General features: G+C 38.8%; 10 protein-coding genes across 17 annotated transcripts; 4 read left to right on the top strand and 6 right to left on the bottom strand.

The window, feature by feature from the left end:
- The first annotated feature begins 5,167 nt into the window (after window positions 1-5,167).
- LOC122012044 (cytochrome b561 and DOMON domain-containing protein At5g48750-like) lies at window positions 5,168-6,209 on the top strand. Its single transcript, XM_042568491.1, has 2 exons — window positions 5,168-5,963; window positions 6,090-6,209. Exon 1 carries the CDS (start codon window positions 5,291-5,293, stop codon window positions 5,903-5,905), a length of 615 nt encoding a protein of 204 aa, XP_042424425.1. The 5' UTR covers window positions 5,168-5,290; the 3' UTR covers window positions 5,906-5,963; window positions 6,090-6,209.
- Window positions 6,210-6,534: 325 nt separating this feature from the next.
- LOC122012045 (cytochrome b561 and DOMON domain-containing protein At4g12980-like) lies at window positions 6,535-7,964 on the top strand. Its single transcript, XM_042568492.1, has 2 exons — window positions 6,535-6,690; window positions 7,813-7,964. Exons 1-2 carry the CDS (start codon window positions 6,535-6,537, stop codon window positions 7,921-7,923), a joined length of 267 nt encoding a protein of 88 aa, XP_042424426.1. The 3' UTR covers window positions 7,924-7,964.
- A 569-nt stretch (window positions 7,965-8,533) lies between these two features.
- On the bottom strand, window positions 8,534-25,248 carry LOC122011826 (AFG1-like ATPase). Of its 3 annotated transcripts, none has more exons than XR_006120040.1 (14): window positions 24,938-25,248; window positions 23,188-23,324; window positions 22,936-23,078; window positions 22,072-22,217; window positions 21,706-21,785; window positions 20,386-20,643; window positions 19,908-20,018; window positions 19,031-19,153; window positions 11,392-11,513; window positions 10,666-10,735; window positions 10,339-10,431; window positions 9,952-10,045; window positions 9,702-9,843; window positions 8,534-8,967 (listed from the first exon to the last, which is right to left on the bottom strand). XR_006120040.1 is itself a non-coding variant. In XM_042568218.1 (14 exons), the coding sequence occupies exons 1-14, from the start codon at window positions 25,095-25,097 to the stop codon at window positions 8,836-8,838; spliced, it is 1,845 nt and encodes a 614-aa protein (XP_042424152.1). In that variant the 5' UTR covers window positions 25,098-25,246; the 3' UTR covers window positions 8,534-8,835. The 3 variants fall into 3 exon arrangements, 2 of the variants coding, with proteins under 2 accessions (XP_042424152.1, XP_042424153.1); XM_042568218.1 differs by having other exon boundaries at window positions 9,918-10,045; window positions 24,938-25,246; XM_042568219.1 differs by having other exon boundaries at window positions 9,918-10,045; window positions 23,188-23,262; window positions 24,938-25,229.
- A 1,126-nt stretch (window positions 25,249-26,374) lies between these two features.
- LOC122008020 (40S ribosomal protein S13-like) lies at window positions 26,375-28,438 on the bottom strand. Its single transcript, XM_042563595.1, has 5 exons — window positions 28,332-28,438; window positions 28,161-28,233; window positions 27,940-28,078; window positions 27,635-27,821; window positions 26,375-26,638 (listed from the first exon to the last, which is right to left on the bottom strand). The coding sequence occupies exons 1-5, from the start codon at window positions 28,352-28,354 to the stop codon at window positions 26,605-26,607; spliced, it is 456 nt and encodes a 151-aa protein (XP_042419529.1). The 5' UTR covers window positions 28,355-28,438; the 3' UTR covers window positions 26,375-26,604.
- Window positions 28,439-47,832: 19,394 nt separating this feature from the next.
- On the top strand, window positions 47,833-50,057 carry LOC122011823. The gene has a single exon (XM_042568215.1). The coding sequence runs from the start codon at window positions 47,981-47,983 to the stop codon at window positions 49,814-49,816; it is 1,836 nt and encodes a 611-aa protein (XP_042424149.1). The 5' UTR covers window positions 47,833-47,980; the 3' UTR covers window positions 49,817-50,057.
- A 1,784-nt stretch (window positions 50,058-51,841) lies between these two features.
- Window positions 51,842-60,945, bottom strand: LOC122011822 (lipid phosphate phosphatase 2-like). 3 transcript variants are annotated; one of them, XM_042568213.1, is made up of 9 exons: window positions 60,819-60,945; window positions 60,624-60,745; window positions 58,613-58,834; window positions 58,433-58,520; window positions 58,228-58,337; window positions 58,057-58,150; window positions 52,631-52,819; window positions 52,472-52,531; window positions 51,842-52,319 (listed from the first exon to the last, which is right to left on the bottom strand). In XM_042568213.1, exons 3-9 carry the CDS (start codon window positions 58,826-58,828, stop codon window positions 52,129-52,131), a joined length of 948 nt encoding a protein of 315 aa, XP_042424147.1. In that variant the 5' UTR covers window positions 58,829-58,834; window positions 60,624-60,745; window positions 60,819-60,945; the 3' UTR covers window positions 51,842-52,128. The 3 variants fall into 3 exon arrangements, with proteins under 3 accessions (XP_042424147.1, XP_042424146.1, XP_042424145.1); XM_042568212.1 differs by lacking the exon at window positions 60,819-60,945 and having other exon boundaries at window positions 58,613-58,688; window positions 58,761-58,834; window positions 60,624-60,812; XM_042568211.1 differs by lacking the exon at window positions 60,819-60,945 and having other exon boundaries at window positions 60,624-60,812.
- A 537-nt stretch (window positions 60,946-61,482) lies between these two features.
- Window positions 61,483-67,016, bottom strand: LOC122011820 (uncharacterized protein At1g51745-like). 4 transcript variants are annotated; one of them, XM_042568207.1, is made up of 4 exons: window positions 66,358-67,015; window positions 64,777-65,126; window positions 64,091-64,564; window positions 61,483-63,349 (listed from the first exon to the last, which is right to left on the bottom strand). In XM_042568207.1, the coding sequence occupies exons 1-4, from the start codon at window positions 66,552-66,554 to the stop codon at window positions 62,019-62,021; spliced, it is 2,352 nt and encodes a 783-aa protein (XP_042424141.1). In that variant the 5' UTR covers window positions 66,555-67,015; the 3' UTR covers window positions 61,483-62,018. The 4 variants fall into 4 exon arrangements, with proteins under 4 accessions (XP_042424141.1, XP_042424142.1, XP_042424143.1 ...); XM_042568208.1 differs by having other exon boundaries at window positions 61,483-63,292; XM_042568209.1 differs by having other exon boundaries at window positions 64,894-65,126.
- Window positions 67,017-73,417: 6,401 nt separating this feature from the next.
- LOC122011817 (ubiquinol oxidase 1a, mitochondrial-like) lies at window positions 73,418-75,020 on the bottom strand. Its single transcript, XM_042568204.1, has 4 exons — window positions 74,600-75,020; window positions 74,397-74,525; window positions 73,740-74,228; window positions 73,418-73,640 (listed from the first exon to the last, which is right to left on the bottom strand). The coding sequence occupies exons 1-4, from the start codon at window positions 74,948-74,950 to the stop codon at window positions 73,581-73,583; spliced, it is 1,029 nt and encodes a 342-aa protein (XP_042424138.1). The 5' UTR covers window positions 74,951-75,020; the 3' UTR covers window positions 73,418-73,580.
- Window positions 75,021-77,098: 2,078 nt separating this feature from the next.
- On the top strand, window positions 77,099-91,542 carry LOC122011818. The gene is made up of 5 exons (XM_042568205.1): window positions 77,099-77,507; window positions 77,996-78,129; window positions 78,210-78,335; window positions 78,586-78,713; window positions 91,175-91,542. Exons 1-5 carry the CDS (start codon window positions 77,276-77,278, stop codon window positions 91,461-91,463), a joined length of 909 nt encoding a protein of 302 aa, XP_042424139.1. The 5' UTR covers window positions 77,099-77,275; the 3' UTR covers window positions 91,464-91,542.
- Window positions 91,543-91,634: 92 nt separating this feature from the next.
- On the bottom strand, window positions 91,635-110,088 carry LOC122011816 (protein Brevis radix-like 1). The gene is made up of 6 exons (XM_042568203.1): window positions 109,905-110,088; window positions 109,055-109,256; window positions 92,655-93,043; window positions 92,418-92,550; window positions 91,936-92,327; window positions 91,635-91,845 (listed from the first exon to the last, which is right to left on the bottom strand). Exons 2-6 carry the CDS (start codon window positions 109,166-109,168, stop codon window positions 91,767-91,769), a joined length of 1,107 nt encoding a protein of 368 aa, XP_042424137.1. The 5' UTR covers window positions 109,169-109,256; window positions 109,905-110,088; the 3' UTR covers window positions 91,635-91,766.
- Between the last annotated feature and the right edge of the window lie 33,524 nt (window positions 110,089-143,612).

Genomic DNA, 143,612 nt, shown 5'->3' with positions numbered 1-143,612 from the left:
TTATTAATCTACGCAACACATCGTAGTTGTACATGTCCTAGTCTATCATGCCACAAACACGAAGACTCAAGCATATAAGTGGAAGAGCTTTCATTTTTATTTATCTTGGGCCTAATGGTCATTACATTCAGCTTAAACATCCCATCAGATACATAGCCTCTTCCTACAAACATTCCATTTTTAGACAATACAACTATGTCTGACTCAAAAATAATGCGAAAGTCATACTTGCTTAACAGTGATCCGGACACTAGATTCTTCTGAATCTTCGGAACATACAACACATTGTTCAAAGTGAGGTCCTTACCCGAGGTCATCTTCAGCACCACCTTTCCTTGGCCCATGATGTCCGAGGTTGCTGAGTTCCCCATGAACAGTTTGTCTCTAGTGACTTCCTCGAAGTTGTAGAGCAGCTCCTTGTTGCAACACATATGTCTGGTGGCTCCAGTATCGATCCACCATTGTCGTGGGTTTGAACCGATCAGGTTCAACTCAGAGACCACAGCGCAGAGGTCGTTCATTTCTGGTCCCTCGTTCAAGTTGGCCTCTTGCTTCTTCTTCGACTTTTTGCACTCCGAATATTTGTGACCCACTTTGTCATAGTTGAAGTACTTCCCAGAGAACTTCTTCTTGCTGATGCCTCCTCTGGGCCCCATCTTGAAAGACTTGGGGTTCTTCCGCTTCGAGCTTTGACCGAGCTCGACCACGTTGGCTTTCATAGTAGCATGAGAGAATAGTTTCCTCTCTGAACTCTTGTTGTCTTCTTCGATGCGAAGTCGAACAATGAGTTCCTCCACATTCATCTCCTTCCACTTGTGCTTCAGGTAGTTCTTGAAGTCGTTCCAGCCGGGAGGTAGTTTCTCAATGATAGCAGCCACTTGGAAGGTTCCACTAAGAACCATCCATTCTGAGTGGATCTCGTGCAAGATCACCCGAAGCTCCTGGACTTGGCTGATCATCATCTTGGAGTTAACCATCTTGTAGTCCAGGAATTGGCCCACGATGAACTTCTTTGCCCCTGCATCCTCCGTCTTGTATTTCTTGTCCAGGGACTCCCACAGCTCCTTAGTCATTCTCTTCATGCTATACACAGCGTACAGCGAGTCGGCAAGGCAGTTGAGGATATAGTTTCGGTAAAGGAACTCATAATGAGTCCATGCCTCCACTGTACTGATGGTTTGCGCATCAACATCCTTAGTGCGCTTGGGAGGGTCCTCGGTCAAGAACCGAGCCAGTAGAAGAGCATCTTCTGCTGCCACCTCTTGAAGTTCAGTCCACTGAACTTCTCTGGCTTTTCCCCATGACTGATTGACACAGTTCCAATCGGGGCGGAGGGGGCCTGCACGTGTTGAGTCTGTTGCACCTTAACATTTTGTTCTGTGGCCATCTCAACAGAATCGAGTCTGTTTCAAGATTGTTGCAAACCAAACAATCTGTAGCCGGAGATTTACAGGAAATTAGCTGAATCTAAATACTCGAATTAAATTCAACTCACAGTTAAGATAACCTGAGCAGATAATCTCAGACTGCCAGCAGGAACTAGTTTTCTGACCTCAGAGTCTGAGCAATCAAGACTTTCGAGCAGACTGAAGGATAGACAGGCAGAGCGGGAGACCGGTCGGGCAGATCCGAAGGGCGAGTGGCCGACCCAACAGATGAAGAGTCCAACCGAGCGGACAAACAGAGCAGCGGACCAAGGCCTGTGATCGACGCAGTTTCCTTGAAACAGATTCGTCTCACCTCCGGCTGTGCTTCGAGGTTTTCTCGGATTGTCTGTTTCCCAGGATACAACAGCAAAACCACGAACGCAACCAAGCACTGGTTGTTCATGGTGAACTGAGAATGCACCTGAGTGTTATCACAAGTAGTTTAGCCGAGCGCATGCACGACTGAGAGAAAAGAATCGGGGAATGAAGGTGGAGGAATTCTCTTGTTTTGCTTCGCTTTCGCTTTGCTTTCACTTTCTCTTCGCTTTGCTCAAGATCCAGCCTCCTTATATAGGAGCTCTCATCTAGCAACATTAATTTCACATTAATGCTCCCATTACACCCTTGAGCAAGATTCAAGTGACAATATGTTGGTTCATTCTTTTGGGTAAATTTTACTTCAACCGGTCCGACATTCGACATGCGCAAGTCGTGCTCGCACACGAGTCAACCTTGGTTTAGTACAATCCGAACCCTGGATTTGCACCCATCCCCTGCGCACTCATGCGTGAGAGAGTCTCTCCCCATGTATATGTTTACAATGTATGTGTCATAATTTAAACTAACAATAAAGCCTAGACTTCTAATGTGAGACTAAACTCATGCACAATAGAGTCTCTTCGTCTCCACCTTTTTATTCCATTCATATTTCTAACATGTAGTCGACCTAAGGCAGAAAGAGATGATGGTATGTCCGACTCCTACAAAGGTCACTTGAGCAATTGAACACCTGACACTGGATCTAGCACTCTCTCTACAGTCTATGAACACACATCGAAACTATAACTATTTAGAAGAATTAGAGGAGAGGCCAAGACGGATCTGAAAATCCGTCCGGTGTTCAAATCAAGTGTAGAGAAGAGAATTAGATGAATCAACAGATAAAAGCAGTTAGCTAGCCTAGAATAACCTCATGTATTTCCACGTGCATATATAGGTATTCCTTTATTCTAGTTTAGGAGAGAGAGATCCTACCGATCTACTCCTAGCCCTCTAGTATTTTTTTTTCAAAGATACTCTTGGATTTGTAAAAATTATCCTAACAGTTACTATAATATATCTATGATGAACTCAAAATTTAAGATTTATATTATGTAGAAGTTATCTAATAACTGTTATAATATATGAAAGATATTTAGTAATTGTTATAATAAATATGTTTAGTATGAGTTTAGTAGTTATGATTTAAAATTTAAGATCTCTGAACATTATTATATTAAAATTTATTTATGAACTTGATCAAAATTATTTAAATTTTATTAAAATTATTTAAATTTATCAAAATTATTTTAAAACGGCTGTAAAAATTATTATGCAGATGTTACAATCTTAAATCCTAAATACTAAACACGTTGATTAGTAGTTTATTCATCTTATAGTAACTATTCGATATAATTTCTATAGATATAAACTCTAAATCTGAAATCTTTGACTCATTTTAAACAAATAGTAAAAGTTATCAGCTAACTTCTACCGTAACATTTGAGGGATATTTTCATGATAAAATGGACGTTCATTTGTTTTTTTTAGCTTATACGATGTTTGTCTTATTAATTTGGGCGGCCATTTGATGTTTGCCCATGTCCATTCAATTAATCCATAAAAAATTCAGCGAAACGAAAGAAGTAGGCACCGTCGTTCCACCAATCACCGAAATGTCTTCCATGCCGATTGATGACAAGGCATGGAACCAAAAAAGCGACGAAGGAACCTTCGTCAACAAGGACTTATCATTTACATGCAAAACACCGCACCGAATCGTTGACTCGATCTTTCCTGTTAATTCACACAGTTTTATATAAAAATAATTTGAAATCAAGAAAGAAAAAACAAATACGGCATCACATGTAGAGACAGTTTCAATAAGAACCCCGGCTGACAAACTTAAGTTAACAGTCAGCTCCTGGTTAGGCTGCCAACGAGCTCACCAGCAGTTAGCAAACTCACAGCTAGGCAGTTGGCTCACACACAAGCGACCTGGCTATGGCTAGGCAATCACCACGTAGTACGAGCTTATCAACTTGCCATTAGGTTTGGGACTACAGTCAAACATTGTCCGCTGAACGCTCTTTCCCTGGGTTGACTGAACTCCTGCTCTAGCTACCACAGACGGAATGACAACTAAGCTTTTATCTGAACTCTTCTAGCTCGTTGGATCACCTCAAGCCCAGTCAACACGCATCATCAATCTCTACACGCCTTGACAACTAGCTCATCGCTGCCTGGCGCGGTCAGTCATTTCGGCGGCGTCGATCGCTTATAAATAACACACGATTCCCACGTCCGCTAAGGACCACGACAGACTCCTCCAAGCCCGTCATCCGCCATTAGGCTTCCAGCTCAAGCATCTAGCAAGCAGAGGCCGATCGAGCTGGGAGTAGTGATTCGACCATCTGGATCCCCAGCGCTTTGATTGATCGAAGCTTCGTGTTTCATATCACTGAGATCTAGCCATGGCGGCGGCCAACTCCACGAACAACAACATGCTACATGCGGTAACTGCAGAATCCAACAGCGAAGGCAGCCGCGACAGCAGAAGCAGAAGAGTTGCTAATAATAGTACGAGGGATGACGCCGTTGCTGGTTTTGCGCGCGGAGGAGGAGCCGGCGGCGAGCGGATCCAACGCAGGCAGGTGGCGTCGGCGAGGAGGGCGGAATACGTAGAGGTGGAGAACATCAACGAGGAGGCGGACGCGTTCATCAGGCGATTCAGGCAGCAGCTCCACCTGCAGCGCCTGCAATCCATCGAGAATTACAACCAGATGCTCGCTCGAGGCCTCTGAGTTACCACATCGATTTGATCTTTCGTGTTTGCTTTAATATGTTTTTATTCATATCTTTATTAGCAACGTATATGCATTGGTTTAATATATAAGCATTAAAAAGGAAAAAAAATATTTAAAAAGGTAAATTCTAATCACCTGTCTTAATATCTCTTATCTAGTTTCCTAAGTACCCATTCACATCTTTTTTCTATTTTTCTATATATTCAATCTTTTAATTTAACATCTCAAGAAGGAAACGAGATTGAGTGTTGTCATATACCATAGAGATGAAAGGAAGTCCTCCAACAGACAGTTGCCTACACTACAAGAAAATTACTTTTCCGTAGCGCGTTATTAACAGCGCACATTAAAAGCACGCCGTTAATAATATTATTAACGGTGTGCATATTAATATGTGCTGTTAATAGTATAAATTTGAAGAAAAAAAGAGACATTAACAGTGCACATTAAAAGCATGCCGTTAATATTATTATTAACGGCATGCAGGTTAACGTGAGCTGTGAATAGTAAATAATAACAAGGGCATAAAAAAATGGCACGCTGTTAATACATCTGTTTATTATCAACGACGCGTGGTACGCCGCAAATGAAATTACAAAAATGTAATGTTTATTTTATCCAGCCTTTTTCTTTTATTTCTGCCTCTTTCTTTTATGTCTTTCCCAAAACCCTCGCGCCTCTACTCTCCGCGCTCCTCGCGCCTCTAATCTTTGCCTCCTTCTCACCGCCTTTCCGCCATCTTCTTCTTCGTGGCTCAACCTCCGAATCATTCAGGCGATTAATCCGTCAGGCGGTGTAATGATCGAGTACCAGACCCTAATCACCTTCCGCCAGACCGACAACACGATGGGGGTGAAGACCTACAACATCACCAAGTACGAACCCATCTCCGAGGGTCCGATCGTGTACGAGACGTCGGATTTGGTGACAGAGTTCGCCGATGGTGTGGTGCGGATGCTCAGGAAGGTGAAGCTACCCAAGGGGACAACGATGGTGAACCAGGTGTGGCAGATGGAGGCAAAGGTCATGGATGGTGTGCCCCAGAAGGACAATTTCAAGCCTTTGAAGTCGATGGGGAAGGTGGATCTCCTCAGTAGAGGAATCTCCGCCACTGGGTCTTCAACATCCAGAAGCAAAATTGTGAGTGAGATTTTAGCGATTTCCATCTTGTTATTTACTCAAAAACTCCTCTCTGGTAGCAAAAATAACTTCTTAGGGTTCATCGTCGCTGTCATCTTGTGCACTGATCTTGGGGGAATTTGTGGGCGAGCTCAGCTATTTCATACCGCCACGACGCCATCCGGAGATCTAAATCTGCAGCTTGGAGATTTCGTTTCAGGCGATGTTTCTTACTCCTTTTCACTTTCTATTTTGATTTCATCCATTCGTTTTGATCCATGTGCTTTTGATTGAGGAAAGTGGCGATGGGTGCGAGCGAAATGCTTGTCAAAATCTATCCTCAGGAACTCAGGTTCACTTTGGACGTTAATAATATAGAGTACATGTTCTGTTCAACTTGTTAACAATTCCAAAGATTTTATTGCATTCAAGGTTAAAACTACATCTCCTAAGTGATATTGTGTTCGTTCAAATGCAGGAATCATCTACCAAGATCAACATGCGATTTCATAGTTACTACACAAGCATCAAAGGACACCCCATCTAATATGCAGTTAAAAGATAAGTTCCTGATTTAGACCACAGTTGTTCCTATGGTTGTATGGATGAGGACATCATTCCAAGTTTTTTCTGAAAAGAAACTGGCAGGTATATCCAAGAGAACAAGTTGATAGTTGTTCTTGTCAGTCCACCACATTCTCTAGAGGTAGAAATAAACAAAGTGGTTTTCAAGCAGGATCTGGCCTTTAAAACTCTTGATTCAGCTTACCCTATTGTAACTGTCAAGAGTGAGCTAATTAAGGAAGTTCTTATGGCGAGAGAAACTTCTGTTTCCAACTATCAAGAGTGAGCTATTCTGGACTGTACACACTTAACAATGATAGTTTTTCATTTTGGCTGAAAAGAGAGTCCGCAGACCCTGCATGGTTTACCTCCATGTTTCTTGCCAAATCCTTGGCTATGACATTGGTGTTAGTGGCTGGACTACTGGTCTTGCCCTTGGGAACAAATCCAAGGGTATTGTGCACACCACTCACAGGAACATTGGCATCACCCTCTTCACTCTTTGCACTTTACAAGTAAGTTGCAACTCCCATTCCTTTTCCTTATCAAATCAATTAAGTTTTGGCACATATTTTAACTTTAGTGAATGAAATATCTATAAGTTAGCTATTAGTTCTTGTGTTTGAAGAAATAGGGAACTCTTTGGAGATTCATGTAGTAGTTTTAAATTTTGAGCAACTTGAAGTGCCTCTCTAGAGGTGTCATATTTGCTATTATAAACTCTTCTAGATCTTACAAACGATGTTGCGCATTTTTTTAAGTTTAGCAAGATAAATGAACAAGATTAGACTATATTGAGTTCACATTATTAATGTTCATGAATATGAACAAGCTTGCATATTTTTAAGTCTACCCTCGTTCCTTCTTTAGTAGCTACCAAATAGATGTACATAGTTAAGGTCTATATCATACTTGCATTATTGCTTTGTCTGATTATTTCCTATGTTCCTGTTTTGAAATTGCTTTGTTTGGTAGTTATTTAAATAGTTTGTTACCTATGTTGAAATTTAACAATTAGATGTACATAGCTACCCTTGTTCCTGTTTTGAAATTGCTTTCTTCGATAGTTATTCAAATAGTTTGTTAACTATGTTGAAATTTAACAATTAAATAAGATAAAAGTTCTTGTGATACAATGATTTCTAGTTATTTATGTTGTCAAATGGAAAAGAAAGCAATTGCAATTTTGGAAGTATCTCTTTGAATATCAACAAAGTGCTTCATTTTGGAGTTGATTCCTCATGCCAAATCTTAAGCTGAATTGCCTTTTTGTATCAAACATTTTTATACAAACTTTAGATGCAAACTGAGTTGGTTGAATTTGATCCAATCACAAATTAGTTTAAAAATCTTGATGTTACTTTCTTATAAATTAGTTCTTGTTATCATTTTATATGACGATTAAATCTTGATGTTGCTTTCTTATGAATTATCATTTTTTTTTACAGAAAAAAAATACAAGAATGTCCACCTGAATCTATACTTGTTCTTCCTGAAGCTAGTTAGAGAGTCTTAATTAGCTTCTTAGTGTTATATTATGATACTTATTCTACAGTAGTGAAGGTAGAGAATTTTATTGTATTTTTTCCTACAATTTGTTCATTAATTGTTAGAATTTTGCTGAAAAATATATTCAGGTCGACAATCATGAATTCTGGTTCATGGGGTTTCTGAACTACGACATTGCTGTGCACCATATGTACGAAGCTTTGTGCTATTTGCAAAAGGAAGCATCGCCGCAACGATAGATCTAGATGTTTCAACTGTGTAACTTTGGTACTCGGCAATAGACTTAGGGTCTTTCTTTAGTTCATGTCAATATTTATAATGTTGTTTAGAGAAATTGATGAGCTTTGTAAAATGATTATTAGATGAATAAAAATTATGTATTCACATTTTGATTTTATTTTATAATTTTTATTCTATTTTAAGTGGTGTATGAATTGGGATAATGTCTAAATTTTAAATTTGTATTATATATTTTAAATAAATATTAGTGAAAATTATATGTATTTTAATCGCGGTGCGCAATGCATGCTGCAGATATTATTTTCCACGACGTGCATTGCATGCTGCGGATAATAATATTTGCGGCGTGCAACGCATGCTGCGGATATTATTTTCTGCGGCATGCGTTGCGCGCCGTAAATAATAATATTCGCAGCATGCAAGGCACGCTGCCAATAACATAGAACTTTTAACAGCTTTCAATTGTGCAGCATGCAATGCGCGCTGCGGAAAGCGAATTTGCGCGCTGCGAAAAGTCATTTTTGTTGTAGTGCTACTTGCCTTCGTGCACTATTTAATCTGGTCCAAGAATTAAAACAACAAAAATACATCAAGAAACTTTAAAAAGGATTTCAAGAATATAGTTGATAATCACACATTTCAACATCTATCGAGAATAGATGAAAATAACAAGCCGTATGTTTCTCTGTGAGGACTACACTACATTCAACACTCCTAAGAACATGAACTCAGGTTGTTGTTGCGCTAAGTTTAAGATGGTTTAGCTCTCAACGAGTTCTTTATTCAAGCCAACTCATAAGGAAGGATGGCATAAATAAATAAAAGAAAATAATGGTGCCTTGAGAGGAATCAGAATAATAATTTGAATAAGCACGCTATTTCTTGTTCCTATGGAAACTATATAGTTCTCATCACAACGATGGATTGTAGGAAACAGGAGCTGATCTTGTTAGTCGATTGTTGTGGCGTTGTTGGAACAGGAGATGAAAGGCTTTGACCCCTTCCCTATATAAAGGCGTTTGCATTTCAATCAAGCGTGATACCTGCAGGGAAAAAAAAACATCAAAGGTTTGACATAGAGCATGGTTAGTTGTCAAGAGTTTCAGCAGAAAACATCCTACCAGAAAACGTAATAAAAATTAGTTTCCCCCCCAATTATATTTCTATTAACTATATTTAATAGCACATCTGTGATATGTTAACCTATTTTGTTATTTTATCAAATATCAGAACCACGCCTAATGGCTATCTCATGATATCATCTAGAGCTCATGACACTTAAATTAGATTCTTTGATGTATTAGGGGAAAAACCAGCACATTCATCAGTGAAAATTCATGAATCATTAGCAGAAACTATTAACTAACCATACCAAAGTTGTTGCAGATTTCCCTATGCATTATCTACAGTCTTAATTGAAGTTTCAATTACTTCTAAATAGAAGTAATTATTTTTGAAGCTATATGTAAAAATTTCCGCAAGCTTTGTTAAACTGAAATTTCAGAACTTTCATTCAAGCAGAAAATCTGGATCTATTAGGACTAAGCAAGTTGTACATTTTCATTTCTCCAGATTATGGTAAAATAATACGAGTGGATAAGTTCATGCAACATCTGCAGGAAGTCTTGGTAGAAAATACTAATCAAGAAATTTAATTGCTTCCATCAATTGTCATCTTTCATCACATAAATTGCTCAATTTTTGCCCAAATATAGCTCAAAAATCACTTCCCATGGTATTCTAACAATAGGAAGAAACTAATGATGCAGGTACTTACTGCTCTACGAAAAGCAAACATCTCTTCTTGGCTAGACAACAAAGACACAATTCCTGAAGGAGAAGCTCCTGAGCCAACACTGCCTTCTGCTAAAACATCTCGCCGTAGCTTTCCACCTTCAATCTCAGTTTCAAACTGGAAACTGCACAAAACATTGTTTGAAATACATTCTAGTAATTCCTTATATGCAGAAGTAATCTAATAATGAATAAATACCTCTCAAGATCAAAAAGAGTTCCTTCATCTGTACCTTGAAACAGATCATCAATTGAACTATCTGCTAAGCAAAAGGTCAAGCAATGATGGTTGTATAACTCATCAATCAATGTAATAAATCTCCGTGCCTGAATGTTCCCAATAGTAAATTATTAGCATTATCAAGAGAAATCATTTTAAAGAAACAGAATAAACAGGAAAGAAGTGATCTTCAAAGAACTCAAAAGTATTTCTATAGATTTTAATTACCTGGACAATACTGCTCTTTTGAAAGAAAACAAGACAACCTAAGCTAGTTAAATTACCACCAAATTTTTAGGGGGCAAATTTTAAAACTAACCAAAGCAACCTACACTAGTAAAATTACCACCAAAGGAAACACTAAAACAATAAAAGGAAGAGCATCAGCGTAAAAGAATACCTTGTCACGAATCCTCATACTCATGACTGGTATATTAGAAATGAAAACTGTATGATAATGTCTTGCTACTGCAATATAATCTGCTGCCCCGACCTGATATGAAATAGAATAAGTACATAGCTTATGCCAAAAGACTAAACTTTCTTCGTAGATGCATTAGTCTGAGTGCAGCAGATAGTTATAATTTAATGCAGATTTACCAAGTCTGCTAACAGATTTATCTCTGTGGTAGAGTTACCTAAATAGGGAATGTAATGAAGTGATTGAAATAAAAAAGATTTGCATCACTAAAGAACTATATGATCATAAATTGAAGAAAAGTATTACTGGGCGGCCACATATGTATTCGAAGTCGAATCTTGCAATTCCGTTACAGCTTTCAGGAACTTCGAGAAATCTGTTCAGTAAATCATTCTCACAACTGAGTTTTCATTAGCATCTTAGCAAATCATGCCCCTCTATTTTATTTTTAACAAATCAAGCCCTTGCCAAATTTTATTCTGCTTTTACCCATTGTTTCAAACTCCCTCCATAATCCAAAACCAGTTCAGCTAGCAAGTTGATTCTGAAATTAGCTTGCACGGCCAAATCCTTATGTTTATGCACAATTAGGATGAGAGAGACCGCAAAGATGACGATTTGGGTTAGAAGGAATTAAAAAATTGAATTTTGTTCAATAATCACACTGCAAGATAAAATCAGCTCCCAGATCAGTTTTGTGTCAATTTTACAATGAAAACTTATTTGAAATATAACTTTCAGTCGTATGCACTATTCTGAGAGTGAGAAGCCACAAAATGATCATTTTAGAATGAAAAAGAAAAGACACAAGAATTGATGTTGTGCATAAATCCTATTGCAAGCTAAATCAATTTGCATGGTCAAAACCAATTTTCAATTTTTGAGGGAATATGACAAGAACAGGTAGAACCAAAATAAAACTTGACAAGGGCATAATTTGGTAAAAATCAAATAGAGCAGTGTGATTTGGTAAACAGGGAACATAAGGGATCTGGTTTGGTAAGATGCCATTTTTTCTTCAGTAATGCTTACCTCCCAAACATCACAGGAATAATTGTGGAAAATATCCTCCCTCCAGCCTTCCCAGTGATTTTGTGCCACGTTTCTTCATACTCTCTGCAAGAATCAGAGTTGGAAGGCCAGAAAAAGTATACCTGCAGGTATATGTCAAGCTATTTTGACTTTCATCTGTTAACAACTACGAAGGTAACTTCAATATATATGTCCAACTTTAACAATCACATGACATCCTTTGACTCTTTTGTAATATATGTATGTCAATAACTTAGGATACATGTGTTAGAAGAACAAGAACACAATGCTGATAACCAGTAATTCAGGGCATTTTCACAAGGCAAAAATCGAAGTTAAGTTGCACCAGACAACTTTTACCTTGCCACAAAGTGTACATGACCTTTATGAAATAAATTTAGAAAAAAAAAACATATTCCATACCAAGAATAGGGCAGACAAGAATCATGATTGACACATTTGAAGTCTATTAAACATAAACATCCACACTATAAATTTAGAAAAATCCATATTCCATACCAAGAAAAGGGCAGGCAAGAATCAAGCTCAATATGTTTGAAGTCTAACAAAACATAAAGGTGATTCACAATAGCAAATTTGGAAAAAGAAAAGACTTTTCGCATTTAAGAAATTATCTCCACTCCTGATTGATTTGGTATAGCCTCTGGTTCTTGGGATTCCATTTTTCCCTCTCCATACCCATGTCAAATACTAACATTTCAGCAATTCCAACACCAGAAGGGGCACTAGATGCCTTATCTGTCACTTGTAAAAATTTTCAAAAACAAGAGTGTTGGACACTTAGATTCACACCCATGTTATTACTCATACACAGTCCAAGTAACAGACTATAGCTGTAATTGTGGAAAGAATTGATGTGGGAAAATTTCTTATTTTCCAGACTGGGAATGCCTAGTATTATATACAAATTACAATAGATAAAATTAAAAATTAGATGAGAAAATAAAAAACTAATTATTCCTAAAGATATCTTTCTAACTAAAATTTAAGAGATTTCCTACTTTGTGCTCGTAGTTGTTTATTTCTACTATTTATGTCCATGCAAGTTGTTCATAGCGATTCGACACTCCCCTTCAAGCTGAGGAATAGATGTTTTTCATTCCCAGCTTGACCATAAGATCATGAAATCTAAAACTATTAGTCCCTTTGTTAGCACATCAGTAAATTGTAGTTCTGAAGAACATATGATATATATACACACTAATCCTACCTCTAATTTTTCCTTGATGAAATGTCTATCAATTTCAATAACTTAGTCCTATCATGTTGAATAAGATTATGAGTAATATTGATAGTTGATTTATTGTTACAATAGAGTTCCATGGGACATTCCCATTTGATTTTTAAATCATCCAGAATAATCTTCAACCAGAGTAGTTCACATAATCCTTGAGCAATAACCCTAAATTCTGATTCTGCAAATGATCTTGCCACCACATTTTGTTTCTTGCTCCTCCATGTCACCAAATTACCACCAAGAAAAGTATAATATCCTATAGTTGATCTTCTATCCACTACAGAACCTATATAGTCTGCATCTGTATAAGCTTCTAAAGCTAGTGTCTCATTTCTCTTGAACAAAATTCTCTTTTCCGGAGTGTCTTTCAAGTAATGTAATACTCTATAAGCAGCTTAAAGATGAGATTCTCTTAGATTATGCATGAATTGGTTGATTATACTCACATATGCTATGCCCGGACAAGTGTGAGCAAGGTATATGAGTCTACCAACCAACCTTTAATACATCCTTTTGTCGACAGTTGGTTCTTCCTTAGCTTCTCCTATCTTGTTGATTCCGTCTGAAATCGGGGGAGATGGCGTGTTGGGTAGATGACTCTGATGTTGACTGTGAGAAGACTTTGAGGTGGAAGAAAATGACTTTGAATGCTCCTTTCTGCGCACACTAGAGAGAGCAAATGGAAATGTTAGAACGAGAACTAGGGATGGGGTCCCTAGCACAGGCAGGCACTCCGACACTCAAGTTAGAACAGTGGCCAAAAATGGAGAAGAAGATGAATAGTAGCGTAGATGCGTGAGTGCGTATAATGTAAAAATTCAAGTTACCTCCAGTTCCAGTTCAAGTTTTTTGGTCAACGGAGAGGACCCCTTTTTATACTAACCCTCAGAACCTCCGTAATAATAAGGTGTCAGAAAATGTTTGGTGTCAAAATATGTCGAGTAATGGAAGATGTACAATCACCCTTTGAGGAAGGTTTCGATACATGTATATGAATCGTCTTTCATAACCCTTGCAATAATGAAACAACTAAGAATATGTAAGTAACGCAGTTAACGGAAGATGTACGACCACCTTCGGAGGAAGGTTCCATTACATGTATATGTTAGGGTAGCAAAATATTCCCTGACGAATAGTTGTTATTCACAAGTTGTTGCAATTTTTTGATAATGTTGTCTTCTGAAGACAATCCGACCAGACTTGCAGCCAACCGACCGTATGATGGGAGACTGCCATATGAGAAGTGAGGAGTTCAGTCTCATGGGTTCGACCGACACATTGGGTCGACCGACCATATGATAGAGGCCTTGCCCTTGAAGTGTGTGAGGCTAAGTCACGGAAGGTCCGATCAGATCTTTAACCGACCGGTTGTTTATTGTGATACTTGCCTTTGAAGAGAGGGGAGCCAACTCTCGGAAGGTCCGACCAGCACTCTGGGTCACCCGGCCATATGGTGGAGGCCTTGCCTCTAAGGAGTAAAGAACTGAGCTCTGAGCATCTGAGGAGTAAGGAACTAAGTTCTAAATGCCTGACCGACGCTGGGTCCAACCGGCCATATGTTTTGAATGTCTAGCGCCGAACGACTGTAAGCTCTGAAAGCTCAATCGACGTTAAGTCCGCATGTTGTGTGCCTTGGCACTAAGAAGTGAGGCACTGGGCCTCGTAAGCCCGACCGACTCTAAGGTCGACCGACTTTATGTTGAGAGTTATCTGACCAACACTTTAGGTCGACTGATCATATGCTAAGAGCCTTAGCGATGAGAAGTAGGGAGCTGAGCCCTGGTGAGAGTAACTTGTTCAGCTGCATATACTCTGACTCTGACCGTCACTTCACCTTGACTTTGACTGCCACATCATCTTGACTATCGATCTCACATTACCTTCGGGACCTACTCGCAACACACCGTATAACTTGTGATTTAGATCCATTGGACTAGAAATCAGCTTACACCCAACCTTCCCTATTTCAGCTAACAGATCAGTCACATACTGCTACTGAGAAATAAAAATTTCTTTGGTAGAGTGCTACCACAATACCAAGGAAGTACTTCAATTTGTCCAATTCCTTTATTTCAAATTCCTCTATCAAATTTCTTCTTAAGATCATGTTTTTTCTTTTCGTCATTTTCGGTTACAATGATATCATCTATATAGACTAGAAGAGTTGTCACCTTCCCTACAGTTGAGTGCTTAACGAAGAGAGTATGGTCCCCTTGGTTTAGGTTATACCCAAACTTCTTCATGACTTTTAATCTTCTAAATCAAAGAACCTTCCTTAATTTACACACTCTGTTACCAGTATCGCTACAAATCCTAGTGAGAGATTCATATAAATTTCTTCATCTAAATCTCTATGTTGAAATGCATTCTTCACATCATACTGTAGGAGTTGCCAGTTGAAGTGTGTAGCCAAAGATAATAGAACACAGTATTCATTTTTGCAACTGGAACAAAGGTCTCTTGATAATCTACCCTATAGGTTTGAGTATAACCTTTTGCCACCGACCTACCTCTATATCTCTCAAGAGATCCATCTGCTTTATAATTTAGTGTGAAAATCTACTTACAATCAACAATATTCTTCCCCTTTGGCTTCTCAACAACCTCCCATGTCTTATTCTTTCCTAATGCATCCATTTACTCCCTCATGGTATCTCTTCATTCCCTTTTTACAATGCCTTAGAAATAATATTGAGAATAGTCATGGTATTTAGACTCTCAATGGATCTTTTGTGGGCTGGTGGTAGATGTTTAAGAGAAACATAATAAGATAGAGTGTAGAGAGGGTGTTTGGTGTATTCTCTAGTACCTTTTCAAACAACAATGGAAAGGTCAAGGAAGCCGGTGGATGATTTAGTAAGTTGTAAAGGTGGGTCAGATCTTACCATAATCCCAGGGTCGGAGGTTTGTGGTTGAGGATCTTGGACTTGTATCGCTTCTGAAGCAGCCTTTCTCCTTGAATACACTTGAGGAGTACTTGGAATATCACAAGAAACACTGGATGGAAAGGAAGATGGAGGTAATTCACTAGATGGAATAAGAATAGTAGGTGATTCAGTACGGACTTGAGTAGGAGGAAAATCAAGAGTGTTAATGGGTTCAAATGACTCACAAGTGCTATCTTCTGTCACTGAAATCTCCCCTTGAGGATCGTGTTGGAGCAATCTATGTGACCCTAGGTTTTGATGTTTGAGCAAAGGTTTAAGTTAGACTTATTATCGTATTTGATATGTGTTGTGAGTATGCAGGATGCAGGTACAACAAGAAAAGTCCAAGTATGATCTTGGCAAAGGCAAAGTCCAAGTGTAATCTTGGCAATGGTGAAAGTCCAAGTGGAGTCTTGGCGGTGTAAGTCCAAGTATGTAGTCTTGGAAATGTAAGTCCAAGTGCGACTTGGCAATGGTTGAAGTCCCGGAGGTGAGGAGCCTCTTGGCAAAGGAAGACCCGACAAAAGGACAAGGTCGAAGGAAACTCCTGAAGACAAGGCGTAAAAGATGGGGAGGCATCTAAGGGACGCGAGGCTGATGGAAGAGACTAGAAGATTAGGTCTAGGTTGGTCGAGCAAGGATGAGTGCTGAGTGAATGTACTCGAAGGTCAAAACCCTAGGGTTAGGGTTTGACCAATTGACTGGTGGTTGTACCAGTCGACTGGTACAGGCTCAATCAACTGGTACGGGCTCAGTTGACTAGGGAGCGAACGACATGTCTCTGTTCGCTCAACCCATGTGGAACAGTCGATTGGTCCTTACACCAGTTGACTAGTTCTTGTACCAATCGATTGGTATCGAGCTGTTGGGTTGTAACGATTGAATTCCACAGAGGACCAGTCGACTGGTACATACACCATTCGACTGGTGGCGGGAAACATAGCTTGTGTCTTCTCCTGAGCTTTATTAAATAGAACTCGGGGTGGTCGGCCATGGTTGACGAAAATAGAGGTGGTTAACCCCTATTAGAGTCATCCAAGCTCTCGTGTGATCAAGCGTGCTTGTGCGAAGTTGTAGCAAGGTTTCTCCAACCACAAGGAGCTACTTGAGCTAGCCGAGATTTTTCGGGGAGTCATCCACCACCAACGAATCGAGACCGTCCACCTTACGGACAGCCGTGGAGTAGGAGCCCTAATTTCCGAACCACGTTAAACACAATGTGTTAGTTTGTTTTCTTGTTTATTGTCTTATAGGGTTTAGCTTTCTACTTGTTAGTTTTGTTTTTGTATTCCACTGTGCGCTAACAAGTTATAGGAAGTGAACATCGTGGGTGATCAGCTATGCACCCTCCCCTAGCCGGCCATCAAGGTCTCAACAGATAGGACTTGGAGAAAATTGGGATATGTTCGAAGAAGGTAACATCGGTCGAGATGTAAAACTTTTGAGATGAAGGGTGGTAACACTTGTACCCTTTTTGAGTGGATGAGTATCCAAGACACATTTGATGGCACAAGGGTCTAGTTTATCATGTAGTGGACTGTGGATATGGACAAAAGCAGTGTACCAAAAAATCGTAGGAGTAAGTCCATTTGTGATTCGGAAATAAGGATAAAAATCATTAAGGAGTTGCATGAGACTCTTGTTGCCTAAGACATGTGAGAGAAGTCTGTTTATCGTGTATGTGGCATCAAGGATAGCCTCTCCCCAATAGGATTTAGTGACATTATTGTGGAAAAGAATGACACGAGTAGTGTTGAGTAAATGTCCATTTTTTCTTTCTGCTATTCCGTTCTGTTAGGGTGTATGAATACAAGATGAACCATGAACCTGGGATTGGAAATAAGAGGACAAGGTTTGGTTGAAGTAATTTCTAGTGTTATCAAGCTTTTAATTTACACTCCAAATTGATTTTGAATCATTGAGTGGAAATTAGAATAATAATGCTGACATCATATTTTTATTTGAGGAGAAACAACCATTTAACCCAAGTGCAATCATCAATTAAGAAGACAAAACCATCGAGCCCTAGAAACATTGAAAATATTAAGACCCCATATGCCACTATGAATAAAGTGAAAGGGAATAGAACTTCTTTTATTGCTCATAGGAAAGGGTACACAAGAATGTTTTGCCAATTCGCAAACATCGCACTGAAATTTAGAAACATCCCATCCTTGAAAAAGATAAGGAAACATGACCTTTAAAACTCTAAAAGAGGGATGATCTAGACATTTATGATACAACCAAATGTTGTCTATATTGGAAGAACTATGAAAGGACAAAGACAAATTATTCTTCTTAGTTGATTCAAGGTAGTACAGACAACTATGTTCCTTAGCAAGTCCAATCCTCCTCCCCGAGTCTTGATTTTGGAATACACAATAAGAAGAGGAAAAAAATGGCATGACAGTGAAGTTCAGTAGTTAATTTTTTAACGAAAATAAGGTTGGCAAACAGTTTTGGTATATGAGGACGTTTTTAAGGATAAGGCTAGGAGTAAGGTGAATATTTCAAAAACCATCAATATTAGCTAAAGATCCATTAGCTACTACAATTTTTCTGTTACTTGGGCTAGGTTGTGTGGAAAATTTAAGAATTGGGAATCATGTGCTATGTGGCACCAAAGTCTATTATCTATGAGTTATCAAAAAAACTATTTGAGGTATTCATACAAAAAGGGAGCGAGAGAATACATGAGAGAGTCAAAGAGCATGCACTAGACCAATTATCAAGAGAACCCAACAATCCTCGAATTTTCTCAATTTTTACATTGTTGATTCCGCCTAGGGTTGAGCTGTCTTCGGTATGGGATTACTCGAAAGGTGTGCCTGAGGTTGTTGTGAAAATATGTCAGAAACAATCAAAGCACTCTAGTATTTGTGCTAGGACAAATCAAGGTTGGCAAAAGTTGAATGATATCCAATTTCTAAAAGATCTCGTGCTATTTTAATTTACTTTTGAATTAAATTCAGCCGGTTATCATCTATCTACAAAATGTGGAGTCCATCTGACTACTATTTAGGTTGTAAATAAGTGGATATCTCCAAGTCATGGTATCAGATTTTTCTCCTGTGCATTCAGATTCACGAAAACCATACAAAAATTTTGCAGAGGTTTGTTAAGACCTATATTTAACTATTTTGTATGCAAGAAATGGTAACTAGTTAAGACCAAGCCTGAAATGGAAAAATCTACTTTTTGTTAGCTAAGACCAAGCCTTTAGCATTGCAGTCATCTGTTACATTCCATGACTTTCTTCCATGTGTGTGGTTGACCTGTCAAATTCTACAAATTTCATCCAGCAGCATGTAGGACAGATATTGCTAGCATAATGGCACCTTGTAAAAAGTACTAAAAAATCACATCTATGAATATTTGTCCTTTCCATGAACACTCTGCGAGTTATTAACAGAGGAAGAAAAACTGAATTAGCAATGAAAGAATTTAAGCTTACTTGATCCATCCTTTTATTTGGTATTAAGCGACGATAGTCTATGTCACTTCCAACCAAGATTTTCTGGCAACTTTCTTCCAATTTCAATAAAAAAGAAAGAAATATATCTTTCTGCATACCATCCTAAAATTTCAAATAAAATAGTTATTAAAAAGTCAAGGTAGTACTTCAAAAGACTAACATACTAACTAAAATGTAAAGATTATTTGTAGTATCCAAATAGCTAGAAAACATATTGACAAGACACTGTTGGCAGCAAACAAAGTATAAGTCTAACATTAATAAAAGCATGCATATGAGATATGTCAAACATTAATAAAAGTATGAGTCTAACGTTAATAAAAGCATGCATATGAACTAGGTTATAATGCACTGGAACAAAATATGCACCCTCGGCATTTGTGATAATGATAAGAGTGATGACCCAAGATAATTGCAATTTGTTTCATATCTCAAGTAAGCTAACACTGATCCTAACCATTTTGTCATACAACAGGTCAAGTAAAACAACGAGGACCAGACATCAAGTGGATAGAAGGATTTGAACTGTATTAATATTTTTTTAAAAAAAAAAATTGTACAACAAAGGTCCAAATAGACAATTAAAGCACAATGGTATTAAAAATGCATACTTTTTTCTGTTTTCAGCGGTAGGTATTTAGTGAGAGCACTGTATCACTTCAAACCTCACACAAATAGCAATACCTCATTGGTCAAAATGAAATATGCTGAGAAACAACCTATCAAAATAGCTGAGGTTCTTAGATCCTTGCATAAAAAAAGACAATAATATACTATGTGTGCAACCTTATATGAATATGGGCGTAATAGAGGAATAAAATGTCACAACCCAATAAGATGGCAGATAGATGATTACCTGATTCAGTTCCTCTGGTGCCCGGTTACTGGTCGCGACAAGAACTGTACCAGTGCTCAGTAATTTGCTGAGAATACCAGATAAAGCAATGATAGCAAAGACATCAACTGTCTGTACAACATGAAACAAACTCAATCTTTCAGCAATGCCTTACTATCTAATAAATAAATTGCTAAAATAAATAGTAATTTGAGTGCTACATTGTCAATAGAAAAAATGTACCAGTGTCGATCTGATTTATGCATGCAGCATGCTCTAGAAACTTTGCCCATCTTAATTTCGAAACAAACACATTCACTCCATGTTCACAACACTTTTAAGGTTTGATTCATTCAAGTCAATCTCAATAACAACAAGAAGTTAGGTCCATTTGAATTGGTGGTGTTATCAGAACGTTAAATCAAAGAACAACATCCTAGATGAGAAAAAAGTGCTTAACAAGTAACCTAGCAGTAGTTATCATGCTTGTTGCACAAACCTGTATCTCGTCAAAACAAAGTATGCTTGCTCCAGTCTCATCTGTTTTTCTGTCAATTAAAAATTTATCTGCTACAGCAGAAAGTATATGCTTTGTATGTACTTCTTGTCTATATCTCTCTTCTCCGATCAACCATTCTTTGACTTTCTCACTAAATGGGAGACCATCTATCCAACTAAAAACAGTTGGCTGTTGAGACTGATCCACTGTTTGATTCTTCCATACTTCATGCATATGCTCATGTATTTCAAGCATTGCCTGCCAAAGAAAACGTGAACAACAAAAAAACGTGAACAACAAATTTTTAACAGATAGATGGGATTAGCGCAACAAAAACAAAGGATACATGGAAACTCTTTTGAAAAAAGTGAAGCAATTGGATTTGGGTCTCTTTGGGTTTAGCTATATTTTAGGGAAAATGGAATATCTTATTACATTCAGTTACCATGTGAGTACAATGATAATTCAATAATTTAGCTAAGCTGTGAATCATCTAAAAGTGTCAGATCCAATTGCTTGTCTAACTACAGTCAATACCGTGCTATAAAAATAGCATTGAGTATGATGTCATGCCTGTTTCGTGCGAGAAGGAAACTGTACAGTGGAAGAGGTGGTCTCATGCTGGGCTGAAGGATGAAGAATGAAAGCTACAGTGTGAGAGATAACGAATGAATTCTGAAATAGGGATCACCAGGAAGAAGAAAAAAATCAAAGTGGAAGAGGGAGGGTTGTTGTTGTTGTATTGCAATTGCGACCTCCACATAGGGAGTATTGTTGCAGGAAAAATCCTAACAATAAAATAACATGGTATTGCATTTATTGTAAAGGGATAGTTACATGTAGGACTCAATATAGAAAATGTAAAATTAAAATATCAATGTGTGTTAAACAAGAAAACACTCACATATATAAGCTTATAAACCCTCTTTATAACTTATGGTGTCACAATAATTCCTTAAGTAGAACTAAACTATGGTGTCACAAGTGCACTATAACTTATGATGATATGAACAGCATGGAGAAATTTAAGTTGTATACAAAGCAAGCACCATCGAGGGAATCAAAGAAAGAGTAAAAGTAAACAACAGACATGAAATTAGCCTTCTTCCTATCTTGATGTACCCAAAATTAAATAATTGAAGGTGCAAGGACCATCCATCCAATTAGAATCATCAGATTTGAAAGTCAATGAAATAATTGTCTCAATTTTTGTGATCCTGCATATACGTGACATATGCATCTGTTTATCAACACACACACTAAGAAAGTATGGCAAGTGATGAATGTCATATGACAATTAAAGAAGAGAAAAAGGATCACCTCATGAAAGTGAAACCGTCTACGATGTTTAACAGTACCTTCAGTGGCAGAGTAAAACATATCCATTAGCATGGTTTTTCCTGCATCAGCAAAGATATCCTCTTAGTCCTTTTATACATAAGTATTGCTAGCCTACAAACTGCAAAGATTGCCTAAAACCAATAATGATTAAAGCATGTTATAATTGATTTTGAAATGCAAAATATTCCTGATGGAGAAAATTTCACAAACGATCCCTCAAGTAGAAAGGAACTTGATTTTTATTATCAATGGACATTTTAGGATCATAGAAAAAGTGAATTGACTAAACTACAACATCTATTGTTTACAAGCTACAACTACAAGGAAAAAAAGACAATAACGCACCACTTCCAACATTTCCATACAAGTATATCCCTTTTGGAGATGGAGGAGGAACTGGCTTGATACCAACTAGTGAATCTAGCTTCTTCTCGCGGTTAAGATATGAGACCATCTTTCCAACACCTGGTTCTACATTCTGGTGCCTTCTCCTAAGTCATAATCATAAATAGCATATACCAAGGAAGAACATAATTTTAGAACAGGCCAGCACGAGAGAGAAGAGAGATTGAAAAAATACATCATAATTAGAGGAAAATCCATTTATTTCACTAGAAAGCCTTTCCATATATAGCAAGGATAGCAAGAAATGACACTTCAGCTACCTTCATCTAGTACTCAACTAAAGTAGACCATTTATTCATTATTATGAACTGACACTTTCATCTTTAAATATTCATCACCACGCAAGGATGAAGTAGAGGAAAGTCATACTGTTGCTTCAACATCTTTGAGCACTTCACTTTCCTTCTTAGACCATTTTGTAAACAAATTCAAGAATTCACAACTCAAAAAAAAAAAAGATAAATATTAACATGTGAAAGAAGATAACTATTAATACCAAAAATAAACATTACATGCTGCTAAATTTGCCATCTTAATTATAAGGCATGACTATCACAAGGTAGAAAACCACAACATTCCTGATTACCTCTGTAAAAAAAGTAAACAGATAATAATAGCAAAGCAACAACAGGGATCAGATTATTATTGTGAAACAATGCTTGCTCTAGTAACCTAGTCATTGTCAGATTTGCATATCAGTATAAATATGGGTGACCGATACTTTGTTAGCTACTGCTTGCAATTTCTGTATTTCACACATTGCAAAAACAGAAGGGAAAAAAGAGAATCACAAATGATGCCTACCTTGAGATCCACTTGCCAATAAAACTCTTCCTGTGATTCCTAGTATCTATCCATACACCGCCTTGTTGTTTATGATCAGCTTCTTCTAATAGGAGTTTCCGCCTTTCATTCTCTCTACTCTTCTTCCAGTTTGCCAATTTAACCTGATGACAATGAAAGTACAAGAAGGTATTTTGTAAGAGGAATGCTAATACAATATGCTTGACAAGCATATCAATACAGAATATTGAACGGATAATTTGAATATTATACATGGTAATCCTCCATTTCCTTTTCGTAGTTTTGCAGCTTTCCCAGTAACTCCTCAAGTTCAAGAGCAACCTTTTCCTGATAAATATCATGTTTAAGTTTTCCTTCACTAACCATGCTTCTATACTGAACCAGCGGACCTTCAAAATGGAGTAACAAGAAAGACAAATAAACGGAGAAGAATAAAGATAGTCAAGAAGCTTAAACTAGAAAGCTGGCACTAATAGTTATAAAAAAGTGTATTCTTGCCATAGAACTTCCAGAGACGTAAGTACATGCCTCAAAGAAAGTCATATGTAAGTGTAACACAGAAGAGATATAAATGAATACAAAAGAGTAAACACAAACAGCAGCTGATGTCCAACCTGCTACATGCACATTAGTTGCTATGGCAAGACTTTAGGGTGTTGATTTGGTTAGATTTCCAACGTTACTTAATTTCTTTTTTTAAAAAAATATTAAACTATTTAATTAATGGATTAGAGAATTGAGATGTGCAATGTTTAATTATCTAAATTTCTTGTTTATGAATAAATTATAACTATATTACAGTACAAGAAATTAACATTCTCTTGGGATTCTTTGGATACTAATTTTGATAAATCTTTATTCATGCATGACAATTGAATGACTTTTTAAGCTGATTTATATGAAATTTTCAATCAGATGAACTCCTGATTATTCATTGGTAAAATTGAATAATTCCCTCAATATCACTTTTATTTTCCGAACTAATTAAATGGAAAAAATTCTTTTGAGAAGCATTTGAGTTGGTCATTGGTATTCTATAATATTTTAAAGCTTCTTCAAAATTATTTAATATGACAAATTTTTAAATTTTTATGGTGAGTAAAATAGGCTTACAATTTGCTAATTAAATTAAGTTTTTTAATTGGTCAAATATTCAAGTTAGAAATATATTAATGATTAAGAGTGGATACTTGAGTTTGTAGACATATGAATCTTTTATGAAAATAAAATACCCAGGTGTCCTCATATTGACATATGAATCTTTTAGATTCATATGACTTTCAATCAATTGGCAATTGATTAGAAGCTCATGACTTAACCTAATAATTGATTAAATCTTAAGTGGATTATGCCCATCTATGAACAAATCCAGCCAAACAAGGACAACCACGTGGTTAATGGAGACTGAAAGCAAATTTAGAGAAAGCAATCAGCACATTTCATTACTCATAATTATGAAAAAGTTAAGTTGATGGTCTACCACCATTCTCATATTGCAACACGTATCAAGGAAGATTAAGTTGATCGCCATGTCAAAGGTACGCAACCTATTCTTGCATCACAATGTTTTTTATTATTTATTTATTAGTGGAATTTTTTGACTTGAGAATAGGAACAAGACCCTGCCAAACACATTCCCGATACCTCCTCTTTCAGATATCATCCTGCTCGGAGTTCCAAACATTTGCAAATCATGATGTAGTCAAACATCGTGCTGCTTCTAACCTAGGGGATGCCAAGGGCAAAATTCAGGAGAAGTAACCCACTGTGTGTCCCTCAGACTACCGATAGAGCAAACTAGAATCTCATTCTCTAGAAATGGAATAGGAAAAAAAAAAGTATTTCAAACGCCAAATGCGTTAGGCCCTAACAAATTCCAAGAAATATGAGGTATCCGTTGAGTCTGATCCAGCAACGATGAAAATCCAGGAAGGATTAGTTTGACGGATAATCGCTAAGGATATGACATCTAGAGATGAAGACAGTGCGGTGGTGTACTCACCTCGGCGCCGGTCTGACGAAGACCCCGAGACACCACTGGAGAAGCAACGAACTCCGATCCAGGGATTGCTATGGGAGGTGAATCCATGTTCCGGGATTCGTCGACTCAGCGAGAGGAGCCGTGAGAAGAGGATGGAAGAGGAAGTCGGAAGGCCTCTCATCGCGTTGTGGAAAACTCTAAGGGAGCAGAGGTAGACTAGTAGAGACTAGAGAGAGGCGTAATAGGGAAGGTGCAGAGGAGGGACAAGGCAGTAGGAGTGGTGTCCAAGCCGGAGACGTGGCTGGAGAAGGAAACATTATACATTTAGCTATAATCTTAATAAGTAAGTTGACACCTTCAATTCAATTAAACTTGGTAGACCAACAGCTATTGCTATCAGACCCCAGCTTATGATTTACCGGTGCTGTCGATTAACGAAAGATTTTGATAGAAAAAGGAGATGAAGTGGAGATTGCTAAGGTAAATAATTTTTAAAATTGGATCTTACATTTGGTTGGCAGCAGATGTAGTATAGTTAGGCAAATTCATTGATTAGGATTAACACCCTTTACAACTTATAACATAACAATCCTAGTATCCTAGGAACCCTCGGGCTATAGTGCAACGATAAGGTCACACCCGTGTGCATGTAATCTTCCAAACATTCATAAGTTTGATTCCCCAAACATTCATAATTTAATTTCCAACTACAATACAATGTATTTTCCTCTAACAAAATGACAAACTTGGGATGTTAAACTGCACGTTCAAATTTGCTTAGCAGTTGCAGCTCTTTAAGTCTACGTTCCAATAATTTTAGTTTTTGAATGGAAATAGTGACTCGTGAGACTTCCAATTTCCTAACATCTTGAACATAGTTTTGAATATTCACGGCTGAAACGGGGCAATTGGAGACCATCCAAATGGATAGCACAATGAAGATCCAAGGTGGTTGAATGCTGGCAGTGGAAACTGCCGTCGGAACTTTGGACGGGAATATAACATGCCTGACTTATCGTCCTCAAAATTAGTGAGATTAGTCGGCCAAAAAAAAGGGGATACCTGCTGCTAGCTTAAAAAAAAATATAAAGCAGACATACCTAAAGACTCAGAATGGGAGGAAGAATCAAAAGATTGAAAATTGTAGAGTTCAACACCAACCTGCTTTTCTACCAATTTTGATCACTTGATTGCAAACTTGACTTTCCGCTAAGTGATTGAAACTTTACTTTCTTGCAGGTCACTCCGTAGCAGTAAAAGCAACAGTGATAACAAAAACCAACAATGTTATATTTGTTATTAAATTATGAACCTTGTGATAAATTTTTATTAGTTCACCCTCTATCTGTCCGTAAAAAAGCAGTAAAATCATGAACAATTATAATTGATGTGCCTATTAAAATCTCAGACAACTCCAGCATTATATGGAAATTTAAAAAAAAAACGCAAGGCAGCATAGACATCAAAACTGACTGATCGCACGGAATCAAGAAATAATTTAGCTAAGGCACAGCCATCACGTCTGACTTAATAAAATACTAAAGAGTGAAAGGTAGGATTATCTGAAAAAGTTTGCAAAATTCGATGGATAAAACAACTAGCCATCACAATAATTCTTCTCGTTTAATAAATAAGTCTGTGCGTTGAATCAAGAATAAGTATCGGACCATGATTTCCAATCACATTATCTACGCCACTAGAGTGCTGGCGGTAGTTGCATCGCTGCATGAAAGCAATGAAACAGATATTAGATTGAAACCTCAAATTAACATATTCAAAACATCAAGCGCAAACAACCAAATAAGTATAAAAAGTGTTTTTTGAACACCAAATGAGAAGAAATATAAATCCAATTTAAATAACACGAACCAAAAGACCAGTCAACTCTTATCTATAAAAAAATGGGATTTTGAATAATTGTTTGCTGTTTAATAAGAGAATCCTTGTCCGTTCCAGTATTATCAAATATTAGAAGACAAGAACAGATTTTTATTATGTATTGACATTGAACTGCTAGCTCCGGTATAAGAGTTCGGACAAAGTAAACTGGAAAATAAAATCTAAAAGTTCAGACTATGTAAAGATCAATTCATTTATAACAAAACTCTCATCTTATGGAAATGCATTACATCTCTCTAACTTCCTGTAAGTAGAGGGCATGATCTACACATCAACATCGCCAAGTTAATGACTTGTGTTAGTTACAACTATCTAGAGTTGGCAAAATGGATTCTCTGTTGAATTCTAGGGAAAGCTACATTAACATTAACAATATTTACATTTCTTATATCACTTCTAATTGCATGAACTATGACACTGTTTGGCCTCCCACTACCACTTGCACTTTCAACTCTAACCATAAACCCTATTGATCCTCTAGGATTATATCCCACTTGTATTAATTAACATCAACATTAAACATAAATTGATCCTGATTGATAATAGTTGGGATGACATGGCATATAAGTAATTAGTTTTTCTTGATGGAAAATTTCATTATTTATGATGATAAGAAAAGAAGACTTACTGCCAAAATTTTGTGAAATAGTGTATACATCAAATGGATATGAAATTGAAAGTGCTATTTGTACTATTATTTATGACCTAAGAATTGCGACACATTCATACAAACATTTGGTTATTGAAGTAGCTTTAGGATCTAAACTAATATGATTTCAAGAATTACCCAATAAAATAAACGACTGGCTGAAAACTCACTATTTAAATGTTGGTGGAAGCTTCTTGGTCCTCTTGTAGTATCGTGCCAAGCGGTGAATTCTGCTCTCCACCAAGATCAGCCTGAATTTAGAGTCCTTGTCCTTCCTGTTCTTTTCCAAGTGCTTCCTGATTGCCATAGCCTTCTTAATCAGGTGGTACAGATCTTCTGGAATAGCCGGTGCAAGACCTTCATCCACATCAAAGGAAGGAACAAACTTTCGTATAAGAAAGATCCATAAAAAGAATAGAAACAGGCCAAGATGAAACAAGATTCTAAAATGGGAAGTTTTTTATCTCAATGATACCGTGGGCTTTGAGAACCCTGAGGATTTTGTTCCCAGTAACACTCTTGACCTGGGCGATTCCGTGAGAATCACGAAGAATGACACCGATCTGCGACGGCGTCAATCCCTTTTTGGCAAACTTGCAGATGTTATCTTCAACCTGACAGCGATCATCGAGCGCCAAGAATGATTGAGGGAAAAAAATCCAGAAGAATATAAAGAGCGAGGAGAAAATGGCTCACATCTGGGGGAGAGATCTTGAGCCAACTCGGCGGAGTTCTCTTGTACGGAAGCGCCGACGAAGAGATACCTTTTCTATAGCCCAAAAAAAACAGAGATTAACAAATCGAGGGAGAAGAAACGCGTTACAAACTGAAGGATACGAGGAGGCATAGCTTAGAGCATTATATTACCCTCGACTGTGCATACGACCCATGGCGGCGGCGGCGGCGGCGGCTGCGACTGCACGGCGACGAGCGGCGGGCGACGAGGAAGTAACGAGCCAAAGCGTAACAACGAAAAATAGGGTTTGCTAACTGCTCTATTATATAGGGGCTTGAATATTCCCTGAGGCGCTTGATTGATCAGACGGATATGGACCATATGGTTGGATTACCTGATTGGATTTAATTTGTGGTTGAGATCGAAAACGAGTAAAGAATGGATGAATAGTATGGCAAAACAAAATTGAAAACAAAAATTTAATCCAAATAAAAAAATGTTTTAAAAAATTCAAATTAAAATTGAAGAATAATGTTCCATTTAAAAATATTTTCGAAGATTTCTATATAAATAAGAATAATAATACAGTTTGTGTTTTCCGTTATTTATAAAAAATAAATAAATGTTTTTAGTAAATTGCTTATATGCCCCATGGAAATTTTTAATCAACTATTAAGATAGAGTGAACGCTAACAATAGGCAGTTTATCAGTCCAATATTTTTAATTTAATCATTCATTAACAAATATATTAGTATTAATTTACTAAAATTAAAATTCAATTCTTTCGTAATTGAAAAACTGATTGGAATCCTACCGTCACGAGCACGGATATTCATGTCCGTAAATTACGGACTAAGAAATGATTTACTGTATGAAGATCCTTGATTTAAATAAATCCCACCTATTTAAAAATAGAGTTCATTCAAATCAAAAATCCTCGTACAATAGATCATCCTCTTATCCGTAATTTACGGATTAGAGATCCCTACTACTACCGTCACACCATTTCCTGAGCTAAAAACTTGCTTCTCATATATGGTAAAAATTGAACTGTCACTCTTTCTGAGACGGCCCACGCTTCCTAAAACGATAAATTACATGGGATTTTGCCTAACACTATGATGGGACAACTAATTGAATCATTGTGCACTAGATTTATACGTGTTTTTTCATTGAAATTAGATAAATATTTAAATAAATTAAAATGAAATTAAAAAATATATACGAGACAATTAGATTTACTTAGTTTGTAATCAAAAAATTACTACTCCAGGACAATTCAAGCTCACTACAATCTCTTTTCACGAATCATCAGAAGTGGAGAAGTCTCGTATAAACGTTGAAAGTACAACTATAAAAGACGAAGTAAGAAATTCGAAGTACAGAAAGTATTGTGTTTCAACTAAGTGAACCAAAGCTTTATTTATAGTGTTCTGATCCAGTTTTTTCATTGTTGATGTGGTGAACTCCGAGCTCCTCCAACGAGACAAACTCTATCTCCATGCAACGGCTGGAAAATAGAATTTTTTTCATATCTGAGCACCTGGACCATGTCCGAATGCTTGAACCGTTGCTAACATGGACCTGAAAAGTGATCACTACGTGTTAGTTAGAGTCCTAGAGCCAATCATTTGATGATTGTATGGACTCATGTATATCATATTCTTGTATATTAATAAAGGCATTTGTTTGGTTATTATACTTATTTATATTAGTGCCAAATAGACTAAGTATAATAGCGTCCTTGAGTAGAAGGTTCATACCTATATCAATCGATTAGTTGAATCGATAGTGAGATGATATAGGGAACACTACTCTAAATCATTCCTAGTCGAGTATTAGCATTCTGGGACAATGTTAATACAATAAGACTAGCATGTAGGTCAGCTCGATGATTTGATCTCACAAGTCATGGATATAGAGATATCAAGCTGACACATGGGTATGCATTAGAGAATGTATACTGAATGGCCCGCCATGAGAAAGTATCATGGATCGTTATATGAGTGTCATATACTTTCTCATGTGACTATTAGTATGACTATTAGTCCTTAGACCTGAAGTCACCATGGATCCCTACATAAGGAGTTATGTACTTTGGTTTCGTGAAACGTCACCCGTAACTGGGTGGACTATAAAGGCGATTACTGGGTATATAACGAATTATGTAGAGGGATGTGAGTGATGTAGATGAGATCTATCCCTCCCATATGACGAGAGCGACATCGGTATTCTTGATAGAGTGAGACCACTAAGTGCATGGTCATGCCCAAATGAGTCAACATTAGATGTTGAGCTCATTTGATCGAGTGAGTCTACTTGGAGTTCAAGATTTAGATTGATTAGAGAATGACACGGTCTATGCCTCATATTGATCAATCTAGATGCCTAGGATAGAAGGACACTTGTCATTATTTTGTGAGTAGTCACAATTGGTAGTCACAAGGTGATGTCGGATCTCGACATTCTTGTAACTTGGGTAGTAATGATGTGTTGCTAGATACCGCTCATTACTTATGCTCCTAAATGGGTTTAGGTCATTGCCAACGTTACAAGAACCTATAGGGTCACACACTTAGGACAATTAGATGGAGATTAGGTGTTGGAGTGTATACTGAAAGCCTAAGCTTTGTAAACATTCATTATGAATAAAGAATCACATTTGGTCTAAATATCTACATTTGTTTGTAGTTGTTCATTTAATTTATATTGTAGATAACATAGTATGTGGTGTCACATACAGAAGATGATGTTATCAGTACCTTATAAATTATAAACAGTAGCTCACGACCAGAATGGAAAGGAACAAACCATTAGAAGGTCGTAGTGTAATTAGGTATTAGTTTATCTTGACTATATAATTACACTAGTACACTCAGAGTGTATTGAGTAGGGCCATTTGAGGTCGTTTCTTTTATACTGACTTTATAAAGAAACAAAGACCTCGGTTATTATGGAAGTGTGTGCTCTTAATCCTAATATAATAACAAGCACATGTATTTGATATTTATTTCTTTAATTTATCAATGGGTGAGATTTAGTTCGATAAATCAATAAGCCCGATAAGTTGGGAAATGGTATCACTTATAGTGTGTGTTGTTGATTATAGAAGGAAACTGTGTCCTAGAGATACTAGGTTGAGAATGTCCTCAAGAGGAGCTCATAAAGATTGTCATGTTAAACCCTGCAGGTGGATTTAGTCCGACATGATAATAAGGTTGAGTGGTACTACTCTTGGACTTAGATATTAATTAAATGAGTTGTCAGTGACTCGCTTAATTAGTGGACATTCGATATCTTAAACACAGGGAGACTAACACACTCATAATAAGAAGGAGCCCAAAAATGTAATTTGGGATTGGTGCGGTAGTTCAATGATAGTTCTCTAGTGGAATGAATTATCATTGGTAAAATTAAGTTGTGTGTTCGGGGCGAACACGGGATGCTTAATTTTATTGGGAGACCAAAACCAATTCCTCCTCTCGGTCCCTATCGTAGCCTCTTATTTATAGAGTACTATACCCACATATACCCACCTTCTATACCCACCTAAAGGGGGCCGGCCAAGCTAGCTTGGGAACCAAGCTAGGGCCGGCCTAAGCTTGGGTTTAAGGTGGCCGGCCCCAAGCTAGTAGGGCCGGCCATAATTAAATTAAAAGAAATTTAATTTTAATTTTTATTATTATGTAGAAGATATAATTTAAAGAGAATTAAAATTAAAATATCTCTCTTGTAAAAGATTTACAAAAGATTAAAGAAAGAGATTAGATCTCTTTCCTTATTTGTAGATTGGAGAGATTTTTTATTTTCTCTTTAAAATTATTCACATGTTAATAAAATTAAAATTATAGATATTTCCTTTTATTAACCATGAAGAGATTTTAAAGAGAAATTTTATTTTTTAAAATTTCCGAAAACAAATAAGGAAAGTTTTAATTGTTGATTGAAACTTGTCCAATTTGCTTCCTCTTGATGTGGCCGGCCATTAGAGTTTATTTAGGAAATTTTATTTTATTTTTCTCAAATAAATCATGTCAAGGAAATTAAGGAAATTTTATTGTAAATAAATTTCCTAATTTGCCTAGGCCAAGGAATATAAAAGAAGGGGTAAGGGTGCCTTCATGAGATACAACTGTTCTCATCTTGGTAGATCGTTGCCCACACAACGTCCGAGGTTAGAAGAGGAATACGGTAGAAGATCAAGAGGTTTTTCTACAAGGTATAACTAGTAATTTCTATTTCCGCATCATGCTAGTTATTTATGGAAATAATACCAAATACAAGAGGCTTACGTTCTAAAATTTCGAATATGTTTTTTCGAAGTTGTGTTCTTTTGTTTTTTCTTTTCCTTGTGATTTGATTGTTCTCTTTGGTTAACCTAAAGTCTTTTTATGGAAATTAATATTTAATGGAATTAATAACTTAAGGAGACTTGGGTCGAACGTGTTAAGTTCCGCAGGAGATCCAAGTCAAAACCTAAAAGAACAAATAGATTAAGTTTTGGATCAAACGTGTTAAGTTCCGCAGGCGATCCAAAATTTAATTTAAAAGAACACATGGTAGCTAGGAAAAGGTTCAGACCTTTGTACAAAATTTTTGTACAGTGGAACCTATAGGTTTTCCGAGTAGCAACCAACAATTGGTATCAGAGCTAGGGTTTTGCCTCTGTGTATTTGGTATTTAGTTTAATTATGCACATGTCATACATAATTTAGGCAGGATAATAGTAGGATGTGCTAACTTTGTGGATGCAAGATCCAACTATTATGGCTTTTAGTTATTATGTGTGTGATTGGTCCCTTGGACATGTCAAGGGCATTTAATGTGTGTGCATGATTGTATTAAAATACAGCAGGAGCTGTATTTAGTTTTTTATTAGGATTTTATTTTTGATCTAGATACATGTACATTCCTTTTATGGAATATAGGATCAAAAATGTAAAATTCTATTTATGTCGCGGATCGAATCTTGCAAAGCGTGGAACCTTCTAAGGACCAGAGGCGCAGCGGAACTAGGAGCAAGATGGATGCGACAGCTAGACCCGGTGGCGGTGGCCAAATATGGCAGCAGCTTGGGATGACAACACACGGAGGACAATTAGAGATAAAAGCCATAATAGTTGAAAATTAAATTTTCTATTTATTGCTTTTATATTGTGCTATGTGCGCATGTTAGTTTACAAGTTTAAGTAGGCTAGCATAGTTAAAATTCCTCATTTATAAATAACTAAGTGGGAGAGAGATTTTTAAATAAATCTCATGGTCTCCATTACTGGTTTGTAAGTGATGCAAACAAGCTTGCGCGTTGGCTCTGAGTGCCTTCCTCCATAACGGATGAGCTTGTTTGTGGATCACTAGAACAAACTTCCATTTTTGGATGACTATAGGAAATTAATTAAGAGCGTGTGATCTTCCCCAACGGAAGGGGCATAATCTTATTAATGGACTTAGTGTCAAGTAATGGTATACACTTAGACACATCTAATAGTATCCTCCCCAACGGAGTCACTGCTATTATATGTGTGACCAAAAGATACCAACTATTAATTTTATTTGTCAAAAAGTTAGGTTGACAAGATAATAAAATTAATGGGATAAAACCCTCCTTTTACAAATGTTGAATTTGTATACGTCCATACTAACGTGGCATACAAAATTCACGGTGTTTTTAGGTGTTGGTTAATTTAAAATAGTATTGTTTGAGGAATCAATATTATTCTAAATTTAGAGTTCTGACCAAAAGTTATTTGTGATTCTTAGGATGTCTTTCAACCCACTGTCCATCATACTTCAACAGAATAGACTTACTGGACCAAACTACATAGATTGGAAAAGAAACCTGGACATTGTTCTTACTGCTGAAAGATATTCAACCGAATGCCCATCATACCTATTGGTGAATCTACCCAAGAGGAGATTGAATATCATAGGAAATGGGTAAAAGTAAATGAGATGGCGGTGTTACATTTTGGCTTCAATGTCAAATGTATTACAACATCAAGATCAAGATTTACCAACAGACTATGATATTATGAACAATCTCAAGGAACTCTTTGGTCATCGGATAGGGCTTCTAGGCAAGAAGCCATGAGAAAGATAATGACAGCCACCATGCAAGAGGGTACTCCCGTAAGGATCATATCCTAAAGATGATGGCTTATCCGAACGAGATCAGATCCTTGGAGGAGAAATTGATGGGAAACCCAGATCGATATGATCCTCCAAACGCTACCTAGAAGTTTTGAGCGAACTATAATATGAATAAGAGGGTTTATTCATTAGCGGAACTCCTGACGGAACTTCGAAGGATTATTTCATCACAATGCTCAAATTCACTATCTTGAAAATGGTTCTACTTAAACCGAAAGGAAAGAAGAAGAAGAAACAAGTGGTTCAAGAAAGAAAGTGAATAAATCTTAGAGTACGGGATTTAAAGTCGAGTGAAGAAGTCAAGGGCAAATGCTTCATCTGCAAGCAGGACATTGGAAGGCGGACCGTCTCGTAGGAACCAAAACAAAGGTATATCTCATGCTCTAGTTGTTGAAACATGTTTAGCGGTGTTATCTACCAAGACCTGGTGTGTAGATACGGGAGCCATCGATCATGTCTGCAATTCCTTGAGGGGTTCCAGAAACCCGACGACTATCTGAAGGGGATTACTGCATACATGGGCAATGCTACTAAGGTGGCAACTGCAGTGGGAGACGCCTACTTGTCTTTTAGTAGAAATAGAAATTTAGTTTTAAGAAATTGTCTTTATGTACCAGCTTTTAGAAAGAATTTAATTTCAGTTTCTAAACTGCTTTTAGATGGATATTCAGTTTCTTTCAAGAACGATGTAGTTATTAAAAGAAATAAAGTGATTATCTGTTCTCGTGCATTAGTTGGCAATTTGTATACTTTAAATCCAATTTCTTCCACAAAGCAAAACATGGAAATTTATAACTCATCTTCTAACTCTAATAAGAGAAAAGAACCTTGAAATGAACCAAGCATATCTTTGGCATTTAAGGCTTGGTCATATTAACTTAAGTAGGATTCAGAGGCTTATAGCCGATGGACTTTGAGTTCATTAGAGTTGGAAAATTTTCCAACTTGTGAATCTTGCTTGGAAGGTAATGACCAAGAGGCCTTTAAAGGCCAAGGGTATAGAGCCAAAAAGTGTTAGAGTTGGTTCACTCGATTTGTGTGGTCCTATGTCCGTCCGTAAGAGGAGGTTTTGAATATTTTGTCTCTTTCATGGCGATTATTCAAGATACGGATATATTTACCTAATGCGCAAGTCCGAGTGCTTTGATAAGTTCAAAGAATACAAGGCTGATGTGGAGAAATGATTAGGTAAAAGTATCAAGACACTACGATCCGATCGTGGTGGCGAATACCTCTTAGAGAGTTTAGGAATTACTTATCGAAGGTGATTCAATCCCAATTGTTCGCACTGGAACACCCCAACGAATGGTGTAGCAGAGCGAAGGAATAGGACTCTTATGGAGATGGTTAGATCAATGATGAGTTATTGATTACCAAATTCATTTTGGGGATATGCTCTGGAAACAGCAGTATACGTTCTGAACTTAGTACCTTCTAAATCAGTTTCTTCTACTCCCATAGAATTGTGGAATGGGCGAAAACCCAGTCTAAGACATATTCGGATATGGGGTAGTCCAGCACATGTGCTGAAACCAGATGCTGATAAGTTAGAATCTCGTACAGAAGTTCGCGTGTTTGTAGGATATCCCAAAGGAACGAAGGTGGTTTATTTTATAGTCCTAAAGACCAGAAGGTCATTGTTAGCACAAATGCCCAGTTTTTAGAAGAAGACTATATAATGGATCACAAGCCCAGTAGTAAAGTTGTTTTAGAAGAACTTAGAGAGGACATGTCTACTTCAGTACCAACAGTACAAGATGAAGTACCACAAGAGACTACAACACGTGTCACACATGATACACAACAACAGATAGTGCCTCGTCGTAGTGGGAGGGTTGTAAAACAGCCTGAAAGATTTATGTTTTTGGGAGAGTCTTCGGACTTGATCTCGGGTAAACATGAACCTGATCCACGGTCATATGACGAAGCACTCCAAGATATAGATGCAGCATCTTGGCAAAAGGCGATGAATTCTGAAATAGAGTCTATGCACTCTAATAAGGTCTGGGAGCTTGTAGAACCACCTAATGGTGTAAAAGCCGTTGGATGCAAGTGGATCTACAAAAGGAAAAGAGGGACAGACGGGAAGGTAGAAACCTTCAAAGCTAGGCTTGTTGCAAAAGGGTACACTCAAAAAGAGGGAATCGATTATGAGGAGACCTTTTCACCGGTAGCCATGCTTAAGTCTATCCGGATACTCTTATCCATTGCTGCTCATATGGATTATGAGATTTGGCAAATGGATGTCAAGACAACTTTCTTTAATGGAAGTCTTGAAGAGAACATTCATATGAAGCAACCAGAAGGGTTCATTGGAAAAGGCAAAGAGCATCTAGTGTGCAAGCTCAATCGGTCCATTTATGGACTGAAGCAAGCTTCAAGGTCTTGGAACATCCGGTTTAATAAAGTAATCCAGTCATATGGATTTATTCAAAGTCCGGATGAGTCTTGTGTATATAAGAAGTGTAACGGAAACGTGGTGGTATTTCTTGTACTATACGTAGATGATATTTTGTTAATTGGCAACAATGTCAAGGTATTATCAGACGTAAGGGTATGGTTGTCCAAACAATTTGATATGAAGGACTTAGGAGAATGTGCACACATTCTTGGGATCAAAGTTATAAGGGATCGTAAGAAAAGAATGTTGTGTCTATCCCAAGCTTCATATATAGATACAATTCTTGCTCGTTTTAGCATGCAGGATTCCAAGAAAGGTTTCTTACCTTTTAGACATGGAGTAGCTTTATCTAAAGAGATGTCTCCAAAGACATCAAAAGAGATAGAGGACATGAAAGCAGTTCCTTATGCTTCGGCTGTAGGAAGCCTAATGTATGCAATGCTATGTACGAGACCTGATATTTGTTTTGCCGTAGACATGGTCAGCATATATCAGAGTAACCCTGGACAAGGACATTGGACTGCGGTAAAGTATATATTAAAGTACCTGAGAAGGACTAGGGATTATATGCTAGTATACCAAGCGGATGATTTGCTCCCTGTGGGTTACACGGATTCAGATTTCCAATCAGATAGGGATAACAGTAAGTCTACATCAAGCTATGTGTTTACTTTAGGAGGTGGAGCCATTTCATGGAGGAGTGTTAAGCAGAAATGCGTATCAGACTCAACCATGGAAGCTGAGTATGTAGCAGCCTCTGAGGCAGCTAAAGAAGCAGTATGGCTCAGGAACTTTCTAATGGACTTAGATGTGATTCCTGGTTTGCCCAAGATCATCACAATTTATTGTGATAATAGTGGTACAGTTGCAAACTCGAAGGAACCACGAGCTCATAAGGCGAGTAAACATATAGAGCGCAAGTACCACCTGATACGAGATATTGTGAAGCGAGGAGAAGTTGTCATCGCCAAGATTGCATCAGCGGATAACCTGGCAGATCCTTTCACTAAGGCCCTTCCGGCGAAAGCTTTCGATCGGCATATGGAGGGAATGGGAATCAGATGTATGGTAGAAGATATGGCAGCTTAGTCATTAGTATAAGTGGGAGATTGTTGGAGTGTATACTGAAAGCCTAAGCTTTGTAAACATTCATTATGAATAAAGAATCACATTTGGTCTAAATATCTACATTTGTTTGTAGTTGTTCATTTAATTTATATTGTAGATAACATAGTATGTGGTGTCACATACAGAAGATGATGTTATCAGTACCTTATAAATTATAAACAGTAGCTCACGACCAGAATGGAAAGGAACAAACCATTAGAAGGTCGTAGTGTAATTAGGTATTAGTTTATCTTGACTATATAATTACACTAGTACACTCAGAGTGTATTGAGTAGGACCATTTGAGGTCGTTTCTTTTATACTGACTTTATAAAGAAACAAAGACCTCGGTTATTATGGAAGTGTGTGCTCTTAATCCTAATATAATAACAAGCACATGTATTTGATATTTATTTCTTTAATTTATCAATGGGTGAGATTTAGTTCGATAAATCAATAAGCCCGATAAGTTGGGAAATGGTATCACTTATAGTGTGTGTTGTTGATTATAGAAGGAAACTGTGTCCTAGAGATACTAGGTTGAGAATGTCCTCAAGAGGAGCTCATAAAGATTGTCATGTTAAACCCTGCAGGTGGATTTAGTCCGACATGATAATAAGGTTGAGTGGTACTACTCTTGGACTTAGATATTAATTAAATGAGTTGTCAGTGACTCACTTAATTAGTGGACATTCGATATCTTAAACACAGGGAGACTAACACACTCATAATAAGAAGGAGCCCAAAAATGTAATTTGGGATTGGTGCGGTAGTTCAATGATAGTTCTCTAGTGGAATGAATTATCATTGGTAAAATTAAGTTGTGTGTTCGGGGCGAACACGGGATGCTTAATTTTATCGGGAGACCAAAACCAATTCCTCCTCTCGGTCCCTATCGTAGCCTCTTATTTATAGAGTACTATACCCACATATACCCACCTTCTATAACAAGCTAAAGGGGGCAAGCCAAGCTAGCTTGGGAACAAAGCTAGGGCCGGCCTAAGCATGGTTTAGGGTGGCCGGTGAACCCAAGCTAGTAGGGCCGGCCATAATTAAATTAAAAGAAATTTAATTTTAATTTTATTATTATGTAGAAGATATAATTTAAAGAGAATTAAAATTAAAATATCTCTCTTGTAAAAGATTTACAAAAGATTAAAGAAAGAGATTAGATCTCTTTCCTTATTTGTAGATTGGAGAGATTTTTTATTTTCTCTTTAAAATTATTCACATGTTAATAAAATTAAAATTATAGATATTTCCTTTTATTAACCATGAAGAGATTTTAAAGAGAAATTTTATTTTTTAAAATTTCCGGAAACAAATAAGGAAAGTTTTAATTGTTGATTGAAACTTGTCCAATTTGCTTCCTCTTGATGTGGCCGGCCATTAGAGTTTATTTGGGAAATTTTATTTTATTTTTCTCAAATAAATCATGTCAAGGAAATTAAGGAAATTTTATTGTAAATAAATTTTCTAATTTGCGTAGGCCAAGGAATATAAAAGAAGGGGTAGGGGTGCCTTCATGAGATACAACCTCTATTGTTTTCTCTCCCTTTTTTTCCTTGGTGTTGTGGCCGGCCATTACCCTCTCCCTCTCTTCCTCTTGTGGTGGCCGAATACTTCATCTCTCTTGGAGTTCTTGTGGTGGCCGGATACTACTTGGAGAAGAAGAAGAAGAAGGAGAGAAAGCTAGCATCTCTTGGAGCTTGGTTAGTATTTTGATTTTCTTCTTTGGTAAAGTTCTTCCTTTGTGGCCGAACCTTGCTTGGAGGAGAAGAAGGTGGTTGGTGGTTTCTCATCTTGGTAGATCGTTGCCCACACAACGTCCGAGGTTAGAAGAGGAATACGGTAGAAGATCAAGAGGTTTTTCTACAAGGTATAACTAGTAATTTCTATTTCCGCATCATGCTAGTTATTTATGGAAATAATACCAAATACAAGAGGCTTACGTTCTAGAATTTCGAATATGTTTTTTCGAAGTTGTGTTCTTTTGTTTTTTCTTTTCCTTGTGATTTGATTGTTCTCTTTGGTTAACCTAAAGTCTTTTTATGGAAATTAATATTTAATGGAATTAATAACTTAAGGAGACTTGGGTCGAACGTGTTAAGTTCCGCAGGAGATCCAAGTCAAAACCTAAAAGAACAAATAGATTAAGTTTTGGATCAAACGTGTTAAGTTCCGCAGGCGATCCAAAATTTAATTTAAAAGAACACATGGTAGCTAGGAAAAGGTTCAGACCTTTGTATAAAATTTTTGTACAGTGGAACCTATATGTTTTCCGAGTAGCAACCAACATTAGGTTCATATGATGAACCAAGAGGATTAGATTCATTTGATGAATCAAATTGGATTAAAAGAAATCCTAATTGGGTTAACTTGAGTTCGACTCAAGTTGATTCATGTATTTAATGAGTCTAATTTAGATTATGACTTATTAAATCAATTTAATTTAATGAATTAGACTCATTATATTAAGTTGGCTCGAATCAAATGGTTGGATTAGATCAACCATGGTAGAGATTGAGTCAAGTTTGACTTGACTAGAGAAGGAAGACCAAAGGTCAATTTTGACTTGACCTTTTGCCACCTCATTGGTGAGTTGGCATTAGGTGGACCAATGATGATATTCCACATCATCATGGATGCCACCTCATGGAAGTTACAAAGCCATTTTCTTATTAACTTCACATTAATTGCATTTAATGGGGAGTTACACTAGAGAAGAAAAGTGGTCGGCCATTTTGTGAATGGTAGTGAATTCATTTTCATTCAAGTGTGGTTTTTCTTCCTCCTTCTTCCTCTCAAGCTCTCCCTCTCCCTCTCCTCCTTCCTTGGCCGAACCACATAGGTGCTAGCACACCTTGGTTTTTTGGTCACCTCCATCTAGTGTGTCCGTGTGGATACTTCTAGAGGACCGACACTTGACGGTCTTGAGATCCGGCATCATTTGGACGAGCGGGATTCGCGTGGGGCGCGCATCAAAGGTATAATCTTAACTTTAGTGTAGATCTAAAGTTTTACAAACTCGTACAAAAAAAGGTTTTTCGAAAAGTTTTTGTTTACGAATCTTTGCACGGATCTACGGCTTTGGGTGACTCGGGGTTTCCACGACGCGAAAAAGCGGTTTTCACGGCTCGAAGAACCCAACACTACGATGAGGTGTTTGTTCGACGCCCTAGTGATCCATGTTGGTGCAATTTTCCCTGAGTCAAGGTTGACCAGGTTGAGTAAGCTTGAATTAGCTCAAGCTTGAGTTGTGATGTTTGAATTTTGATATTTGACAATGTATGGAGATTGCAGATGCAATTATCCATATTGGAAATTGATGGTCAAAGTTTGACAAGAAGTCAAGGTTAAGGTTGACTGGATATTTGACTGGAAAGTCCTAACTAAAGGTTAGGCAAGGGCAAGACCAACGAGAAAGTTGGCAGAAGAGGAAAATCTAAGTGGGTGGGTGTTGACCGGACACTTGGTGTTGAAAAGTCGCTGTGAGTTAAGTCAGGCAGTGGATAGTCCCGGTGAGTGAAGTCAGACAGTTGGGAAGTCCTAGTGGTGAAGGCAGACAGTTGGAAAGCCCTGGTAAGTGAAGTTAGACATATTGAAAAGTCTTAGTGAGTGAAACTAGGTAGCTGAAAAGTCATGGTGAATGAAGTCAAACAATTGGAAAGTCCCGGTGAGTAAGCGAGGAAATGAGGAAAATCCTGATGAGTAAAGTTAGGCGAAAAACCCTAGTGAGTGAAGCTAGACAGATGAAAATCCAGGTGAGTGAAGTCAAGTGAAAACTCAGGTGAGTGAAGTTAGGCAGAGCAAAATCCTGATGAGTAAAGTCAGGTGGTGAAAAACTCTAGTGAGTGAATCTAAGTATGTGGAAATCTAGGTTGACTGGACCTGGTGTTTGGAAGTCCAAGTGGGTTACAGAAAATAGGACACTTGGCACAAGATAGTAAGTCCAAGTAGGTCAAGGTTGACCGAACAATTAGCAGTTGACACGGGAAGAAAAGTCCAAGTGGGTTAAAGGATTGACCGGACACTTGATGATGAGTCCTAGCAGATTAAGGCTAACCATATGTTAGACACAAGAAAGTCTCAACAAGTCAAGGTTGACCAGAAGTTGGGCAAGGGAACCCTATATTGGGATCTTGATGTCCGGCTTGAGGGGAGTGAATAGCCGATCACCCAGGACATTTGCTTCCTACAACTTGTTAGCACACAATGGAATATAAAAACAAACTAGCAAGTAGAAATCTAAATCCTATAAGACAATAAACAAGAAAATAAACCGACACGTTGCGTTAGCGTGGTTCGGAGATTAGGGCTCCTACATCACAGCTGGTCATATGATAGACGTTCCCGATCCATCGGTGGATAACTCTCCGGAAAACTCTGGCTAGCTCAAGTAGCTCCTTGTGGGTGGAGAAACCTCGCCACAACCTCGCGCGAGCACGCTTGATCACACGAGAGCTTGGAAGATTCTAATAGACTTTAACCAAGTCTATTTCGTCAACCATGATAGACCACCCCAAGCAATATTAAATAAAGCTCGGGAGAAAACACAAGTTGTGTTTTCTGTCACCAGTCGACTGTAAAATCACCAGTCGACTGGCCTATTTGAAAAAATAGATTATTACACTCCAACGGCTCGCTACCAATCCACTGATCTTCATGTGCTAGTTAACAGAACCATTCTGTTTGCTACTAGTTGACTACACCATTCGACTGGTAACTTTAGCATTCAACTGATAACTCTACAACTACAAATCCTGCATCATTCTGAGTTGTTGGTTTTCAACCATTGGTCGATTGAGACCAAGGTTCTAAAATTCGCTAGGCGCTAGTCGGGCGGCAGACCAACGCCTAGCGCCTAGGCCGCCTAGGCAGGGACTAGGCGTCGCTAGGTGGATTCCTCGGTATCCCTTGTTTCATGTGGATTGTGGATAATGTCATATGCAAATCTAAATATTGTCTTAAATAATTTCATAGCAATAGAGATCTAACTATGTATACTGAAATAAATGCATACTTTCCGATACCAAAAAATGAAAAAACTATAAAAGAAAACTAATAGTTTTGTATAAAGGAATATACTAGACTTAGTAAATATGAGTAAAAGAAATAGTAGTAAACAGTAGAACATATATCCAACTCGAATTTTAAAACCTTGCTATAAGCTAAAACAACTTTAGTGGTGGAAAACATTAGAAAATAGTAACAATAGTTCAATTCAAGATTACAATGCATTGTGAACCAGTAACCACTAAGCAAAATATAATTGTTGAATAACATAAATCATGTCTTAACAAAATGAGTTCAAAATTACACAACTAATAATATCTCATACACTCATATTTATTCTACTTCTTATTCTCCATAATTTTCAATAACTTGTTCTTCATTGGACACAAACTCAATATCATTATTGTGATCCTCCTCTTCTTTTTCGGATGCAAAATCATCTTCATGAAGTTCTCTCACTCTAGAGTTTCTTCGAAGTTGTAGATTTTCATCTGCTCCACTTGCTTCATCAACCATTTGCCAAGTGAGCCTGGAACCTAGTTCAACTTCATCATCTTTCCCACCATCTACAATCCAACCTTGTGCATTTGAAGCATCTTTTGCAAGAAGGACATCGATATTTCTTTTTTTTTCTCTTTTTTGTTTGTTCAACAATCTAGCATTAAATTGGGCAAATACTAGATTGTTCAACTTGTTGGCATCCAATCGATTTCTTTTCTTTGTATGAATATAAAAAAACAGAGAAGGTAAATATTGTAGTTAGTACCTGAATATAGAGTATAGATGTTAAAAATTATAGCTAATTTAATTAAAGACTGAAAGTTTAAAACTTACTCCTTCAAATGTACTCCAATTTCTTTCACACCCACATGAACTTATGAGTACCGTATGTACTCCACCATGCACATGGATCAAATGTATCATCATTTTTTTCACATGTTTTTGCTGCCAATGTTTTTCCAAATAACCCAGTCTTATCTTTATATTTTGGGAATTTTTTGTTAATAATTGTATCTTGTAGATCTAACTCATTGACATGCAAAGTTTTCATGCATTCAAAAATCCCCGTCGTGACCTCCTCATAAAGAGCAATAGAACTATCTTTATAGTAAAAATAAGGATTCAACAAAAAAGTAGTGGTATGCAATGATATATCAAGTCTATCCTTCATTTTTGACTCAATAATAGCTATGATAGGCTGATAATTTGATTCCACGTTGTTCAGAGCCACCTTGATATATTCTTTAGCTTGAAGAAGCTTGTCGTATAGAAACCCCATCAATGACTTTCTATCTCCATCTACCAATCGAAGAACTCTTACCAAAGGAGCAAATATTTTCAAACAAAGTGTCACACCATTCCAAAAACTCATGCTCATCACTGTAGAGTAAGCCAATTTTCCTTTGTTTGTCTTTGATCGTTGCACAGGATGTGAGGTTTGGATGACCGGGATCGATTAGATCTAACGTGACAAATCCATTAGGAGCAGACTCAATCATTTGGAAGCCTTAAATCACGGAATATAAAGGTGACGTCGAGGTTCAAACGTAACAACACTTACACGCTCCTCTCCGCCAGTTCTTGAAAGTTTTGGGAGACAAAGTGCTGTTGTATTTCCCACCTTTAAGAGGCGCTCAAGCTTAAGGGATTAAAGGCTCAAAGTGTTGAGTCGTGTTTCGATTTGTATTTATATTTGTTTCTTTATTTCGAGTCGTATTTTCTTGTTCTTGAGTTGTACAAGGTTTCTCTATCTCCGGATTGGTCCGATAAGGAGTGTATTTCATAATGGATAGTGTGTTCCGAGTGAATTCTTGGATTTGTTACATTTTCTTGAGGTGGATACCAAATAAATCATTGGAGTTGACATTTGAGGAACTTGTGTTATATTTTCCACTGCAAATCACCATCGATGAAGCGAGACGAACTATTCACCCCCTAACTCTAGAGTGCCCCAATAGTTTGGGCGCCCGGATCAGTCAGCCAGGTGTTGACTATCCGACGCCTTCTCCAGTCGCTGGCTTCTTCTCTGGTCACTTGGGTGATACTCCGACCTTCCAAAGGTGTATTCATCCGAATCTAACTCTGGTTTTCTCCTCGAGCAGCCTTTCGCTTCGGTTTCTCGTCCCTCGGAAGTGACACGCGTGCCCTTCTTGCTCCACCGGTATACTCTTCCGTAACTCCTCGTCCTTCGAATGCATCGAGTCCGTCGACTCAATTTTTGTACCATATTTCTCATTCGTTATATCTTTCACTCAATTTTTTACCTGCCTAAGTTACTATATATTCAAATGCATGATATTAAATACATAGAGCTCAATTTATTAGCATTTACACTACCCATGATGGCGACTGCGGACAGCGATGAAGCAATGAGCAAAAGCCGTCTCAACAAGGACAAATAGGGTGTGCTCACTGTTTATATAGAGGCCTTAAATATTCTTTGAGGTCGCACTGAGCAACCAACGACGCTTGATTATTAGACAGATATGGTTAGATTACTGGATCAGATTTGATGTGTGGTTGAGCTCGAAAGCAAGTAAAGAATGGATGAATGAGATTGTAAGACATGGTTCCAGATGAGTCAATTGGAAAACAAAATTTAAGCCAAATTTTAAAAAATATTTTACTAAAATTGGAGCCTAATATACTTGAAAATATATCAATATTATTGGTATATTAAAAATTTTAATATATTGTAATATTATATTAAAATTTTTAATATTAATATAAAATCTAGTATGATACTAAAATTTTACAAAATTTATATTATATTAAAATTTTCATTTATTAAAAATTTGGTATATCACCACCTCCAAGCCTAATCTTCCAATTTAATTTTTTTTTTAAAAAAGATTTTTATAATAATAATAATAATAAATTTGTCTTGTCCGTTATATATATATATAAATATATATAAAACATAAACTAATTGTTTTTAGTAATTTTTTCTATTTTTTAATTGATTTAATTTATGCTTTATGTTTTATGCTTTATGCTGAATCCGATTTAATAGAAATTTTACATTGGCCTTAAAATAAATCAGAAATGGACAGTACGAAGGCTGAGGGGCTTCTTGATTCACGAAAAGGGATCGTAATGAGAATCAGAATGATAGAAATGGAAAATAAGAATGTTAGGGGGCGTTTGGTACGTGCGTTTTTCATTTTCATTTTCTGAAAAATGCACATTTTCTGAAAAACGGTATTTGATTTGCGTTTTTCGTGCGCGTTTTCTAAAAAATTGGCTATTATTTTCTAGAAAAACAGAAAATGATAAAAAATCATTTTCTATTTTCTAGAAAATGCACGTTTTTCAAAAAATAAAAATAAAAATAATACAAACCAAACACACCCTTAAATTTTTATTCCTTCCATTTTATTAAATAATTGTCCATTCAAATACTCACTTTTAAAATTTTAATCCCTTTTCTATTCTTCACTGTCGTTTCCTCTGATCAAGCACCTTACAAATGTGAGAGAAAAAACGTCTTGCCGCTGCAATGTTACCTCGGGACAGCCAATTGCTTCTCTCACGATCAGCAATTGTAGATCGAGTAAGACTTCGAGAACGCTTTTGTCTGTCCTAATCTATTCTTGGACTAGAGGCCGATTCAATTATCCTAACTTATTTATTTAGTAGATGGAGATCATTGAATTTATCTCGTTAATTTAGGTTAGGTTCATCGGATTGATCCGTTTCATCAAATAATTTAAGTAGATTGGGTTAGAATTTTATCAACCTAAGTCCACCGTGAGCCGACCCACTTAGGTCCGCGACCCACGCGGGTCGGCCCGTGACGGACTTAGGTTAGCCCGCGGATTGAAAAGCACATGTAAGTTAAATTTTATGTCAATTTATTATCTTTCTTTGTTATAATTTTGAAATAAAAATAATACTTTTCATTCAACGTGAGTACTTGTTTATGTCCATTTATATTTAAAATACATGTTTATGAATACATTTGATTGATAAAATCTTTCTGAAGTAAAACGTTGAAGATATGAAATGTTTTTTTATTTTTTTTAAAAAAAATTTGATAGACCCGCGGGTTGGCCCGTCAAACCCCCAACCTGTTTTAGATTGGGTTGGGTTGAAAATTTTTCCAACCCGCCAAGTTGACGGATTGTCCCACCCCGTCCCACCAAATGGTTAACCCACTCCACCATGGGTTGATCCGTCTAACAGCTCTAAATTTATCTATCACTTATTGGATCAGGATTTTAGTCCGCTAAATATGGATCAAAAGATCTCTACTCTGCTTCAGACAGGATTCTCTAGTCCCACTTGTCCTAATTCGCTCCTGGACCAGAGACACTGATAGGCGAGATTTAATGATCCTCACCTATTTAGCAGATGGAGGTCATTTAATCCACCTATCACTGTATTGAACTAGAGCCTAATTTACTAAATGCAGATTAGAGGATCTTTGCTCCGCTTCAAGCAGGATCCTTTGGTCCTGCTTGCCTTGGTCCGTTCCTTGATGAGGGGCAATTATAGGTGAGATTTATGAGGCCAGATCCTCTGGTCCAGAATTTTCTGGACCGAAAGAGGCTCTATTCATTCATTAGATGAGTGACTTAGACCCCATCTGTTAAACAGGTGAGATTCAACTCATCCAATTAATGAATGAGCAAAGGACCAGGGTTGGTACAGGGATTCGGGATTAGAGGATCCCTGCCCGAGATTTATTGATCTCCATTTATTTAATAGGTGGAGGCTATTGAATCCATCTATCACTGTATTAGACCAAGGCCTTGGTATGCTAAATGCGGACTAGAAGATCTTTGCTCCACTTCAAGTGAGATCCTCTGGTCTAGTCCGCTCCTAGATCAGGAGTAATGATAAATGAAATTTAATGATCTCTACCTATTTAATCAATGGGGTCATTGAATCCATCTATCACTAATAGATGGGGTTATTATATCCACTTATTACTGCATTAGACCGGGGTGCGACCAGAGGATGTCTGTTATGCTTGGCTTGAGCCTATAAGTCCCTGTAGCCTGTCTGGTTTAGACACGGAACAAATATAGGTGAATCGGCCACCGCAGCAGGTCGCTGGCGCTTCGCCATCAGCTTCACTCTTTTGAGATCTCCTCTCCACCCACCGCCAGCCGCCACCGCCTTCAAATCCCGGCCTCCTCCTTCTGGATCTCGAGATAATCATGAAGGATCCAGGCGAAGGAGATGCACTCGTGGGCAGGGCGGCGGTGCGGGAGCTGCCGCTGAGCCAGAAGGCGATCAAGGTGCTCGGCAATGTCTGCTTCTCCGCCTTCGTCCTCTTCGTCCTCGTCTTCACCGTTGTCGCCATCACCTACCAGCCCCCTGACCCATGGTTCGACTCCCCCAAAGCAATCATCTCCAAGTCCCTAGCTGCCACCCTCCCCAACGCCACCTTCCGCACTGACGACTCCGTCCTCCGGACCGGCGAAGACCTTGCCCCTTCCCCCTCCCCCAAGAACGCCACAGCCTCGCCCGATGCTTCCGACAACTCTACTGATACCTCCGACATCGCCACCGCTTCTTCTGACCCCGCTGACAACGCTTCCACCCCAGATGACGCCGACAACGTTTCCACCCCAGATCCCGCCGACAACGCTTCTACCCCTGATGCGGCCGATAACGCCACCTCCGCCCTCGTCCCTACGCTTCCGCCACCCTCCCCCGACTGCAAGTCCGACGCCCCAATCAACTGCTCTGACCCGCGCGCATTGGCTGCTATCCGACGGTTCAACGCCCGGGTCTTCCGCCGCTCCATCATCTTTCTCAACTACGAGAAATCCGTCCCGGGATCTGTCACCGGGGAGTGCGACGCCTCCTGGCGCTTCCGCAACCGACGCGAGAAGTCGTGGCGTCGGTACCGGGACTACCGCCGGTTCCACCTCGCCATCGCCGACAACTGCAGCTACGTGGTCGTCTCTGCCGGGAAGTTCCACTCCGGTTCCAATGCAGCCCCTAAGCCCCTTCCTTCTCCTCGCCGCTCCTCTTCCCCTGCCCCACCCACCCAGATCCCGGACGCCGAGATCAATGACACCATCCCGACTCTCGGATCGGAGTCGGATTTCCGAAAGGGCAAGTATCTCTACTACACGCGCGGCGGCGACTACTGCAAGGGGATGAATCAGTACTTGTGGAGTTTCCTCTGCGGCCTCGGCGAGGCCCAGTTCTTGAATCGAACGTTCGTGCTGGATCTCAACATTTGCCTGCCCGCCACGTACAATCCCAGTGGGCGGAACGATGAGAGCAAGGATTTTAGATACTACTTCGATTTCGAGCACCTCAAGGAGTCAGCTTCGGTGGTGGAGGAGAGTGAATTCTTGAGAGACTGGCGACGGTGGGAGAAGGCCTCCGGCCAAAAGCGCGGCGGAAAGATCACGGTCCGAAAGGTGCCCACCTACAAGGTCACTCCAATGCAGCTCCAGAAGGACAAGAGCGCTATCATCTGGAGGCAATTCGAGGGGGCCGAGCCCGAGAATTACTGGTACCGTGTATGCGAGGGGAGCGCCGCTAAGTTCATCCAGCGGCCATGGCATTCCATTTGGAAATCCAAGCGACTGATGAACATTGTGTCGCAGATCGCAGGAAGAATGGATTGGGACTACGACGCTGTCCATGTGATCAGGGGAGAGAAGGCCAGGAACAAGCAGCTCTGGCCCAATCTGGACACAGATACCTCCCCCGAGGCTCTTGCGCAGAAGCTAACAAAGATGATTCGTGAATGGAGAAACCTCTACATTGCCACAAACGAACCATTCTACAACTATTTTGATAAGCTGCGATCGCACTACAAGGTGCATTTGCTTGACGATTACAAGGATTTATGGGGGAGCGCAAGCGAATGGTATAACGAGACAATGTCTCTCAACAATGGGCGGCCTGTTGAGTTTGATGGGTACATGAGGGTGGCAGTGGACACTGAGGTGCTGTATAGAGCAAAAAATCGAGTAGAGACGTTCAACAACTTGACGAGGGATTGTAAGGATGGTATCAACACATGCTAGCACCACTTGAGCAGGAATGGAGGCTGAGGAGTATGCAGATATTATTCGCGCTTGCGTATGCTTTTCAGGTACTTGTTGGAATTCTTGTCGTGTGAGCATAATTGATCTGTATCCTTTTATATTTCCCCCATCGCCATCTTGATTATTTTGCTATGTCTTTTTGTTGGTTAATAGATTTATCATTTATTGATCAGTGGTTGCTGTCCTAATCAAATTCATCATGTTTACTCTTATGTTTTTATTTGATACAGTAGGAAGCTTAATGTGATACTTGTACTCTTCTTCCCTTCTTCCTAGTTGAGATACTGGTCAGGATGATACAAAGGCTACTTCTTGCATTGCGTAGAACTTTAAATGATAAGAGTATTGTTCTGAAGCAACGTTGGAGTATTGTTTCCTCTCTGGCCTTTTACCCGAACTTGTCATTTCTCCAAGCAACGTTAGAGCTTCCTTAGATTATTTTCCTGCTTGCGAGAGAGCAGATATATAAGGGCTGACCATGAAATCGGAGACAAGCCAAGGCCATTACGGAAAACAAATGCATGGATCATATCGGCTCCATTGGCATCACAATTCTCCGCCCGATGCCGAGGCTTTGACACATTTGGTTGAAGAGGGCGTAGGCAACTGGGAATTGGCGGAGGCGTGCGTGTGCTCGTATGATGGAATTACAGAGGAGTGTCGTCCTGTTGGGACTCAGGTCGAGCAGGTGGCGGGCAGAAGGAAGGTTGTTGTGGGAGGCATATGATCGGAGGAGGTTGGTGACCGCGAAGAGGTGATCCGGAGAGGGAATCGAGGTGGTGATGAGGAGGGCGTGGATTTAGGATTTAGAAGTTTTTTTTTAAGATTAAATTAAATTTTATTTACCTAACATATAACAATGATAAAATATTATGATAAAAGTGAAAAATTATAGAAAATAATAAAAAAATAGGATTATCCGGGTTTGAATTTGGATTTAAGATTTTCAGATTGAGTTCGATTTAGATCAGACTCGGGTGATTTTTTTTTTGGATAACCGATCGCTAATCTAATCTGAATATATCTGACTCTTCCAAATTGACACTCTTAATTTCATATCAAGAAAGATATAATCATGCACAAAGATTTAAAAGTTGTTGATGACAAATGTGAGCAGCTTTGTGCTTGGAAATTTGACCACTTGCTAAGTTGGTCGCTTCTTTGCCTGCAAACTGGGTTAGTAGTCAAGTGGGAAGCCTATATTATATTAATGGTAAGAATTTGAGTTATAGCTGTGACAAATAACTCTCCCACTTAGAGGGTCGGTCGGTATTTGATTTACCTTCCTTCATTTCATCATAAGATTGTAAGACTGGCGATGAGGAGCGCTTGACGTAAACATTATCATATTTTTGCATCAATTTGGTGGCTTCTTTGTCCCCACTGGTGTAGTGCAATTCGTACTCAAATGGTAGATTTATTGAATTGGGCATAGGAAGATTCTCGGGAATATTTATCTTCCTGACTAAACTATTTGGGATGAGCAAAATTGTCTTTTGTTTTTTTTTTCAGATTAGTTGGTGGTTTATTTTTATCTCACTATCAGATTAGTTGGTGGTTTCTTTTTATCTCACTTCATCTCACGATGAGACCAATAACGAGGGAGGTGGGGATGAACAAAATCACCATTTTGCTTGGCAATGGAACGCTAAGAAGCATGCCGCCTACCTCCTTGGCATTGCAGAACTTGGAAATCTTTTTTGGAGCATTAGAGTTGCTCCTTTCTCAGCATCACTGCTGCATGAACTTTTCAGGCTACACAATTATATAATCAAAAGCACAATTTCCTGGGGAGGCTGACTGAACATCGAACAGAAGACTTCGTTAATTCAATTTATCATAAGTCGAATGGATGAAAAATATGATACTCCTTGCGCTAAATAAACATCAAGCATTACTGATTTGAGGCAAACTAAAATTAGTGTAAAGAATGCATGCAATTAATATAATTGACAAACTTGGCGAAACTTGAGAATCAAGGGAACTTTCTGATGCGAAACAGTATGAACACAATTGAATTTGACCAACTTAAGCAAACTGCAAGTGCTAAAATACAGACAAAGTTTTGCACTGTTTTATCTGAGTTGAAAACCTTAGAATCCAAAATACATGAAACATCAAAATGACGTGAATGGCAGGAAAGAAAAGAAGAAAAAAACGAGGCTAAAAACAAATGTCACAGGCGTATCTAGGAGGAGACATGTTGCTAACGATCAAGGGATCCCAATATTTGAAATCTTTCTGGCACGTAAAAATCTACGCTAAATCTCAGCAGCATCCAAACTTGAGAGTCAATGCCATCTACCAGCTTCCATTGTATCGAGACTTAAATTGGCATCACTCATCTGGGCTACATGCTGAACTCCAGATGAAACATAGACCGTCTCTATCTCCAAAGGCCGCGACTGCAGAGGGTTTGTAGTTGTCTGTGTACTGCTTCTAATATCAGCCATGGCATGCAAATATGCATGAGGAAACCAACCTGGAAGAAAAAGGTTAGCCGTTAATATGGTTTAAGAAGAAAGATACATCATAATGAGATCTTACCAACTCCATGTTCAACACGATCATTATTAGATTTTTAAGGGGAAAAAAACACTCAAGGCATATACCTGAACAGGTAAAGGAACGTACCATCGATATCATAAGGAGGGGGGAAGAATTGCAGATAACAAAATGAAGCAATTACCAAACCTATTAATGACAAACAATTGGTCATAGGCACACATAAGACATCCATTGACAAACATATAGACACTGTGATATGAAAATTAACTTGATTTTAAAACATACCGAGAAAACCTCCTGCAAAGACATCTTGCCAATGGTGCCAATAGTCATCAACTCGAGAAATTGCAATAAGAGCTGCACACAACAGTGGGAGAAGTACAATGCACAGTTTTGCAATATGACCCCTATGGTCAAAAACCTTAATTTTCCCTGCAAGGTACCAAGATAAAAAGCCTAGACCTGCAAAAGACCCTGCAAAAAACATAAAGAATGTTGCATGACAGAACCACCAAATTCCTATAAAAATATCACAAATTATCTAATGTTGGCTACGTTTCAGCACTCGTGTCAAATCATGTCCACAAAAATTTTGCATGCATTTGCTTTAGTCCATACTGAGGAAAGGACTAACAGTTAGGACATTCTGATTGAGAAACTCTGAAACAGAATGATCTGGTCAGTAGAAAAGTCAGTCATTTGACTCAATGGAAAAAAAAAAAATACCATGCAAGTAAATAGCCAATTAGTCTTGTATTAAGTAATGTATCAGAATACAGTAAAAATAATGCTAGAATGAGTCGTGTGTTAAATACAACATGACATTAGGAGATGTACTTGAGTCCTTAGTTTTTTTTCTGATTGATTGAATTACAGAATCAGTGGATTTATGTGTTTTGCAGATGGTGGAAGAACTCCTTTGCATGCTGGATAGGAATATACTATTAATTATACGTTTTTATAACCATAATAGAAATACAAGATTGATCAAGTTTCATTTTCTCAATCCTATTATGCTGCAGATCTTGACATTGATCATCTGAATAAACTCTAGCATCAGTCGCCTGTAGATCTGATATAAGACCATGCCATTTCTTGTGTAAATTGGAAAAAAACTTTCCATAAGAACTAAAAAAATTATGTTCTTGCAAAACATTGGATAAGATAAGAGCTGAGAAGATATCTATATTGCATAAACATAACTAGATTAAAACTTCTCAGTTTCTTGAGTACCAAGAACAGGCATTTTACTCCTGAAGTACTACAATCACACAGTTAGAAAGCTGTCACTCTTATAGATAACTAATAAAAGGAAATATCCTTATCATTCTGCCCAAGAATTGTTGTATGAGAACACTTCATCTATGATTCTAACAACTCAATTTAGTCTCATATATAGAATTTCTTTTGTACAGGAGTTTTGAGCTAATTGCTACTATGAAATTGAGCTCAAGTATTTTTGGGCTAGCAGTTTGACCTATCAAGTATGAGGGTTCATTTGCTAATTTGGCGAGATTGTTGCAAATCATTTTAGAAAATACTTGTCCAAAGCATGGTGAAGTGTAACAGCTGGAAAGATTTGAATGCACTGGTAGGGCTGCCATTGGAATGGTTCTTAGCTATGAATAAGACTTTGAATTTTGATGACACTGCCAAACTTATGTTGGGGGAGATTGGTGTTGGTTGCTACTCGGAAAGCCTATAGGTTCCACTGTACAAAAATTTTGTACAAAGGTCTGAACCTTTTCCTAGCTACCATGTGTTCTTTTAAATTAAATTTTGGATCTCCTGCGGAACTTAATACGTTTGATCCAAAACTTAATCTATTTGTTCTTTTAGGTTTTGACTTGGATCTCCTGCGGAACTTAACACGTTCGACCCAAGTCTCCTTAAGTTATTAATTCCATTAAATATTAATTTCCATAAAAGGTTCCCAGTACTGACGTGGCGAGGCACATGGCCTTCTTGGATATGGGAGCAACCACCACCGACTAGACAAAACCTTTAATAGAAAGCTAATATTTAATTTCCTAAAATAACTTTAGGTTAACCAAAGAGAACAATCAAATCACAAGGAAAAGAAAGAAACAAAAGAACACAACTTGAAAAACATATTCGAAATACTAGAACGTAAGCCTCTTGTATTTGGTATTATTTCCATAAATAACTAGCATGATGCGGAAATAGAAATTACTAGTTATACCTTGTAGAAAAACCTCTTGATCTTCTACCGTATTCCTCTTCTAACCTCGGACGTTGTGTGGGCAACGATCTTCCAAGATGAGAAACCACCAACCACCTTCTTCTCCTCCAAGCAAGGTTCGGCCACAAAAGAAAAGCTTCACCAAGGAGAAAACCAAAATACTAACCAAGCTCCAAGAGATGCTAGCTTTCTCCTTCTTCTTCTTCTTCTCCGAGTAGTATCCGGCCACCACAAGAGCTCCAAAAGAGGGTAGGTTCGGCCACCACAAGAGGAAGAGATGGAGAGGTTGGCCGCCACACCAAGGAACAAAAGAGGAGAGGAAAAATAGATGTTGTGTCTCTTGAAGGCACCTCACCCCTTCTTTTATATTCCTTGGCCTAGGTAAATTAGGAAATTTAATTACAATAAATTTTCCTTAATTTCCTTGACATGATTTAATTGAGAGAAATAAAATAAAATTTCCCAATTAATTTGTGATGGCCAGCCACATCATCGGAATACAAAGAGGACAAGTTTTAATCAACAATTAAAACTTCCTAATTTGTTTCCGGAAATTTTAAAAATAAAATTTCTCTTTAAAATCTCTTCATGGTTAATAAAAGGAAATATCTATAATTTTAATTTTATTAACATGTGAATAATTTTAAAGAGAAAATAAAACATCTCTTCCAATCTATAAATAAGGAAAGAGATCTAATCTCTTTCTTTAATCTTTTGTAGATCTTTTACAAGAGAGATATTTTAATTTTAATTCTCTTTAAAATATATCTTCCACATAATAATAAAATTAAAATTAAATTTCTTTTTAATTTTATTTGGCCGGCCCTACTTGGGTCGGCCACCCTAAACCATACTTAGGCCGGCCTAGCTTGATTCCCAAGCTAGCTTGGCCCTTAGTGGGTATAGAAGGTGGGTATAGGTGGGTATAGTACTTATAAATAAGAGGCTACGATAGGGACCGAGAGGAGGAATTGGTTTTGGTCTCCGATAAAATTACATCCCGTGTTCGCCTCGAACACACAACTTAATTTTATCAACGATAATTCATTCCACTAGAGAACTATCATCGAACTACCGCACCAATCCCAAATTACATTTTGGGCTCCTTCTTATTATGAGTGTGTTAGTCTCCCTGTGTTTAAGATATCGAATGTCCACTAATTAAGTGAGTTATCGACAACTCATTTAATTAATGTCTAAGGCCAAGAGTAGTACCACTCAACTTTATCGTCATGTCGGACTAAGTCCACCTGCAGGGTTTAACATGACAATCCTTATGAGCTCCTCTTGGGGACATTATCAACCTAGTATCTCTAGGACACAGTTTCCTTCTATAATCAACAACACACTATAAGTGATAGCATTTCCCAACTTATCGGGTTTATTGATTCATCGAACTAAATCTCACCCATTGATAAATTAAAGAAATAAATATCAAATATATGTGCTTGTTATTATATTAGGATTAAGAGCACACACTTCCATAATAACTGAGGTCTTTGTTCCTTTATAAAGTCAGTATAAAAGGAACGACCTCGAATGGTCCTACTCAATACACTCTGAGTGTACTAGTGTAATTATATAGTCAAGATAAACTAATACCTAATTACACTACGACCTTCTAATGGTTTGTTCCTTTCCATTCTGGTCGTGAGCTACTGTTTATAATTTATAAGGTACTGATAACATCATCTTCTGTATGTGACACCACATACTATGTTATCTACAATATAAATTAAATGAACAACTACAAACAAATGTAGATAATTAGACCAAATGTGATTCTTTATTCATAATGAATGTTTACAAAGCTTAGGCTTTCAGTATACACTCCAACAATTGGGACACCCCCTGGTGGGTATATGTGGCCTGATAAAGTTTTATACACTTGTTCCGCCAAGACTTTTAGAGAGATCACCAGTGATGTGGCAATGATCTGGACTGCTGCTGCTGCTTGGAACCACCAAAGAGGCTGAAGGGAGGAACCACCATTCTCCGGAGCCCCTGGGGAATGGCCAAAACTCAAGACAAGCATGGAGGGTTAGAAGGGCGCTAGGATTGCCCCGACGTTCCCACTTCGACGCTCAAGTCAGAAGCAGTGGTAGAAAAAGGAATAAGAATAGTAGAGGAATTTAGAGATGTGATTAAACTTACTTCCTTCGTACTTGACATATCATTTTATATCATTCTCAGTGACCCTCCATTTTCTCCTGTTTAATGATATTGCTGCATTAATCGCAAATAGGAGCAATACTTCTTCCTCATATTTAATGAAGCTGTAATAAATGCAGATGGAGTATTCCCTTTTGCTACTGTTTCCCCTTCCTGGTGTTTTAATGGTTATTAATGTTTTATCATTAATACCTAACGATTATCAACACCTAATGATCATTAAATGCCCTCGACCATTCATCTTCAACCTCTTGAATACTACTGTATCTCGATGAATTATCAGCCTGTCAGGACCATTCACCTCAGAGGCCTAACTGCTCGGGATTAGCCATGAATGATCATTTAAGATGGAGCGATCCTCGCCCTGATCGGCTGAGTTGTCTTTGCTCCGATCAGCTAAGCAATCTTTGTCCCGGTTGATTCAGAGATTCTCGCCCCGGTCAGCCGAGAGATTTCTCGTCCTGGTCGGTTGAGCGATTCTTCAGCCGATCGGGAGTGACCTTCGCCCCGGTTGAGTTGTCTTCGCACCAATCGGCTAAGCAATCTTCGTCCCGGTTGGCTGGGTTTAAGCTGGTCCCTTTTATACTTCTCTATCCACATAGACAGATATCTAACGCTACGTGGAGGCCCTATTATTTCCCCATATCAACACTTATGCTCAAACTTTTTTTAGAATGATTGGAGTCATTGGAGCATTCAAGTTATTGAACCAGTTTCCTAATTTCAATAAGATTCTTACAATTGCTATCAAAGCAAACCAAAGCCTAAGAAATGATAGGTTTCTGATTGCAAAGAGCTTCGTGTGTGGTGTAGCTAAGATTGTAAATGAATTAAAAGTTTGAGCATAACAAACAATCCTGGGAATCTTGGGATGATTTTGGCCTGGAGTCAGACTTTGAACTTGATAGGGATGTCAAACCTTAGCGGTGAAGATATGGCATCCCAATTTATTCTCCCATGGCACGTTGTGAGCTAATGAAAGGAATTTATACGGTTATAATGGCTGAATTGGTATTAACTTGATCTTAAGCATTTTGGAAATAGTTGGACCTGTCAAGTGGGTTAGTTTTCGTACTTGGCTGGTTATTACAATGACAAATACATATGATTTCAGTTAATGAGCCTAAATTTTAGAAGATCAAATGCACCAACCATGAGAGAATGTGATTAATTTTTTATTTACAAGTGATATTGATAGCTCACAAGAAATGACATTTCGAGTGGGTAAGTTGGACCATATTAAACTTAAAACCATTGCAGCACTTAGAACAATGTATGATAGTTGTCAATACAGCAAAAAGTGATAACATTTGAGTAAGAGGTTATTGATGCTTACATGATGAGTGCCCACTTGGAAAACTCTTGTGCCCTTCTTTGATAACACTTTTGTCCCCATGGCATATGACACCAGTTGTTTTGTTATCATATAGCTGTATATGAATAGACAAGTACACAACCCTGTTTGACAAAATGATGATTTATGTGAAATTTTAAATTCCAGACTCACAGGATTTCCATCAGGAAAACAACGCCAAAAAAAATCAGGCCTTGGCCGACCAACAGCATCCTTAATTGCATCAGTTAAAACTCCAGTTATAAGCACAGAAAAGAACAAACCTGAATATAAATGTACCAATCAACTCAAAGAATGCCAGTAACTTATTATCAAACAAAACTGATTATCACTATCAAAAAAGAGAAATTAAGCATACCCAAGATTGCATTGTGTAAATCATACACATTCTGCTTTTTGATATAAATTGCGATAATAATTGCAAAAGGCAATAGAATTGCAATCACCTGCCAAAAAGATATTATTACAAAATATATCAATGTGAAACTAAATAGTAATAAATAAGGGAGAACACTTAAGAAAAGACAACTAAATGTACCGGAACAGCCCAAAATGGAACAGTATTGCCTTTCAACGGATACATCAGATCTGTCATCATGCCTTGTCCAACAAACCTGTGAAAGGGTTCTATTATATTCAAACAACCATCTATTACAGCAAGGAGGATGAGTATGATCCAATCATGCATGTGAAATCTTGCAACTTGGGTTCCATGGGATCTCAATGTGTGAGATTCTAGCTGTATATCTGGCATTTTCACCTGAAAGATACATAGATAAAGAATTACACTGTAATGATTCTTGAATTTGCATTTATCTATTTTTAACAGTTGTTAAATGTAAGTACAGATGTAGGTAAGTTCATCTATTTTCGGATTAAAAAAATTGCAATTAGAGACACAGATATGAAAACATCATGAAAAAACTGATAAGCACTTGAACAAGAAACACCATAGAGAATTTAATGACTAGTGCAACAACATAAGCTTAATAAAACTGACGGCGCAGAAATCAATATAATGATCCATATAATTAATAATGAATACTTATGTCACTCTTGTCACTGTTAATGATACAAGTATGAAATTTAACTCTTGATCAACTTTATTGAGTCAATACGATGCCCAAAGAGTATCTAAGATTGTTACATCTGCAAGAAATATGCGCACTGAAGTTTCTGCACCTATTTACAATGATAAAAACATTTCCTACCAATGGTTATTCTTCATCTCTTGACCAGGACTACTGACATTATGTGTCAAAGCTAAAGGTCAATCAATACTATGATCTATTTATGAGGAAGAAAAAGAGTGCGACATAATGGAAGGTTTTATTATTTACAAGTGGAGTATTAATAATTCCCACTGCATAATTGTTTCTATGAACCGATGTGTAATATTAGTTCCTCCAGTATATATGGCTTTGCCCATGAATATCAGGTGTGGAGGATCAGTAGAGATGCATGATTACAGTGAACAATGTATCACATAATTCCCTAGCTATCTATTTTACGTGCCCAATAGGGTAATGTACGAAGAATGACATGAATTCAAATGATATGTATGTGGCACATGATGTGTAGTTTTTCCCAGGAAGAACATATGATGCTTCTTGAACCAATAGCTTTTATTGCTTCCCTGAGAGCTATGGTCCAAGCAGCAGCTATAATGGGAAAAAAAAATACTATTATGTGCACTAAGTTGTGAAGAAACAAGCATGAATTTCCTGTTAGGCTAAATAAACTGCAGATTACTATACTTATGCTTTGTTTCTTAAGCTCAATGCAACATACATCTGCAGTAACCCAATGAACAGTCGATTCATTTTATAATTTATTTACAGAAACTACACAGGATATTTATATTTGACACATAACCGTATTCAGAAAAGCTATGGCTCTTTACATGTGACACACCTTGATTTTAATTTCATGGAAATTCCGTATCCATTTCCCTCCTAAGAGCTATGACTGGAAGATTTCATTGTCAATCAACGTATGCGTTTATGACGCCAAATTATACCAGATTAGGGCGAGCAGCATGGATGGACGAAGATAATTAGTTTGAAATTGAATGCCTGCTTAAGATTAGAAAATCCACTCGGTGCATCTTTTTGGACAGAGCAAGCACAAGAGAAACCTAAAATAGTTTAGTCCTAAAATTGGGCTTACAGAAAACTCCAAAATTTTGACTTTTCTTTTCTAGAATTATCTAATCAACACTCAAGAACCAATTAAGCCAAAGAAGACCAGAACCAGCGGAAGTAGGACAGAGAGAAATTACGTCCATCTGGGGAGAAATTACATCCGTCAGGAGAAAAAGGGTGAAGTCACAATTTTGACAGTTATTGACACAAGAAAAAGAGGGCCTAAACGAGGACTCATTGTAAGTCCATACTTTCCATTCATTTGTTACTTCTTAAGGTCAATGCGCCTAACAAAGCGAGATCTAGAAGGACAACTGTTTACTTGAAGAAAATTCCCCGACATAGAAGTCAAATTTAAGGAAACACCAAAGAGGATGCGGAAAGGTCGCTGATTCATTATCTTACAGATTTCCTTTGCCGTATCGGAGAAGATGTACTCTCCGTCTGTGGAAGCAGCGGAAGCTGAAGACCTTCCGTAAGTAAACCCGCGTCCTCGTCCTCGTCCTCGTCCTCGTCCGTGTCGGCAACTGCAAGCATCTTATCGAAACAGATGAGTTATCAAGCAATTGTAAAAGCGACGCGGAATGAGAAAGACCATACGTCACATCATGTTTGCTGCAAAAGCATCGAACAAAACCTAGTGGCAGTGGGTCTGAAGAAAAATTGGCTATTTTTAGTGAATGAAACTGGAATTTCTATAATTGTTTGTATTTCTAGTGACTAGAATTTCTAAAAAGTTATCTAGTTATTTTACCAAAACGCTTAATAATCAAGCTTCATCATGAAACATGTTGATGAACTTTTATAAAAAAAATAGGTAAATTATTATTAAAAAATTATGAAACAAAATTCTCAATTTCATTATATTAAATTGTTTGACAAAACAACTTCATAGACAAATTAACGACATCAAATTATATTTTCCAAAGTTATAAAATACATCGAAAATTTAAATTGTCCAGAAGTAGTTTTGTACACTTTATTTTTCAGCTTAATTTTCAATTATTTGTCCAGAATCATTTAACTTGTCAAGTATTTAGGTTGAAGTAAACTACCTGCGAAGTCTAAAAATTGAAGTATAATGATCACTCTTCAAGTATTTAGGTTGAAATTTCTTATGGTCACCGACAGATTGACCAAAGTTCCTGAAAGTGAGTTGTATGCTTTCAAATCAGGAAGGCACAGGTTATACTCCCTGATAAGATGATTAGCCGTGCAATGACCATGAAACGGGGAATCTTTTTGGATCAGCAAGAGAATAAGATTTTAAAATGCAGTAGCATTAGCTGAACGGTATGATTTGGTACTCTTCCACGAACAGTTGCAACATTGAACAATAAACAAGCTTTGTACCGATATAAATCTTACAGATACTGGCTCTTCTACAAGACCTTATGAAATTTGTAACATGTATATTTCCGAATGATAGAACACACTCACGGTAGCAGTTAGTAATTTACAAGAAGTCAGACAACCACGGTGGTGAATTCTTGAACAGAAAAGCACACCAGCATTCCATGATACCACGTTCCACACGGACCCTTTGCTAAAGGGCAGCCAGCCATGGCCACCAAGATACTGCCTTAGGTTCCTAACCAGGTGTATATATATATATATATAACCGATCAACAACAATCAGCAGCAGTTCGGATGGGCATAATCGCTGATCTAATGGAGTCAGTTGACAGAAGCATTCACTTTGGATGCAGAGTCAAATTGTTTATATGAAGCATGGAATGCAGGACCGTAGAGTATCAACAACTTCTAGCTGATAACTGTAAACTATGATGTATTATATTTTCATTGCTGGATGGCTATTCTGACACGATTGCTCAAAGCTGATGGCCTTCCAATTGCTTCAAGAATCCTACTAAAGGCTATCTTCATAGGGACACATGTAACAGAAGGCACTTGCCCTGAAGGTTTTATCAAACCGCCCAACATATTGCTACCTCTAGCATGTGATACCTTAACAGCCCCACCACCAAATCTTTTTTCAATTGTGAAAGAAGATAGTGCTCTAGTTTTTTGGCTCGACAAGCTTACTCTCTTATGGGACTTTTTCTGAATTTTTCCTGATGATAATTGGTGCTGGTGGCGATGAGAAACTTTCTTATTTGCTACCTTAGGTACATTCTGAGAAGGATTGGGATATATGAAGGAAGGAGATGCATTTTGATATCTTGACCCCACAGCTTCACCATCTTCCAAAGAAGATGCAACTGGATGAGAACGAGGAACTCGTTGCATAACTGTTCTTCTTGCAGTCCTCCAAACTGGTTGGTTAGCTGTATTTTCATCAGTATTAGCATAATTGATGCACAAGTATTCACATGTGCAACCATCTTCTAATATTTCAATCTGGATGGGGTGCCCTACAATTGCTTTTGCATTCAACCTACTCATCAAAGAAACCAAAGGAACACGCTCGCCTTGATAGCTGGCTTTAACTTTCAGGTCAACATCATACAAAATGGTTCCCATATCTCTCATGGCATGAGCAGCATATACAGGATCATAACACTCGTCAGAGTCTTCCCAGTATTTACCTTCAAGTCCATAAGGTGGCTCATCAGCCTCCCAGCCTGATGTTGACATCAAATGAGAATCATCTTCCAAATTGTTAAAGCCAATATGGTTTCGCCCAAGATCCCTAGCTGCTTTAGAGGCCAGTTTATGTCTTTGTCTTCTGTACTCATCCTGCTCGTGAAGGAAATCTTCACGAATCAAATCAACCTCATCACAAGCATAACTAACCTCCTTTTTTATGTACAAACCTTGATCAAGAGCCTTCTGTCTGCAAGGTTCCATCTCCATTTTTGAACTACCACACCTGATTACATTAGTTGTTTCCCTCATAGAACAATCCCATTTATCTGAACTCATAATGCAGATCTTGCCATCCATTCCATCAATTGGCAGCTTAACTACACTACGGTGGTTGCGTTTTCCTTTTATATGCCATTTACAGATTCCGGCCCCAGTAGTGTCGGCTGCGGATTGTTCAAAAGGATGAAGGTTGGATATGATGCTGGAAGAAGGCACTTCATCATTGCCCATCTCTTCGAATTCATCTGAAACACAATGTTGAGGAGGGTCACAATCTTTTGATCCAAGGGATCGACCAGTATCTGAAACGAAACCAACATAGATAATATAAACAATAATAGAAAATTTAGTTAATGAATACTGCAAATAAGCATCAAAATCAGAAACTAATACTGGGTTAAGAAAATAACAGAAATATCCTTCATTCTTTCAAAATTTATGTTCGTGTATTATTCACGATTGGTACAAATGAGAAAGCAGGGTTAAGTTCTTGTTTGTCTGAAACGTTTAACAAGGCATGAGATGCACAATAAAAAATAACCAACTTGCCAACTATATGCTTTTGCCCCTGCAAGTCTAAATTCTCACTAATATTCAGTAACTAAAGTTGTTTGGCTCAGAACTACAACTCATCCAGCAAGGATTTCATGTTAATGTTTACTTTTTACCATTTGACCGCATCATTGAATATATATTTTTTATTTTTATAAGGTACTGCAAAAGCTTTGAAGCTTTGGATTAGTGCCATCCATTAACTGAAGTGCAAAAGGTTTCAGCTGTTAATTAACAACAGAGCAAACTACTAGTTCGCAAAACTGCAATCATCTACATTGAAGCAATATAGTGATATAAGAACTTGATATATTTTGTGGCCACATTTGTAATACCAACGAATATGACACAGAGTCATGCTAAACTAAACATTGCTTAGGTAAGTAAAAGGAATAAAAGAAAACAAAAATAAGACTTACAAACTTAAGACCCTAAATGTGCCAATGATGATGCAGATCAAGCTAAAAGATCACACTATTCAAGAGCAATACCTCCTGAGATATGTCCCTCCATCTCAGTGTCCAAGTAATCCCTTGGAGAAGTATCTGAATCATTTGTCAAACTCATCTCAGAAGTTGAGCAATCTTCTGCCATTGAACCAGGTTGATTGAAACCACACTTGTCTGACAATGATTGAGTTTCTTCAGAAGAATTATCTCTATCATTCTGTGAGACAATTGAATCAGCAGAAAGATAGATGCAGCTACTTTGTTTTTCCTGATAAATACCCATATGGATTTGCTCGTCTTTCAATGAGAAATCATAAGGATAACAATCAAAACGAGAAGAATGAGATGCTGGTATCTTTGCACTAGTTTGTAGAACTTGAACAAGTGGACGACGTCTATCACGTTTTTTGACTGAATACTCTTCAGAAAATCCACCATGTGACCTTTTACTCTTGATTGTCAAATTACTTTTATCTCCATTGACATGACTTGTACCTCCGACTATATCGTCAGAACCTACAAAAGCGAATACATCATTCTCAGCAAATTTGGTGCTAGCCAACAAAGAAACAGACAAAGATACCCTTTTCTTTAGAGCAATAGGCAAACCAAAATCCTGGAGTTCTCTCATTCCAAAAAATAATTTCAGAAATAGTTCCTATTTGCTTACAATTTTTTTACATCATTTGAAATCATACAATTGCTCCTATTTTTTTCAAGCAACAAACCTGGTTTTCTAATAAGTGGAGCTTTGCGAACGGCACAATCACTTTGAAATGACGATTCATCATTTCTGGCAAATTTATCTGAAGATGACAAGTTATTAAACTCTATCTTCAGAGTACCTAAAGGCTTGCTGGTAATTCCATTTGAGATAATCGCTTGTTTTGGTTGCTTTAGCTCAAGCTGCTTTCTCTCAAGTTCAAGAGCATGAAGAATAGCATCTTCTCTGCGGGCATATTTTTCCCGTTTCTTGATAGGTACTCCTAATGAAGCTTCAGCCTTCTCAATGCAAGCATCAAACTCTCCACAGCGAAATGACTTAACACGCTTTGATTTTTCCAGATTGTACCAGTCACTGCAGGTAGGTTCATCTTAAAAATCACTACTAAATACTAATAATGAGATTACATAGACATAACCAGATAAACAAAATTCAATATAATCCAAGGTTTGTATAAGCCAAGTAACTAATTTCTCCAATGTGTAAACTTATAGCAAAAGGTAAAAAAAACAATATGAAGCTTATAGCCATGAATAAGGAAACTGTTGGGAGGTCCATCTAAAGATTTTGGAAGTGTTTGCAGCTTTGCACAGTGCCAATTAATGAAGATAAGAGTAGGTTCTATCTTTGCTCAAGTGGCCCTTGGATGTTATTGCCAAGGTCTTACTTCAAATCCCCTCCAAGTCCTCAAAAACAAACAAAAGAAGAAAAACTTCAAAAGCCACTGGTATCCCTGTTTTAGACTTGATAAGCATTAGGATTAGGGAACTGCATTAGAATAATTGAATATGGTTTGATTTGTAGGATGAATTATAACCAAGGTCTTGGTTTAAATCCCACCTATATGTATACTATGATTATGCAACTATTAACTAATGCCTCCACCCAAACCCAGAAGAATTTGATGGTAAAAGGGTTGTCCTTCCATTGTTAAGTAGTCTTGAAGGGTAAAACCATGAAAAGGACTTCAACTCATCCAAATTGTAGTGCTCTTCTAAAACACAGGACATATAAATCAGAATTGGCAGCCACACAGACTGACATGTTCCTTGGTCGAGAAAAATGTAAATTGTTCCAGATGGTACATAACTATCTTTCCTTTGATTCTACAGGCTTCCATAATTTAATGTATAATTCTCAATTTCCAATAAACAATAGTTCCAGTAGTTGTAGAGTTTACCAGATCCTATGCCTCAATTAAACACCAATCCTCTAGGTTATCTATTCAACAATAAATTAGCCACAGCATTATATTGTACTGTTGTACTCCTGAGACTAGCTTATGTTTGAGTTAAACTAGATATTTGGAATGGTTTCAATTCCATTACAATGCCCTAGGGAGGAAAGTATTTATTGAACTATGAGCATTCGGCAGTTACAGTAACCATTGCATGGAGTCTTAATACTACAAACAAAAGAAGAAATCTCAAAAATTAAGTCATATCAGAAAGCAAAGGATGGAGCCAGCGCAAGATACAATTACATCATTTCTGGGAACGAAAAATTGTGAGCCCGGTATTATGCATCAACAAATAAAGAGTTTACTGTTTAAGTTGAAAAACAACAGGTAAATCAGAGATCTCACACGCTGGCATCCTCCCTACCCAGGAGCTTGACTGGCGTCCCTGACCTCGGGGACATGAGATGCGACGCCGAAAGCTCTTCTTGCCCGAGAATCCTCCCCGGCCACCAGGATCCGTTCCTCCGTCGCACCCAAACGATCGTCCCGACGCCGCAATCGACGCCGATCCCTCCTCCATCTCCACCCTCTGAACCCCCCATCGCCCGCCTTCCTAGCACCCTACGACAGGCCCAGCGGAACTAAAAGGAGCCCTAGAAATCGAAGCCACCGCGACGAGTGCCCGGCAGCCAATGTCACCGATGATCCCGACGGCGGAACACGGATTTTACAGATCCAATCAAGATGAGTCCAGCTCCGACATGAGTTCCCACTGATATCGAACGAGATCTCATCCTCGTTTACTCCGCTAGGGTTTCACCGATCGCGACAACCACCACCTGAACGGCGGCCGTCCTCGCACCACAGACGAATCGATGTGCAGTTCACCCTTCTCTTCCCACCCCGTTTTCGCTCACAAAGTAGAGGGATGAGATGAGGCGACGCTGATGCCGAAGAGAAGGAAGACGAAAGGAGGAATAATTTTTTTTTTTCAATTTTTATTCAAAATAGTAAATGGAGGAAGACGGTGACGACGACCTCCGGAGACCGCTCCACGAATCGCTGGTTCGGTAATTAAATAAATAGGCACTCGCCGTTCACATTTTTTTCTACGTCCGCCTTCGCGAGCCATTGAGTCGAGATGGCTGTGCGATGGCGATCCAACGAAGGAGAGCATTTGGTGGCACGTGTTCTACGCACGAGGCAATGCCTGGACGGGACCCAAATAAACAGCCTAGGCAAATTATTACATGTACACAATACACGCTGCTGACATCGTGATCAGATAGATAGATACTAACTGAACGCGAAACGGAACAGGCACCCAACACACGCTTCGGCCTTCGCCACGGTGATTCTTTGGTCAATTTGGCTAACAAAGCCGCACATGGAATATTTTAAAAATTCAAAAAAAACACACTGATTTTTCCTCACCAGGCAGCTGTTGGTGCAGTTGGGGTTCTTTCGTTGTCCCTGTTGCCTGACCTTCGGCATCTTTGCAACTGGAGCAAATGAGGAGTTCTTTTATTTTATTTGTTTCTCGTGGTTCATACGTTGAATCTATCCAATTTAATTTAAGTAAAAACCTTTACATCAGAAAATTTTTCCATGGATTATTAATGTGCAAGTGTTTTTTTCTTTGTGCACTAGCTGAATCTATAAAACCGACAAAAAAAAACGTATTCAAAGGAACGTATTCACAAGTCACCAATGATAGAAAACTTACTGTGCTACAAATTTGATTACAAGTATCTCGCCTACTTATACTTGCTAAACTTAGTATGGCGTGCAGCGCTACTAACGCCGCCACAAATAATCAGATTTCTGTTCTACGTTTGAGAAATTTCAATATTGCAACTCCCACATGACATATACGGTTAAAAGTCGTATGAGTTGCCAATTAAAATGAAAATAAATCAGACATAATCTAAAGGGAATCAGAATCCACCCTGATAAAATACGAATCTGCTCGTCACACTCATCCCAAGGAGCATACATAATTTACCTAGGTAGCTATTAAGATTTGACTTCACTCGTCAACGTCATCCCTAGCGCAACTTCAATTACCTACATTGTCTCTTGCTTAGTTTTAGTCATCAACATCGCTCTATCTTGGGTTAATTCGATCCTGCCTGTACAGGCACTGCCCCAACCTCTCACATTGGGATGGTGGGACCCACATTTAAGTAGTAGGTCCCACCACCTCATTGTAAGAGGTTGGGGCAGTACCTGTACAGGTAGGGTGAAATTTACCCCTATCTTGGCTCCGGACTCCCTAACTCAATATTGGAATTGACATCCTCTATGTCTCGACCTCAAATCTCACGTCCTCTCTATCTCAATTTCAAATCTTAACATCATCCATGTCTCAGTCTTAGATCCCAACATCATTCATACCTCAGCATCAGATCCTGACATCACCCCCGGCTTGGCCTCAAAATTCGACATCATCCATGCCTCAGCCTTAGATCTCGATATCATTTATGCCTCATCATCGAATCCCAACATCACCCCGGCTCGACGTCAGTTCCCAGCATCATCAATATCTTCGCCTCAAATTCTAGGCTCATTCATGCCTCAACATTAGATTTTGATATCGCCCTGGGCTCAACCTTAGATCCTAACATCTCTCCTGACTCAGACTTGAATTCAATCGCTGACATCCTCCCTACCTCAGTCTCAATCAACGACATCCTCCATGGCTCGGTCTCGGATCTCAACATTCTCCCTGGCTCAGCCTTAGTCATCAACTTCATTTATCCTCAAGTTATGTCATTTCCTTATCGGTTCTCAGATCGGATTCACACTCTATGGGTCCACTAAAAACACTTAAGGGGTGTGTGAATAAGGAAACAACATAACAACTTCATTAATACCTCATTTATGAGGCAGTTTTTCTCAAAAGATACAGACAATGACGATGAATATTCCCGAAACACGTGACACCGATGAATGGAGAGGTGATAAAGTGGTTATCAAATCTGGTCTTTTAGATGCCCTCCTTCAAACACTTGGCGCTTGGTGAATAGAAATGTAACTAACGAGTATCGACTCTGGTCCCTTCACTTGCTCATACGAGGATAATGATCTCCCTATTAGTTGACTGATCACGTGGCCTTCCTTCTTTGCCAAGATTCGATATTTATGTCATTAATGCATTTATTGTTCAATCGACTAAAAGATCTAATCGGTTGACCAATCACTGAAAATTCCTTTTTTGCTAAGATATGATTTTCTACATCATCGATGTCATTTAATGTTCAATCGACTGATCACCTTGATCGGTCGATCAATCCCTGTGTTTTCCAACTTTGCTGAGATCGAATCTGCCATTGTGTTTACCAAATTGGTTCAGTCGGTTGATCCCTGGTTTGGTCGACCGATACACTTGAATACCAAAAGTGTTCTGCACGACCTGAACTCTGATCCATGTCAACTTAGTTTGGTTGACTGAACCTTCGACTGATTCCTTCAATTTCTGCAAAACAGAGTTAGTTAGATATGATAATAATATTTTTGTAAAACAGAGTATCAAATAAGAGAAGACAATAAGACCTGCCTTGATCTCAACTTGGAAACCTTCTGGTTTCTTCAGTTGGATCAGCGACCTAAGGTTTGTTCCTTCCCGGGACACGACTTCCCCGTCGCTCAGCAGTCTAGTTAATTACCTCAACTCACCTGTCAAATATTTGGTCCTCTAGACCTATTTGGAATTTCTCTGCTCAGTGTATGATTGTCTGATCTACTAAGACTTTTCTTGTAATACTAAATTAGTCAACAACAATAATAGTAATACAAAATACTATGGTAAAACTAAACTTAGGTTTACCGAGATCTGCTGGTCTTGTCGACCGCCTTTTGATCAACCTTGGTTGGAGTTCACTCCTCCAAGACTTCTCGTTACCTAAAGTTATTTTCCCCTAGGTTTTTCATAACCTAATTTCACTCACCAGAACTTTCACTCGAAGTTCGCTTCTCTAAGACTTAGGGTTACATTCCCCTAAGGGTTTCCTTTTTATCTAGGGTTACCTCCCTTAGGTACCTAAGGCTACCTCCCCTTAGAATTTTCCTCTTTACCTAGGGTTACCTTCCTCTAGGATTTGCTTCTTGCCAAGCAACAAGTACCTTGATCTACTTAGACTTGCTAGTCACTCAATAGACTACTCACCACCTATCAGTCATCTGGTCAACATTAACCTGACTAGACTCCATTAAACATATTGTCAAACAAACATCAAAACCTTAGCAGTCGATTGCACTAACACTGTGTTCTGACCTTCGCGTCGATCCAACTTGTGTGTTGTGTTCCGGCCTTCACGTCGCTATTATGTTCTGACTTTTCAGTCGTTGTTATATTCCAGGTTGCGAGCCATTACTATGTTCCGTCCTTCAAGCAGCTATTGTATTTTGGCTTGCTTATCGCTATTATATTCTGGCCTACATGCCACTACTGTATTCCTGCTGTGTGCCGACTTCTAGATCTATGCTGCATTCAGCTCTATGTCATCACCTTCAGATCCATGTCACATCCGGCTCTGTGTTGTCATCTCCAGCTTTAGCTTCGCCCCGCTTCCAATCCGCTCTTGCATGCCTGATATGCTTTTCTTTTAGTCTTTATATTCTTTATTACAGTACTATTTATCTTTTTCATTTCTACTGACTTGAGCATCGAGGACAAGACCATGACAACCTGGTCAAGCCCTAACACTCTGTTTCCATCTATCTTCTAGTAACCTTGCAGACACCGTTGACCAAAGATTTTCTAATACCTTCGGTCTTCTCTTTTTTGGGAATTCAGCGACTCAGGTAACACAAAAGACGACCCATCACACTCTCCCCCTCTAGATCATGACAATTTAGTTCACGTTCTAGTTACATCAGTAACGATCCACCCTTCTCGATTCCAAATAGAATTAATAACTATTCTGGCTCTTAAAAAGTTTCCTACTACATTCTAACCAGAACTACGAAGGCACAAAGCCTCCAATGAAGACAAGTACAATTCAACAACGTTAATGTATGCCTAAACGAGTTACGAATTCTTTTGACTCAAAAAACAAAAAAACGACCAAAGATTTTTTTGTCATTTCAAAATCACTAGTTCTAAGTTACAAAAGTCTTTTCCTAGCCATGACAACTGACAAAGAAAAAATCAGGGGTTGCTTGGTTCAGTAAGAGAAATATAAATGAGAATGTGAATGATATTAGTAGGGAATAATAATGGGTATTGATACAGGTTATAAGGAACATACCTAGGAGATGATATGGTGATAAAGGTCAAGGTGATGTGACGGTTAAAGTTAAGATGACAGGGTGGTCAAGGTCAAGATGACGTGGTGGTCAAAATCAAGATGACATAGCGGTCAGAATCAAGGGAAAAGAACATTCTCCACCTGGCTTCATCGCTCGCCCAACACTAAGGCTCGCAGCTCTAGCCCGACCGAGTTGTGGGCCGGGCAAGAAGGGGTCGACCGATCAGGTTTAAAAGCAACCGACCTTATAGGCTAGTCGGAAGGATGGATCTACCTCATAGCAAACCAGCCACATGAGTGGGCAGAATAAGGGGCAGTTCTGGAGGTTCATGAATCTTTTTATACATGCTCGACCAGATAAAAGGCTGGTCGGGCCTAAAACACAGCCTCACACACTTCTTCATATATGCCCGCCCAGATAAAAAGGCACGTCGAGCTTAAGACACTTGGTCTCGTATTGCTTTCTGAATGGGTTTCCAGTACGTCTGATGTATCATATTATTCTCCGGATGAACTACTATTCAACATATATCAGAGTAGCTTAGTGCAAAAATAGGCACAGAGATGGCCCGCCTTATTTGCTGATTGGGATTTACTCACAATCTCTGAACAGACTTCTAGCGTGCAGTGCATAATTAAGCAACTCAATGCAAGGACAAGCAAAAAAATGGTCGGCCTTGTAGTCCGACCAAGATATACTCAGCAGACAACATCTTAAAACTTGTCAAAATAACAACAATGTGTCAGAGAATATTCTTTTAAAACATTCTTCGAGGGGTAGTGTGTTTCTCATCAGCCGACTTTTTATGACAGCATATTCCTTAGTGATCTTGACAAAAGCATAAGTTATAAACGACAAAAGAGATATATACATGAATAAATAGAAGATTCCTACGATAATTATTACACATTACCTAGATAATACACCTTTCATTAATTAACAACCTTTGACATCCTGACATTCTAGATCACCTCATGATTATGGAGGTTACGAGAGATGATATATAAAGAGGATCTTCTTCATTGGCAAGGTATGCTTTACACAACATCTGAACCTTATTCTCACACGAGCATTTTCTCTATTGTTCTTTATTCACTCATCTAGATACGTACTGACTTGAGCATCAGAGGATTTTCGTCAGAGACCCTCTCTCTAATTTTTGAGCACTGATATCCTATTTACTCATCTGGGTGCGCCCAAGATTGAAAGGAAAACTTTCTCACAGAGTACAAAAACCTTGCTTCAGTCAACAATCAAGCCGTCACCACGAGCACGTCATCTCTCCAACTTCAAATAGGATTAGTCTAATAAAAGAGTAAATATTATTATAGAAGATGTTGCTGAGTTATATTCTATTTGGGAATAGAATGAGCTAATAATTTTTTTTTAAAATCTCTACATTATCCCAGCCCTAATCCAACAACCAACATCAGCCATATGCACTTCCTGCACCTTGGACTCGACGGAAAACGCAAGGTCATTTGTTTCCCCATCACCCTTTCCCCCAAAGGAGCACTGGCATTCCACGACCATCAAAATCCTCTTGCCATGTATTTGTGCTCTTGTTAACTACGTGCCGTTTCCCAGATCGGAGTGCCCTAGAGCCCCTGTTTATGCCGGCATCGACACCCGCCACTCTAGAGAATATTTAAGGGATCTACGTCACATCTGAGGGCATGGACGTTGCCGATGGAGCCGGCAAGGGGAACACCCGCGACCCAATCTCCGCCTCCGCTTACCCCGTAAAACTTTTGCATTTTCTTCCAGGAATGGATTTTAATACAATGAATTTAGCAGGGAATGGATGATTCACAGCAAAAGTAATGAAACTAATGTGAACTTTTCCATTCCCCATTTATTAAACCCTCAAAACAAGCAGCCTCTCAATACAGTGATTTTAATAAGGAATGGTTGATTATCAGCAAATAAGGAATGAAACTAATATGAAAATATGAAACACTCCCACCAACCATTTATATTTCATCTCTTTCCCATTACCCATTTATCAAACCCTCAAATCAAGCAGCCCCTCATTAGTCTGTAATGTGAACAAAACACATATCTCATGGCAAGTAAGAGACATGATAAACATTAACAAACATGCTGCAGCTGTCCTAACAGACCTCAAGGCAAGCAAGAAAGCAACAAATAAGCACGGTCACGGTAATGCTCCAGAGCCCGTCAAAGATGGTTTTTTGCCTTTTAGAAAAAATAACCGGTGAAAGATGGCACTGCAATTGTGACTCTCAAATAGGGTTTACATATCATTTGATATGTCTGTATAATACGGGATCACAATCAAACAAACAAATTATTTTTTTTTCATAATACCTCTACAATTTCTACTAGTGATGAGCAACAAGGAGAACAGCATTTCAGTGATAGCCCAGCGGCGCAGGTGTACTTTTCAGCTCCATTCCCTGGTAATGAATATCCTACAATGCAAGCACCAACAGTGAGCAATGTGCCATTCAGAGTATTGGAAGAAAGATAGAGTAGTCCTCTTAACAGAGTGAGGGCAATAGTTAGCATACCGAAGCGAAGTGGTTGACATCGCGGTGGTGAGCCTCGTCGGCGCGGACGACAGTGACGACGTCCTTGAGCGTGGCGTCGGGCGGGAGGCACCAATAGTCGATGGCAATGGCAGGGGCGGGGACGTTCTCGATCTTGCCCGCCTCCAGGTCCTTAAGGTACTCGGTGTAGGAGTGGATGGCCTCCTCCTCCAGGTAACCGACCACCCGATGGGCGAACTTGGGCGATACCAGGTAGCCCAGGAAGTAGGCGTTGAAGAAGACGCCCTGCACCGCAAGCACCAGGGCCCGTTCGTACCACCGCGGCTGCGCCACTTCCATGAAGGTCATCAGGTGCATCCGCTCATTCTCCGCCTCCTCCAGCAGCGCGCGGATCCAACCGCCGCTGTGCTCGAAGCGGCGAAGCGACCGCAAGTGGAGAAACATGCCGCCCACCATCCCAGGGACCGCCGCCACCGTCTCCAACATCATCGCGCGGCATCCGTACCTCCTCTGTTTCAGATTTGGAGCAACTCAAGAGTTTAGTACAACGCTAGAACACACAGGTGCTGTCTATAAAGCGACGAGTAATACAAAAAAAAAACACCGTAAAGGAAGCTCCGAAATCCTTGGAGACGAAGAAACTACACCGGACTCCGGAGAAAAATTAAGAGAACGCACCTGGAAGAAGATATCGGTGGGGAATCGTAGGATTTTGACAGTCCAGTAGGCGATCTTGTCGAGGAAGGTGGTGGGGACGTGGTGCTTATTCAGATCGATCGAGGTATCGGACTTGTACGCCTCCCATGGCTGAGAAATTTACCATGCCCAATTAGAGCAAGAGATTAAGTGATGTGATCGATTGCTAGAATTGAGTCGCATACCGTGAAGCAAGACCACCTCCAAGGAGTGCCGTCCTCCTTTGTGATCTTGTACCGCTCGATGCCCCAATAACTCGAAACGTGCTTGCCTTCGCTAGGATGGACGGCGGCAGCAGACTTCGCCTCATCCTCCTTATGCGCCTCGCCGCCGAGAGCCGGAGACGCCGAAGTGCTGGCCATTCGGACAGGGAAGAGGCGCAAAAGCACCGGGGAGGGGGAAAGCGAGGAGGACTGGAGCAGCGAAAACGACGGTTCCAGAGCGGCGGAGGAGCGGGATGCAGAGGCGGCGGAGAAGAGGCGAGGGCCGAGGTGTCGAAACAGCGCCGATCCGGCCATACGAGAGCCCATCGTCATCAGCAGAGCGAGAAGGAAGACAACAATCGAAATTAATTATGGAACGATGAAGAGTCCGCGACGGTGATATTATAGCAGCCACGACCACGAGAGGGAGAGTTCGAGTCGGTTCGCGAACAAGTCTAAGCCGTCGAATCCACAAGAGATTCGTGAAGAGCGTGATCAAGTTCGGCGCGCGAGAGGGACGTGGCAGTTTCCTTGCTTATGGGAACGTATCGACGGCAGCGAGTACACGTTAGGAATTTGGTGGAACTGACGGCGAGGGGCTAACTGCCGAGAAGTTTCCTTTTCCGTGGTCAACGAATCAATTAATTAAATAGCCTCGGTACTCTTGCCAGTTTTTGTGGCGATGTGAGCTGGTGACCGGTATTTCTTTTCTTGGGCGGCAAGGCAGGGCGCTGGAGCAGGATAAAGTTAGATGGAGTTATTGCACAGCCGATTCGAAAGAAAATTTGAACTCCCACCGGTCACCGCTTACTTGCACGCGTTGTTTTAAACGGAAAACTCATGGACCATAATTTTATTTTCTATGTTCATTGATTATTTTTAAGATAGATCAATTCGTTGAATACGAAAAATTATCGATAGTATAATATTTAATATTAAAATCGTCAATATGAACACGTTCAAGAGAATATATTGAATAATACAATAATAATTTTGAATTAGTAGTAGTTGAACGTATACAATAAATCCTTGAATTAATATTTAATAATTTCTTTTTACATTTTATTTATATATTATTTTTTAAAATTTTATGTAAGTGTAATTTTTTATTATACCTTTTCATTTTAAATTTATAATAATATTTTAATTTTAAATAAATGAAAATTTTACATAAAAATATATTTAAAAATACTATTATTATTTATTTTAAATAATAATTATTTAAATTAGGTAAATAAAATTAAAATTTAATTTATTTAATGTAAAATAAAAATAAAGATGGATGAGTGAGTAATAAGACCCACTAATAATGAATTTTAATGTTAAAAAAATGTGAGATAATGAATATATTAATATATTAGATATGTTTTTAATTAGATTATTGGTACTATAACTTAGAATCAATATGGATGCTCTAAATATTTTTTTACAAATAACATTTCTTAAAATATTGTTGAATAATAAATTATTTTTTTTATAAATTTTATAATGGTTAAAATTTAATTGACGGTTATAGGTGTCTAACTATACGTTAATGCTCTGTTTATTCTAGAAAATAATATTTCTTAAAATATTATTGAATAATGATTTTTTTAAAAATAAATTTTATAATGGTTAAGATTTAATTGATGGTTATAGGTGTCTAATTATATGTTAATACTTTGTTTATTCTAAAACACGAATGAAGAAAGGAAAAAAATTTATCGTAAAAAATTATCCTCGGAAGGAAGAAGAAAAAAAGAAAAGGGTAAATGAATTTACGTTACTGTCCTTTTTTTTATTCACACTAAAAATAATTTCAAGGTTTATTAGTAATTTTCTTTGGTTGTTTTATATAAAAAATATAGTTCTCTTTAGTCACACATCTTAGAATTGACAACACTATGATCAAAGAAGTTTCTATAAATATTTTAGGCAACGATGTTAAAAAATATATTTTTCTTAGTTTCTTTTATTAAGATAAGATAAGTATAATATTAAATTAAAATAATTTTTTACACAGGGAAGTCCATTACAATAGTTTATTGCTGGAATTCTCTAACGTGACATTAGAAAATTCGAAATTTATGTACGATCACACTAGTTTATTTTGATAGATGAAGGTGGATATATACAATGTAATTTTATAAATAAAAAAAATATTTATGTAATTTTTTTTTGATACATAGTATAATTTTATAAATTAAAAAGAATATTTTTATTTATTATTTTTTTATCTACTATTTTTTATCATATTTTAAGATCATCTATTTTAGCTTAAATTATTCATCGATACTTCTCTTCTCTTTAAAATTTTTATAAAGTAGACAAAAAAATTTTCTCCACTGTAAAAACTTTTCTAAATTTTACTTTCCACTAAACTTACCATGAAATATGCATTGAAGCGGATCGTGGTGCCGGCGCCGAAATATAATTTTTCTTTTCGCGATTTTTCCTTTGTTTTTTATTTATTTTTTTGGTTAAGCAATAAAGCATCTCCTTTCCCTTCGCTTTCCAGTTGCCAAATCTAACTCCCAACTTTGAAGTGCCATCGACCCCGTTCCCTTTCGCCGTCGCGATTCGCCCACGCCCATCGATCGCCGAGGGATCCTCCCACTTCGGGCCATCTCAGGCTATCTGAACTCGAAAGCCATGGATTTCAACTAGCTTTTGTCTCTTATGGATCCGCCGGAACCCTCCGGCGGCGGCGGCGGCAGCGGCAGCGGCAAAGAAACGAGTGGAGGTGTGGGAGGAAGAGTACCTCGCGTAGTTTTCCTTCGGAACTTCATTCTCCACCTCGCCGCCCCCTTTCTGTTCTCCTTCCTGGCGGGACTCGTCGGTTTGGCCATTGAGCAACTCTCGGTCTCTTCCCTGGTCTCGCTACCATCATCTTGTAGGATTGTTTCTAGTGGTTAGCTTCTTTATGCTTGTCCACAATGTTCTTCACTATCAGTCATAATTTCTTTCGTGTAGAGTTTCCCTAACCGAAATGGTGACCAAGTTGACCTAGCGTAGTTGCAAATTTCACATTTAATTAATCTGTTCTTGTATGCCCGCTGATTCAATCTTATGACTTTGAGTTCATGTCCATTATTGATTGCTTCATGTGTTGAATAATGGTGTTTTTTTTTCTCTATTATACATGGGAATTACTTTATTTGTTAACAATATATACTTATCATGTTGTTTCCTCTGTCCCTTTACATTCCATCTATAATATGTCTTTGGTATGTTTTCAAGCTGGTGAACTATTTTTTATTGTTGTGGCACCTTTACCTTGGAAGTGCTAACAAGCTCAATGCACATGATGAATCTCTTTGCTATCCTTTCAAACTGCTAATTTCTAGCTTCAATATGCATTGACATTGACCTGTTATGCTTGGCTTGGATATCTTCTAGGTGTAGATGTTAGAACATCCAAGATATGCGAACTTGGAATATTGAATTATAGAGCTAAGCGAGTGCTCTATCCTTCAGAGAAGAACACAAGATTCCCTTGTCATTATGATTACTATTGGTCTGCTATTTTTGAGGTGATCAATAACTATTTAAATCAGACTAATCAATTGCTTCAATACTATGGCTAATAGAATGAAAAGACTTATTCATGCAGGTAGAGTACAAAGAATATTTTACTAGCCAAATATTTCATGCAGTGGCAGAGGTCCCCAAAGAAGCTCTCCCTGAGAAATGTCGCCCTGGTTTTGAGGCTGCCTGGTTAACTAAAATGAAATTCAAGGTAAAGGATCTGGTTTATGTTCTGAAGCAAAAACCTTTTTCTAAGGTTTGGAGGAAGGACCAATAGTTTAGGGTTTAGGACCTTGAGAGAACCCTTAGTTTGTAGCTAAATTCACTCATCATATGGCAAGTGATCTATAATATGCTTGATGCAGATATTTATCTTTTTTTTTTTCTTAGAAATTTTATTTTTTTCCCTCCTTAATATCACAATATCTTTTTCCCTTTTTAATATGCTATGCTTTCTGTAGGTAAATGAAACATACAGTTGTAGGTATATACCAGGTAGTAAAAAAGCTGACATTATGCCAGACGATCTCTTTCATTGCCAAGCAAAAGAACCTGCGATTACAGAGATGTTCAGGAGATTTTTTATTCTGTAAGTTCCTCAATACTGAGTTTTTCCTGCATTTGTGATCAGGTGCAACCTCATCTACTTTGCATCAATGTGTTTAAATACAACTTCAGAACTAAAACCCAAGTGTCTACCTCTTTTAACATAAAATGCTGCTTTCTGAGATTATTTTTTCGTAATATGTGTTAGATCTTTTTTTTCCTGGCTCCTATTACATTTCTTGGGAGCTTGATATAGTATTTCAATTGTCATTATACAAAATCTGAGCAAGGACCGGTGGCATGAATCTAGACGAGGGTTCACTTGAGCGCCTTAAATCTTCTTAGTCGCACGAATTCAATCAGACATTATCTAAGTGACAACAACATCCTTGATCATGTCTTCGTCTCCTCAAGCATAAATTCTAGGAGATTCATTTATCTAGGTGATAACAATATCCATGTCTATTAGGCACCCAAGTGTTGGTTGGTCCTAGGAAGATCGTACCGGTTCCACAGTTAAAAAATTTTGTACAAGTATCGAACATTTTCTAAACAACTTATTGTGTTCTTTAGAAATTAAATTAGGAATCGCAAACGGAACTTAATATTATTGATTCCAAATTTAACTTATCTGTTCTTAATGGTTTAGATTTGGATCACAAACGATGCTTAACATTATTGATCCAAATCCACCTATGTTATAAATTCAATTAAATATTAATTTTCAAAATTGGCTTCTAGAACTGCATGGCGAGACACTAGTCCTTCTTGGGTATGAGATCATCCACCACCGCCTAGACAAAGCCTTTTAAGGAAAGCTAATATTTAATTTTCTTATATAACTCTAGGTTTAACAAAAAAGAACAATCGAATCATAAATTCGAAAAACAAAAAAAAAACACAAACTCAAATCACAAATTCGAAACTCTAGAATCATATGTCTCTTGTGTTTGGAATTCATACAAAGAAAAATTAGCATGATGCGGAAAACAATTACTAGTTATACCTTTTCTTTGTATGCTAATAACCTCGAGATCTTCTGTCGTATTCCTCGTCTCCTCTTAGACGTCGTGTGGGCGACGAACCTCCAAGATGAACACCACCCAAAAGCTTCTTTCTCCTTCTCTAAAATCCGGCCACCACCACCACAAAGAAATAAAAGAGAGCAAGGGGAAAGGAAGGGGAGAGGGCCGGCCACAAGAGGGAGCACAAGCAAGAGAATAAGAATTGATGTATCATGAGGCCTCTCCTCCCCTTCTTTTATAATACTTGCCCAAGACAAACAAGGAAAGATTTTTACAAAAAATTAAAATCTTCCTCTTGTTTTTCCTTTCCTCATTTTTATTTCCTTTTTCTTCCTCTTGATTGATTTAATTGGATTGGCCGGCCCCTTGCTTGGGCACTAAGTAAGGGTGGCCAGCCCTAAGAGGAAAGGAAAGAAACAAAAAAAAACTTTGTAAAAATTTTATAAGCAAAGAAGACTCTTATAAAATTTTACAAGCTCTCATTTAATTTCCTAATGTGGATGTTTAAAAAAGGAAAATTTCAAATTTAAAACTCTTTTTTTTAAAACCATGTGGACGGTTAAAAAAATAAAGTTTTAAAATTTTTAAAACTTTCATTTAAACCATGCGGCCTAATTCAAATAAGGAAAGTTTTATAATTTTAAAATATCTCTTTTAAAACTTGTAGATATCTATAAAGAGAAGATTTAAAAAATTCAAAACACCCCTCTTAATTTGAATTATGTGGCCAACCCCTTTACAAAACTTGTGGCCGACCATTTTAGAGAAGATAGTGGTCGGCCCTTGGTTTGGTCACCAAGCCTTGGGCCGGCCCCCTCTTGGGCACCAAGATGGGCTTTTCATGAGTGGATATGAGGCATTAATGAGGCTACGACAGGGACCTAGAGGAGAAATTGATTTTGGCCTCCCGACGAGCTTGAGTATCCTGTGTTCGCCCTGAACACACAACTCAAGTTCATCAATAATAACTCAATCCACTAAAAGTTATTATTGCACTACCGCACCAATCCCAAATTACATTATGAGCTACTTCTTATCATGAGTGTGTTAGTCTCTCTGTGTTTAAGATGTCGAATGATCACTAATTAATTGAGTTACTGACAACTCATTTTAATTAATGTCTTAGTGCAAGAGTAGTACCACTCAACCTTATCGTCATGTCGGACTAAGTCCACCTGTAGGGTTTAACATGACAATCCTTATGAGCTCCTCTTGGGGACATTATCAACCTAGATTAGTAGGACACAATTTCCTTCTATAATCAACAACACACACTATAAGTAATATCATTTCCTAACTTATCGGGCTATTGATTTATCGAGCTAAATCTCACCCTTTGATAAGTCAAAGAAATGAATACTCAAGGTTCTAAAATTCGCTAGGCGCTAGTCGGGCGGCAGACCAGCGCCTAGCGCCTAGGCCGCCTAGGCGGGGACTAGGCGCCGCTAGGCGGATTCCTCGGTATCCCTTGTTTCATGTGGACTGTGGACAATGTCATATGCAAATCTAAATGTTTTCTTAAACAATTTCATAGCAATGAAGATCTAACTATGTATGCTAAAATAAATACATACTTTCCAATACCAAAAAATGAAAAACTATAAAAGAAATACTGAAATAGTTAAACAATAGAACATGCAGTAAGTTAAATAGTAGAACATGCAGTAAGTTATCATAATCATATAGTAAACAGTAGAACATTGGAAAACAGTAGCAATAGTTCAATTCAAGATTACAATGCATTGTGAACTAGTAACACTAAGCAAAATATAATTGTTAAATAACATAAATCATGTCTTAACAAAATGAGTTCAAAATTACACAACTAATAGACTCATATTTATTCTGCTTCTTCTTCTCCATAATTTTCAATAACTTGTTCTTCATCGTACACAAACTCAATATCATTATTGTGATCCTCGTCTTCTTCTTCGGATTCAAAATCATCTTCATGAAGTTCTCTCACTCTAGAGCTTCTTCGGGGTTGTAGATTTTCATCTGCTCCACTTGCTTTATCAACCATTTGCCAAGTGAGCCCGGAACCTAGTTCAACTTCATCATCTTCCCCACCATCCACAATCCAACCTTGTGCATTTGAAGCATCTTTTGCAAGAAGGACATCAACATTTCTTTCTTTTTCTCGTTTTTGTTTGTTCAACAATCTAGCATTAAATTGGACAAATACTAGATTGTTCAATCTATTGACATCCAACCTATTTCTTTTCTTTGTATGAATCCAAAAAAGAGAGAGAGAGAATAAATATAATAGTTAGTAACATGAATCTAAAACTTTAAAAATTAATACTTACTTTAATTAAAGACTTAAACTCCTTCGAATGCACTCCAATTTCTTTCACACCTAGATGAACTTGTAGTTAATGAAAATATTCTCAATGCTACTCTTAGTAAGTTGGGTGCGTGAGCACTGTATGTACTCCACCATACACATGGATCAAATGTATCATTATTTTTTTCACATGCTTTTGCTGCTAATGTTTTTCCAAATAACCCAACCTTGTCTCTATATTTTGCCAATTCCTTGTTAATAATTGTATATGTAGATCTAACTCATTGACATGCAAAATTTCCATGCATTCAAAATCCCCATCGCGACCTCCTCATAAAGAGCAATAGAACTATCTTTGTAGTAAAAATAAGGATTCAACAAAAATGCAGTGGTATGCAATGATGTATCAAGTCTATCCTTCATTTTTGACTCAATAATGACTATGATAGGCTGATAATTTGATTCCACGTTATTCAGAGCCACCTTGATATCTTCTTTAGCTTGAAGAAGCTCCCCATATAGAAACCCCATCGATGGCTTTCTATCTCCATCTACCAATCGAAGAACTCTTACCAAAGGAGCAAATATTTTTAAACACAGTGTCACACCATTCCAAAAACTCATGCTCATCACTGTAGAGTAAGTCAATTTTCCTTTGTTTGTTTTTGACCATTTACATTTCTCCCACATATCACTTGTAAACATTGCCCTTAAACTAACTTTTTTTTCAATCAAACTTTGCAATGTGAGGAAATTTGAGGCAAACCTGGTAACTCCTGGTCGAACTATGTCTCTCTTCTTCGTGAAACTTCTCATCAATGATAAAGTCTTATGGTGAGCATAGATGAAAATGGTAAAAGCCTTGGATTGCTCAATCACCTTTTTATATCGTGGAAGTTTGCCAATACTTTCAGCATGAGATTAATAGTGTGAGTTGCACATGAACTCCAAAAGATCCCAGGTCGTTTTTCTCTCATCAATTTAGCTGCAGCCATATTGTTGGTGGCATTGTCTGTAACAATCTGAACAATATTCTGAGCTCCTACTTGTTCAACACACTTGTCAACATACTCAAAAATAAGTTCAGCTGTATGCGCCTCCTCTGAAGACTCCTTAGACTCTAAAAATATAGTACCCTCCTTGCAATTAACACACAAATTTAAGATGCTTCTTCTTTTTCTATCACTCCATGCATCTGTCATGATCGAGCATCCATTCTTTGCCCATTCTTCTTCATGTTTCTTCAGCAATTGTTTTGTTCTTTCAACTTCAGCTTTCAATAGTGGCTCCCTAAGTTGATATTGAGTTGGAGGCTTGAATCCTGGTCCAAATTGACCCACTGCCTCCATTAGTTGCTTGAAGCTATCATTATCAACAGCATTGAATGAGATTCCATTTTCATAAACCCATCTCCCAACATATTGTTGAACTTGTTGAGTTCTCTCTTTGAAAAGTGCCTCATTTATATTTTGTTGGCGAAGCACTTTACTTCCACTGGAGCCTGCATTTTCTGGAGCAATTGCCGATGCATATTTATCCATGGGGCCAAGTGGAAGAGGCTTCTTAATTCCATCCATCCCTTCAATTTCAAGGCCTTCTTCTTCATCTAGAGAAATAGCCACCTCTGCTCTACAACTTTGTTCTTCCATTATTTTGTTCTTCTTTCTGTTCCTCCCTTCTAAAATAGTCTGTTTGCACTTATTTTTGTCTTCTTGAGATGCTTTTCGACAACTAGATACATTTCCTGGTATATTTCCAATGTGCTCCTTTATCCTATACACTCCTCCTGACATTGTTTTTCCACATAGCTTGCATTTAATTTTGTCGAGGTTTTTAGGATCAATCAATATCCCAAACTCCCATCCGATGTCGTTTGACTTTCTTCTAAGCATTCCGGTTTCGGGTTGAGTGACAGATGCTGTCGAAGATGGATTGCTTGCCATTATGATAACAGATAACCTGAAAAAATTATATATAACAGTATAACTTAACAAGTTAACAAGTAACAACATAGCATAGTATGATAATAAAATTTAATTATACATTTTAACTATACCAAACGATACAAAATAATGAAATATAACATTAACAAGTCTGAGAATATTTTTTATATATCAATATATCTTAATCTAACTAATAAAATTTATTAGATAATCATAATAGATATTTGTTTAAAAAAATTAAATTTAAAATATATTTTTTATATTTTTTAAATATGTAATGTGTAGCTTTTCTGGTTGTTTGAAATAATCTTATTCATCTTCAATTTCCGATCTGTAGAAAGGCAAGGCTTGGATGATCCAACTATTATCAATGACTTGTTTGAAATTGAAGATGAATAGAATTTTTAAAAAATTAATTTAATTTTCATATTTTTAAAACTGATTTATATAAATTAATAATATTAATTAAAATTTTTAAAATTTTAATATAATTTTAATATTTAATTATTTATAAATCTGATTAATATAAATTAATAATATATAAAATTTATAAATACAATTTATATACATTAATAATATGTATTATGATTTTTTTAATTTTTTTTTTATATTTTTAAATCTGTTTTTTACTTTTATAAAATTATATATAAATTAATAATATTTATTGGAATTTTTAAAAATTTAATATAATTTTCATATTTTTATAAATTATAACTGATTTATATTAATTAATAATATTTATTAGATTTTTTAAAATTTTAATATTTATAAATCTGATTAATATAAATTAATAATATATAAAATTTATAAATACGATTTATATAAATTATTAAAATTAATAATATGTATTATGATTTTTTAAATTTTATTTATTTTTAAATTTTTAAATCTGATAAATGAAATGATAATTGAAAATATTTATAATAATTTTTATTTTTTTAAATCTGTTATATAAATTAATATTTAATAATATTTATTAAAAAAATTAAATCTATTATTATTGAATGATTTGAATCCTTATTAGGTTTTATGAACCGAACCCTACCCTATTATTAAAATTATCCCGTTAGGAATTGTTTTAATTTATTAATTATTAAATAAAATAAATTCGTGAAAAAAAAAACGCCGTCGCGGCAGCAGGCGTCACACGAAGTTGCGACGCCACCGGCCGCCACCGGACTCCACCGGCGCCTCGCGAGAGGCCTCCGGCGCCGACGGAAGTGTCGCTGGACAAGTCCGGTGCGTCCGGCGTTGCTTCCAGCGGCGCCGGTAGCGTCGCGGAAAGCGTCTGGCGCATCGCGATGCTACCGGCGTTGCTCGAAGGAAAGCCGGACTTCGCCGGACGCGCCGGACGCGTCCGGCGACCCTTCCGGCGGCGTCTGATGCCCTGCGACGCGTCCGGTGTTACCGGAGAGTTGTCGCGACGACGAAGAAACAAAAAAAAAAAAAGAACAGAACAAGAAAACCATAAAAACTCACCGGAAGATGCTGCAGGGCGAAGACGCAAGTCGGCGAAGCACGAAGACGAAGCGCGATGAGAGAAGACGAAGCGCTAGCAAATATGATTTAGCGAATCGCGATAAAAAAACATACCTAAAATACATAAGCCGCCGAAGCCCGCGTTGGCCGCCGAAGCCCGCGTTGGCCGCGGAAGCCCACCGAGGGCCGCCTAGGCGGCCGCCTAGGCGCCTAGGCGCCTAGGGCGCAATTTAGAACACTGTGAATACTAAATATATGTGCTTGTTATTATATTAGAATTAAGAGCACACACTTTCATAATAACTAAGGTGTTGTTCTTTTATCAAGTCAGTATAAAAAGAACATACTTTAAATGGTCCTGCTCAATACACTCAAAGTGTACTAGTGTAATTTATTAGTCAAGATAAATTAACATCTAATTACACTACGACTATTCCAATGGTTTGTTCCTTTCATCTTAGTCGCGAGCTACTGTTTATAATTTATAAAGAACCGATAACATGATCTTCTGTGTGTGACACCACACACCATGTTATCTATAATATAAATTAATTGAACAACTACACTTAGTATAAATGTAGATATTTTTGATCAATATGATTTTTTATTTCAAAATAAGTGTTTACAAAAGCTAGACTTTTAGTATATACTCTAACACCAAGTTGGAAAGATCTATTCCTTGCTATGATGACACTTTTCCTCTTCCTCATAGCCATGACATGTGCTAGTTAGGCCATCATCCTCACATTCTTCTCCAACTTCTCCTGCAAGTTCACCATGATGCATGTTGGATTGGGTATTGTTACGATGCGTACCACAGTGTCGCATGGCTGCATCCTAGTTGATGGTAGTTTGCATTAACTTTGTTGATGGTAGGCTAGTTTCAGGAGGCAAAGCCCTCACATGAGGGGTATTTTGTCATTTCCCTTCCTCTTCAAGCAAACAATTTCATCCCTTCCTCTTCCCACCATATTTCCCTCCTTCCTTCCTCTATCTCCTTCCCTTCCAACTTCCCTCCTCCAAAGTAAACTCCTCTAAAAGAACTTTATTCTTTAATGAAAGGAATAAAGCTTGATTTTGTTCTATATGTTAAAACATAAGAATTATACTTGAACAAGTGCATAGCCCTTATGCATTGCATACCTAGGTGTTTTAAAGCTGTTAGCACTTTAAGGCCATCCTTGCTCTTGTGGAACGAAAGAATTTCATGGAAAGACATAGAAGTTGAGGCATATTCATCTTCCCATCCTCGAAAATTTGGAAGGAATCCAAACTCCTTTCTGTGGAAAGTTTTTTTTTTCCAAAAAATTTCCACCTACAATATGCTGGAAACAAACTTTTACAGCAGAAAAATCGGGGAATGCTGTCTTTGCCCTTTTGAATCGTCCTTAGTCTTTTTTTAATCTTGGCATAGAACCATGATGAAAATAACGATGAGGATGAGATTGGAGGCAACCATGATACTTCATTCGAGCATCGTTGTCAGGGAGTGTCAGCTGAGATCGGAGGTGAATGTTCTCATTTTGGTGTCAGATGGGCCTTGCATTATGGTTAGGGCATTCATATCGCGAGCACGTGTGGATGTGTTGCAGTGTGGTCAGAGGGACTGATGGGGAGGAGGTCAATGAGAGACTATGTTCTGGAAATGGTCGAGGAGTCGGCAGTGCTGTGAAGGAGCTATTGGCTGAATTATTTTACTGGAGAAATGTGGAATTCTTCTTCACTTCCTTTCCTTTGCGTGATGTAAGCATGCCTAAACAACACAAACTATTAACATGGATGAACAAAAGGACCTGAATTAGAGAACTGGGTGGGTAAATGCTATGGGCCAAGAAAACCTAGGGTTGGGTGCCACTGCTAGATCCACCGTTACCCTCAAACTATGGATTAGTGTCCCAACTCAACAATAAAATAATTTTAATTGATAATTAGTACGGAAGTTGCATTTATTCATAAATGCATTTATGTTATTTGGTTTTGATCATTTTGAATAGAATCTGTAAGCATTCTTTAAATTCAGCATATAGTGCATATTGAAGGACTATAGCTAATCATATGGCTAAAGCTATGTTACTTGGACTGGGGTTGTGATTATCTTATAGTATGATCTAGGTGTTGCTTCATCTTTCTATATTTATAAATGTTCAAAATATATAGGAGTTAGATAAATTCTTGAGCATTAGAGGGCTAAAGTTAGTATTCTAAAAATCGGCCTAAGCGCCGCTTAGGCACTAGGCACCAGCCAGTCACACCGAAAATATATTAGTCGACCAGCCTAGGTGGCCTTGGTGGGATTAGGCGGCCTTAGGCACTGACTAATCAGTCGAATCGTCTAGGCGTCGTGGAAATAGTATATGGGTTTTATGATTTTTTTTTAGTTTGGACTTTTAAATTTAAAGCCTAATTAAAAAAAACTGAAATGTAACATTTTTTTTTTGTTTGGGCTTAAGTTTTATAAACCCTAAACTTTGGTCCAATAAGAAAATCGATTTGTTGGCTTGCCCTAGCGGCTAGCACCAAACTTCATCTTTATCATACTGAGTAATATTCATTATACAATCGTAATATTCATTAAAGTTGAAAGGTAATTTATTTTAATTTTGATACTTGCAAATTGAAAGATAATTTATTTTAATTTTGATTTCTCTTCACTCGATTTCTACATGAGAAAATATGTTTTTTGCATAAGTATCTTGTTTTATTATTTTTTTGGATGATAATATTGGACCTTAAGACAAAAATAAATTTTAAAGTGATTTATGAATTCAATTGAAGTTAGAGCAGTGGTCTTGTACTTGTTAAATATTGAAGGTTCAATAAAATTGTGAGAAAAATGATGGATAAGATGGATGATTAAATCACATAACTTCCAAAGTTGTTGATTTTATTCTTAAATCTCTTTTTGAGTTATTCCATTTAACTGATGAAGTGATTAACAATAGGTAACAATGTCAAACAATCTATTTTCGATGACATCTGTCACTCAGCCTAAATATGAAATTCTTAGAAGCAAGTCAATTGACATTGGATGGGAGTTCGGGATTTTAAATGATCCTAAGAACCTCGACAAAGTTAAATGCAAGTTGTGTGGGAAAATAATGTCTGTTGGAAGTTTATAGGATTAATGAACACATTGGAAATATACCTAAAAATGTATCAAAAAGTATCTCAAGAAGATCACAATAAGTGCAAATAGACTATTTTAGAAGGAAGATATAGAAAGAAGAATAAAAGAATGGAAGAAGAGAGTTGTAGAGTAGAGGTGAATATTTCTCTAGATGAAAAAGAAGGTAATGAAATTGAAGGGAAAGATAGAGCTTAAAAAACCTCTTCCACTTTGCCCCATGGATAGATATGCATCGATAATTTCTTCACAAAATGTAGGATCAAGTGGGAGTAAAGTACTTCACCAAAAAAAATATAAATGAGATTTTTTTTCAAAAAGAGAATTCAATAAGTTCAACAATATGTTGGGAGATGAGTTAATAAAAATAGAATCTCATTCAATGCGGTTGATAATGATAACTCCAAGCAACTAATGGAGGCAGTGGGTCAATTTAGACCAGGATTCAAACCTCCAACTCAATATCAATTTAGGGAGCCACTTTTGAAAGTCGAAATTGAAAGAATAAAATAACTGCTGAAGAAACATGAAGAAGAATGAGCAAAGAATAGGTGTTCAATCATGGCAGATGCATGGAATGATAGAAAAAGAATAAGCATCCTAAATTTGTGTGTTAATTGCATGGAGGGTACTGCATTTTTAGAGTCCAAGGAGTCTTCGAATGAGGCACATACAACTGAACTTATTTTTGAGTATGTTGACAAGTGTGTTGAACAAGTAGGATATCATAATATTATTCAGATTCTAACATACAATGCCACCAACAATATGACTATAGTTAAATTGATGAGAGAAAAGCGGCATGAGATCTTTTGGAATTCTTGTGTAACTCGCTGTTAATCTCATGCTTAAAAGTATTTGCAAGCTTCCACGATATAAAAAGGTTATTGAGCAAGCCAAGTCTTTTACCATTTTCATTTATGGTCGCCATGAAACTTTGTCATTGATGAGAAGTTTCACGAAGGAGAGAGACATAACCTGGCTAGGAATTACTAGGTTTGCATCAAATTTCCTCACATTGCAAAATTTGATTGGGAAAACATCTAGTTTAAAGGTCATGTTTACAAGTGATATGTGAGAGAAATGTAAATGGTCAAAACAAACAAAGGGAAATTGACTTTCTCTACTGTGATGAGCATGAGTTTTTGGAATGATGTGATACTTTGCTTGAAAATATTTGTTCATTTGGTAAAAGTTTTTCGATTGGTAGATGGAGATAGAAAGTCATCCATGGGGTTTCTATACGGGGAGTTTCTTCAAGCTAAAGAAGATATCAATGTGACTCTGAACAACGTGGAATCAAATTATAAGTCCATCATAGTGATTATTAAGTCAAAAATGACAGATATACTTGATATATCATTGCATACCACTGTTTTTTTGTTGAATCCCTATTTTTACTATAAAGATAGTTCTATTGCTCTTCACGAGGAAGTCACAACGGGGATTTTTGAATGCATAGAAATTTTACATGCCAATGAGTTTGATTTATAAGATACAATTATTAATAAGAAAAATGTAAAATATACAGACAAAATTGGATTATTTGAAAAAATATTGGCAACAAAAGCATGTGAAAAAAATGATGATACATTTGATCCATATTGATGGTGGAGTACATACAGTGCTCACACACTCAACTTGCTAAGAGTGACTTTGAGGATACTTTCATTAACTACAAGTTCATTTGAGTGTGAAAGAAATTAGAGTGTATTTGAAGGAGTAAACTTTTACTTTAAGTCTTTATTAAAGTAAAGTACTAATTTTTAAAGTTTATATTCATGTTACTAACTACAATATTTACTTTCCCTGTTTTATTTTTTAACATTCATAAAAAAAAGGTTGGATATTAAGAGGTTGAACAATCTAGTATCTGCCCAATTTAATGTTAGATTGTTGAACACATAGAAAAGAGAGTAAGGAAGGAATGTCGATGTCATTCTTGTAAAAGATGTTTCAAATGCACAAGGTTGGATTGTAGATGGTGTGGAAGATGATGAAGTTGAACCAGATTTCGGGATCACTTGGCAAATGGTTGATGAAGCAACTGGAGCATACGAAAATCTACAATCCGAAGAAGTTCTATAATGAGAGAACTTCACGAGAATGATTTTGCATCCGAAGAAGAGGAGGATCACAACGATGATATTGAGTTTTTATCTGATGAAAAACAAGTTGTCGAAAATTATAGAGAAGTAGAATAAATTTGTGATATTTTATTAGTTGTGTAATTTTGAACACATTTTAAATTTGAAGTTATAGAATGTGATTTATTATATAATTTATGTTGATACTATGAAATCCGTCTAGCGACGTCTAGTCCTTGCTTAGGCGCTAGGCGATGATCTGACACCTTATTAACGCTTAGCGAATTTTAAAACCTTGGTTGAAGTATAGGTCTCCCAATGATAGGTAAGGGTAGGCTGTATATAATTACAGATACATTTGTTTCATTGTTAATTTTCTTGTATTTCTTGTACTAGATTATCTCCATGGTTTGTTTTCTTTGACCATGATTTTGGTAAGATAACTTGATGCTGCAGCTTTAAGTTGAATCGTTGTACTTTACTATATTCATGATAGAATTTAGTATGTGATTGATTGTAATTTCCATAGGCGTTTGATACTCATCAATATCTTAAACAGATCCAAAAATTTATGCCTCAAGGAGTTTTCTGGACGTCATATATTGCATTCAGCAGCAGGAGTTATCTTTGGCATGCTGGTCTCCTTGTTTGTTCTCGTCCTTGTCAGAATATTCCAAAACATAGCTCGAACAATTGTTAGAAATTGGACCAGTCCGAATGCTAATATTATGGTGAAACTCAGGCGATTTTGCCTTCTTGTGGCCTACATATGTGCTATGTGCTGGTTAAGTTTACACTATAGCAAGTCAATAGGGTCACAGCAGTCGTTTTCCAAAAGATCTGTATGAAGTCTCGTGGAGATAGAATTTTATTTATGTACGATAAGTAAAACTGCAATTCTTTCCTCAAGTTTGTAACTATAGGCTTCATAATCTGGAAAAACCAGAACGTAAGCGGGTTAATGTATTAGTGCTCCCAATGCAGCAGTCCTACTAGTACCCAAAAACAATGTTGGTAAAACCCCACTATGTTTATCATATAGCTAAATAAACAAAAAAAAAAAAAAAATCTGATTTCAGTGTTCTGCCTTGTCATTTTACACGTCCAGCGTCAAATGCTTTGGATGGCTTGCCTTGTTTTGCTCTCGAGGTCTACAGATATTGAGCTTGGATCCTCTCTCTGTTGGCCTCCCACCACAGCTTAGCGTGCACCTCCCCGAACTTGTCCCGACTGCACGGCAGACACCATCGAATGAAAGTGAATGAATCCATGCACAATCTACGATGTAGAAGAAACTCCATGCACGCGTTAAATAAAAACCTGAATCGCACGCGACGGAGCTCCCTGGTGCCGTCGCCATTCTCGCGGATGGTGATATAAACACCGGCCTCATCTTGCTCCACCCACTCTGTTATCTCAAGGTCGCTGGCGTTGCTGGCGGAGACGGACGCCTCGTCTCTGGACGAGATGGTGGTCCTCGACGCGTCCACCGAAGCGGCGGCTTCGGTCTTGACACCGGAGGCTCCTTCTGTGGTAGTCGCGGCAGCGGCAGGTGAATGAAGGCGATGCGGAAGGACGTGGGACGTGGCTAAGGCTGCAGGTAGCGGTGGCTTGTGAGTCTCTGATCTGGCTATAATTGACTCTGTGGCGGGTGGCGCCGGAGTGATGGGGCTCTCCTTTGTCAAGAGCACCTTCGACCACATCGACTCTCCCTGAATACATAACAATCGATATATATGAAGTATCTCCCTGAATACGTACGGCTCGTCATCGATGCTGTGGTTATAAGACGATTGACTGACCTCGCCGTCGTCCGATCTGGCTGGAGTCTGGAGCGCCTGGCCGTTATAGCGCTGGACATTGTAAAGCTCCATGATCCTGTCGTAGTTCTCACCCCACCATCTCTGTGCTTGCCACTTGTTAAACATCTCCCGGCTAAGAAGAAATGACAAATTAATTCGCTCGAGTTCATTAAGCCAACATTAATTTGGGTCGGGACTCGGGGCCAGAAACAAACAGATGGTAAGAATTAATAAGACCTGAACCGAATGCGCTTGAGTTCGTTGCCGGCTCCTCCGGGGAGTGAGACGAAGGTGATATGAACGCCGGGCTCCACCTGGGCCGTCCACTCCTGCGGTTCAACGTCCTCCTCCACCACTATATCATCATCCTCCTCCACGCCCACAGTCCACTTCCCTCCGCACCTCCGCTGCTGATCCTCTTTCACGCTCTTAGTCGCGTTCCCCGCCGCTGGCCTCGAAGTTACTGCGCCCAACTGGTTGCTGCAATGCACGGCGTCTTCGTAAGTATAGGCGCGCTGGTGCTGCCTTTGGCTATGGTGGCGGCGGAAGCTCCTGCTCCTGAATGACGAAGAAGAGGATGAGGTGCTTCCACCTCCTTTGGAAAACCTCAGAACCATGTCCTTTATCTGCGTAGTTCAAAATTCAAATCACGCCTCCGCATCAACTTATTGGCAATATTGATCTATTTAGCCTTATGATTCGACAAACAGAAAGAAGAAGAAGATTGGTGGCTCGTGACTTGCCATGAATTAGCATCGAGAACACACGATCGCCAGGTGCGTGCTCGAATATTTACGGTCCCTTAGTACCTTTCTTGTATATCGGATCGGGTTTCGAAGAAATTGTTATGAAAATTAGGATAATTTTCATAGGACGGATTTGTCGGAAGGAAAAGTAGAGAGAAGTTTTTTTTTTTTTTAAAAAAAAATCCTTCTGGCTGCCATTTCGGTAAGCTAACCGTCCTGGCTCCTTTGTGTTGAAAATTAAATTTAATTTTTAGATAAAAATTGTTGATAAAATTTTATAGAGATAGAATGGTGAGGTAGTAAGTCTTGACTAGAGATAGGATAGAGATAGAACTTGATGAATTGATAATTTTGATAAGAGTTCGTGGAGATAGAATTTTTTTAAAAAATATCATGATTATCTCGTATTAGTGCTTATCCAATAAGCCTATAAATATGTACTTCTTTTTCATGAATGAACAAGTTGAGTTTTCTATTTTCTTCTACTCCTCTTCCAAATAGAGTTATTTCTCCTCTTCCACATTTTTCCTTCTATAATTCTTTTTTTCTTCTCCCATAATTTCTGTTTCCAACAAAATGGTATCAGAGCCATGGCTAATGGAGGTATGGTTCCCTTCTAAGTTCCAGTACTCAAAGCGAGTAATTATGACAATTAGAGTATCAAGATGAAGGCGCTTCTTGGAGCTCATGATGTTTGGGAAGTTATAGAAAAAGGCTACGTTGAGTCTCGTGATAACTTGACGTTATCTCCAACTGAAAAAGACAGTCTGAGAGATTTAAGAAAGAGAGACAAGAAAGCTCTCTTCCTCATTTATCAAGATTTAGATGAGGATGGTTTTGAGAACATTTCAAGTGCTACTTCAGCCAAACAAGTATGGGAAAAGCTCCAAGTCTCATATCAAGGAGAAGAAAAGGTAAAAAAGGTACGACTTCAGACATTAAGAAGTCAATTTGATACTCTTCGTATGAAAGAAGGTGAGTTAGTATCAGATTATTTTTCTAGAGTCTCTACCATTTCCAATCAACTAAAGAGAAATGATGAGAAACTAGAAGAAGTAACTATTATTGAGAAAATTCTTCGATCATTGGATTCAAAATTTGATAGCATTACAACCATCATCGAAGAGACCAAGGATCTACAAGTCATGACGATTGAGCAACTCCTGGGTTCATTACAAGCCCATGATGAAAAGAAGAAGATAAATGAAGAAATTACTCAACAACTCCTAAAGACAACTCTTCAACCGACAAAGAAAGATGAAAGCTCCAGTAACAATAGAAGTCGACGTGGAAGAGGTCGTGGATATGGACGAGGCCGTTCTAATGAGCAAGGATGGGTTTCCAACAACAACAATGAAAGAGGAGAACATTCAACAAGAGGACGTGGAAGAGGGTACACAAACTCGAGGTACGATAAATCTCAAGTTAAGTGCTACAATTGTGACAAATTTGGACATTATGCAAAAGAATGTAGATTGCCCAAGAATAAAGTATATGAAAGAGCAAATTATATGGAAGAAAGAAAAGAAGAAGATGACACCCTACTGCTAGCGTATAAAGATAATGAAAGAGAAGAATATACAATTTGGTATCTCGACACTGGTGCAAGCAATCATATGTGCGGCAAAAGAAACATGTTCGTAGAGCTTGATGAATCAGTTGGTGGTAATGTATTCTTCGGAGATGAATCAAAGATTGAGGTAAAAGGCAAAGGTAACATTCCCATCCGTTTAAAGAATGGAAAACATGAATTTATCTCAAATGTTTTCTTTGTGCCAAATATGAAGAGTAACATCCTAAGCTTAGGACAACTTTTGGCAAAAGGATATGATATTCATCTAAAAGTATGCTCATCTTGAAAGATCATATTGGCTGCTTAATTGCTAAGGTACCTATGTCAAAAAATAGAATGTTCTTACTTAATATTCAAAATGATGTTGTCAACTGTCTCAAAGCTTGTTACAAAGACATCACTTGGCTATGACATCTTCGATTTGGACATCTCAATTTCGGAGGACTAGAACTGCTTTCAAAGAAAGAGATGGTGAGAGGACTACCTTGCATCAAACATCCTGATCAAGTTTGTGAAGCATGTCTACGTGGAAAGCAATTTAGAAGAGGTTTTCCAAAGGAGTCAAGTTCAAGAGCTCAAAAGCCTCTTGAACTTATACATACAGATGTGTTAGGATATATACTAAAAGCCTAGCTTTTGGTATAAACATTTATCTAGAAATAAGAATCACATTGGTCAAATATCTACATTTATGATAAATGTAATTGTTCAATTAATTTATATTGTAGATAACATGGTGTGTGGTGTCACACACAGAAGATCATGTTATCGGTTCCTTATAAATTATAAACAGTAGCTCACGACCAAGATGGAAAGGAACAAACCATTGGAAGGTCGTAGTGTAATTAGGTATTAGTTTATCTTAACTATATAATTACACTAGTACACTTAGAGTGTATTGAGTAGGACCATTTGAGGTCGTTTCTTTTATACTGACTTTATAAAGGAACAAAGACCTCAGTTATTATGGAAGTGTGTGCTCTTAATCCTAATATAATAACAAGCACATATATTTGATATTTATTTCTTTAATTTATCAATGGGTGAGATTTAGTTCGATAAATCAATAAGCCCGATAAGTTGAGAAATGATATCACTAATAGTGTGTGTTGTTGATTATAGAAGGAAACTGTGTCCTAGTGATTTAGGTTGAGAATGCCCCCAAGAGGAGCTCATAAGGATTGTCATGTTAAACCCTGCAGGTGGACTTAGTCCGACATGATGATGAAGTTGAGTGGTACTACTCTTGGAGCTAGATATTAATTAAGTGAGCTGTCAGTAACTTACTTAATTAGTGGACATTCGACATCTTAAACACAGGGAGACTAACACACTCATAATAAGAAGGAGCCCAAAATGTAATTTGGGATTGGTGCGGTAATTCAATAATAGTTCTTTAGTGGAATGAATTATTATTGATAAAATTAAGTTGTGTGTTCGGGGCGAACACGGGATGCTTAATTTTATCGGGAGACCAAAACCAATTCCTCCTCTCGGTCCCTATCGTAGCCTCTTAATTATAGAGTACTATACCCACCTATACCCACCTTCTTACTCATCCCATAGGGGCCGGCCAAGCTAGCTTAGAGACCAAGCTAGGGCCGGCCAAAGTTTGGTTCATGGGTGCTTCAAGGTGGCCGGCCCTAGCTTGGGTTCAAGCTTGGTGTGGCCGACCCAAATTTAAATAAAAGGATTTTTATTTTTTAAAATTTTCTTATGTGGATAACATGATTTAAAAGAGAGTTTAAAAATTTAAATCTTTCCTTTTATAAGATTCTACAAAAGATTAAGAGAAGAGCTAAATCTCTTTCCTTATTTGTAGATTAAAATGTTGATTTTAATTTTGGTAAAAACTTTCCTATTAATCATGTTTATTATTTAAAAGAAAGTTTAAAAATTAAAAAAATTCTCTTTTATTAGTTTCTACAAAAGATTAAGAAAATATTTAATATCTTTCATTATTTGTAGATTAAAAGAGATTTTAATTTTTAGAGATAACTTTCTTTTTATCCATATGTTAAAAGAAAGATTTTAATTTATAAAATTTCCTTTTTATTAACCAATCATGAAGGGAAAAATTATTGAGGAAATTTTTTATAAATTTCCGGAAGCAAATAAGGAAGTTTTAATTTGTATTTAAAATTTTATTTGCTTGGAAATTTTATGGTGTGGCCGGCCATTGTAAATTGAAAAGAAAATTTGTTTTTAATTAAATAAATTTTCCTTTTCAATGGCAAAAGAATTAAGGAAGTTTTTATTAAAATTTCCTTATTTGCTAAGACCAAGGATTATAAGAGAGAGGGTAGAGAAGGCTTCATTGTGAACAACTCTATTCTATTTTCTCCCTCTTTTTCTTCCTTGGTGTGGCCGGCCATCCTCTCCTCCTCTCTTCTCTTTGATGGCCGAACCTCATCCTTCTTGTGGAGATTCATATGGTGGCCGGATCAAGTTTGGAGAAGAAGAAGAAGAAGGAGAGAAAGAAAGCTTTGTTTCTAGCATCCCTTGGAGCATGATGGTGGTGGCCGAACCTCTTCATTCTAAGAGAAGTTTTGATGGCCGAAACTTGTAAGGAAGAAGAAGGTGCTTGGTGGTTCTCATCTCGGAAGATCGTTGCCCACACAACGTCCGAGGTTAGAAGAGAAATACGGTAGAAGATCAAGAGGTCTTTCTAAAAGGTATAACTAGTATTTTTCCTTTCCGCATCATACTAGTTATTTTTGGAAATAATACCAAATACAAGAGGCATGCGATTCTAGTATTTCGAATTTGTTTTCGATATTGTGTTCTTTTGTTTTTTTTCTTTTCCTTGTGATTTGATTGTTCTTTTCGGTTGACCTAAAGTTATTTAAGGAAATTAAATATTAACTTTCCTTAAAAGGCTTTGTCTAGTCGGTGGTGGTTGTTCCCATATCCAAGAAGGTCATGTGCCTCGCCACGTCAGTACTGGGAGCCAATTTTGGAAACTAATATTTAATGAAATTAATAACCTAGGTGATTTGGATCGAACGTGTTAAGTTCCGCAGGAGATCCAAGTCTAAACCTAAAAGAACAAATATATTAAACTTTGGATCAAACGTGTTAAGTTCCGCAGGCGATCCAAGTTTAATTTAAAAGAACACATGGTAGCTAGGAAAAGGTTCAGATCTTTGTACAAAATTTTTGTACAGTGGAACCATTAGGTTTTCCGAGTAACAACCAACAATTGGTATCAGAGCTAGGGTTTTGCCTCTGTGTATTTGGTATTAGTTTAATTATGCACATGTCATACATAATTTAGGCAGGTTAATAGTAGGATGTGCTAACTTTGTGGATGCAGGATCCAACTATTATGACTTATAGTTATTATGTGTGTGATTGGACCCTTGGACATGTCAAGAGCATTTTATTGTGTGCATGATTGTATTATAAAATACAGCAAGAGCTGTATTTAGTTTTATTAGGATTTTATTTTTTGATCTAGATACATGTACATTCCTTCGAGGAATATAGGATCGAAAAATGTAAAATTCTATTTATGTCGCGGATCGAATCTTGTAAGGCGTGGAACCTTTTGAGGATCAGAGGCGCAGCGGAACAAGGAGCAAGATGGATGCGACAACTAGACCCGGTGGCGGTGGCCAAAGATTGCAGCAGCTAGGGTTGGCGACACACGGAGGACAGTAATAGATAAAAGCCATAATAGTTGAAAATTAATTTTTCTATTTATTACTTTTTATGCTGTGTTGTGTGTGCTTGTTAGTATGCATGTTAAGTAGGCTAGCATAGTCAAAATTCCTCATTTTAAATAACTAAGTGGGAGAGAGATTTATTTTAAATAAATTCCACGGTCTCCATTACTGGTTTATAAGTGATGCAACAAGCTTGCGCGTTGGCTCTGAGTGCCTTCCTCCATATCGGATGAACTTGTTTGCGGATCACTAGATTAAACTTTTATTTTGGATGACTATAGGAAGTTAATTAAGAGCGTGTGATCTTCCCCATCGGAAGGGGCGCAATCTTATTAATGGACTTAGTGTCAAGTAATGGTATACACTTAGGCACGTCTAATAGTATCCTCCCCATCGGAGTCACTGCTATTATTTGTGTGACCGAAGAAAACCAACTATTAATTTGTCAAAAAGATAAGTTGACAGAATAATAAAATTAAAACTCACTCTTACAAATGTTGAGTTTTTGTATACGTCCATACTATCGTGGCATACAAAATTCAAGGTGTATGAGGTAATTTTATTTGTCAGGTTGACGAGAAAATAAAATTAATGGGAAAAACTCCTCTTACAAATGTTTAATTTTGTATACGTCCACACTATTGTGGCATACAAAATTTACGGTGTTTGAGATAATTTTATTTGTCATAAAGATTTATTGACAAGATAATTAATGGGTAAAACCCTCCTCTTACAAATGTTTAAATTTTGTATACGTCCATACTATCGTGGCATGCAAAATTCACGGTGTTTGAGGTGTTGGTGAATTTAAATAATATTGTTTGAGGAATCAATGTTATTTTAAATTCAAAAGTTTTGACCAAATATTTGATCAAAGAAAGATCAACTATTAATTTTATTCGTCATAAAGTAAAGTTGACGAGATAATAAAATTAATGGATAAAATCTCTTCTTTGATTTTGTATACGTCCACACTATCATGACATACAAAATTCATGGGGATTTTAATGAATTGATTTTGACCAAATATTTTTGTGATTCTTAGGATTTAAAATGTTTGTCAATTCCCTAGTTGTTATACTATAGAAAAGACTTAGTAGTCCCGATTGTAATGATTGGAAATAGGACTTGGACATTAAGGTAGTCTGTCTTTTTAGAACTAAAGAACAATATAGGTGTATTTAATTCATTAGTTGAAACATGTTTAGTGGTGTTATTTACCAGAACCTGGAGTGTAGATACAGATGCCATTAATCATGTTCGCAATTCATTGCAGGGTTCCAGGAAACGCGACAATTAAATGAAAATAAAAACACCGTCCACATGAGCACTGCTATAAAAATGGCAGCTGTTGCAGTGGGAGATGTTTATCCTTTGATAAGAATAAAATATGGATTTTAAGTAATTGTCTTTATGTACCAAGTTTAGAAAGAACTAGTTTTCAGTTTCTAAACTATTTAACGAACTTGATATTCTGCCTCTTTTAATAACAAAGTTGTTATTAAGAAAAAGAGGAAAGTTATCTGTTCTGGTACGTTGGTTGGCAATTTATAAATCCAATAACTCCCACGATGCAACAAATGGAAATTAGTAACACATCTTCTAACTTTAAGAGAAAGCAACCTTCGGAAATGAACAAATTATATCTTTGGCATCTAGGGCTAGGTTATATTAACTTGAGTAGGATTCATTGGTAGCTGATGAACTTTTGGGTTCATTGGTAGTGGAAATATTTCCAACCTGCGAGTCTTACTTGGAAGGAAAAATAACCAAGAAGCTTTTAAATCTAAGGGGTATGAAGCCAAAGATATGTTGGAATTGGTTTATTCTGATTTGTGTGATCCTATGACTATCCAGGCAAGAGGTAGTATCGAATATTTAATCTATTTTATAGATAACTATTCAAGATACAAATACATTTACTTAATGTGCCGGAAGATTAAGTACTTTGATTAGTTCAAAGAGTACAAGGCTGATGCGGAGAAACGTCAAAGTAAAAGTATCAAGACACTACGGTGAGATCGTAGTGGCAAGTACCTCTTGGGAGAATTTAGGAGTCACTTATCAGAAGTAGGGATTCAATCCCAACTAACTGCACCTGGTACACTCCAACAGAATGGTGTAGAAAAAGGAAGGTATAGGACTCTTATGGAAATAAGTAGATTGATGATGAGTTATTACCAAATTCATTTTAAGGATATACTCTGGAAACGGAAGTGAATATAGTACATTCCAAAGTCAGAACTCTCTACTCATATAAAATTGCTGAATAAACGTAAGCCTATTTTGAAGCATATTCGGATTCGGGTAGTCCAGCACATATGCTGAAGAGAGATAATGATAAGTTGGACAGGAATTCACTTGTTTGTGGGTTATCCTAGAGAAATGAAAGTAGGATTATAGTCTTAAAAATCAGAAGGTCATTGTTAGCATCAATGAATGATTTTTAGAAAAGGACTATGTAACAAATCACGTGCCCATAAGTAAATTCGTTCTTAAGGAAATAATAAAGGACATGTCTAACCTAGTACCAACTGTACAAGATGAAATATCACAAGAAACTGCAACACGTATCACAAATGATACACAATTGCAGAAAGTGCCTCGTCGTAGTGGGAGTGTTGTTAGGTAACCTAAAAAGATTAATGTTTTGGGAGAGTTTTTGGACTCGATCCCTCGAGGACATGAACCTGATCTCCGGACATATGACGAAGCACTCCAAGATAAAGATGCAACATCTTGGCAAAGAGTAATGAATAACAGAATTAGAATATATGTATTCTAATAAAATCTGGAAGCTTGTAGAACCACCAAATGGTGTAAAAGCCTTTAGGTATAAAAAGGTCTATAATAGGAAAAGAGGGATAGACAGGAAGGTAGAAACTTTCAAAGCAAGCCTTGATGAAAAAGGAAACTTTTTCATTGGTAGTCATGCTTAAGTCTATCTGGATTCTTTTATCTATTTGGCAAGTGGATGTCAAGACAGCATTCCTTAATGGAAGTCTTGAAGAAAGCATCCATATAAAGCAACCAGAAGGGTTCATTGCAAAGGGCTAAGAGCATCTTGTGTGCAAGCTCAATCAGTCTATGGACTGAGACAAAGCTTCAAAGGTCTTGGAAAATTCGGTTTATCAAAGTTATCCAGACCTATGGATTTATTTAGTAACCGGATAAGTCTTGTGTATACAAAAGGTGTGATGGAAACGTGATGGTATTTCTTATACTATACGTAGATTACATTCTTGATAGTTGGAAACAATATCAAGGTGTTATCGGAAGTAAGGGTATGGTTGTCCAAGCAATTCGTTATAAAGGACTTAGGAAAATAAGCACATATTCTTGGGAACAAGGTTCGCAAGAAAAGAATGTTGTGCTTATCTCAAGCTTTATATAACAAGCTCGTTTTAGCATGCAAAACTCCAAGAAAGGTTTTCTACCTTTTAAGCATGAAGTGTCTTTATCTAAAGAGATGTTTCCGATGACATCAAAGGAGATTGAGGACATGTAGGCAGTTATTTATGCTTCGAAAGATAGACAGCCTAATGTATGCTATGCACGAGATCAGAAATCTGTTTTGCCAAGGGCATAGTTAACATATATCAAAGTAACCATAGACAAGGACATTGGACTGCAGCAAAGCATATATTAAAGTACCTTAGAGGCACTAAAGATTATATGCTAGCTTACAAGACAGTTAATTTGGTCCCTGTGGGTTGCACAAATTTTGACTTCCAATCAGATAGGGACAATAATAAGTCAACCTCGGGGTTTTGTGTTTACTTTAGGAGGAAAAGTCATAACTATGGAAGAGTGATAAGCATAGGTGTTTTTCTGGACTCTACCATAGAAGCTGAGTATATAGCAAACCTCTGAGGTAGCCATAAAAGCTAAATGACTCAATAACCTCAAGATGGACTTAGATATGATTTCTGGTTTGTCCAAAGATTATTACAATTCATTGTAATAATAGTGGTGCAGTAGTAAACTCGAAGAAACCATAAGTCTATAAGGCAAGTAAACGCAATAGAGCGCAAGTACCACCCAATACGAGAAATCGTATAAACGAGAAGAAGTTGTTGCTGCCTAGATTGCATCAAGTGATAACCTAGAAGATCCTTTCACTAAAGCCCTTAAGGCAAGAGCTTTTGATGGACATGTTGAAGGTTTGGGAATCAGATGTATGGTAGCAGATATAGCAGCTTAGTCTTTTAGTATATGTGGGAGATTGTTAGGATGTATACTAAAAGCCTAGCTTTTGGTATAAACATTTATCTAGAAATAAGAATCACATTGGTCAAATGTCTACATTTATGATAAATGTAATTGTTCAATTAATTTATATTGTAGATAACATGGTGTGTGGTGTCACACACAGAAGATCATGTTATCGGTTCCTTATAAATTATAAACAGTAGCTCACGACCAAGATGGAAAGGAACAAACCATTGGAAGGTCGTAGTGTAATTAGGTATTAGTTTATCTTAACTATATAATTACACTAGTACACTTAGAGTGTATTGAGTAGGACCATTTGAGGTCGTTTCTTTTATACTGACTTTATAAAAAAACAAAGACCTCAGTTATTATGGAAGTGTGTGCTCTTAATCCTAATATAATAACAAGCACATATATTTGATATTTATTTCTTTAATTTATCAATGGGTGAGATTTAGTTCGATAAATCAATAAGCCCGATAAGTTGGGAAATGATATCACTTATAGTGTGTGTTGTTGATTATAGAAGGAAACTATGTCCTAGTGATCTAGGTTGAGAATGTCCCCAAGAGGAGCTCATAAGGATTGTCATGTTAAACCCTGCAGGTGGACTTAGTCCGACATGACGATGAAGTTGAGTGGTACTACTCTTGGAGCTAGATATTAATTAAGTGAGCTGTCAGTAACTTACTTAATTAATGGACATTCGACATCTTAAACACAGGGAGACTAACACACTCATAATAAGAAGGAGCCCAAAATGTAATTTGGGATTGGTGCGGTAGTTCAATAATAGTTCTCTAGTGGAATGAATTATTATTGATAAAATTAAGTTGTGTGCTCGGGGCGAACACGGGATGCTTAATTTTATCGGGAGACCAAAACCAATTCCTCCTCTCGGTCCCTAACGTAGCCTCTTGTATATAGAGATTTATACCCACCACATACCCACCTTCTTACCCATCCCATAGGGGCCGGCCAAGCTAGCTTAGAGACCAAGCTAGGGCCGGCCAAAGTTTGGTTCATGGGTGCTTCAAGGTGGCCGGCCCTAGCTTGGGTTCAAGCTTGGTGTGGCCGGCCCAAATTTAAATAAAAGGATTTTTATTTTTTAAAATTTTCTTATGTGGATAACATGATTTAAAAGAGAGTTTAAAAATTTAAATCTTTCCTTTTATAAGATTCTACAAAAGATTAAGAGAAGAGCTAAATCTCTTTCCTTATTTGTAGATTAAAAGGTTGATTTTAATTTTGGTAAAAACTTTCCTATTAATCATGTTTATTATTTAAAAGAACGTTTAAAAATTAAAAAAATTCTCTTTTATTAGTTTCTACAAAAGATTAAGAAAAGATTTAATATCTTTCATTATTTGTAGATTAAAAGAGATTTTAATTTTTAAAGATAACTTTCTTTTTATCCACATGTTAAAAGAAAGATTTTAATTTATAAAATTTCCTTTTTATTAACCAATCATGAAGGGAAAAATTATTGAGGAAATTTTTTATAAATTTCCGGAAGCAAATAAGGAAGTTTTAATTTGTGTTTAAAATTTTATTTGCTTGGAAATTTTATGGTGTGGCCAGCCATTGTAAATTGAAAAGAAAATTTGTTTTTAATTAAATAAATTTTCCTTTTCAATGGAAAAAGAATTAAGGAAGTTTTTATTAAATTTTTCTTATTTGCTAAGACCAAGGATTATAAGAGAGGGGGTAGAGAAGACTTCATTGTGAACAACTCTATTCTATTTTCTCCCTCTTTTTCTTCCTTGGTGTGGCCGGCCATCCTCTCCTCCTCTCTTCTCTTTGATGGCTGAACCTCATCCTTCTTGTGGAGATTCATATGGTGGCCGGATCAAGTTTGGAGAAGAAGAAGAAGAAGGAGAGAAAGAAAGCTTTGTTTCTAGCATCCCTTGGAGCATGATGGTGGTGGCCGAACCTCTTCATCCTAAGAGAAGTTTTGATGGCCGAAACTTGTAAGGAAGAAGAAGGTGCTTGGTGGTTCTCATCTCGGAAGATCGTTGCCCACACAACGTCCGATGTTAGAAGAGGATACGGTAGAAGATCAAGAGGTCTTTCTAAAAGGTATAACTAGTATTTTTCCTTTCCGCATCATACTAGTTATTTTTGGAAATAATACCAAATACAAGAGGCATGCAATTCTAGTATTTCGAATTTATTTTCGATGTTGTGTTCTTTTGTTTTTTTTCTTTTCCTTGTGATTTGATTGTTCTTTTCGGTTGACCTAAAGTTATTTAAGGAAATTAAATATTAACTTTCCTTAAAAGGCTTTGTCTAGTCGGTGGTGGTTGTTCCCATATCCAAGAAGGCCATGTGCCTCGCCACGTCAGTACTGGGAGCCAATTTTGGAAACTAATATTTAATGAAATTAATAACCTAGGTGATTTGGATCGAACGTGTTAAGTTCCGTAGGAGATCCGAGTCTAAACCTAAAAGAACAAATAGATTAAACTTTGGATCAAACATGTTAAGTTCCGCAGGCGATCCAAGTTTAATTTAAAAGAACACATGGTAGCTAGGAAAAGGTTCAGATCTTTGTACAAAATTTTTGTACAGTGGAACCATTAGGTTTTCCGAGTAGCAACTAACAAGATGTTTGCGGTCCGATAAAGCCAAGCTCACTTGGTAAGAGCAATTATTTCATTCTTTTCATAGATGATTTTCTCGGAAAACTTGGGTATACTTCTTGAAGAAAAAATCGGAGGTCTTCGGCATATTCAAGAAATTTAAAGCTACTATAGAAAAGGAGAGCGGTTTCGAGGTCAAAGCTATGCGTTCTGATCGAGGAGGAGAATTTACCTCAAAGGAGTTTCAAGAATTTTGTGAAGCCAACGGAATACGACGACCCTTGACAGTTCCAAGATCCTCTCAATAAAATGGAGTGGCAGAAAGAAAGAATCGAACCATCCTTGACATGACAAGGAGCATTCTCAAAAGCAAGATGCTACCAAAGGAACTTTGGGCAGAAGCGGTTGCATGTGCAATATACTTATCCAACCGATCACCAACAATGAGTGTGTGGGTGCAAGACACCACAAGAAGCGTGGAGCGGAAGGAAGCCTGAGATTTATCATCTAAAAGTTCTTGGAAGTATAGCCCACGTTCATGTGCCTGAACAATCAAGAAGCAAATTGGATGATAAAAGTAAGAAGTTTATTTTTATTGGTTATGATACTAACTCAAAAGGGTATAAGCTATACAATCCAGATACTGGGAAGACAATCATCAGCCGAGATGTCATATTTAATGAAGAAGAATGGAATTGGGAATCTCGAAATGAAGATTACAACTTCTTCCCGTGCTTTGAAGAAGAAAATGTGGAGCAACTAAGGGTAGAGCAACCATGGGTGGAGCAAACAAGAGAGGAACCTACTACTCCACTAGTAACACCAACATCAAGTACTCAAGGAAATTCATCTACATCTACTTCAAGTGAGAGAGTACCACGCCTTAGAAGCTTACGGGAAATTTATGAGGTAACTGAAAATCAAGATAATCTTACTCTATTTTGTCTTTTTGCGGATTGCGAGCCTATAGATTTCCAAGAAGCTATAAAGAGCAAAAGGTGGAAAGATGCGATGGATGAAGAAATCAAGGCGATAGAGAAGAATGACACATGGGAGTTAACTGCACTTCCTAAAGGACATAAGACGATTGGTGTGAAGTGGGTGTACAAAATAAAGAAGAATGTCAAAGGAGAAGTTGAAAGATATAAAGCAAAATTGGTGGCAAAAGGCTACAGTCAAAGATCTAGCATTGATTATGATGAGGTATTCGCTCCCGTTGCTCTATTAGAAACTGTCAGACTAATCATTACTTTAGCAGCTCAAAATAAGTGGAAAATACATCAAATGGATGTAAAATCTACTTTTTTAAATAGAGTTATTGAAGAAGAAGTCTATATTCAGCAACCATTAGGTTATGAAGTTAAAGGACAAGTAGACAGAGTTCTAAAATTGAAGAAAGCTCTCTACGGACTAAAGCAAGCACCAAGGGCATGGAATAACCGAATAGACAAGCACTTGCAAGAGAAAGGCTTCATCAAATGTCCTTATGAACATGCATTATACATTCAGAGTAAGGATAAAGATGTTTTGATTGTATGCCTATATGTCGATGACTTGATCTTCACAGGAAGCAATCCAAGTATGTTTGGAGAATTTAAAGAAGCGATGACTAAAGAGTTTGAAATGACTGATATTGGGCTCATGACATACTATTTGGGCATTGAAGTGAACCAAAGGGAAGATGGAAGCTTCATCTCACAAGCAGGTTATTCAAGAGAGATATTAAAGAAGTTCAGGATGGATAACAGTAAGTCTATAAATACCCCAGTAGAATGTGGAGTCAAGCTATCAAAGCATGATGAAGAAGAAAAAGTTGATCCAACATTTTTTAAGAGTTTAGTTGGAAGTTTACGATACTTGACATGCACAAGACCTGATATTCTTTATGTTGTTGGACTTGTTAGTCGCTACATGGAAGATCCAACTACTACCCACCTTAAGATCGCTAAGAGAATTTTGCGCTATATCAAAGGTACGATAGATTTTGGATTACTTTATTCAACATCTAACCACTTCAAACTTGAAGGATATAGTGACAGTGATTGGGGTGGAGATATAGATGATAGAAAGAGCACTACAGGATTTGTGTTCTTTATGGGAGATACAACTTTCACTTGGATGTCGAAAAAACAGCCTATTGTCACACTTTCTACTTGTGAAGCAGAGTATGTGGCTGCGACTTCATGTGTTTGTCATGCTATTTGACTCAGAAATTTATTGAATGAGTTAAGTTTACCACAAGAAGAGGCAACTAAGATACGAGTTGATAACAAGTCTACAATAGCACTAGCAAAAAATCCAGTCTTCCATGATAGAAGCAAGTACATCGATACATGTTTTCACTATATCAGAGAATGTATTACAAGAAAAGAGGTGCAAGTGGAATACATAAAGTCTAAAGATCAAGTTGCTGATATTTTTACCAAGCCACTCAAATTTGAAGACTTCGTCAAAATGCGATATTTGCTTGGAGTCACAAAATCAAGTTTAAGAGGGAGTGTTGGAAATTAAATTTGATTTTTAGATAAAAGTTGTTGATAAAATTTTATGGAGATAGAATGGTGAGGTGGCAAGTCTTGACTAGAGATAGGATAGAGATAGAACTTGATGAATTGATAATTTTGATAAGAGTTCGTGGAGATAGAATTTAAAAAAAAAAATATCATGATTATCTCGTATTAGTACTTATCCAATAAGCGTATAAATATGTATTTCTTTTTCATGAATGAACAAGTTGAGTTTTCTATTTTCTTCTACTCCTCTTCCAAATAAAGTTATTTCTCCTCTTCCATATTTTTCTTTCTATAATTCTTTATTTCTTTTCCCATAATTTCTGTTTCCAACACTTCGTACGCCCACAAGCCAACCTTTCACCGGTCCACGAAGCAACTCTGCCCACAGAGGTCAATTGTAGGCCCTGTATAGTTCATACTTTAACAGAGAATTTGTCTAAGATCGAGAGAGAATCTAGAATCAGAAGGTTCTCGCTGGTAACTTCTCATATATGTTTGTGGCTAAATGTCCGGAGAGGGAAGTTGGGACTAGCTAGCCACTGATCGGAAAAGGGTAGTTTGTTGAAAGTGCCGTACTTGTTTGTCCTTGTCCTCCTTAGGAGCCGAAAAAATTATTCTTCATAATCATTTCATTCTCTCGTGCTAAATGGCAACAAGAAGAAGAAAAAACAAAATTACTCCGATGCGACTTCATTTTCTGCAGCAACACTATTCTTTGCTTCTTTTGAACACACACTAGAAAAGCCATAGCGGATCTACATTTTTAAATTAAAGGCACGAAAACGCAAGGGGACCTCCCTTCTAGCTATATGTATGCTGGTTAATTTGCACTCGTCTATTTGCCTAATCAAACAACGTTAATCCTGATCGGCATCTCCTTTTTCTAGTGCAAGCATACTGATACTTACTTCCTACTTAAGCATCGTATATGTTTTGTATATTTGAAGCCACAGGTTGTATCTCTGACCGACGCCAGAAGTGAAAAGAGAGTTGGAGAATCATCGTCGCTTTATTCCTCGTGGCGCCTATTTCCTCGTCGCACTCAAAGGCTTCCTTTCCGCCAGGCTTGTCCACCAAACTAGGGATCCGCGCGCACTAATTAGTTAACACGCATCGATCCCTTCTGAGCAACCCAACTGTTCATGACTCAATTTTCTACCATCTGATCTATATATGCAAAATGGATACGGACCTCTTCAATTATTGTGCAGTAAATTAAATTGTCAAGCAAATGCCCAAAGGATCGGTTAATATCTAGGACTATCCAAGGCTTAATACATCGAATGATATATACGTTAATTTACTGAATGAGAAAAAGTACCACTTCAGTTCTGACTGACCTGTGAGGTGAGGCTTTTGACGGCTTCTCTGTTGCTCGGAGTGGTCGCCGCACGCGCCCTCTCCTCTGCGCCATCGTCAGCTTCCTGCTTCGCGCACGCGATGCAGGCCAACATCTTCTCTGCCGAACGCGCGCGCGTCTTTAATTTAATTTGTTTGTTCTCCGCCTAGCTACTGCGTATGTATAATAACGCCGACCTGCCCCTGCAAGATCAGACGTAGCACTATGACGATGCCAACTGCGGAGGGGAAGCTAGCTAGCTAGCGGAGGATTAATAGAGAAAGAAGCTATGGCATCGCCTGCATGCGTACGTCTTATAATAACGCCGACTCAGAGCCCTATGACGTCCTATTTAATGTCGTGTCGGCTCTCGTAACACTATTTAACAAGCATCCATATCGATGTGCCCGATTTGGTAAAAATAGTTTCATTATATTTACACGTATGAGCTGCCATTGTGGCATGGAATTATGGAAGGCAGCTCGGAGTGGTGAGTAAGTAGTAAATGAAGGCACTGACTGCTTACGTTGACACGAGCTAGCTAATTAAGCTCCCTGCTCGGTGGCTTCACTTCCGTCGCAATTACTTTTTGTATGCGTATTACTTTATTATAAAGCCGACAGATCTTGCTGTTAGCCGTGGCCAGGAATAGGATAGATCTATTACAGCTACTGTCAATGACTTCACCTAGTTAAATATGGGCACAGAGACATTAAAGGTTCATCTACTGAGGAAGAGAGCTCGATCGTTTAACGGCAAAATTCAGTATCTAAACTTATCTGAATTAACTAGCTAGGACTCATATAGCGGAATCTAGCTAGCGTAGTAAAAGGAATTGAGAAAAGATTTACTTTTTTTTTCTTGGTCTCCTGAGTTCCTTCCTTAGACAGAGGGATCAGCCGAACGTACACAGAGATAGATATGCTCGCCCTGTCGCCCGCGCGGATTGATGTTGAGTGTTTTGTCCCTTTCTTCGAAACGCCGTGGGGAGCTACCACGTATTTGCAACAGCCAGCGAGAGTGAGCCGAGAAGGGGACTTCGCACGTCCCCGGCAGCGGCCCCTTCAATTTATTGGCTAGAACTACTGCGTTGCACTCTTCAAGCGTTCCATTATTATTATTAATTACTACGACTGTTATTTATTTCTTTTCAAACTGGACCGTTGTCTCTCACTTTGGCTTTGCACTTGCTTTGCGTCTCAGTTCAGTTACGTTACGTTATGCTCTGTTCTGTTCTGTTCTATTCCCAGTGCGAGCTCCTTCCAAGAGATTCGAGAAGCACTTGCACAAACGTCACTGGAAAATGCGCTTAGAGATAGAACAGTAGTATGTTCTTTTACTTTTTAGGAAGTAGCGACGATAAGCGTATGTTTAGTCACTTGTGCTACGTTCATCGAGGCTTTACCAGCCTTATCGTTGTTCGTGGCAAAGCGAGCGGTGCGTTCTCCGATGTAATATGCAGAAGCTTCTTTGTGTTTTGTTTATCCTTTCTTTTTTTTTTAAAAAAATATATAAATATTATTCTTCGAATAGGGTTCGGTTTTGATTTCCTATATACTCAGTCTCTGTCTCTGCTAGCTGTTGTCAGGCATGGCCTAGTTGGGTTGGTGATTCAGTTTGGCTTACTTTTGCTTTTTGCGGCATAGATAGACGCAGCCAAAGGATTGATTTAATTCTGAAAGCCTTTTTTGTTATATATTTGTGCTTTTCTCGTTTACGATCCCACATGACGCTGAAATCCGTATCGGATATCAGAGAGAAGCTTCGTCTTCGAAGAGGAGTGTGGAAAAAAGCAAGCAAGTACTTTAGCATTGCATGTGTGCCGCCACGAAATTAAAGGGGCTCTGTTTGTCCTTCTCCAGCTTCCCTTGTTTCTTTCCCTGCCTGATGTGGCGGGTTTGCCAGGGGCCATGTGTCGAGCTCAGGATCGTTCCTGATAAAAAAAATTAAAGAAATTTAAACTCAGATCCGGCCAGTCTGACTCATCACCGAGTTCGAGTCTAATCAGCTCGACTCGTAGCTGAGCTTGACTTCTGACCAGTTGGATGTAAGATCAAATCCAAATCAGATCGTAATATCCGACCGACATCCGATTGACTAAAAGAATTCAATTCGGACACGCAGAAGAAGTTTATCCGCATCCTGGTCTATCGCTTCTTTGTGAGAAAGAAACGGACCTCACAGTTCGACCAGAAACCGACAGGATTTGATGGTTCGTACATAAAGAACGATGATGTAGCCATGTAGGGCGTGGAAGATTGCGGAAAATTCGTCCTTTCTCGTGGCAATTCAAAAAGATTGGTCGAGGCGTTGTTGTTGCTTTTGGTGTAATGTTTGAATGAACGGGCCGTAAGGAGAATTGTTTAAGAAGTTATCAATTGATTATGGCGTCGTTGTTGCTTTTGGCGATCAGTTTTCTTTTATTATTTTGTCCTGTAAGTTTTTTTATTTCTTGAAATGTTATATATATATATATATATATAAATATATATATATAAATCTTTTCCGCTTAAACTTTAAAATCGTCTTTGTATGTCTCGATCAACAACAAACCACTACCAACTATCCACTTCTGACTAGAAAAGATTCTGATTTCAAACAATTACAAGCACGATGCGGACGGCTAATCACTAATTGTCAATTTAAATGATACAAGTTAATTTGTAAATTATGTATCATCTAAAATTTAAAAGATTTTAATAATTTTAAGGATATTAATTTTATATATCTTACTATCTTACTATTTTATTAAAAATCTCTCCCCTTTACTAACTAATTTTGGTGAAGCCTAAAATGTATTTACGTTAATGTCCTTTTTTCTATTTACACTAAAAATAAATTCAAGGTTTATTAGTAATTTCACAAGCGAAACAATCAGTGATCTAGAGTTCGAGACTCAGCTACAACATATTATTATGAATTTTTCTCATCATTAATTTTCTCTGGTTGTTTTATATAAAAAAATATAGTTCTCTTTAGTCCCATATCTTAGAATTGACAACACTATGATCAAAGACGATTCTATAAATATTTTAGGCCGACAATATTAAAAAATATACTTTTCTTAGTTTTTTTTACTAAGACAAGTATAATATTAAATTAAAATAATTTTTTGAATAGGGGATTTATAAGGGTGACACTAGAAAATCCAAACAATTCAGATTTTTAAAGACCCAAATAATTTATATATTATTATATTACACACGAACGCGTGTGCACGATCATACTAGTATATATATATATATATATATATATATATATATATATATATATATATATATATATATATATATATATATATATATATATATATATATACACACACACACACCCATCCGTGAGCTCCTAGTTTTAATTTTTAAAAAAAATATTTTAGGATTTAAGGTTTAAGATTTAGAGTATGTTTGATTGAATGTTATTATTGATAATCTCGATTAATTACTTAGGTGTTATGTTATTTAATCTTATTTTATTCAGGTAATGAGTGATTTCTAAGTAATAGAAATGAGAGTTATAATTCAGAATGTGAAAACTTTGGAAGTGTGAGGTTTTATTGATCCTGGAGTTAACAAAAAAGATTTTCAATTTTTTTCCAATTTATTTTCCCAAAATAAGTATTTAGAAGGTTGAACCATATATGATTATGATTTATTTCTCGTAACCTTATGATGAAAGTGTTGGACAATCTGTTGTCGGAGGTATTAGGGAATTAATTGAATTGAAATTATACAAAATCAATTCTAATTTATCTGTCGAGATGACCTGAGCTAATAATTTCAGGCTGCCAGTGGGGCTGGTTCTGCCAAGCTTCTGATGGCTCGAGACTCGAAGTAGTTGCGGTGCGTAGTAGAATCGAGAGTCGATTGCCGAGTCGGAAAGAGAATTCACCGAGTAAGATGTCGAGGCTTGCGCTCAACACAGTTTCTTTGAAACAGATTCGCTCTACTTCTGGCTGTGCTTTGAGGTTCTCTCGAGTTGTCTGTTTCTTAGGATACAACGACAAAACCATGAACACAACCAAGCACTGGTTGTTCGTGGCGAACTGAGAATGCACCTTAGTGCTATCACGAGTAGTTCAGCTGAGCGGATGCACAACTGAGAGAACAGAATCGAGAAACGAAGGTGGATGAATTCTGTTGCTTTTGCTTCTCTTACGCGTCTCACTTTGCTCAAGATCCAGTCTCCTTATATAGGAGCTCTTACCTTGCCTGCAATAAATGACCAAATTATGATCATTTAATGATGGGTTTAATGTTGCCATTAATGAGTTTAATGTCTTCATTAATGTTGAGACGTTAATGGGTTTAATGTCGTCATTAATACTGAGACGTTACAAAATCACCATTAATGAGTTTAATACCGCCATTAATGTCGAGATGTTACGGAATGACCAATAATTTTACATTAATGTCGTTATACTCTTGATCATGTAGGAAAAAGATATTCAAGTGACAATATGTTGGTTCATTCTTTTGAGCAAATTTTGCCTTGACCACATTTGACATAGGTCATGCTTGCACACGAGTCAACATTGGTTCAGTATAATCCAGGCCCTGGATTTACACCCATCCCTACGCACTCACGCGTGAGAGAGTCTCTCCCCATGCATATGTTTACAACATCAATGCATGTGTCATAATTTAAACCAACAATAAAACCAAGAAACTTCTAATATGGGACTAAATCCATGCACAATAGAGTCTCTTCGTCTCCACCTCTTTATTCCATTCATATTTCCAACAATCCCCCACGTGAATAGAAAATAGGGTAAATGATAGCATTCAAGAGTTGAGTCAAATATGGGATAAGTAGGTTTTACTCTTTGAACCTTCCCTTTTAAAGATCTATTTGCTTACTGGCTGACAGTAAACATGATATCCTTAAACTGTTCTGTCGTCTGTATAACCATTGACATATCTCACCTAAGACTCTTCCTAATACAACTCAATTCTCATCAGTATGTTCGTTCTTGGCCATGAATATGCTTGGTTCTGTGAGAAGCTCTAAGAATTGTGTCTCCAATTTTCTTCAAAGCGACCCTACTTCTTTCTCATATATGTGACCTCTCGATTGTAGTCATCTGCTCTTCTTGATCATTAAACGTGTGCTTAACCTCCATCTTTCACTGATTCATTGGGGCATTCCCCCACAGTGTGCCTAGTCAGTGCAAATTAGTTGCTCCTTTGAACATAGTTCTTGGTATCTCCAGTCAGAATAGGTTGGGTGTCCTCTGCACTGATCGCTGACAACGACATCAAAGTCATTCCTCATGATGAGCTCACAACTAACTCTCGATTTAACCCTTTGGTTAGCAGATCCGCTAGGTTATCCTTTGACTTCACATAGTCAACAGTGATAACACCCGTTGAGAGTAGTTGTCTAATGGTATTATGTTTATGACGTATATGTCTAGACTTACCATTATACAGATGGCTCTGTGCTCAACTATTGCTGATTGACTATCGCAATGTATGGCAAAAGTCGACACATGTTTCGGCTATATCAGAATATTTTCTAAGAATTACCGTAGCCTTCAGCCTCTTCACTACATGTGTCAAGAGCTAAAATTTAGATTCCATCGTGAATTTGGTTATTACTGTTTGCTTAGAAGATTTTCAGAAAATGACTGCACCTCCCAGAATGAATACATATCCACTCATAGACTTAGAGTTTTTTATATCAAATATCCAACTTACATCGTTGTATCCTTCGATCACAGCAGGATATCTCATATAGTGCAGTCCATATTCACGAGTATACCTCAAGTACCTCAGTACTCTTGTTATCCCTTTCCAATGCTCCACACCGGGATTACTCGTGTATCTACTCAGTTTACTTACTGTGTAGGCCAAGTCTGGTCGTGTACAACTCATCAGGTACATTATACTTCCAATTACTCGAGAGTACTCTATTTGAGAGATACTTTCACCTCGATTTTTTGATAAATATTGACTCGTATCTATCGGCGTTCGTGCCAACACAATGTCACATTTAGTGAATTTCTCAAGAGTCTTGTCCACATAATGAGACTAACTAAGAATAAGTCATTCTGTTGTTCTAAGAATTTTGATTCCTAGAATCACATTAGCTAGGCCCATATTTTTCATGTCAAATCTTGAGTTCAACATATCTTTAGTGGATTTGATTATCTTATCATTACTCCTAATGATAAGTATGTCATCTACATATAGGCACAAGATGACGTAGTCATTCTCTGTGACTTTCATGTAAACATATTTATCACATTCATTAATCTTGAATCCACATTCGTTCATGGCATTATCAAATTTCTCATGTCACTGCTTTGGTGCTTGTTTCAAGCCATATAATGACTTCACCAATCTACAAACCTTATTTTTCTGTCCTGGCACAGAAAACTCCTCAGGTTGCTTCATGTAGATTTCCCCTTATAATCCCCATTTATTAAGGTAGTCTTTACATCTATTTGATGTATTTCAAGATTTCATAGAGCGACAATAGCCAACAATACTCTAATGAAAGTTATTTCTAACACCGGAGAATACGTATCAAAGTAATCAAGGTCTTCTCATTGTCGGTATCTTTTGATTACCAATCAGGTCTTATATTTATTAATTGTGTCATCTGACTTCATTTTCTTCTTGAAGATCCACTTGCAACCTAGTGGTTTACTTCTCGAAGGAAGATCAACAAGTTCCCAAGTGTGATTTTGCAAGATAAATTCTATCACAGATGTAATTATCTCTCTCCAGTGAGGTCCATCAGAAGAGTCTACAACTTCTGAGTAACTTCGGGGCTCACTTTCTAACATGAAAGTGATAAAATATGATCCATAGGATTTTTCTACCCGAGCTCTCTTACTCCGTCTAAACTCAACCTCGACTGGTTAATCATCATCTTCTTCGCCTTGTATTTTATATGTCCGTTTTGAGGGGCTAGCAATCTCTAAGATCTTATAAGGAAACACATGCTTGAAGAACGAGACATTTCTCGATTCGATTATCGAGTTCTTATGTATCTCCGGTATATGTGACTCATACACACAAAAATGATATAAAGTACTGTTATGTGCATACCCAATGAATATGCAATCAATAGTCTTTAGTTCTATCTTAATCCTTTTCAGATCAGATACCCAAACTTTAGGAAGGTTCTTATCTATTTTCTTTCGGGACACCTTATTTAAAGGTAATTAGTTGTTCACACAGTCCCCCCCACATGAACTCTGGCAGTCCAGAGCTCAATAGAAGAGCATTCATCATCTCCTTAATTTAGAGTTTGATTCTTTCGCTCGGCAACTCTATTTTGCCGAGGAGTATAATGAGCTATAATTTCGTGTTTGATCCCATGTTCAGCACACAACTCAGCGAACGGTGCTACATATTCATCGCCTCGGTCACTTCGAACCACCTTAATCTTTCTATTAAGCTGGTTTCAGCCTCATTCTTATAGAGAGCAAATTTCTCTATAGTTTCATCCTTACTTTTGAGAAGATACACATAACAGTATTTTGTGTTATCATCTACAAAAGTAATGAAGTATTTATTCTCACCACGTGTTGGCTTACCTTTGAGATCGCACACGTTAGTGTGAATTAGCTCGAATGGTTCGTTGCTTCTTTCAATATGTTGAAAGGATGACTTTGTCATTTTCGCTTCAACACAAATCTCACACTTTTGTTTTGGGTCAAGGTGGAATGTAGGTATGCTTTGCATATTTATTAATCTACGCAACATATCGTAGTTAACATGTCCTAATTTACCATGCCACAAATATGAAGACTTAAGCATATAAGTGGAAGAGCAATTATCTTATTTATTTTAGGTCTAATGGTCATTATATTGAGCTTAAATAGCACATCGGATACATAACATCTTCCTACAAATATTTCATTCTTATACAGCACAACTCTGTCTGACTCAAAAATAATGCGAAAGTTATGCTTGCTTAGCAGTGATCCAAACACTAGATTCTTCCGAATATCTAAAACATACAACACATTGTTCAGAGTAAGGTCCTTGCTTGAGGTTATCTTCAACACCACTTTTCCTTGCCCCATGATGTCTAAGGTTGTTGAGTTTCCCATGAACAACTTATCTCCATTGACTTCTTTGAAGTTGTGGAGCAGTTTCTTGTTGCAGCACACATGTCTGGTGACTCCAGTATTGATGCACCATTGCTGCAAATTCGAACCCATTAGGTTCAACTCAGAGACCATAGCGTAGAGGTCGTCTATTTATGATCCCTCATTCAGGTTGGCCTCCTGCTTCTTCTTCGGCTTCCTGCACTCCAAAGATTTATGACCCACTTAGTCACAGTTGAAGCACTTCCCAGAGAACTTCTTCTTGTTGATGACTCCTTTGGATTCCATCTTGGAAGATTTTGTTGGTGCGGGAAGCATCCGACGATGGACCATTGTTTTGATAATGGCAAAAGAATTCAAAGTTAAGTTGTATTGTGATCTAATGCACTTGATTGAGTGTTTCAGGAAAGTCCTAGCTGCGGTTAGGCAAAGGGAAAACACTAGGGGGTGGTAACCCTAGGTCATAGGGGGTGGTAACCCTATGTGGAAAGTCTTGGTGAGTCGTGAGCTTCAGGCAAAAGTCCTAGGGGATAACCTTAGGTGGAAAGTCCTGGTGTCGCGAACCAGGTGAAAGACTGGACCAGCCGGGAAGCGGAAGCCCAGTAGAAAGTTCGGAAGCTTCGAACGCTGAGCAAAAGTCCAGTCGATCTGGAGGATCGTACTGGTAACAAGTAAATCTCCTGAGTGGAGTAGGTGAGGACGTGTTCCCCCTAGAGGGAACAGTAGGCGTCGGGTCGACCTAGGGTTTCTGGTCGGAAATCCGAAGTCAGACCCGGGCAGTCCGATGACTGTCGATAATTTCATTTATAATATTATTTCTGTGCTAACTTGGTTTTGCAGGATGTGTTTTATATTTGTGGACTAACATGTTTTGCAGGGCCAAAATTCAGAACTCACCTCAGATGAACAGTGTCCGAGGCGCCTCCATGGAGCTTGGAGGCGCCTCGAGTGCTAGCCGAATACAGCTGTCCAGAATTGCTGGAGGGGCCTCAGAAGGGCTTGAAGGCACCTTGGAGCTGGGGTTCAAGGCGCATTGGACTGGCCTGAAGGCGCCTTGAGGAGGATAAGCGCAGAAGGAGTCTGCGCTGATCTGTGCGGCTGACTAGCTGAGTAAGAGGCGCCTCGGAGGGGTTTCAAGGCGCCTTGAGCACTGTTTAAAAGGGTGTTTCGAACAGCAGCTTGAAACAACGATTTCCAAGCCTTCTTTCTTCAATGTGCTGCACCAAAAGACGCCCGGAAGTGCCGCTACAAGATCCCGACGACCCAAAGCTCTAAGATACTGTTCTTGTCGTCGGTATAATCAGTCTTATTGTTGCTTTCACTTCAATTGTACTTCACAACTGTAATTCTTCTTGCGATACTATAGTTGTTGCCCACCGAAAGTGGTCAACGACCGCGGGCTTTCGAGTAGGAGTCGAGATAGGCTCCGAACGAAGTAAATTCTCGTGTCTTTTGTGTGTTTGTGCATTTTATTATTTCCGCTGCGTTATTACTCGTATTTTACGAAATCGATTGTGAAAGGTACGAGCGCTATTCACCCCCCTCTAGAGCGTCTCGATCCAACAATTGGTATCAGAGCAGGGTCGTTTTGAATTAGTGCAACCACCATTCAAAGCAATTTTTCGTGGTCGTTTTAATCTTTTCGGAGTCAATTAGAATTAGCTTTGTAGCTACATTTTAATTCTTTTTTTTGAATCAGCTTTGCTCGAATCTGGTGCAACACCAATCGAGTTCGTAATATTTTATCTTTTCTTCCGCTCTACTAATCCATGACTTAGTCTTGGAACAGTTTGTTTTTATTTTTGTCACGCAAGGTTTCAATGGCCCAACAAGAGGGTTATAGCACCGTTCGTCCCCCACTTTTCACCGGAGAGGATTTCGGATATTGGAAGGGACGAATGGAGAATTTTCTGAAGATCCAATTCGATACTTGGATGATCGTAAAGACTGGACTTCAACTGCCAACCAATGAAGATGGTGAACCAACTCCCTGCGAAAAATGGGAATCAACTTTAATCAAGAAGGTGGAAGCCAATGCAAGAGTTACCTGCACCCTCCAGTGTGGACTAACCAAGGAGGAGCTCAACAGAATTGATCCATTCTCAACGATAAAGGAGCTGTGGGAAAAATTAATTGAACTACACGAGGGCTCCTCCGAAACCAAAGTAAGTAAGCGCGATCTATTGTTTAATAAATTGTATAATCTAAAAATGCAGGAAGACGAGACGACCAGTCAACTTCACGCTCGAATACAAGACATCCTAAACTCCCTCCAAACAATCGGGCAAAAAGTCGAGAACAGGGACATCATAAGGTACGCACTTAATGTTTTTCCGAGGAGCACATTGTGGGCATCAATGGTAGATGCCTACAAAGTCTCCAAGGATTTGTCTTCCATTAGATTAGATGAATTATTTTGTGAATTTGAACTTCATGAGCAGTCTAATACACAGCCACTTGAGAAAGGTGTAGCTTTGCTTGCAGGTACAAGCAGAACACGCGAACCAAGATCACGATGAAGAACCAAGCAAGAGTCGGAACCAGAACCAGATTCAGACGATGAAGATGACGAACTAACAACCAAACTCATGAATTTGGTAAAGAAGCTCTACAAGAAGAAGAAGGGCTTCAACAAGAAAGACCTAAAGAAGACAGTCCAATCCAAGGAAGGTCAACCGAGCTCAAAGGTCAAATTTGAGGTGATCTACTACGGATGTAACCAAAAGGGGCACATCAAGGCCAACTGCCCAAACCAAAAGGATGCAAAGAAGCAGAGGAAAAGGAAGGTACTCTAAGCACCTTGGGAAGAATCCTCAGAAGAAGACACCGATGATGAACTCGATCAGACGAGTCTACTTGCCCTGATGGCCCGAGACCAGATTGAACTGCCCGAGAGCAAGAGCGAGTCAGAAGCCGAGTCCGAGTGAAGTCACGGATCCGTATCCGTTTCCGAAGGGCCTGACCCCTCTGTAAGTATCCCTCGACTAAACAATCTGGTTAATTACTTGTTACGAAAGCTAAGTCTAATGTAAGAATCAAGTCACTTCTAAAGGAAGTAGCTGTCCTTAAAGAAATGACTAACTCCGAATCTTTGACTGAATCAGTTCAGACTGGAAACTCAACTCAAGTCCAAAAACTTGAGAAAGAGAATTTCAGCCTGAAAACTCAGGTCAAGGATCTGGAAAAAATATTAGAACGATTCTCTTTGGGTTCCAAGAACCTTGACCTACTTCTTGGAACACAAAGGACAATTTACAATAGAACTGGACTAGGATTCAAATAAAAAAGGAAATATAAATCATATTTACCACTTATACAAAGAACAAATAGAAAAATGGTCCAAGCATGGGTCCCCAAGTCCAACCTAATCAATCAAGTTGGACTTGAACAATATTGGGTCCCTAAGGATCAAATACATTAGCTCGATAAACCATATCGAGCCTATGATCCAGGGGGAGTTAAAAGAAAAATAATAAAAATAAAACTAGATTTAATTGATTTAAAAGATTCAATTAAATTAAACTCAAGTCCAAATTTAATTAAATTAAAATAAAAATAAATTCAAACTAAATCAAAATCCAAAGGAAGGCTCCAGAATAGCTGGCACCTCCAAAATTAATGCACCCTATTAGGGTAAACAAGAGTAGACTACCCGGACGGGCAATTAAGGTTAGATTAAAATGGGCTAGGTTTAACTTGACCCACGGTACTTGGGAAGTATTGGATGATAGTGTTGGAACCCCAAGGTGTTTTGATGTGATCAAACAAGCTAAGTTAGGTCCTGCGTTTGTTTAACCCTTGTGTCTAAGTGTGCAGGAGCTTAGGAACACAAGAAGTCGAGCGGAAGATGTGGCTAGCGAGAAGGATGGCACGGGGAGAGAGCCGACGGGCTCGGTACGTCCGAAGGACGAGGTGACCGCGGAAGAGTACACCGGTGGACGAGAAGAACGTGCGCGGCGTTCGAGGAACAAGAAACCGGGAAGGAAGGCTGCTCGAGGAGAAGGCCAGAATTTGGGTTCAGGTGAGCCCTATTCTGGATGGCCGAGATCACCCAAGCTAGCGGAGCCGGAGCGAACAAGACCCGGACCGAGACGAGCTGAGCCGAAGCGAAAAAGTCAACTGTGTTGACTTCAGGGCTCAGGGCGCCCTGAGCAGTCCAGGGCGCCCTGAGCGGCCCGGGGCGCCCGGAACCCTTCTGGGCGCTCGGAGATGACTTTTTGGCCAGGATCGAGATTTGACTCGATCCGACCGTTGGGGGATAAAATTTATGCCCCCAGGGCGCCCGGAACCCCTTCGGGGCGCCCCGACCAGTGCTATAAATATAGCACTGATCTGCACAGCTTATAAAACTCACTTGTAATCAGTTTTCTCTATGCTTTCAATTCTGTTCTTTTCATTTGTGTTGTCAACGTTGTAAAGAGACTACTCCACCCAGAGGAGAATCAGATAGTGCGCTTACTTTCCTTGGATTAGCAATCCCCTGATTGCAAACCAAGTAAAACTCTGGTGTCTGCTTTTCTTTACTTAGTCTCTTTTATTTATTTATTACAAGTGTTCATTATATAGTTGAAATCCGAGAAAGGTTCGAGTTTTATTTTGTAGGGCAATTCACCCCTCCCCTCTTGCCGACCTCCAAAGGGACCAACAAGTGGTATCAGAGCCAGGCGCTTCAGGAGGGCTAACCGTCGATCGAAGCAACAAGATGGCCGGACCAAGTATCGTCCCACCAAAATTTGAGGGGAACTTCGCAGACTGGAAGCATCGTATGGAGGTATTCCTAAAAATAGATTTTGAAATTCGGTTTATTATGAAATATGGTTTTGTAGCTCCAATAGATAAAGATGGAAAAGAAAAAGAAGAGAGTGATTGGACAAAGAAGGAGCAGAATGAGTCGGTAGCAAACAGCCGTGCGGAACATCACCTGCTGAGCGTGTTACCACCTCAAGAGGTCAACGGATCGAAACATACTAATCGCTAAAGAACTTTGGGAGAAGTTCTTGGAACTCCTGAAGGCACGTCTGAAGCAAAGCTCGCTAGAAGGACATCCTCCGCAACAAACTGATCAATATCCGTCTGGAGAAAGGTGAGAAAGTAGCGGTCTACATGCAAAGGTAAAAGAACTGATTTCTTGGTCTCGAAAACCTTGGTGAAACGATAACAAACCGGGACTATACGCTACATGCTCAGCGCATTTCCAAGAACTCCGGAGTGGACATCAATCATCGATGCTTACTACATCTCAAAAGACACGGAGGTAAGTACTTTAGAAGAGTTGTTTCTACCCTTTGTACACGAAACTTGATATGCAGAGATATCAAAGGACACAACCCAGACTATGGCGCTGAACGCAACCAACAAGGATGAACCCGAGTCAGACTCCGAAGATGATCAAGAAGCGTACATGGTAAGAAACTTTAAAAAGTTTTTTAGATCTAATAAATTTAAAATGAAGAATAAAAAGAATCAAGGTAGAAGAAAGGTACGGTGCTACCAGTGTCAAAAGGAGGGACACCTAAGGGAAGACTGCCCAGAACTCAAGAAGGTCAAAATGAAGACACCCAAGAAACACAACCTAAAAGCAACTTGGGATGACACTTCTTCATCTGAATCAGAAGCTCAAGAATATGCGGGAATTGCACTGAAGGCAAGCCACGAAGGACAAAGTACATCAGAACCCAGCATCGATGAAGGGGGAGCGACCTCAGATGGAAGTAGCGAAGCAGGGGGAGATTCAGGCTTCAAGTCTGATATGGTAAGTGAGGTATGCCTCTTACCCCCTGATGAACTTTACTTTGGTATCAAAGCTATGACTAAATCCATGTATAAATTAGAAAATAAAAATGCCAAATTAGAAAATGAAATTTTAGAAACAAAGAGAATTTTGGCAAAATCATGTCTTATAGAGGATTTTGAAAAATTGAAAATTGAAAATGAAAAACTAAAAGAAGAAATAGAAAGATTGAAAAAATCTAATAGTTCAAATATTTCTACTTTTAGAAATTATAAATGTTTAAATTGGTATTATAGATTTCATCAAAGTCAAATTAGAAATATATCAAAAATCTATATACCTAGGAAATACTTGGTTAATCCTGTAGGTAGGAACCTCTACTGGGTTCCAAAAACCTGTTTAATTTAAAATTAAAATCAGACTTAGCATTTTCAGCAAGGAAATTGAACAACTAATTTCTTTATAAGACTTTGTCTAAGGAAGTGGTTGTTGCTCCAATAACCAAGAAGGCCTAGTGCCTCGCCACGACCTGGAAGCCAAGTATCGAAATGAAAAGTTTAATTGACTAACTGAAAAAGCATTAATTTAAATTACCTAATGCTTTAAAAGAGTTATTCATTTTGTGTTAGAAAATATTTAAAAATTTTTTTAACTTAACTTAGAAATTTTTTATTATCTTAGAAATTTTTATGAAAATTGACTTAGTTTTTTTTATAAAAGTTAACTTAGAGTTTTTTTTATTGCCTTATCATTTTGACTTAGAATTGTTTCTTATGAATATTCACTTAGAATTTTTTTTAGAAAATTTTTTTTGGGGAATGCTGAGATAAGTTTTAAAACTTAAATTTTTTTTTAACACTTATGACTGTTCTTATCTGAAAAATATTTTTTTTTCGAACGAAAAATTCTGAAGAGCGTCTTTACTTAGACATTATTAAATATTTTACACTTAATAGTTCCTGTTTGAATTGACCTTAGACTTGTTTATAACCCCAATTTTTATGTGATCAAAGGGGGAGAAGTATGTTAAGTCTAGGGGGAGGTAATATATTCTTTAATTGAAAAATATTTAGACTTATTTGCAAATAAATTATTTTTTACTGCATATGTTTACCCTAACTTAACTTGGGTTGCTCACATCAAAAAGGGGGAGATTGTTGGAACCCCAAGGTGTTTTGATGTGATCAAACAAGCTAAGTTAGGTCCTGCGTTTGTTTAACCCTTGTGTCTAAGTGTGCAGGAGCTTAGGAACACAGAAAGTCGAGCGGAAGACGCGGCTAGCGAGAAGGACGACACGGGGAGAGAGCCGACGGGCTCGGTGCGTCCGAGGGACGAGGTGACCGTGGAAGAGTACACCGGTGGACGAGAAGAACGAGCGTGGCGTTTGAGGGACGAGAAACCGGGAAGGAAGGCTGCTCGAGGAGAAGGCCGGAATTTGGGTTCGGGTGAGCCCTATTCCGAATGGTCGAGATCACCCAAGCTAGCGGAGCCGGAGCGAACAAGACCCGGACCGAGACGAGCTGAGCCGAAGCGAAAAAGTCAACTGTGTTGACTTCAGGGCTCAGGGCGCCCTGAGCAGTCCAGGGCGCCCTGAGCGGCCCGGGGCGCCCGGAACCCTTCTGGGCGCTCGGAGATGACTTTTTGGCCAGGATCGAGATTTGACTCGATCCGACCGTTGGGGGATTAAATTTATGCCCCCCAGGGCGCTCGGAACCCCTTCGGGGCGCCCCGACCAGTGCTATAAATATAGCACTGATCTGCACAGCTTATAAAACTCACTTGTAATCAGTTTTCTCTATGCTTTCAATTCTGTTCTTTTCATTTGTGCTGTCAACGTTGTAAAGAGGCTACTCCGCCCAGAGGAGAATCAGATAGTGCGCTTACTTTCCTTGGATTAGCAATCCCCTGATTACAAACCAAGTAAAACTCTGGTGTCTGCTTTTCTTTACTTAGTCTCTTTTATTTATTTATTACAAGTGTTCATTATATAGTTGAAATCTGAGAAAGGTTCGAGTTTTATTTTGTAGGGCAATTCACCCCTCCCCTCTTGCCGGCCTCCAAAGGGACCAACAGATAGTACATTGGGGAAACTTAGTCATCGCATGTTTAGGAGGATATTGCTTCGACCTGGTGCATTTGGCTAAGTGGAACTGACCAAAGCTACCCTTTATGGATCCTAACCAGTTAGACCAAGGTTTTGTACTAAGTTCAATGGGTAGGACTATTTGGAAAACCTCAAAGGCATGGTTACTTTAATGATGTCCTTGCGATTCACCATAGCCCAGAAGTTTATCCAAAGAATGCCTACTTGTTGAACCCAAAGCTAAACCTGAATCTAACACAAAGTTAAACTAAACCCTAAAATTGAACCATAATTCATCTCACAACAATTATAGGATTCCCTGATTGAAAACTTAGATCATGTGAGATGACTAAGAAACAAACTTAAATTCATAATTAAAATTAAATTCGTAATTAATTCAAAAGTAAATTATCCATTAAAATTAATTCAAAATTAAATTATCCATTAAAATTATTTCAAAATTAAATTATTAATTATAATTAATTCAAAATTAAATTATTAATTAAAATTATTTCAAAATTAATTAACTTAAATTATTTTTCAAAACTAATTAACTTAAATTATTTTTCAAAACTAATTAACTTAAATTATTTTTTAAAAATTAATTAACTTAAATTATTTTTTCAAAATTAATTAACTTAAATTATTTTTCAAAACTAATTAACTTAAATTATTTTTCAAAACTAATTAACTTAAAATTATTTCAAAATAAATTAACTTAAATTATTTTTCAAAATTAATTAACTTAAATTATTTTTTAAAATTAATTAACTTAAATTATTTTTCAAAACTAATTAACTTAAATTTTTTTTCAAACTAATTAACTTAATTTTTTTTTCAAAATTAATTTAACTTAAATTATTTTTCAAAACTAATTAACTTAAATTATTTTTCAAAATTAATTAACTTAAATTATTTTTTTCTAAATTAATCAACTTAAACTATTTTTCAAAATTAACTTAAAATTATTTTTAACTTAAAATCATTTTTTTTCAAAACTTAATTAATGTTCTTCCAAATTTAATGCACCTCATGCAATTAAGGTGATATTATCTCAGAAATTAATAAATTTGATAAATAAATAAATAATTAAAAAAAAAGGACACGTGGCGCCCAACAAAGGCGCCTCCCACACAAGGGAGACGCCCTAAAAAGTGGCGGGAAAACTCCCGTCGACTTACCTAAGGCGCCTCGGATCACCCCGTAAGGCGCCTCCATCTGCTGCTTCAAGGCGCCTTTATCGGGATCTAAGGCGCCTTCAATCCGACTTATCGCCACGAACAGAAGCATTCTGTTCGTTATCCTGCCGACGCCAAGCATGGGATTCTCGTGCGATTTCTTCCCGTAAGGCGCCTTCAAACTTTCCAACCTTCTTTATTTCCCCTACAATGCCACCTAGGTATATCTCAAACCTCTCTATTGTCCTTATTTGTAGTTATTTCTGTATATTTTTCTTATATTGTCAAAAATAGGAAACGTTGCATTGTTGATCCTACACAGGCTAGGGCCCCTTCCACGGACCCTAGATTCCCTTTGGAGCAACATAGGATAGATTTTGCTAGGTTCACCTTTGAGTCTATTAAACCTAGGTATATAGGTAAGGAATTTTTTGCCCAATTTTGTCTACCCGCAGTCCAGATGATAAACTATTATCATCTAGATAAACTGGTTGACTGTACCACTATAGTGAATCAAGATTTGTGTGCCTAGTTCTATCACAACCTTGAAAAGGTTGATGATAACACCTATTCCACCAGAGTTGGTGGCACAAACCTTCAGTTTACCCCCTCCCTACTTCACACTAGCTTAGAGCTTAGGGAGTCTCAGTGTACTTTTTTGTGTTACCCAGGTAGGGAGCTACCTTTCGGTTATCCCTATTCCCACATTACCTTAGATAACATCTACATGCATTTTTTTGGGGAGGAGAGACCCTTTGGCCTGACTGAGTTCAGGTCTACCCTTCTTCGAGTTCAGGACTATGTTATGTACAGAGTCCTGACAGCATGCATCCTACCCATCACATCTCGAGACGTCTCGAATATGCGATCATCCCACTCTTTCTTTTTGTACGCTCTTAGCCAGCGCCTAGATATAGACATTGCACTGCATATGTTTCATAACATTATTCAGGCATCTAGTACAGTCACAACTGGAGTGATCCATATGCCTTACTGTCATATCCTGACCCAGATTTTCTCCTTCTCTAGGATAGACACTACCAGAGGGACACTCATACCACTTACCATATATGATGAGTTAGGTCACTGTAGTCTTAGATTAGCGAGTGCAGAGGTCACTGCCGAGGGGATTCTGGCCTAGAAGGGCCGACCACCTCCAGTTGCAGCTCTTGGTGCTCCAGAGGCCGAGGATGTACCAGGTGAGGGTGAGGAGTGGCCCGACTTCCTGGCAGAGGAGTTTTTCGCAGATCCTTCCACCTCTGTTGGACCCTCCACATCAGCCGGGCCTTCGACTTCGGCTCCTCCTTCCGTCGAGGACAGACTTACTCGGCTTGAGATCCAGTCCATTCATACGCGACGGGCTGTGCTAGACAGCCATCGCTTCCTCCGATCTCTCCAATCCGAGATAGCTGCAGGGTTCGCATCTCTCCGAGGTGAGATACGGCGCCAGGGACAGCCTCAACCGACACCCGAGCAGCCTCTTGCACCACCTCCAGCTGACGACCCTCCAGCTGATGATCCCGCTCTAGATGATCCTGCCTTTTGAGACTATCACTTGTTGTATCTTGGACAGACACCTATTTGTGTTCTCTGATTGTACTAGTATTCGGTTGACTTCTACTTACTCATGTTTATTAGTTGTTTACTGAAATATGAATGTGTTGGGTAGAATAGTTTCTAATTTTCAAATCAGCTTCGTACAGTTTTTAAATCATTATATGTTTTTAAAAATTCTAGGAAAATGTTGTTTTTAAAATTCCAGTTTTACTAGATTTTCAAAATATGGAATTAACTTAGGCTCTACCCTAGAAATCCTGCTCCCCTATAATTCAACTAGAGCATCTCACAAACACCTAGGCTTACCTTGCTTGTGTTTGAAAAACATAGAACGACGTGAGATGCATAGGGTACAGCCTGGACTCAAGAATGCGTATATCTGTGCATCAATATGAGTATGGGCGTTAAACACATAGTCAACAGTAATCAAGTCAGGTCTTCTAGCACTAGTCAAATCTAACTGGATCTAGTGACTTAACTTGACTAACCAAGTGAAAGCTATTGCCCTCTGGGTAATCAGCTAGTAGCTAACTGGTTAGACATGTGGCCGCGAACCCAAGTGCTTGATTGTTAAATTTTTTTTTGGCATGAACATTAAGCTCTAATACCTTACTTAAAGCAAAATTAACTAATTAACAATCAATCTAACTCAACTCATGCTTGGACATTAGGGCTCTGATACCTTACTAAATTAACTAATTTACAATACATTTAACTCATGCTTGGACATTAAGGTTTTAAGCTCCTCCCCTGCCTTTAAAAAGTTTTAAAATTAGTTATTCCTCCAAATCTTTTCTAGATTAGTGTTTTCAATATCATTTCAAATTTTGGCTAAGAATTGTTCAAAAACTAAAATTGAGCTTCCACTTCCCAAAATTTCCTCTTGGTCTTTTTAGCCTTAACTTTTCTTAAAAGTCTTTTTAATTTAATAGTTATCAACAAAGTTTTTCAATTTTTTTAAAGCTTACTATCTCTAACATATTTTTTTAAAGACATTCAAAGTACTCTAAAGGATGTTTTAAAATGCTTTTCAAATTTTCAAAGAATTCAACTAAGTCCCTAAATCATCTAAAATTATCTTTCAAAGTCAATTTCTTTTCCTTTAACTCAGTTGAAAGAAAAATATCTCTCTTGACCTTTATCTCACTTAGCTAAGAATTTTTCAGTGAAAATTGGGTATAAAAGTTAAGTGTTATAAAAGTATTGTTTTTCCTTCCTTAAAAGCCTTATATTTATGTAGTCCTTTTTGAAAAGTTAAGATTTTTTCAAATTGATTTATTTTTTGATAAATGACAAAGGGGGAGAGTAGAGGGAAATTCAAGGGGGCATTCAAAAGTAAAATTTTTAAGAAAGTCGTTATTAAGGGGGAGCCTGACAAAGTTTAAGTGTTTAGCTTAACCATGCGTGCATTTAAAATCTATTAAGCTTGCTTACTTAAATTTTATGTATCTATTATACTTAGTTTTGAATTTCAGTTGCCACAATAAAAAAGGGGGAGATTGTTGGTGCGGGAAGCATCCGATGATCGAGCATTGTTTTGATAATAGCAAAAGAATTCAAAGTTAAGTTGTATTGTGATCTAATGCACTTGATTGAGTGTTTCAGGAAAGTCCTAGCTGCGGTTAGGCAAAGGGAAAACCCTAGGGGGTGGTAACACTATGCGGAAAGTCTTGGTGGGTCGTGAGCTTCAGGCAAAAGTCCTAGGGGTAACCCTAGGTGGAAACTCCTGGTGTCGCGAACCAGGTGAAAGACTGGACCAGCCGGGAAGCGGAAGCCCAGTAGAAAGTCCGGAAGCTTTGAACGCTGAGCAAAAGTTCAGTCGATCTGGGGGATCGTACTGGCAACAAGTAAATCTCCTGAGTGGAGTAGGTGAGGACGTGTTCCCCGTAGAGGGAACAGTAGGCGTCGGGTCGACCTAGGGTTTCTGGTAGGAAATCCGAAGTCAGACCCGGGCAGTCCGATGACTGTCGACAATTTCATTTATAATATTATTTCTGTGCTAACTTGGTTTTGTAAGATGTGTTTTGTATTTGTGGACTAACATGTTTTGCAGGGCCAAAATTCAGAACTCAGCCTCGGATGAACAGTGTCCGAGGCGCCTCCATGGAGCTTGGAGGCGCCTCGGGTGCTAGCCGAAGACAACTGTCCAGAATTGCTGGAGGGGCCTCAGAAGGGCTTGAAGGCGCCTTGGAGCTGGGGTTCAAGGCACCTTGGACTAGCCTGAAGGCGCCTTGAGGAGGATAAGCGCAGAAGGAGTCTGCGCTGATTCGTGTGGCTGACTCGCTGAGTAATAGGCGCCTCGGAGGGGTTTCAAGACGCCTTGAGCACTGTTTAAAAGGGTGTTTTGAATAGCAGCTTGAAACAACGATTTCCAAGCCTTCTTTCTTCAACGTGCTGCTCCAAAAGATGCCTGAAAGTGCTGCTACAAGATCCCGACGACCCAAAGCTCCAAGATACTGTTCTTGTCGTCGGTATAATGAGTCTTATTATTGCTTTCACTTCAATTGTACTTCACAACTGTAATTCTTCTTGCGATACTATAGTTGTTGCCCACTGAAAGCGGTCAACGACCGCGGGCCATCGAGTAGGAGTCGAGATAGGCTCCGAACGAAGTAAATTCTCGTGTCTTTTGTGTGTTTGTGCATTTTATTATTTCCGCTGCGTTATTACTCATATTTTACGAATCGATTGTGAAAGCCACGAGTGCTATTCACCCCCCCTCTAGCGCGTCTCGATCCAACAGATTTGAGATTCTTCCGTTTCGAGCTTGGACCGTGCTCGACCACGTTAGCTTTCACAGTAGCCTGAGAGAACAGTTTCCTCTCTAAACTCTTCTTGTCTTCTTCGATGTGAAGTCTAACAATGAGTTTCTCTTATCTCCTTCCGCTTGTGCTTCAGGTAGTTCGTGAAGTCCTTCCAGCCGGGAGGCAGCTTCTCAATGATAGCAATCACCTGGAAAATTTTACTCAGAACCATCCCTTCTAAGTGGATCTCGTGCAAGATCACCTGAAACTCCTAGACTTGGCTGATCACCGTCTTGGAGTCAACCATTTTGTAATCCAAGAATCCACCCACGATGAACTTCTTGGCCCCTGCATCCTCTATCTTGTAATTCTTGTCCCAAGACTCCCACAGCTCCTTAGCCGTTCTCTTCATGCTATACACAGCGTACAACGAGTCAGCAAGGTAGTTGAGGATGCAGTTTAGGCAAAGGAACTCAGAATGAGTCCATGCCTCCACTGTACTGATGGTCTGCACATCACCATCCTCAATGTGCTTTGAAGGGTCCACGGTTAAGAACCGAGCCAGATTGAGCGTGATCAAGTTAGAAGAGCATCTTCTACTGCCACCTTTTGAAGTTCAGTCCACTAAACTTCTCTAGCTTTTCACCATGATTGATTAACACAGTTCCAATCGAGGCGGAGGGGGCCTTTATGTGTTGAGTCTGTTGCACCTCAACATTCTGTTCAGTGACCATCTTAACAGAATCAAATTTGTTTCAAGATTGTTGGGCAATCTGTTGGCAGAGATATTGGGGAATTAACTGAATTGAAATTACACAAAATTAATTCTAACTTATCTATCAAGATGACCTGAGCTGATAATCTCAGGCTGCCAGCGAGCCTGGTTCTACTAAACTTCTGGTGGTCCAAGTTACAGAATCGATGCGGTGCATAGCATCATAGGGAGTTAATCACCGAGTCGGAAAGAGAATTGAACGAGTAAGATTTTGAGGCCTGTGCTCAACGCAGTTTCCTTGAAACAGATTCGTCTCACTTCCGAATGTGCTTCGAGGTTCTCTTGGGTCGTCTATTTCCCAGGATACAATGGTAAAACCATGAACACAACTAAGCATTGGTTGTTCATGGCGAACTGAGAATGCACCTTAGTGTTATCACGAGTAGTTCAACCGAGCAGATGCATGATTGAGAGAATAGAATCAGGGAACAAAGGTGGAGAAATTCTTTTGCTTTCGCTTTTGCTTCTTTTACGCATCTCACTTTGCTCAAGATCTAGTTTCCTTATATTAGAGCTCTCACATTGCCTGCAATAAATGACCAAATTATGATCATTTAATGTTGAATTTAATGTCATCATTAATGAGTTTAATGTCTTCATTAATGTTGAGACGTTACGAAATCATTATTAATGAGTTTAATGTCTTCATTAATACTAAGACGTTATGAAATCATCATTAATGAGCTTAATATCGCCATTAATGTCGGGCATTACAGAATCACCATTAATTTCACATTAATGCTTTTGTTATACTCTTGAGCATGTAGCAAAAAGATATTCAAGTGGTAATATGTTGGTTCATTCTTTTGGGTAAATTTTACCTCGACCAGTTCGACATTCGACATGCGCAGATTGTGCTCGCACACGAGTCGACCTTGGTTTAGTACAATCCGGACCCTGGATTTGCACCCTCCTCTGCGCACTCACGCGTGAGAGAGTCTCTCCCTATGCATATGTTTATAGCATCAATGCATGTGTCATAATTTAAATCAACAATAAAGCCAAGAGACTTCTAATGTGGGACTAAACTCATGCACAATAGAGTCTCTTCGTCTTCACCTCTTTATTCAATTCACATTTCCAACAAAAGGAGGATCCGAATATCTTTCTAACTATTTTTAGTAATTTTGAATTTTTTAGTATTTAGGATATTTTTGGTATTTAGGGTAATTTAGTTAATTTTCATCTTTTATATTTTTAGATTTTGTTCGTTTAAGAATTTTAGGATTGTAAGTTTGTTAATAATAGTTACTTTTTTTAGAATTTCTTTCTTTTCTTTGCATCTTCGGAATTAAGGTTCATATGTTAAGATTTCTTTTCTTTCTTTATGTCTTACGGTTTGAAGTATATATAAGTGTCTATTTAGTTGTTTGAGAGATTATCCTCGGTTATTAAATAATATTTCCTTTTTCAAAAAAAAATTAGAGAACGACAGTTTCTCTTCTTGTTTCCTCCTCGAATCCCTCTTTTCATCAGTCCACGAGATAATTACTATCGTGTCTGGTATCAATTGGTATCAGAGTAGGCAGGTTCCAATTGAGAAAGCCAAGTATTAAATTCAATGGAAGGTTGTCGTGATTATAATCGTGGTCACGGTCGCATCAACATGCAAGTTCCAATTGAAGAAGTCGAGCACTGTGATTGTAGCGTTTAGGATATGATGATGATTGAGGATTAACCCAACATCTAGCAACATGAAATCTTGAAGATTGTGAAATCTCATATCGTGGATCTTAGCAGGCTACATACCAGGAATGTCGTTGTCAGAAAGAGCATTATGGAAATCTCGATTTTTGAGTTGATCTACCTGAATTTTTTGGCACGTTACAAACAGAGACTTTGTTGATTTGATCAACAAAGTGAAGCAGATCTTTTATTATGGAGAAGTATGTACTTGATTAGGTGAAGTAAAATTGGTTGTCGTGTTATAAATTGTGGAAGATGTTATAATTGAAAATTGTGGAAGATGTTATAATTGAAGAGGAATCTTGATCTCAAATTGAAGACGATATTGAGAAAACTAATGATTCAGTTTATGATGATGATGCTAAAGAAGAAATTGCAAAAGGCACTTCTAATTTGGCATCTGGTTTTGCAACTATTGTTGATGCATCTATTGACTATCAAAATGAGTATCGAGATTCGATGAATTTGAAGATGATGATGTTGTTGGTTATATGAGAACCAATTGAAGATGAAACATGCTTTCTAGCCCATGAACGTAACTATCTAAGCGACAATGAGAAAGGAATAGGTATTCATTAGGATCAGCCACCTAGAAAGAATGAAGATGATGATCATTCTTTTGCCGAGAAAGATTCATACTTGTTAGGTGAACAATATTTTGAGACTAACAATGTTTAACAAGTTGCTATTATGAAGGGACCAATGGGTCATAAGATGCTAAGAGTATATGGTCGAGCAGATGAGAATGATTTAAGAGTTCACTATGATGGGCAATTAATGGATGTTGAAGAACTAAGTTTGTTACATCCAGAACCTGTTTGGAAAGGTTGTCACACAAAATAATGAACCAATGATGTTAGAGAATGACAAATTCCCTAACGAGATTATCCGAAGCCATCGGGAGAGTTCACATATATAAGATGACTAATATGGCGCGTTGTGAGTGGTCCTAGAGGTAAGATGGGGGGATAGTTAAAATGATGTGGCAATGCAAGCCAAGATGAGGTGACGATCAAAGTCAGGGTGTATATAGGCAAACGAACCACTTTTCCTAGGAATGACTCCCAGTTTATAGCTAGTCGGTCCCAGAGCTGGTCGATAACAACCGAACTCAACTCTCCACTTCTCATGGCCATGACTCCCAGTCTACAGTCGATCGGCCCAGAGCTAGTTGGATATCAGGGTCCAGTTCCCAACTTATCATGGGTATGACTCTTAGTCTACAGTCGGTTGGCCCTAGAGCCGGGCAAACACCCAGGCTCAACTCCTTACTCCTCATGGGCATGACTCCTAGTCTACAGCCAGTCAACCCCAGAGTCGATCAGATATTCGGGGCTCAATTCCCCACTCCTCATGGGCATGACTCCCAGTCTATAGCCAATCCGCCCTAGAGCTAGTCGGACACTTGGGCTTGGCTCCCCACTTCTTATGGCCATGACTCCCAGTCTACAGCTAGTCAGCCCTAGAGCTGGTTAGATATCCAGGGCCCAGTTCCCCACTCCTCATGGGCATGTCTCACAATGTAAATTTGGTCAGCCCCAGAGTTGGTCGGACTCCCTTCAGGAGATAACACTGTTAGAGAATCACAACAACCAGTCAGAGAATAACGGCTACTCATCAAAGAATATTCCATTACTCAGACATATACATGTAATGAAACCATCCTCTGCCTAGAGGGAGGTTGTTGTACACCCTCTACCATTTGACATATTCTAATGTTTGACATTCTTTGACGCCTTATTACTAAGAGGTTATGAGAGGCAGTATAAAAAGGGGGTCATCTCCGTTGACCAGGTACGTATACACATGCACTCATCTATATTACTGTTCTAGTATTCATTTCGGGTTTGTTCTAACTTGAGCATCAGAGTGTCTGTGTCAGGGACCTTCTCCTTGGCCCGATGACTAACACTTTCTTCTCTGTGCAGGTTCGTTCGTGCCATCAAGGTCTTCATCTTCTCGCGATCAACATCGACGCCACCTAGCCAACACATCATCTTCCTTGCTTTTAGACAGGATGTCACTCCCCGAAAGAGTCCCTGCCAGAAGAAATTTCGACAACATCTCCCCTGTACGGGTGACAATCTGAAACTTTCTACAATTCCCTCAGGGTCACATAACATCGGCCAACACTGCCGGAATAATAACAATCAATAACAATAAATAATAAGCAACATCCACGCAATTTAATAATAAAACTAAACTAATACAACGATAAGGAAAAAAACCAAGTCAAAAATTCTACTCAACTACACTCATATATAAAGCTCAAAACAGATATCCTACTCCACTACACTCATAAAACACAAATCACAACGAACTCACCTCTTCTGCCATCCAGGCAAGCATGTAGCAAAAACATATCCAAATAAAACTCATCGACAATAAAGCAAAACCATATAATATCCATAGAAACAAAACTAGTACAAGTCTAGCTAGTACAATAAGAAAATCAAAAGATAAAAACACACATCCTCACGATTTGCAGGGGACTAGCGACTGGAACTCCTCCGGACAGCCTCAACCTGAAAATAGTAAATATCCACGAGGTGAGTCAACTCCTCAGCGGGTAACTACTGATATGCATAATAAAGAAAATAACAACTAGCACTAATCATGCGTACAGTCTCCTGATATAAGAAAGATAAAATACAACTAAAATAAACAGGAGAAAACTGTACTAACGAGGACTTGATGTATGGATAATAAACCAAGAGGTGAAGAAATCCTGCATGCATGTCAAACAAATGCATCCATCCAATATGCAGCATACAAGTGCAGCAAACACAAGCAATAAATGCATCAATGCGTATGATGCCAATGACATGTCCTGATCACCCCTACTCTCCAGTCAACCGTCTCAGACACAATGGTGAGACTGAGTGGGTAGGGGTATGACAACTGTGCACTCTGCCATCACTACTCCTGATGAGTGACCGAGTAGACGGGATGTTGTCGGAGTACACCTATCCTCCTACCCCAAATCATAAGTGGGGGAGCTCAATACTCTCATCTCCCTGAGCAAGTCCAGAGGAGGGATCCCTGTCCTGCTACAATGCTGCGTCACACTACCCATGAGTAAACCAACGGAGCCCTTAACAGAGCAACCTGTTGCAACACACCCTGCCTGATAAGAACCACTAACCCATTAGTGGTTGTGTGTGCAGATCCATGTAACTGGCGATGTGCTCAACAATAATGGAGTCGACTATTATGCAGCATGCAATCATGCGAGATGATGCATGACAATATTCTGAACCTATCCATATATATAAAATGTGTACCCTAGCATCAATGGATCAAATCTGAAGATCTAAGGTACACAGGTAAGGTATGATAAAAACCTAGTCCGGTATATCAAAAGGCATGATATGCCATTACCTCTATGATCATAAGTAATCTGAAGGGTATAAACATGAACGATAAATAGGTAACAATCAAAGCATGCTCAAGAAATAGTTAATGACATACCGATGTAGATATAAACATAACTATCTGCTATGCATATCAATGACCATATGAAAAGATAAGTCAAGGTACTCGCCTCCAATAGAAAGGTCCAATTCGATCCAAATCCAATGTTGAGATGCTCGTCTCGTGTCAAAGTCCTGTGTCACCAATATATATACATTTTTATTTAGCTACAACTCAAACGAATAGCTAAATAAAAATCCTTAAGAACAATCTAGGGAAAAACCCTAAACCCTAAACCTCAACTTACCTAAATTAAATCCAACGGTTAATTAGGGTTAGTTACCTAATCCCCAATCAACCCATTAGATTAATTATCCAAACCTAAATCAATTATACAATCATGAAGTCTACCTCATACTAATTTAAACCATAAAACTCACCAAGATATAAGGATTTCTCAGATGGTCGTTGTCGGAGGTACACGCTGTGATACCATTCAGATTTGGCAGCTCCGAAAGTTTTCCCTCGCTGCCGGAACAGAGATCCAACGATGGGACAGTGCTGGTTCCAGCAAGAAGCCATAGCTTTCCTCGAATCTAGCCGGAAGTGATGAGATCCTTGCGCAACTCAGTTTGGTTGTCAAATTCAGCAAGAATAACACCCAACTCCTAAATTCAGATATAGGGGGGAAAACCTACCTCCAATCCGGCCACCAGAAACCCTAAGTCAGCACTGTCGCAGAGAGCTTACGTGACTGAATCGGGCAAAAGAAAGAGATGTGGAGGTGAACTCGAGCCCTAGGCCAAATCTTCACTGCTCGGAAGGAAGGAGGCTCTGAAAAGGGGCGCCAGTGGCCGTGGACCCAGTCTAGGGTACAACCCAACAGACGCTGGTGCTTAGCTGCGTCACTGACCTCTAGAGAAAAAGGAAAGTTGTCGTCAGTAGGCAGCAAGCACTGGCGGCCGGCGGTGTGCAACTCAGGAGGGAAGAGGAGGAAGAGAAATCGATGTTGAGGACCCGCCGATGTTGTCTCGAGTTCAACGCTGGAGAAGATCGGGGGTCGGAAATGGCTAGGGCAGAGAGGGACGGCGGCGCTGCAAACACTTAGGGCTTGGCATCGCTAGCGGCAATAGGGATGGGGTGTCGCGAGGAAAGAGGTCGGGAGAATGGAAAAGGTGAAGCTTTCCCTTGGCCGAGGGGTTAAATCGTGAGGGGTAGAACCACCGCGGGCGGCAGCGGCTGGATTTCCGGGGCCCAAATTTATCCCCGTAAACTAGGGCTACAAACAAATCGAGCCGGCTTGCGAGCTTTTCGAGCCGGCTCAAAAAATATTCGATTCGTATTCGAATTTATCGAATTCGGGCCGAACTCGAACATGTTTGAACTTTTTTTCGAGCCAAACTAGAGTCCAAATTATATTATTCGAGCCATTCGCGAGCCTTAATATTTATTAATATAAGTGTTCCTGTCCGAACGCTGAATCGATGGACGCTGGGCACGTGGCGCTCTCCGAACTGATGATGACGTGGATCTCTGACCGACCGTATGGATCTCCGGCGAACCTATAAGGAAGTCGGGCCGGGAAGGGGTTCCCAGCGACGACCCTCCGACGCTCAAGTCAGGCAAGAGGAAAACAATGAAGTGGCTTCGAAGATGCGAGATCGCGTGATTGCGTACCTCCGGCGAAGTCTGAGGGCTCTTATATAGAGCTGCGGAGAGGCTTGTGCACACCTACCGAGGCATACACATGTCCTGTACCATACCTTAGCATGGGCTTGCCAGAGGAGCATGTCTGACACCATACTCCTACAGTCTGAGCACCTTTCTGATGGGACAGCAGAACCTTCCGTCGTACGATTCTGCATATGGCCTAGTTGTCGAATATGCCTGCTGTCAGAAGATGATGTTCCCCAATGTCCTCTTGTCCTTGTCTCCTTTTTCCCTGAGTCGAGCGTCCGTCCGCTCGGCAGACATCGATCCGACCGGGCGTAGGTATCGGTCCGACCGGGAGCTAGGCTGATACTGTTCCTTCACAGTATTGATGCTTTACACCTCGGCCGAGCGGGCCACCCGCTCGGCCCGGCGACCCTGTTCACCATGAGCGTCGGAAACCCGACTTCCCATCGGGTTGTCTTTGATTCCGCTTGGACCCGTTCGGCCGGTTGACCCTACTCTTCTCCGATCGGCCGTTTGACTTTTGACCTCCATGTGGCGTTGACTCCCCTCAAAGGGGGTCCCCCGACCTTACTGCCGGATCACTTGCCTCCCCTTCAAGTTTAGTCGAAGGAGGCAATTAGTCCGACTGCCTGGACGTCTGTAGTGCCGAGAGGCGTATTTAAGAAACCATCCTCCACTCGGCTCGTGTGAGGGTAGATACGGCCTCAGTCAACGCCACCTTCCCTTGTATCTCCTCGGAATTCACGCCAATCTCCGTCATTAAGGCCGAGCATGCGCTCATTAAATGCACTCCAGTGGACGAATGCCCCGTGGCGCTACTGCCGTCATCGTACGAACGCGACGTGGTGTCCGACGAGACATCGGCGGTTTAAAATGAACGGCTCGATGCGTGCTTCGGTTCCCGTGACCTGCATCTGACGATGGAGGCCGCTCGGGCTCAACCCTATAAAGCCTTCGCCTTCTTCCTTCACCGCATTTCTACTCTCGCGTGCCCAGAAGCTTCATTTGGAGTTTCAGTGCTCCCGCGGCTTCGGTTCTCCTCTTTCCGGCGATTCCGTGTTCCTCGTCGATCTTCATTCTTCTCTGTAAGGTTTTTCTTCTTTTCTATCTTTGATTCTTGTGTTCTCTTAGCGTTTCTTTCCCGAGTTTTGGTCCTCTGGGCATTATTTCGTTTGTCGTCCTCTTCCTTCTATCATCTGTCTTTTGTGGTTTCGTCCGTTCGGACAATGGTCAGTTCTTCTCAACCTCAAGACCAACCTCTCGACCCGTGGTATACTACCATGGAGTTGCGCTTCGATTGGCGCGACACCGATATTCTAATGGACAGTTTTGACATCCCCTCTGATTTTGAAATTATCTTACCCTCCCCCTCTGCTCGACCACACAAACCGCCATGCGGAGCTTTCTGTGTTTTTCGCGACCAGTTCATAACCGGTCTGCGCTTTCCAATCCATCCCTTCATCGTAGAAGTTTGTAACTTTGTTGGCATTCCGCTCGGAAGCCTAGTCCCTAACACCTTCCGCCTTCTATGTGGCGTTGTTGTCTTGTTCAAAATCCATAACATTCCCCTCCGACCGGAGGTCTTTTATTATTTTTATTATCCTAAACAGTCCGAGCTGGGTACTTACATGTTTCAGGCTCGGTCTGGTTTAGTTTTCTTCAATAAACTACCCTATTCCAATAAACATTGGAAAGAGTTCTACTTCTATCTTCGTCTTCTCGAACGGGCCGCTTTCCGAACCCAGTGGTAGGTCGGACCACCAATCTCCCCTGAGTTGAAGAGGTTCAAGACCCGACCGGACTATCTTCACGCTGCCAACATGCTAGCCGGTCTGAAGTTTGACATCACTAAGTTCTTGCCTGAAGGGGTGATGTACATATTTGGCCTGAGTCCGATCAGGACCCCCCTCCCGAGCGGCTTCGGTAAGAATTTTACTTGTGCATTCGCTTTGATTGATAACTGATTTTTTCCTTTTTCCTTTGCAGCGGACATTGTCATGAAATCCGTGATGGCCGAAATTTTGAAGAGGAAAGCGGCGGCGCCCGAGGCCGCAGCTGCCAAGGAGATGGAGGCGCTTGGCATTGAGCCGGTCGGCTCAAACGAAGGGGAGAGCGACACGAATGCAGGGGAGTCGACTGCTCAGGCTTCTCTCCCGGAGCCGGCGGTTGGCATAACTTCTAGCCGAGGGCCTTCCGCCCGGGAGGAAGGCTCTGCTCAGGAGGAAGAGCGCCCTCTTCGACAAAAGAGCCGCCGAGTGGAGACACCACTTCGCTCGGCTACTTCCGCGGTCCAGCCATCCGAACGGACCACCGCCGATTCTCGCGGCAAAGCCCCAGCGGTGGAGGCAATCTCGTCCGATTGGACCCCATCCCAACTGGACGCGTGACCCCCTCGAGGCTATTCCTGTCAGCGCCCTTCCGCCTGCTCCCCGCCGAGTCGAACGCTCGGCGATTTTGTCCCAGTTTTCTGCGCCGGCTTCCGATCCTTCCCCAGCCTCCGCTCAAACGACTCCCGATCGGCACCGTACCATCAGGGTTTCCCTGCATCTCCCCACCGAAGAGTTTCTGCCCGAGTCCGATCGGCCAACCGCGCTCGAGCACATGATCACCATGAAGGGGCCCCTAGCCGAAATATGGGGCGACGCTCGAGCGCGTGTCGCCATGATTCCGCTCAGCAATACGACCAATAGTCATATGCAACAAGCCACTAGGGTAAGTATGTTTTCTCAAGTCCTTTATACATTCTTTCCGATCGGCTATTGACAATCTTGCTTATGTCAGAGATGGGTGGAGGAGATCGCGGTCTCCAATCGTCTGGCCATGGTGGACGAGGAGCTAAAGAGATTAAGGAGTTCGGGCGGCGCGCCTTCTCAGGGTCCTTCCTACGCCGAGCTGCAGAAAGAGCTCATGAAAACCCAAGCTCTGCTGGCGACTGAGCAAAAGAAGACGGCCGACCAGGCCCATACTTTATCCGAACTCGAACGACAAGTCAAATCACTGGACCGCAAAATAAGTCTGGCCACCGAGCGGAAGAAAACGGCTATCTCCGATATGGAGAAGAAGAATGTCGAGGCGCGGGGCCTGGAGCAACGGGTTAAGGAGCTGATGGATCAGCTGGCCGGCGAGAAGGCGTCCCGATCGGATGAAGTGATGAAGCTTGAGGCTGCCTTGCAAGAGCACCAAGCCGCCGCCGCCGCCTCCCGAGCGGCCCTCAAAGAATACCAAGAGGCTGAGCCGGGCCGTGTCGCCGCCTTGAGGCTAAATTACATCCGTTCGGTCGAATTCTCAGAAAAAGTATACGAGCGGATGTATAATGCTTTTGAGCTTGCCATCACCGCCACAACGGACTACCTGAAGTCCAAGGCTCAACTTCCCGATTCCACAACTATCCCAGCCGAAGACTATGTGGCGCTTCTCTCCTCCATCCCCAAGATCGTTTATGATTTTCTCGAGTAGTGTTCCTTGTAACTCTTTCGATCGGCCATAAGGGCCTACATTGTAATGAAGATATGCCGTATTTTCAGCAACTTAATCTTTTTCTTGTGTCTTCTGATCGACTTGCAAATTACTACTGTTCGCGTCTCCCTCTTCTTTCTTTTTCGTTAATCGTTTCACGAAGTATTCTACATAACCGGGCCGCTCGTCTGAACGTACCCCACTTCTTTAAATGGGATTCCCGATAAATGTTCGCGAAGTACCTTTGGTTACTTGGCCGATTGGCCAAACAACTCATAAGCCGACCTCTTTATTGTATTCTTCTGACCGGAGGGTTTATAGTCGCCGGTGCAACTCTCGATATTTAACGTCGGAGCTCGACGGTCTTCCGCCCGGAGGGTTTATAGTCGCCGGTGCGACTCTCGATATTTAACGTCGGAGCTCGATGATTCTTCTGACCGGAGGGTTTATAGTCGTCGGTGCGACTCTCGATATTTAACGTCGGAGCTCGACGGTTCTTCCTACCGAAGGGTTTATAGTCGCCGGTGCGACTCTCGATATTTAACGTCGGAGCTCGACGGTTCTTCCGACAGAAGGGTTTATAGTCGCCGATGCGACTCTCGATATTTAACGTCGGAGCTCGACGGTTCTTCCGACCGGAGGATTTATAATCGCCGGTGTGACTCTCGATATTTAACGTCGGAGCTCGATGGTCTTCCGCCCGGAGGGTTTATAGTCGCCGTTGCGACTCTCGATATTTAACGTCGGAGCTCGACGATTCTTCCGACTGGAGGGTTTATAATCGCCGGTGCGACTCTCGATATTTAACGTCGGAACTCGACGATTCTTCCGACCGGAGGGTTTATAGTCGCCGGTGCGACTCTCGATTTTTAACGTCGGAGTTCGACGGTTCTTCCCACCGGAGGGTTTATAGTCGCCGGTGCGACTCTCGATATTTAATGTCGGAGCTCGACGGTCTTCCGCCCGGAGGGTTTATAGTCGCCGGTGCGACTCTCGATATTTAATATCGGAGCTCGACGATTCTTCCGACCGGAGGGTTTATAGTCGCCGGTGTGACTCTCGATATTTAACGTCGGAGCTCGACGGTCTTTCGTCCGAAGGGTTTATAGCCGCCGGTGCGACTCTCGATATTTAACGTCGGAGCTCGACGATTCTTCCGACCGGAGGATTTATAGTTGCTGGTGCGACTCTCAATTTTTAACGTCGGAGCTCGACGGTTCTTCCGACCGGAGGGTTTATAGTCGCTGGTGCGACTCCCGATATTTAACGTCGGAGCTTGACGGTCTTCCGCCCGGAGGGTTTATAGTCGCCGGTGCGACTCTCGATATTTAACGTCGGAGCTCGACGATTCTTTCGACCGGAGGGTTTATAGTCGCCGGTGTGACTCTCGATATTTAACGTCAGAGCTCGACGGTCTTCCGACCGGAGGGTTTATAGTCGCCGGTGCGACTCTCGATATTTAACGTCGGAGCTCGACGATTCTTTCGACCGGAGGGTTTATAGTCGCCGGTGTGACTCTCGATATTTAACGTCAGAGCTCGACGGTCTTCTGACCGGAGGGTTTATAGTCGCCGGTGTGACTCTCGATATTTAACGTCGGAGCTCGACGGTTCTTCAAGGCTAATTTCAACACGGATGATTTCGTGTAGCCGGTAGTTCGGCAAATAATGCCGAATGCGTTTTATCACTTTGCTTCCTGCATTAAAAGGACACAGGCGACCAAGACATACATAAAATGAATTACATCGGTGCACCTCTTACCCAGCTCGGTACGGCTGGAGATGGTTTGCGCTCCATGGTCGACCCAGCTGCCGCCCGTCTTCATCCTCCAAATAATAGGCACCCGAGTGGAGTTTTTCGATGACTTTGAAGGGGCCCGATGAAATGGAACCGTGGCAGGCGGTGCTTCCACTCGGCCTCCTGACGCTGACGTCGCTTGTTGCTCCAGCCGCCCGGCTTGTGCATTCTGTTTCTGTTGCTCCATGAGCTTAGCTGCTCTTGTCTTGATTAGAGCATTGAGCTCCTCCTGGGAGAGCATCACGGTGTGCAGTCGTCCAGCTTCGTCCATCTCTTCGCTCGGATGCAGGTGCGTTCCCACAGACGGCGCCAATTTGATCCTGTCCGAACGCTGAATCGATGGACGCTGGGCATGTGGCGCTCTCCGAACTGATGATGACGTGGATCTCTGACCGATTG

This window comes from Zingiber officinale, chromosome 8A (assembly GCF_018446385.1).
Source record: "Zingiber officinale cultivar Zhangliang chromosome 8A, Zo_v1.1, whole genome shotgun sequence".
Lineage (NCBI taxonomy): Eukaryota > Viridiplantae > Streptophyta > Magnoliopsida > Zingiberales > Zingiberaceae > Zingiber > Zingiber officinale.
The sequence above is the reverse complement of the archived record's forward strand: the minus strand, read 5'-3'. Positions and strand labels throughout refer to the sequence as shown.

Bases quoted from the DNA above. Each gene is read 5' to 3' on its own strand.
- LOC122012044 (XM_042568491.1), top strand. From the start codon at position 5,291: ATGATCGAGTACCAGACCCTAATCACCTTCCGCCAGACCGACAACACG.
- LOC122008020 (XM_042563595.1), bottom strand. From the start codon at position 28,354: ATGGGTCGTATGCACAGTCGAGG. The intron at 28,079-28,160 runs GTGAGCCATTTT...GATCGCTGTCAG, and splicing joins TCAAGATCTCTCCCCCAGAT to GTTGAAGATAACATCTGCAA. The intron at 27,822-27,939 runs GTATCATTGAGA...ATGTGGATGAAG, and splicing joins CAGGGTTCTCAAAGCCCACG to GTCTTGCACCGGCTATTCCA.
- LOC122011820 (XM_042568207.1), bottom strand. From the start codon at position 66,554: ATGGGGGGTTCAGAGGGTGGAGATGGAGGAGGGATCGGCGTCGATTGC. The intron at 65,127-66,357 runs GTGAGATCTCTG...ACCTACCTGCAG, and splicing joins GGTAGGGAGGATGCCAGCGT to TGACTGGTACAATCTGGAAA. The intron at 64,565-64,776 runs GTTTGTTGCTTG...TCGCTTTTGTAG, and splicing joins TCCACTTATTAGAAAACCAG to GTTCTGACGATATAGTCGGA.
- LOC122011822 (XM_042568211.1), bottom strand. From the start codon at position 60,755: ATGCTTGCAGTTGCCGACACGGACGAGGACGAGGACGAGGACGAGGAC. The intron at 58,338-58,432 runs GTATGCTTAATT...ATTTATATTCAG, and splicing joins TTTACACAATGCAATCTTGG to GTTTGTTCTTTTCTGTGCTT. The intron at 52,320-52,471 runs GTACGTTCCTTT...TTTTTCTTCCAG, and splicing joins CCCTCCTTATGATATCGATG to GTTGGTTTCCTCATGCATAT.
- LOC122011823 (XM_042568215.1), top strand. From the start codon at position 47,981: ATGAAGGATCCAGGCGAAGGAGATGCACTCGTGGGCAGGGCGGCGGTG.
- LOC122011817 (XM_042568204.1), bottom strand. From the start codon at position 74,950: ATGACGATGGGCTCTCGTATGGCCGGATCGGCGCTGTTTCGACACCTC. The intron at 74,229-74,396 runs GTGCGTTCTCTT...AATCTGAAACAG, and splicing joins CCACCGATATCTTCTTCCAG to AGGAGGTACGGATGCCGCGC. The intron at 73,641-73,739 runs GTATGCTAACTA...CTTGCATTGTAG, and splicing joins ATGTCAACCACTTCGCTTCG to GATATTCATTACCAGGGAAT.
- LOC122011818 (XM_042568205.1), top strand. From the start codon at position 77,276: ATGGATCCGCCGGAACCCTCCGGCGGCGGCGGCGGCAGCGGCAGCGGC. The intron at 77,508-77,995 runs GTTAGCTTCTTT...GATATCTTCTAG, and splicing joins TTGTAGGATTGTTTCTAGTG to GTGTAGATGTTAGAACATCC. The intron at 78,336-78,585 runs GTAAAGGATCTG...TGCTTTCTGTAG, and splicing joins TAACTAAAATGAAATTCAAG to GTAAATGAAACATACAGTTG.
- LOC122012045 (XM_042568492.1), top strand. From the start codon at position 6,535: ATGGTTTACCTCCATGTTTCTTGCCAAATCCTTGGCTATGACATTGGT. The intron at 6,691-7,812 runs GTAAGTTGCAAC...AAATATATTCAG, and splicing joins TCACTCTTTGCACTTTACAA to GTCGACAATCATGAATTCTG.
- LOC122011826 (XM_042568218.1), bottom strand. From the start codon at position 25,097: ATGAGAGGCCTTCCGACTTCCTCTTCCATCCTCTTCTCACGGCTCCTC. The intron at 19,154-19,907 runs GTAATCATCTAT...TTGAAATTTTAG, and splicing joins CACCAGAGGAACTGAATCAG to GATGGTATGCAGAAAGATAT. The intron at 9,844-9,917 runs GTATTTATTCAT...TGTTTTGTGCAG, and splicing joins ACTCTTTTTGATCTTGAGAG to TTTCCAGTTTGAAACTGAGA.
- LOC122011816 (XM_042568203.1), bottom strand. From the start codon at position 109,168: ATGTTGGCCTGCATCGCGTGCGCGAAGCAGGAAGCTGACGATGGCGCA. The intron at 92,551-92,654 runs GTCTTATTAATT...ATTTCTTCTTAG, and splicing joins CTCAAGCGCATTCGGTTCAG to CCGGGAGATGTTTAACAAGT. The intron at 92,328-92,417 runs GTCAGTCAATCG...TTATGTATTCAG, and splicing joins CCAGATCGGACGACGGCGAG to GGAGAGTCGATGTGGTCGAA.